Source organism: Drosophila novamexicana, unplaced genomic scaffold (genome assembly GCF_003285875.2).
Source record: "Drosophila novamexicana strain 15010-1031.04,08,12 unplaced genomic scaffold, DnovRS2.1 tig00000796-arrow-arrow-pilon, whole genome shotgun sequence".
Taxonomy (NCBI): Eukaryota; Metazoa; Arthropoda; class Insecta; order Diptera; family Drosophilidae; genus Drosophila; species Drosophila novamexicana.
In genome coordinates this window covers 2,755-112,281 of record NW_020824824.1, presented here as the reverse complement: position 1 = coordinate 112,281, position 109,527 = coordinate 2,755, and the positions used below count along the sequence as shown (strand labels likewise).

Below are 109,527 nucleotides of genomic sequence, written 5' to 3'. Positions count from 1 at the left end.
CCACTATATCATATAGCTGCCATAGGAACGGTCGGTCGAAAATAAATTTGTTGTATTAAAAACATTTGTGTTTATTAAGATATGTTGACCAAACTCGGCATTTATTAGTTTTACTATGCTCCTTTTATATACGCAAAATCATATCATATAGGAACGATCGTACGAAAATTAAGTTGTTGTATGAGAAACACTTTGGATTATCAAGATATCGTGACCAAATTCGGCATTAATTACTTTTACTATGCTCGTCATATATATGCAAAATCCTATTAAGAACGGACCACTATATCATATAACGGCCATAGGAACGATCGATCTACAACTAGCTTCTTGTATGAACAACTTTTTTTGCTTATCAAGATATCTTGACGGCTTTGGTTATATGAATGGAACATAAAAGTCAAATTCTACATCCATTGACATAAGTAATAATATTTCGTTTTTAGCAATAGTAGATTTATTTATTATTACACCAAAAAAGTGAATATTTAGATGCGTACATTTTTATGGTTAGAGAGCTCGAGGTAGAAGAAGGTGTACATTTCTGTGCTGCCAAATCGCCACAGTACCCCCTTCTACACTTCAAGTTGTGAAACGAACGGCGAGCATAATTGTGCGGCGAGGCCTTCTGGATTGTTGAATCAGTATAGGTGTGTTGGGAGTATCCTTGGATGCGTCTTGTTTTTGACCTAATGGCGATGTTGCTTCTGAGTTGGTTGTCGTTGATTGTTGTGTTTCTATGAAAGTATCGTGACCATTGATAAGTATGTTTTGATTTTCTTCAAATGGTCCGTCGTAGGGCGTCTGAAGCGATCCACGTACCGTGTCGTTTCGCAGAAAAACATGAGTTGAATCAGCTAATTGCATAAAGATGAAAGGCTTCGATGAGTCGTGGTTGGATGTTTGAATTGGTCGGATTTCGCGCATCATCTCTGTTAGATTCTTGGCAAAATCAGTTTGTGTTTGAAGTTGACTGGAGTTGCTGAAATATTCTCCAGGAAGTCGAAGAGTTGTGCTGCTGTTGTTTGGATGTCGGGTTTATATGCTGAACAAAGGCCGAGGAGAATCATTGACAATATGGATGGCCAGCCGATCCTGTTGTGACACATAATAGCTGCCTTAATCGTGCGGTGCCAACGTTCGATGATTCCGTTTGCCTGTGGAAGGTAGGCGGTTGTTCGTAAATGGTCAATACCGAGGAGGCGCGATAGCTCGCTAAATAACCTTGATTCAAATTGTCTGCCTTCGTTCGAGGTGATGTGTGCTGGAACTCCAAAGCGATAAATCCATGTGTAGATGAGTGCTGTGGCTACTGTTTCAGCTTGGATATCCTCGATGGCGATTGCATCTGGCCGTACTGTATAATATTTTTTCGATGTGCCTGCGGTATGAATGGTCGCACTGTGGAAGTAGAAAAATTGCAAAAGATTGGAGAACTTGATTGCGGTAAGTTGATAGATTTGATTTGAAGTGGAGTTGTGTTGTCATTAAGTAGCTTTTTTTGCACTGGACAACTTGCTTGTGAAACAGCAATCTTATTGTAGTCGATGATGTGGGCTTCAATAGTTTCGATTCGAGAGGGTGTACAGCACTAATGTTATCGACACCTGCTATGTGCAGAATAGATGTCGTGAATTGTCCGATAAAATCTAGCTGACAAAGCTGCCGTGGAGCAGCTTTTTCAGACGTTTGAGTAAAAGCGTATTCCAATGGTTTATGGTCAGTGTGGACTTCAAACATTTTACCTTCGAAGTAAAAGGTAAATTGCTAGAATCTCTCGTGCATTAGTAAGTTTAACACTAAAAAATCCCATTGGCTGAAGCTCATTGTTGACGATCTGGTGCAGTCCAGCGCCAACGGCTGTATCGAAAGCGTCCGTGCTGACGATAAGTGATCATCTGGAGCAGGACGTACCAAAAGTGTTGCTGCAGCTAAGGAACGCTTGGATTTCTCAAAACGTTTTAGCTTGTCACCTGTCCAGGTTATTGGAGTTGAGTCGTTGTTTTTGTTACCCGGTATTAATTGTACCACTGGTGCTTGATTTTGATTGCTTTTGGCAGGAATCTTCGATAAAAGTTAATCATTGTCAAAAAAGTTTCAGTTCTTTTGCGACTGTGGGCAAGGGAAATTCAACGATGGTTTTGACTTTGTTTGGTAATGGTTTGATGCCACTATCAAATGACCAAGAAACTTGATTGATGTTTGACCGAAATACCTTTGGAAGGTTTGTGTACCGTTGCACAATCCAAATGTCATGTGCGTAAACTCAAATAATCCAAATGGTTATTGGTTATTGCAGTCTTTAGGCCGTCTTCTGGTTCGATAGGGACCTTGTGATATGCACGGTTAAGATTAATTTTTGAGAATATTTTCTTGCCACGCAAAATATGTGTACAGTCTTATATGTGTGGAGTGGATACCGATCCGGAACAGTTTTTGCGTTGGGGGCGCGGTAATCACCACATGGCCGCCATTCACCTGTTTGCTTGCGGAGCATGTGCAACGGCGATGCGTATGCACTTTTTGATAGTCGGCACACACCTATTTTAAACAAGAACTCGAATTCCATTTTGGCAGCCTTGAATTTGTCTGGCGTGAGTCGACGAATGTCGGTAGGTTTTTTGTCTCAATGCACTGAGTTACACTAGATGTTGTGTGCTTCGGTGCTAAGGCATTGAGTTGTGTGATGGCCTTGATATCCTCCAGAAGTCGGGCGAACTCACAGGATACATTAAACGTTTTAAATGTTGATGATCGAAGGCTGCAGACACCTTGACGTGTAATCAAAGTTTGAGCGTCGATTAATTTAGCATCTTTGATATTGACAAGAAGGTTATAGAGCTGTAGAAAATCTGATCCAATGATTGGAAATGTTGTGTGAGCAATCATAAAATTCCCTGTGTATGGATGACGTAACCCAAGATCGAGAGTGAGGCGGTTCAAACCATATGTGTTAACGGTAGTGCCGTTAGCAGCAAAAAGTGGATTTTCGCCGGTGGCTAAGAATCGTCGGTTTATGGCTGCAGAAGGTATGACTGACACATCTGAGCCAGAGTCGATAAGGAACTTTTTACCAGACTGAATCTGGAATAACTAGTCGATTAGAGATTGTTATACTGTGAACGTTTATACTAAGCTTGGAAAAAATTTGTATGGCATGCACAGATTGGCCGTCAAAGTTGCCAATTTGATTTTATTCGACGGTGTTTGCTAGTTTTTTGGGTTGTTGGTTTGAATTAAGGAACATGGAGAAATGCAGTGTTGGGCACTGCAGCCATACTTGTATTGATACTAGCAATTTTGATTTGAATCGACCTGTGCGATCGGTGTATTGCTGCGGTTGCTTTGTGATCGATTGCGACTGCGAGTGCGTCGATTTCCGTTGTTGTTATTGCTGTTGAGCAGCTGACCAAGTTTTGCATTGATTTTTTGAAACTTTATATCCTGGGTATTCTGACGTTTTTCAGTCTCAGTGATGCGGCAGTCAATTAGATGCTCAGTTGAAGTGTTGTTACGTGAAAGCACTGCGACGTTATCACATGAAGTATAACTGAGTGTATCCATTACGGCGTCAGCGGCTGATGCAAGTTGCGATAGTGTTGTATTCGTGGAAGTCCTAAGAATGGTTGGAATAGTAGGCGTTTAGGGCGTTTAATCCAATAACGACGTACCACTGATTCGTCGTTAGTAGCATTGGTTTGCTGTAGTTGGCTGAGGAGATGGCTTTTGCGTCCATCACCGAGTTGAATGCCAGTGGCAAGTTTGTCGAGGCGTGTCATCTCTGACTCAGCGAACTTTGCGAGGATGGCCTGTTTGAGTGTAGTGTAAGGATTTGTTTGAGGCTCATTATGAACAAGATCGTGATCTAAGTATTTGGGAGCCGCATATGTGATGTCGGCGGCGTACTTCTCGTATGCCTTCCGTAAGCCTATGCCTTTGAAAGAAACCAACTTTCTAGCTTCGTGAAAAACATTTCAATGTTTGTAACCGTGTGTAGTTGAGGAAATGGCATCTTGACAAAAATAGAATTTACATTGTCTTGAACCCCTGCATTGCTGTTCTCAATGTGAGCGCTAGCATTATTCTCGTCCTCCATTTCGATTTTAAGCGTCATGTATTTCGTGGAAAAGCAAAATGTCTATGTTTGTGTGAATCTGTCGTTGAAAAGCTATATGAGTGTGTCCATTAGCTTTAAATTGGAGTATGTATATATTAATATGGAGTATGCCTGATGGTGAAGATTGCAATTTGAGTAAATGCTCCGTCTCTCCTGGGTTGCGCGTAAAGTTTGGCTTAGCTTCGAGCCACACTTTGGTTATTGTCGGGGGTTATTAAATTGGTTATATGAATGGAACTAAGAAGTCAAAATCTACATCCATTAACACAAGTAATAATATTTTGATTTTAGCAATAGTAGCTATGTATATTTATTATACACCAAAATAGTGAATATTTAGATGGTTAGAGAGCTAGAAGAAGGTGTACATACTTTTCGTAATATGGTGAAATAACAAAATAGTGTAACCAAACTTCTCAGAGACAAAAAAAAAATTAAAATGTATCAATTTCTGTGCTGCCAGATCGCCCCAACGGCATTTATTAGTTTCATTATGCTCCTCATATATAAGCCAAATCCTATCAATTTCAAAATCCGGCAAATTCGCCGAGTAAGAGGCTATGTATAACTGCATTTTTATAATGTACATTTTTATGATTACATTGGATTAAACATATAATAAGTTACCAATTATAAATGACAGCTCTTTTCTCAAAACTTCCTCAAAAATACAATTCAGAAATAAAAATTTAATTTTTAATTATAATAATTAAATAAAAACACTGAATAAAAATTACATGTAAAAGAAAACTCATCTACAACGTTTCTAGAAATGATAAATTAACCTTTAATAATAATAAACGAAATATTATTCACTTGTAAATGTATGTCGGTCCCATACTTAACTTCGCACTTCACAAGTGACACGAATCTATAAGAAGTTGCCTTGGGCTAGACAGAAAATACGACCATAAAAATTAAAGAAACATCAAATTACACAAATAACAACATACGGGCGCGGTGTTCATAGTCGTAGAATATTGATGCCTATACATTTTTTGGGCTTCAACTTTTTTTGTCAAATTTAATTTTTACGAAATATGTTCATATAAAAAATTTAGGGGAATTTCCTTTCTGTGGTTACCAGCAAATTTACTTGTCAGAGTAATTGCAAATAGCAAATAGCATTTAGGGGAATCCCCTATTTGTGCATACAAGGATGCATACTCTTGTGTCAATATTTTGTAACTATCGCATTGATATTTGCATTTACATAATCAGATGTGTTTATTCAGTGATCAAATTTTTTTTATACGCATATTGTTTTTCGAGTTACATTAAATTTAATTTTAACGCATTAAGATAAAAGGGAAGCCAAAATATATTTTATATTCATTTAGTTATTTTTAATTTTGATAAATATTTTATGTATCCCTAAGAGAAAATGTTGAAATATTCAACTAACAAATTAAAACGTTTGGAAACCAAAATTGAAATTTTAGATCGCCTTCGAAATGGAGAAGGCTCAACATATCTTGGCCAAATGTTTAAAGACAGCCACTGTAATAAAATAAAATAATATAATAATAATAAAAATAAAAATGAAATTTCAATTAGGCGGTCGATAATTTTTGGAACGAAACTATCTGCTAAGTTAATGAAGACGAAACTAGGTTTTTTTCGCCGAGAAGAACATATGTATGTGATAAAATCGCAAGGTAGTGCTGGTAGTTGTAAAGCTGAAAAAGACGATTCTATAAAAAGCAGTGATAGTGTTAAACTTACTACAAATTTAACTCAGGAAGGACTTCAACTTGCAAAAAAATGTGGATACCATTTCGTCAAAAACGATCCCAACGTCGAAAGAGTTTCAGAATTCTAACATGAGCTGAATTCTTGTATGGCCAGTTACAACGAATTATACAAAGAGGTAGCAACAATTGGCGAACAACGGCTCATTACAGAGCTCACTTTTGAAAATGTAGATGCCAACGAGTAATTTTATTTAAATAACTTTTAAGCTTAGAGTTCATATTTTTTTCCTTTTATTTTATTTATTTTACGGACGGACGGACAGACAGACAGACGGACGGACATGGCTAGATCGACTCGGCTATTGATGCTGATCAAGAATATATATACTTTATGGGGTCGAAGATGCTTCCTTCTCCCTTATACCCATTTTTAATGGGTTCAGGGTATAATAAAGGAGATCACAAGCCAAATACAAAAGAACGGATAACGCTTATATGGCGCTGGCATCGTTCGGCACCAAACTCAAACTCGGTTCACTTGATAGTGCAGGAGCCTTGAACAGTCAGGTAGGGCAACGTGACTCTCATGGAGTATGATGTCTCTATAGCACAGCATATGAATGATAAGCACAGATCAGACGTGCTTCCTTACCGATGGTAAGTTCTCAGCTCAGCCCAAATATACAAAAACTTTCTGTTAGTGTTCGCTGGCGTCAAGTGTCGTCAGAAGGGAATCCACCTTATCTTGTTTCTAGGGGCATAGATGTGGATGATTTTGTTTGCCCGCTCAGGCTTATTGGTCCTGAATGTTTGGTACAAGCCCCTGTGATTAGCTTCTTCATAAATTTGAAATATTGCTGGAAATGCAAACTTCTGAGAACAAGAAGGCAGTGGCAGTGCATTTAGTCGCATTAGAGAAGTCTAATGAAATCTATATTTAGGTGCCGAAAATCTCATGTTGTCGAGTTATTTCTGAGACATAATCTGGTCGATTAATGCTCGGGAAGCATGCAATATAATTGTTAAGGGCTGTATGCAGTGCTACCGGTACAAACCAAAACTGCTAGGCCATCTCAAGGGCAATTTACCAGCTGATAGACTAAGTGAAGCTCACCCTTCCCTAGTTTGTGGCGTTGATTTCTGTGGTTCATTTTCTTTGTTTTTCTTCTAAAGTGGTTAACCTAGAACCGATCGCTACAGCAGAGCTCACAATGGTCCAAGGACGTGCCCAACTTGGAAACAGAATGCTCTATTCTGGACAATACACCACCTTAAAAATGGATCACAGACCGCGTGATGGCAATCATCGTCAAGCGCCCAATACATAAGGTCCTACCAACAGTTTAAGCCGTTGGCCCTTCAACCCCAGTCCCAGTCAGAGCATCGCGTCCACTTCGGTAACAATAGTTGCTGCACTTAGAAAGACACTGCCAAAATCGGTCTATAACTGGCATCGCGACATCTACCAGATGAATAGTATGTATTACCATTTGTTGTTCCGCACTCAGCTCGTGGGCTAATATCGGTTCGCCTATGGCTGTGAGCTCAGTCGATATATGTCGATACATACCCTACTCCGTGACTCCTAAAAAGTTTGGTGTCAGACCGAATTTTCTCCAAAAGTCCACTCCAACGTAAAGTGACCGCTTGAGAGATGGGCATAAGTACAGCACTATTGGAGAGTCCGGACGTTGTACGATATTGGGGCATAGAAACGACCCAGAATGTGATGTTGCATGCTACCAGCTGATTGAGCTGTCGATTGTGCTCTGCGTATCTTTAATTCCAATTCTCTTCTCAATTGCTGGTAACCTTCTCCCAGAAAACTGACGGATGGTCTCGTAGCCATATTTCTCTGTCCTGGCTTGACCGTTGCAAATGCTCGAACATCACCTTTGACTGCCGATTGTATCACAGCGCATACCCTACGACGCTCAAGGCGCTCTTGATAAGGAGAGCACGCTCGTTTCACCCTGTGCTTTCTGTTTCCGGTAGCTGTCGAAAATTCGTGCTCGGGCTATTCTGCTTCCCTTTTTTTAAGTGGCTATATGTTGGTTTCACTTCGGTAACCGTCTTCAGGGCACTAACACAAAAACAAATAACAATTAGCAATTAAATAAATTAAATTGAACAATTTAACCAACTAAGAGGTTCGGGATCTCCCGACTAAGGGATACCCTCAAAACCTCTTATTCCAATACCAAATGCAGCTCGCGCTACGCGCTCGTTCTAAAAAAAAAAAAAGTTTCCTCGTTAGGGTTTGAACTTTCAACTGACCGCGTCACTCAACAGATAAAAAACCAATACAGAAAACAATAGAATCTCAATTGCAATGCTGTTGATAGAATTCAAAGAAGACGCGCATGAATGTGTGTGTGTACATGCATACAGAAACTCTTGCATTTTGCGCTTGCTGCCCCAAACTCAACATGTTTTCATTAACAACTTTTGTGTTTTTAACCCGTTTCTTGATAAAAGCTTCTACAGTAGTTCTTATTGTGCTATAGAATATTTGTAGTTTCTCAAAATGTATATTATATTTAAGTATATAATAACCCCATTTATACAAGGTAAAAGGGAAATAATGTGTTTGTGCAAACGTATGTAACAGGTGGATGGGCCATTTAGTTGGCAGTATAGGTTCAGATGTGATATTCCTGTTTAACGTGGATCTGGCTGGAATAACTAGTCGATTAGAGATTGTTATACTGTGAACGTTTATACTAAGCTTGGAAAAAATTTGTATGGCATGCACAGATTGGCCGTCAAAGTTGCCAATTTGATTTTATTCGACGGTGTTTGCTAGTTTTTTGGGTTGTTGGTTTGAATTAAGGAACATGGAGAATGCAGTGTTGGGCACTGCAGCCATACTTGTATTGATACTAGCAATTTTGATTTGAATCGACCTGTGCGATCGGTGTATTGCTGCGGTTGCTTTGTGATCGATTGCGACTGCGAGTGCGTCGATTTCCGTTGTTGTTATTGCTGTTGAGCAGCTGACCAAGTTTTGCATTGATTTTTTGAAACTTTATATCCTGGGTATTCTGACGTTTTTCAGTCTCAGTGATGCGGCAGTCAATTAGATGCTCAGTTGAAGTGTTGTTACGTGAAAGCACTGCGACGTTATCACATGAAGTATAACTGAGTGTATCCATTACGGCGTCAGCGGCTGATGCAAGTTGCGATAGTGTTGTATTCGTGGAAGTCCTAAGAATGGTTGGAATAGTAGGCGTTTAGGGCGTTTAATCCAATAACGACGTACCACTGATTCGTCGTTAGTAGCATTGGTTTGCTGTAGTTGGCTGAGGAGATGGCTTTTGCGTCCATCACCGAGTTGAATGCCAGTGGCAAGTTTGTCGAGGCGTGTCATCTCTGACTCAGCGAACTTTGCGAGGATGGCCTGTTTGAGTGTAGTGTAAGGATTTGTTTGAGGCTCATTATGAACAAGATCGTGATCTAAGTATTTGGGAGCCGCATATGTGATGTCGGCGGCGTACTTCTCGTATGCCTTCCGTAAGCCTATGCCTTTGAAAGAAACCAACTTTCTAGCTTCGTGAAAAACATTTCAATGTTTGTAACCGTGTGTAGTTGAGGAAATGGCATCTTGACAAAAATAGAATTTACATTGTCTTGAACCCCTGCATTGCTGTTCTCAATGTGAGCGCTAGCATTATTCTCGTCCTCCATTTCGATTTTAAGCGTCATGTATTTCGTGGAAAAGCAAAATGTCTATGTTTGTGTGAATCTGTCGTTGAAAAGCTATATGAGTGTGTCCATTAGCTTTAAATTCTAAATTGAATGGGCGTAAACTTCAGTATGATCATGGAGTATGCCTGATGGTGAAGATTGCAATTTGAGTAAATGCTCCGTCTCTCCTGGGTTGCGCGTAAAGTTTGGCTTAGCTTCGAGCCACACTTTGGTTATTGTCGGGGGTTATTAAATTGGTTATATGAATGGAACTAAGAAGTCAAAATCTACATCCATTAACACAAGTAATAATATTTTGATTTTAGCAATAGTAGCTACATATATTTATTATACACCAAAATAGTGAATATTTAGATGGTTAGAGAGCTAGAAGAAGGTGTACATACTTTTCGTAATATGGTGAAATAACAAAATAGTGTAACCAAACTTCTCAGAGACAAAAAAAAAATTAAAATGTATCAATTTCTGTGCTGCCAGATCGCCCCAACGGCATTTATTAGTTTCATTATGCTCCTCATATATAAGCCAAATCCTATCAATTTCAAAATCCGGCAAATTCGCCGAGTAAGAGGCTATGTATAACTGCATTTTTATAATGTACATTTTTATGATTACATTGGATTAAACATATAATAAGTTACCAATTATAAATGACAGCTCTTTTCTCAAAACTTCCTCAAAAATACAATTCAGAAATAAAAATTTAATTTTTAATTATAATAATTAAATAAAAACACTGAATAAAAATTACATGTAAAAGAAAACTCATCTACAACGTTTCTAGAAATGATAAATTAACCTTTAATAATAATAAACGAAATATTATTCACTTGTAAATGTATGTCGGTCCCATACTTAACTTCGCACTTCACAAGTGACACGAATCTATAAGAAGTTGCCTTGGGCTAGACAGAAAATACGACCATAAAAATTAAAGAAACATCAAATTACACAAATAACAACATACGGGCGCGGTGTTCATAGTCGTAGAATATTGATGCCTATACATTTTTTGGGCTTCAACTTTTTTTGTCAAATTTAATTTTTACGAAATATGTTCATATAAAAAATTTAGGGGAATTTCCTTTCTGTGGTTACCAGCAAATTTACTTGTCAGAGTAATTGCAAATAGCAAATAGCATTTAGGGGAATCCCCTATTTGTGCATACAAGGATGCATACTCTTGTGTCAATATTTTGTAACTATCGCATTGATATTTGCATTTACATAATCAGATGTGTTTATTCAGTGATCAAATTTTTTTTATACGCATATTGTTTTTCGAGTTACATTAAATTTAATTTTAACGCATTAAGATAAAAGGGAAGCCAAAATATATTTTATATTCATTTAGTTATTTTTAATTTTGATAAATATTTTATGTATCCCTAAGAGAAAATGTTGAAATATTCAACTAACAAATTAAAACGTTTGGAAACCAAAATTGAAATTTTAGATCGCCTTCGAAATGGAGAAGGCTCAACATATCTTGGCCAAATGTTTAAAGACAGCCACTGTAATAAAATAAAATAATATAATAATAATAAAAATAAAAATGAAATTTCAATTAGGCGGTCGATAATTTTTGGAACGAAACTATCTGCTAAGTTAATGAAGACGAAACTAGGTTTTTTTCGCCGAGAAGAACATATGTATGTGATAAAATCGCAAGGTAGTGCTGGTAGTTGTAAAGCTGAAAAAGACGATTCTATAAAAAGCAGTGATAGTGTTAAACTTACTACAAATTTAATTCAGGAAGGACTTCAACTTGCAAAAAAATGTGGATACCATTTCGTCAAAAACGATCCCAACGTCGAAAGAGTTTCAGAATTCTAACATGAGCTGAATTCTTGTATGGCCAGTTACAACGAATTATACAAAGAGGTAGCAACAATTGGCGAACAACGGCTCATTACAGAGCTCACTTTTGAAAATGTAGATGCCAACGAGTAATTTTATTTAAATAACTTTTAAGCTTAGAGTTCATATTTTTTTCCTTTTATTTTATTTATTTTACGGACGGACGGACAGACAGACAGACGGACGGACATGGCTAGATCGACTCGGCTATTGATGCTGATCAAGAATATATATACTTTATGGGGTCGAAGATGCTTCCTTCTCCCTTATACCCATTTTTAATGGGTTCAGGGTATAATAAAGGAGATCACAAGCCAAATACAAAAGAACGGATAACGCTTATATGGCGCTGGCATCGTTCGGCACCAAACTCAAACTCGGTTCACTTGATAGTGCAGGAGCCTTGAACAGTCAGGTAGGGCAACGTGACTCTCATGGAGTATGATGTCTCTATAGCACAGCATATGAATGATAAGCACAGATCAGACGTGCTTCCTTACCGATGGTAAGTTCTCAGCTCAGCCCAAATATACAAAAACTTTCTGTTAGTGTTCGCTGGCGTCAAGTGTCGTCAGAAGGGAATCCACCTTATCTTGTTTCTAGGGGCATAGATGTGGATGATTTTGTTTGCCCGCTCAGGCTTATTGGTCCTGAATGTTTGGTACAAGCCCCTGTGATTAGCTTCTTCATAAATTTGAAATATTGCTGGAAATGCAAACTTCTGAGAACAAGAAGGCAGTGGCAGTGCATTTAGTCGCATTAGAGAAGTCTAATGAAATCTATATTTAGGTGCCGAAAATCTCATGTTGTCGAGTTATTTCTGAGACATAATCTGGTCGATTAATGCTCGGGAAGCATGCAATATAATTGTTAAGGGCTGTATGCAGTGCTACCGGTACAAACCAAAACTGCTAGGCCATCTCAAGGGCAATTTACCAGCTGATAGACTAAGTGAAGCTCACCCTTCCCTAGTTTGTGGCGTTGATTTCTGTGGTTCATTTTCTTTGTTTTTCTTCTAAAGTGGTTAACCTAGAACCGATCGCTACAGCAGAGCTCACAATGGTCCAAGGACGTGCCCAACTTGGAAACAGAATGCTCTATTCTGGACAATACACCACCTTAAAAATGGATCACAGACCGCGTGATGGCAATCATCGTCAAGCGCCCAATACATAAGGTCCTACCAACAGTTTAAGCCGTTGGCCCTTCAACCCCAGTCCCAGTCAGAGCATCGCGTCCACTTCGGTAACAATAGTTGCTGCACTTAGAAAGACACTGCCAAAATCGGTCTATAACTGGCATCGCGACATCTACCAGATGAATAGTATGTATTACCATTTGTTGTTCCGCACTCAGCTCGTGGGCTAATATCGGTTCGCCTATGGCTGTGAGCTCAGTCGATATATGTCGATACATACCCTACTCCGTGACTCCTAAAAAGTTTGGTGTCAGACCGAATTTTCTCCAAAAGTCCACTCCAACGTAAAGTGACCGCTTGAGAGATGGGCATAAGTACAGCACTATTGGAGAGTCCGGACGTTGTACGATATTGGGGCATAGAAACGACCCAGAATGTGATGTTGCATGCTACCAGCTGATTGAGCTGTCGATTGTGCTCTGCGTATCTTTAATTCCAATTCTCTTCTCAATTGCTGGTAACCTTCTCCCAGAAAACTGACGGATGGTCTCGTAGCCATATTTCTCTGTCCTGGCTTGACCGTTGCAAATGCTCGAACATCACCTTTGACTGCCGATTGTATCACAGCGCATACCCTACGACGCTCAAGGCGCTCTTGATAAGGAGAGCACGCTCGTTTCACCCTGTGCTTTCTGTTTCCGGTAGCTGTCGAAAATTCGTGCTCGGGCTATTCTGCTTCCCTTTTTTTAAGTGGCTATATGTTGGTTTCACTTCGGTAACCGTCTTCAGGGCACTAACACAAAAACAAATAACAATTAGCAATTAAATAAATTAAATTGAACAATTTAACCAACTAAGAGGTTCGGGATCTCCCGACTAAGGGATACCCTCAAAACCTCTTATTCCAATACCAAATGCAGCTCGCGCTACGCGCTCGTTCTAAAAAAAAAAAAGTTTCCTCGTTAGGGTTTGAACTTTCAACTGACCGCGTCACTCAACAGATAAAAAACCAATACAGAAAACAATAGAATCTCAATTGCAATGCTGTTGATAGAATTCAAAGAAGACGCGCATGAATGTGTGTGTGTACATGCATACAGAAACTCTTGCATTTTGCGCTTGCTGCCCCAAACTCAACATGTTTTCATTAACAACTTTTGTGTTTTTAACCCGTTTCTTGATAAAAGCTTCTACAGTAGTTCTTATTGTGCTATAGAATATTTGTAGTTTCTCAAAATGTATATTATATTTAAGTATATATTAACCCCATTTATACAAGGTAAAAGGGAAATAATGTGTTTGTGCAAACGTATGTAACAGGTGGATGGGCTGACGGCCGATAGTATTCTAGCATCTCAGTAAGCGGAGTGATATTTTCTTGAAATGACTGTTAAGCTAATGATGTTACCGCCCCCGTCCCGATAAAACATGGCAAGCCGCCATTTAGTTGGCAGTATAGGTTCAGATGTGATATTCCTGTTTAACGTGGATCTGGCTCTGAACACTCGACCACATGAAGGCGGGTGTCATCCCTCGCATGGCCTCACTGCTTGCAATGACAACCAAGAGATCTAAACACGACCGTACAACGACCAAGGACAACGGCTTAGGAGTTGAGACGCAACAAAATGAGTACAAAAAAAATCCCACAAATGAAGGAGTGCTGTGATGCTTTTGCCAAGAGCAGCAGAATGGCGAGATCACCACTAGGTGTGGCAACAGCCGTCCCTTTAGTGATGAACTCTGAGCGGGACCAAACAACGCCAACTCAGAGCAGTTCAGCAACTCGAGAGCTCGGGCAAGAGATCTCAAAGCTGGTAGACATGCTCGAGGACGGCAAGCGATGCTCCATCCACCAGCCGATGCGAGACTCGATAGAGAGCATCAGAGTGCTCTAAGGCGCTCATCCAGCTGCACGACGAAGGAGCCAAGGAGGTCATTCGGACGCACCAGTCGTCTCAAACCTCGCCTTTGTTTTGGACGACAGTAGACGACACAGATTCGACGGTAAACGTCAAGCGAAAGCAGGCCACAGTACGAACGCTCCAAACAAAGCGAATCCGGAAAGCGGAAAAAGAGCAAGAGATTGCTTAAGAAAAAGACGCGACAAGAAAAGACGAAGCGAGCTACTCAGAGATACTGAGGAAAGTAAAAACCGACCAAAAGCTGGACGAGTTTGGAAAAACGGGGACAAAAAAGAGAAGACAAAAAGGAGAACTGCTAATTCAGCTTAGCATTTCGGAAGAGAATACCACAGCATTTGGGAGCCTGGTAGGCGAAACGCTAGGCAAAAAAGCAGAGATCCCGACGCTGTCCCACCGAGTGTCTATTGAGTGCAAGGACCTAGACTAGATCACGACCAGAGAGGACATCTGCGAGGCGCTGAGGGATCAAATACAAATATTGGACATAGCCCCAGAGAATATAAGCCTCCGAAATACGTATGACCAAACACAGACGGCGACGATAAGACTGCCTGCAGAAAGCGCGCAAAAAGGCCCTTTCAGTAATAAGAGCCACAGTGCATGCTCTGCAAGGACAGGAAGACTGACTTCAAACACATTGCCGGCAGCGGCAGATGCCCCGTACTTAGGAGCGCCCTGGCCAACAGAAAATGAAGTTTACACAGCTGAACCTCAACCATTGGGAGGCTGCTCAGGCCCTGACGCAAACAACACGGGAGAAAAAGACTGTCGTCGGAATAATCTGCGAGTCATATAGCCAATCGCTGGAAATGGCTGGGTGGCAATTAAATGCGGAAAAGCGTACATTTGGTCCCACAAATTACCGCTTCAGGAAGACAGAGCAGTACACGACGCATTCGTGAGAGTGAAAATTAATGGAATCACCGTTTACAGCTGCTACATACCCCTGAGAACTGTGGCGATTTCAGAATATGCTGGAGGAGATATCCGAAGACGCCCACAGCATAGCTCCACTTATCATATCGGGAGATTTAAACGCTTGAGCTGTGGAATGGAGAAGCAAGGAAACCAACGCGAGAGGGACCACTCTGCTGGAAGAGTTTGCAGCGATCGATGTGGACCTTGCATATGACGGGCAGCAGCTGACATATTGCAAGGCCGGCAGAGGTTTTATTATAGACCTTACCCCGCTTAGCATGTCGCTACCTATGGACTATGTGGAAAGTGAGCGATGAACTCATATTCAGCGACCATCAAGCGGTACACTTCGAAATCCACGGAAGAGAAAGAAAACAACAGCGGCCAAAAAAACAAGCCCTAAATGGAAGGACAGCTGCCTAGACGAGGTCACCTTTAAGGACTCCATACGCCATGCTTAGTGGGTATGGACCACAGACTCAGCAGAAGACATGGCTCAGCAGCTCATGGAAATCATCTCGGACGTGTGCGACTTTTCTATGCCTAAGAGAAAACCAAGCAAAAGAGGAGGACCCTGCTACTGGTGGAACGCGGAGATCAGCGAGCTAAGGAAGGCTGGACTATGTGCAAGAAGGCGCTCCCAACGAGCCCGGGGCCGTCCAGACTTTGTCTGTAGCTTGGAAGATCTGCGGGCTGCCAAACAGGCCCTCAAGCGAAGCAGTAAACAGAGCAAATTCGCCTACTCTCTCTAAATATGTGAAGAGGCTGATGCTAACCCATGGGGTACAGCATACAAGGTCGTAACAAAAAAGATCGGGTGCCAAAGAACAGTCCGCGTCACCTGCCCGACTGCACTATAGTCGAGACACTGTTCCCTAGACGCCCACAACCAGAGACGGTGAACTGCCCACGTAGCACAGAGCTAGTGCAGCAGGTGTCGGCAGACGAAGTTGTGGTGGCAAGTAAAAAAATTGGCGACAGAAAGGCCTTAAGGACCAGATGGTGTGCCAAAAAAGGCGATAAATGATGCCTACAGGACGGAGTATTGCCCAAGCGATGGAAGAGACAGGGACTTATCCTTCTACAAGCCAACAGAGGAACCCTCGGGATACAGGCCAATCTTCCTTTTGTACACGGCGGGAAAATTTGTGGAGAGGATCGTCTACAACCGCCTACTGAGTGTTGTTGAAGAAAAAGATGCCCTGTCCAAACACCAGTACGGATTTCAGAATGGAATGTCGACGGTCGACGCAATTCAGACGGTGGTTAATATTGCTACTAAAGCAAAAGAGGGAACCCGATGGAGGTCGGGAGACAAGGAGTATTGCGCGGTGGTAACGTTGAACATCCGTTATATCTTTATATCCGTTATATCTTTTATATTAGCAAGCAGGTCTTACATACTGGAAGCCTTAGACCGAATAGGGATACCGTCCTGCCTTTTCCGTATAATGTCCAACTACCTGTCCGATCGGGTATTGAGTTATGTTACGGATGACGGTGCTAGGAGTTACATGGTCTCAGCAGGAGTCCAGCAGGGGACGTTTGAAGGAAGTATTCGATATTGCCCGCCACCGACGGATTCACGGCAAAGCTAGCACCAAAGTTTTTATACCCTTGCAGAGGGTATTATAATTTTATCGTAAAATGTGTAACGCATAGAAGGAAACATCTCCGATCCCATAAAGTATATATATTCTTGATCAGCATCAACAGCCGAGTCGATAGAGCCATGTCCGTCTGTCCGTCTGTCTGTTTCTATTCGAACTAGTCTCTCAGTTTTAAAGCTATCTTAATTAAATTTTGCAGAAGTCCCTCTTTCTGTTGCACGCAGCACATATGTGAAAACCAGCTGGATCGGACCGCTATATCATATAGCTGCCATAGGAACGATCGGTCGAAAATTAAGTTTTTGTATGAAAAAACATTTTGTTTATCAAGATATCTTGACCAAACTCGGAAATTATAAGTTTTAGTAAGCTCCTCATATATATGCAAAATCCTTTTAAGATCGGACCACTATATCATATTGCTGCCATAGGAACGATCGGTCGAAAATTAAGTTGTTGTATGAAAAAACATTTTGCTTATCAAGATATCTTGACCAAACTCGGCATTAACTATTTTCCCTGTGCTTCTTAGATACGGGCAAAGCACTACAAGCATTATGAAAAGGTTGGGTCTGCAAGGGTATCACATCTTCGGCGTGCCGAAGATAGCCTTTCTTTCTCGTTTATTTCACCATTGCTCTCATATGCTTATGCTAGTGTCAGAGCGAGAGTATGACCATCGAATGTTTCGTTCTCTGAGAATATAGTCGAGCACACCCTAGCAAGTGCATTTAATACCCTGTGTTAGGCGATAAAGTGAACACCCGCAAGATTTAGGCGACGAAACTGTGTGCAAAGTCAGGCACACAAAGCGGAGAGCAGAAAGATAACGATCGGTCGAAAAGTACAGCACGAGCGCCAGACGAGCGACGTCGAAACCACGCTTGCACATGTGCACACAAAGACGCACCGCAGTCGACGTCAGCGTCGAAGCAGCGGCCGTACAATGGGACGAATTCAGGTCACGCGCAGTGAAAAAGTCAATGTATCAGTTGGCGAATTCTATGACATTGAGTGCGTTTAATAATGAATAAACAGAGTGAACAATAAGTGAACAATAAGAACAGAACAAGGGCGAGTTAGATGAAAGACTGCTGAAAAAAATCAAGTGTTTTTTTATATTTTTTTGCTGCCTACATGCCTGCCTACATAGAAGGGTAAGAGCAAGACAGAAAATTAAAAATGGCATCAGGTGAGTGCCAAAATTCGGGGGAAGGCGTGCACTGGATCCTACAGCGGCGCAAGGAGGAGCTGGTGGCGGCGGCTTATGAGTTCGGGCTGGAAAAGGAAGGGCGCGTGGACAAGGTACGAGCGTCCACAGATGACCACACCTAGCTTAGCCGTCACGGGTGTAGGGAAAAGAGATGGAGCACGCCGAGCAGTTATAGACTCAGAGATAGGGCGAGTCCCTACTGAACCAAGTAGTTCTCTATACAATCCTAGGTCATACCCTCAGTTGGAGATAAGACCACTTGAGAACGTTCCAGAACAAGTTCGGAAGTGGGGTATGAGGTTGATGGCTATGATGACTGATCCGACCCCCTAGGGTTCCTAGAGGTATTACCCTCGATCGCATGCCGCCGGTATAATTGAGGTATTTTACGAAAGGGCCGCTCGTTGGTTTTTGAGTAGTGGGCTGAAAGATGTGCCACGGTTAGTGTTTAGGAGGGGTTTTTTGGAGTTCTTCTTACCTCCGCACTCTTTCGAGAGGCTTGAGGACGAAATCAGGTCCCGTCCGCAGCGCGTGGGGCGGAATTCAAGGAATACCTGATACGGCTGAGGGCTATAATGCATCACGCCAGATACGACCCGGCACAGGAATTACACCGGATATACGAGAATTCCGACCCCGTATGCCGCTCCCGAATACGTCTAGATTTTTCAGCTTTGTCCCAGCTTACGCACTATGTGGAGTACGAGACGGTCATGAGGCAGATGGCGGAACACGCGGGAAGCAAATCAGTGAGTCAAGTGGCCATGAGTCCGAGTAGTGCAGAATAGGGGAGGACAGCACAGCCCACGGGGGCACGCCTCAACCTATTCCGGTCTACTCTCAGCGGGCCCGGAGTGATAGAAGGGTCTCCGCCCGCCAGCAGTGGCCCCTGCGGAGGTTGCCCATCAGATGATGAGCCAAAAGGCGGAACCAGGGATAATCCACGGCGAGCATGTCGCAGGTGCGCATAGAAGCACACGTCGTGTTCTTGTCGGTACCGACACATAATCGACCAGGTAACAGGATACCCACTGAAGGTGGACGGTGTCTGGGTACTGGTAGATACCGATGGCAGCTAATAATAGGGAATGCACGGCATTCACAGTCCCAGAAGAGGTCTTTTCCAATGCCATTTGGTTTGCATTCAGTGTGTGCGCCTTTTCAGCAAGCCTTGCACATGGTAATAGGGCCGGAGATGGAGCCTCATGCGTTCGCTTACCTAGACGATATCGTGGTAATAGGGGCAACGAAAGAACACGTAGAGAATTTGAGGCAGGTGTTGCGCCGGCTGAGGGTGGCCAATCTCAGGCTGAATAGGAAGAAATGTAGCTTCTTTAGGGAGAGGTTGGTCTATCTGGGACATGTTATTTGCGGGGAAGGGATACGTGCCGATCCTGAGAAGGTGGAGACGATAGGCAGTCTTAGGGCCCCGACTAATTGTAAGGAGTTACGGCAGTGTCTCGGGATGGCTTCATGGAATAGGCGGAAATGGGCATGGGATGAAGAACAGGAGGAAGCATTGCGTCAATTGAAGGATAGCTTGACGACTGTCCCTGTTTTGGCTTGTCTGGACCTTTCCGCCAAATACGTATTGCGGACTGACGCGAGTGAGTATGGCATCACCGTAATACTGACGCAGACGATAGAGGGACAGGAGCGGGACACCGGACAGATGATGAGGATTACAATCCCTGAAATCTATGTGTGGCTAGTGGTCAGCGACAAGGGGTATTGCAAAAGGTTGGCCCAAGGATACTACTGGTCGGGTATGTTCCGCGATGCCGCCAAGTACGTGAAATGCTGCGAAATCTGCTAGAAGTTCAAGAGCGAGCAACTCAAACCGGCAATACTCTGCACAGATTTTTTAGGGCCCCTTCCAAGGTCGAGACATGGCAACACGATATTTGTGGTGTTCCATGATGCCTTTTTGAAGTGGGTGGAATTGGTCCCACTTAGAAGGGCTACGGCGGCGCACTTGAAGACGGCATTTCGAGAGAGGATTTTGAGTAGGTTCGGGGTGCCTAAGAAGTTTGTGTGCGACAACGGGCAACAGTTTACGAGCCGTAGCTTCAAGTCTTTTCTGGAGACACTGGGTATAGAGGTGCAATATACCGCTCCGTACAGTCCGCAAGTGAATCCCAAAAAAAGCAAGACGACCAACAGAACCGAGAAGACCACGAAAGCGCAATTTCGTGGGACGAGCTCTTGCCCGAGATATCGCTAGCGATCAACACAAGTGTGGCGAACTTAACGGGTTTCATAACCGCCTTCCTGATGCAGGGCTGGGAGCGGCGGTTGGCCGCCGCTCTGTACGATGAGTCGCGGCCTTCGTTGGACTCGATGGTCTTGTTACGGCAGCACCAACTGTCCAACGCCGCTGAGAGCTTCGCTGCAAAATTGGCGGCCTCTATCGAGTCATCGAGCCCCCAACATCGTACGCCCAGGGAAGCCAGGTGAACGCAAGAAAAGGGTGGCCAATATCTTGCATCTTACGCCATTCCACCAAGAGATAACTGATGATAAAGGAGAGAAACTAGGAGCCCTAGACGCCCACGAACAGGCAAAGAGTAAGAGTGACGCCCGTCGCCTAAAGCAACGCCAATACTAAATGTAGATAAGACTAACACGCTCGCGGAAAAGTTTAGCGATCGAGGCTAGCGAACGAGCCGGCACTTTGTGATCGAGTATTAGGGTGACTACACATGTGGCAAGGAAGAGAAACCAAAGGAGAATTAGAGTGAGCAACGGAGCGCTAGGGCTGCGAACAGTGCGACAGGGCCTTAGCTTAGGGAAACCGCGGAGGGTAGCGCCTAATAAGTGAGAAACAAGGAATGTGAATAAAATTAAGTCAGTAAAAAAAGTCGATTAGTTCTTTTTTAATCCTGACCTCAAACACCGGAGCTAGTCGGTATTCAACATAACCTCTTTCCATGACCTAGCATGGCAGCATATGCTGTGAGGCTACGGGCCGGTAGTGTAGGTTGTGCCAGGCTACGGCCCGGTAGTTTAGGTGATGTAGAAGTAATACGAGGTATGATTTGGTTGAAGCACTTCCTCCCCCTCTTAACCCACAATCGCAGCACACTAACAAATATCTGGTAACTTGCTGGTCCTGGTGACTGCGAGTTGTACCCCGGGCAGTAGCTTCCTTACAAGATAAATTCCGACACCAGCATGCTCCTAGTTCCGCTATTAAATATCAGTCCACATCTCCAAATATGTACCACTACCGTCTTCTTCTCATGGGTAGAGGTGCAAATGAGACAATCTTGGCATCCGGTGCCTCTGAACTAGTGAGAAGTACCATCTGTCCAGCTCACCGGATTCGTTTGGCCCCTCTGACCGCATTTCAAGAATCGATGATCGATCGCTCCAGCCGGACGTACAGACGATCGACTCGTTGTTGCTTGTGTCCTTGCTTCAAGGAATGCCTCATTCGTTGAGCTGGCCTTATCTCAGGCTGTCGTGTTCTGTTTTTTTTTTCATCTTTTTTATACATATCTAATCGTAACAACTGCTTTGAATATCTTCATATTTAAAGAGTAGAAACCAAAGAGTCATGCTGAGGCTGACTACTTCGAAACAGCTTCACGTTACTTCTGGTGTACCCAAAGATCTTGGACCATTACTCTTTACTCTTTACATTTAAGATCTCCCTCTGTTATATAACATGCCCATGTTTCTATGTATGCGAACGAAGTGAAACTTATTTTTTCATATACTGATCGCCGACATCACTCACATCAACAGGATGATTTGAACGCTATGCAACTTTGGTGTTCGGCCAATCAATTCCATCTAAATTGCTCAAGGTGTATTTTTATGACCTTTAATCATACTACACTTTATCTTGTTAGTTATACAATCGACAATACTCCATTGCAACGTTTACTAACGGGATCTGCCCTTTTTTTTATTCCAAGCTCTGCTCCATGTCGATCTAGCCATGTCTGTCTGTCAGTCTGTCCATCCGTTCGTCCGTCCGAACCTATAAGAGCTAGATGTAGGTCCTCCTAGTGCCTGCGCAGATCGAGTTTGTTTCCGATAATCGATAACTTTCTCCGTTTCCAAGTAATCGATAAAATTTGATTTTTTCAATTTATGCCATCTACCATAAGAACACTATTTTCACTTATAATACCTTCCTTTTTAGCTGTAGCCTCTATAATGTCACTGAAAAAATTAAAAAGTAAAATTTATTGCATAATTACGATGACACTTGTTTTGTCGACCATTAATAAATAAATAAATAATAAAAAAAAAATGTTGTTTGGGCTACAGATAAGAGTTGAGTGAGTTGAATTTAAAGGCTCTCTCAAGCGCTCTAGCTGTAAGTCCTGTTACCTTGAGTTATATTACTTTCCTTTTATTGTAATTTTATTTAGCTTTCGAACTTGCTAGCCTAGTAACATGTCGAAGTCAGTACGCGTCAGCCCAAGTTACCTGACGTATGGTCTGTATAGTTCAGATTAATAATAATTATATTTAGGTTAGGTTCAATAAAAGTTTATCATTTTTAAAATGAACAACCTCGCTCGTGAACTCATGTGAGCAGCCTTCTTGGCCCATTTTTATCTCAAAATTCCCAACAATCGTGCAACTCCCCCAAAGTCGACTCGGTTGGTAACCACGCCGTAGGCCGCATCATATCTACGGATAGTCAGGCAGTTTGGGGCTAGCACATGGCGCCGCTGATATCGCACAATATTGTCAATCGGCAACTGGATTACTACGCTCACAACAACTTTCTGTAGAAGATTACCGTTTACGACATGCGTTACAACTACAATTTTGTTGCACAGCTCCTTGTGCTACTCGACCCAGCAATCTCGAGCCATTCACTGTCATTGAGCAAAATGTTGCAATCTTTCTAAATTCATAAACTTCCCTTAGCTTGACAGACACACTCATGTACATTTGCACCAAAACATGTGTGTTGAGACATACATAGCAACAACTATTTGGCGGGTCGATGCAATGATGTATTATTTTTTTTAAGGAAAACAATTATTAATAATTGTCCCAATCACAGTTGCGCAGTCAATACGAAGTATAATTTTTCTCTGACATTAAATAAAAATTGTTGTATAAGAAGATAAGTGTTCTTTGCTAAAAAGTACTGATCAATAGCTAAAATACTGCCGGTCCAAAGATTAAAAATTATAAAAATATGCCGGGCTGCTTGTAAGTTGAAAGCGAGTAGAGAAGAAGAAGTAATGCTTATAAGTTAGAAGAGTGGATAATAAAATTGTTTTGTAGTTGTCTTTTTTTTTATTCTGAGTCGCTTGTTTTGATAATTGGTGGATGTTGATAGAAAATATTCTGATATTATCTTTGAATTTTGTGCAACGGCAGAAGTATCTGTAGACAGCCGGGTGTTGTGTTTGCAGCCTCGGTTTCTCGCATCAAGTACAGCGAAAAAGAGCTTTGATCCAGAAGCCCTTTCTATTAATTATTAATGGGAGTTAATGGGAGCTCCCAAATAATGAGAATGTGGCAGCGCCGATCTCATGATCCACTGCGATGAGCGGGGAAATGTGGGAGAGCGGGTGGACAATCCCAATGCTCTGTCACTATCACCCTACTCCAGCTATTTAGGCACTCCTGTTTATTTGCTAATCTACCGATACCGAAAAAATATCGAGGCTGCCGATAATATCAAATTTTACAGCAGTCCGTTCCTGGGCTCGTAGAACATTCTATTCTGGCAGTTTCGACTATCGACTGATAGTATTATAATTTTTATTGTTGACTCCATAAACTGTATTATTCAAGACATAAGAAATTGGATTTTCGCTATCAAAAAAAATGCAACTGTGTATACCATTTTCATAAACATACCAAAAATATATATGTATAATAATTCAGGCAACATTTCGAAACGTGGCTAGTGTCATCTTAAAAAATGTATATATGGGAATATACCGCCCTGTCAATAAAGCCAAAAAGAACTAGTAGTTCGCGAATTAAACATGAGATAAGAACTGAAGAAATGAATTGTTTTAGGTGAACTGAATGTGGATTGTAAAACAATGAAAAAGTGATAAATAGTGTTTACATTTGTTTTCTAATTTGTTTTAAAGTTATAATTTAAAATATAACAAACGAGTAAAAGGTGTTCTTATTCCATCAAAAGTGTAAACAAACAAAATTACTTATAATTATGTATAATGTACCACATAAGTATCGCCAAGTTTGTCGATTGTGCCTCACTTTGGTTAATGAGCAAGATATTGCAGATCTACAAATATATAACAGTGAAAAAAGTCCCAATGAAAAACTTAACCAACATATTCATAACTTTAAAAAGTGCAATATAAATGATAATTTATCAAAATGTGTATCCAATGCCTTCGACTCAAAATCATGTTGCTGTCAATGTGATAACTCGTTATCAGCAGTGGAAAGCAATAATGAAATGGGCTCATTGAATCATCTTCACAAAAGCAATTACACACCAAGTGTGCCTTCTGCCTCTGTCAACCCGCCATGCATTATAGAATCCAAAAAGTTTGATCCAATATTTTCAAATAAAAATAGTCTGCAAACTAATTTATCAACATTACACTTTCAATCACCATCAACGACACAAGATGTTGAACTACAAAAAAGAGTAACATCTAAACCAATTGGTCAGGGCGAGCATCAAATTATACATAGCCTACCCAGCATAGGATATGACACTGCTGCTGAATCTATTCCCACAAAAAATCTATTTTATGAAGTTGACGAAAATTCTTCAACACACGAGGATTACAGCCAAGAGCATAAAGATGATTCATCACCGCATATTTCAATTCAGATATTCAACTGTCTCTCTATTAAGGTAAGGTGAAGTAGTTTTTAATTCAACATACGTATGCGCATACAAATGCTTGGATATATATATATATATATATATATATATATATATGTGTGTGTGTTTGTGTGTGCATGTGTGTGTTCATGTTTTTTTTCCGTCATCCGTACTTGTATATACTGTGCATTATGTGTAATAACAAACTCGCTCTATTACATTTAAAAATAAGGGAAATGTCTCAAATTGTCTTTCGTTTTTGCAAAGTATTAACTCAGATGAGCACATACTATTATATACATATATGTGTATGAATACATAATTACGTACCTATTCATGTATGAATAATACGTATACGAACATGTTAATAAGTAGAAAGGTACAAACAAATATAATACGATATATTATTCTTTGAATTGTTGGAATAAAAGCATTTTAAATACGTTTATGTAATCATAATAAATAAATTTGTAAATATCACCTCTTTATTTAAAAACTATTGTTTATAAATGCAAATTATGCATTGAAATCGCAAAATAATTAAGAATTTCTATCAAATTCATACCCAATTCGAATTCTTAGGTGACACAAATATCTAGTGTACGCTAAATTTTTGTTTGTAATTTATTATTTTAAGAGCATAATTTTACAGATAGTCGATAGATAGCTTGGTATAGATAAACAGAAAAAGGTGAAGGAAAATTGTAAGCCGGTGCTGCATTCAACTATAAAATGTAAATATGTCTTTAAATATAAACCATTGGATTTATCTCCGATCTGTGATGAAGGGATGAGTTTAAATTTAAATAAAAGAAAATATCTTACCAGACCTAACTTTTTTGATTGGATTTGGATGATACTGCTTTATTAAAAGGATTCCTGCTTTCGAAATCGACATTCGTCATTTACTAAATTGAGTCGAGCACAAATGTGCCTGCTCCCCGAAAGGCTCTGAAAGGTGCTAGAGTCGTTTCTGGATGGCAGGAAGTTCGCTGTGCAGAAAGCTTGCTCCTGAATACGCCCAATTCGTGATGGGTCTCTACTGACAAAATACGCAGACTTTTCTGCGTTTCTAGCGCCTAGAAGCAGACCACTGACCGTCACCAGGTGTTAATGAACCAGTTCGAGTGCTAGGCCTCACGATGGAGTATCCTTAATGTCGAGTAGAGCCAGCACGACACTGTTGCGCTGACCACGTTAACAGAGTCTGTGATTCAGCTAGGACAAGGCCAGGTTTCAACTATTTTTACCACCTCCGATCGGTTTGTTCTTACTGAGCTGTGTGTCGCTTGTCGGGGTGCAGCAGAGTTGGTGACGTCAGGCATCCTCTTTACTTTTAGTTGCGGATGGTGCGATTGGCCGGCGTGGGCCTACCATGTTGGGCTTTTCGACGTTGAGGCAATATTCCGTCGCCGTTGACCAACAGCCTTTTTGAGTCTTAAGATAAAAATGGTCGATGGATTCATTTAATTATAAGTACCACATTGACACTCCTCTAAGGATGTGATATGTATCTCTAAGTAAAGCTCTCTTTGAGTAGGCAAGGAGATGTAGGATGCTCTGTCTGAAAGATTGTCGGGATCAACAAAATATCCAGGAATTGACAATCCCGGAAGAGTGTGGGTATAAAAACATAAAGAAAATGTCGCTCCGTGTTGGTTATATGTTGCTGATGATCTCTAATCCACAGCAGGATCTTATATATATCAGCATTTTTCCTACGAAAGTCTTCGAAAAAATCTTGTCTGACGCCTGTTACAGGATAATTTGGAGAATTTCAAAGGTAGGGATTGTTCAGATTAGCTCCTGACCTGTGCAACGTCGAGATCTTTTGCCAAACATTCGCCAGCCAGGGAGTTCCTAACGTCTCTCCCAAAGCTTCCACAAGCGTTCGTGGGAGGTAAATTCATAGTTTGTTTGTTTATTTTAATTCTATTTATTTGTTGTCTGCAAAAAGAGTGCCAATCTAAGTATTAAATGCATAAAAATGACAAAATTAAAGGCTTGAAGTTTAATATAAATATTAGGGGTGAAACAAATTTTTAACATAAAATATATTAAAAAAAGTGAAAAAGGTATGAAAAAAGTATTCAAATTTGAAATACTAAGCGTATTTGATTTGATAGGGTATAAAGATAGTGTTAGGAAATCACCCACCCCATGGGGTCACATCTGAAAATGATCAGTGAATTCTCGAAGATATCCTAAAAGCAACGATTTTATTAGGGGTAGAAAGAGTTTTATCGAGAATACGAATGGGGTCGCAACTTAAACCTCATTAGGCGAAAATAAGATCCACACAAGTTCTCAGTTAAGAGAATTTGATATATTTTTGCGCTTCCTATCTTATCTTGTTTCTAAATTTTACATATTTTGTGCTTTATTTAAAAATAGCTTGTGCAAAATGCAAATTGTTGTGCAGCGTAGGTCTATTAATTACCGCATTTTATTGAAACCGAGTTCAGTTCCGTGCAGTTTTCACTGTTGCCATTCGCTTCAAACAATAATTAGTGTGTGTTCAAATATTTTTTGAGCGTTTCTTTGCTCTAATTTTGTCCGCGGTTTTTTTGCGACTTCGCAACTTCTGCTTAACTTTTAACGCCGGTAGAGAATTTGTCTTGCTGTAAATAACCTTGCTTTTTCAAATGGCTGAAGATTCTGCACAGCCGCAATTTGTTTATTGTTGGCTGTTTGAAATATAATGCATGCTTAATGTGCTGGTCTCACTGGGCGTGATTGCGACAAGATCGCTGCCATTGCCAAGAAGGGCTGCGGAGGTTTGCGTTGGTCGTACCCTGTAAGCATCGATAAGCAAATTAATTTCTTCAGAATGTATAATTCTGTGAGAAATAAATTCTTAAAACTTCAAAATGTGGCTAAGCAGCTGTCGAGTAACTTTGACCTGAGTTTCGAGTTGCTTAGCAAATACAAATTCGAGTCTACACCCAATCGCGAGTCAAATGCAAAAGCATTTATCCTCTCCGTCTAACCAAACACCTACGACTCTTTTGTCCGTGCCAGACATCTTGGATTTATACCCAATGCTGTCATTATCACCTTCTTCAAGCGATTGTCTAAATATTACCCCTGTGATATCTAGCGTAGTCCGGTAGGCCCTTTAGTGGAACCTGCCCAAGTCAATGAAACTGCTTCAGCACCGTCAGCTTCTGGCCGCAACAGTAGACCTGCGCGCAATCTATCCCAGATTGTTAAAAGTGAAGCTTCTCTTTTATCTTCAGCCCTATCAGTTCCCATTTTGACTGTTGTTGCCCCTCGTAGGTATGTTTTTGTGTGTCGACTTTCGTCTGACACCACTTGTGAGTCATTGCCTGCCTATTTTGTTAGCAAATCTTCTGCTAGCCTGTCACTCCTTGCTAAATAGCATCTACAAAATTAATGTTTCATATGACTCGTTCCCAATCATTTGTGATTCCTAATTTTGGCCTCCTTATATTATTTACGAACTTAAGAAAACAAGAGAAACCAGCTTATCATCCTTTTGGTCCCTTCGATACAAGATACCGTTACTGCCGTAAAAAATTAACTTTGTCTTCCGACCTAGTTTCTATTAATTCTAAGAGTGTCAGAGGTCTGATTTATGGGTAGCACTTCCTTCGATTCGGATATAATCACATTTTCAGAAACATGGTTAAATTCAACCATATCTGATTTTGAAGTTTTTCGAACAATTTCATTTTACATAAAAATGATCGGCCGACTCGAGGTGGTGAGGTATAAATTGCCGTTAAAGCCACTATCCAGTCAGAACCATTCGTTTAATACCCCTACTGACGCTGTGATTGTCTCAGTAAAGGTGACTTTTCCATCATGCGATCTTTATATTACATGCACCAATAACCCTCGTTTTTCTGATATTCAAATTTTTATGAATCATATTATTTTTTACAACACCCTGAACTCCATCTTAGATTTTTTGCGTTCCAAATTGGTTCATTCCCAGACTAGTCTGGTTCGAGTATTGACTTGGCTAAATATTTCATAGTCAAGTCGAACTTCCTTTTTCTAAATACTCAGTGCTATGAGAATTATCTTACTCATTTTATTTGGAAATTTCCCCAATTGATGCTAAAATCTTGAAGTTTGCCATCTTCTTTTTCTCTTGGAATGGATAAATCTAACAATGAATCTGATTCTGCTAACCTCTTTGCTAACTTTTTCCAATCTGTCCTAATAAAAATTCTTATCCTTATAATATTACTTCCTCTAGTTCTATACTTGCTCCAATAATTTCCCATCCCTCTTTACTTTCAGCTATAAATTCTTTAAAATGATTTTACTCTCTTTGCCCCTTCTCCCACCATTGCCAAAGCCCTTTAATCCATCCTTTGAATCTTCGATTTTTCCATCTCTTTGGAAAGAATCTTATTTCATTCCTCTCCACAAGAAAGCTGGAGAGTCTGATATAACAAATTACAGGGGCATTGCAAAATATTTGAAAAAATAATCACTTCGAATTTGCAATATTTCTGCAAATCAGTTGTCTCCCCTGTTCAACATGGATTCGTAAAGAATCGTTCAACTACGACCAATCTGCTAGAGTTTACTTCCTTGGTAAATGATGATTTCATTTCTAAAATGCAAACTGATGGTATTTACATTGTCTTTAGGAAGGCGTTTAGCCTTGTGCACCATGATATTTTACTTCTTAAACCTAATTGTCCTAACATACATTTTAATCAATTTTGATACAATTGGTTGGCCGAACACCATGGTTGGAAAAAGATCAGGTTGTAAGTCGATTAAAAAATACTTCAAAGATGTTGGCAGAGTTGAAAATTACGCTTCAAGTTTAAAGTCTCGACCTTAAGCAACTTGCCTTTTAAACGAATTACATAATTTTAAAGGATTGAGAATTCTTAAAATAGTAGTTTGACTTGGATATGGAGTTTTAAGCCAAGTTAATAGTCAGAATTACTAAACTTTTTAAAATATTTAGACTTAATATTTCTTAGGTTTGATGGTATAGAAGTAAACCATGGTTGCTTGGAAGAAGCAAGCGATGGTATTGAACTGGTAGTACATCCATCTAAGGATAATTCAGGGTGTTATAAAAACAATTTAGAGTATTCATATCAACTACGTCAAGGTTTGCTTTGCGATTTAATAAGGATTACAGTTGCGCATTGCTACCTCCAAAGCAGGATGCTATACATCCTCAGGAATAAATAAGGTAATCATTGATAAATACAAGATAAATTATTCTATTCAAATGATTAGAAATTGAATTGATTTGAAATAATGAAGTAGTCATGCTGTGCTAAATTTACAAAGTAGTTGCTGGCGGTGAATAATAACAATGAGATGTTCGGTAAATTAAAATCACTCCACACGATAACTAGGTCATTATCACGTACATTAGTAGAAACTTCTTAAATACAAGTTATATGCTTTATGTAAACTGGAATGATTATATAAAAATAGCGCGTGAAGAGAGTAAATTTAACTGAGACAATCTCAGCATCAGTACTGGAACAAAAAGTTTCAGAATGGCCTAACGGCTGTTAATATACCACCATCTCGAAACGATCAATCATTTCTTTGCACAGTAACGTTTTTCGAAAAAACGTCATCTTCAGATATTCTTATATTGAGATATGTGTATTGGAGTGCGATTATATACTAATCAAAGGAAATACTAGCTATAAAAAGATTTTTAAGTTTAGAAATAAGAAGTCTAGAGAAATTCAGTTGTTTGTGGAAGGACGTTGCATCGAAGGGACCTGAAGGTTAATGCTGATTTCGCTTTTTGTACTTCGTGATGGCAAATAAGCCGTCAAGGAATAAATTCAAAGTCGCTTCATATTGTTTAAAACCCAACGCATATAAATTTGTTGTCTTATAGGTTTTTAAATGAATTCTCTTAACTTAGTATAAATTTATATTTTATTTTAATAATCTTTTTGCATTTGTATTTTTCAGCCATTACCGAATGATGGGTTCCCCTCTGTTATCTGTCATGAGTGCCGAAGTAAACTTGAATCGTTTTGGAAGTTCCGCAACATGGCACATAATTCACATTATGCGCTAAGAGATTTTTTGGCATTATCGGAATCATCCAAGCTTGTAAGTAGTTTACCTAATCTACATACATAAAGAAGTTTGCCCTGATTGACTACTAACTGGTGATTGACTAACCGACCTACAGGGCTATACCTTAACTGGGAACTGGCTGGGAACCTGAAATTTTTACAGCGGCTTTTTGATCGCAACTAATCACTAAAACGGTGTTTTGGATAATTTGAATTGCATATTAGCCAAAACAGCTGGAGCGACCTCGCAACTGATAAGAGCAGCGTCTTAATCTTATCTTAAAACACTTGCTCTGCGAAGCAATTGCCTAAATTTCGCTCTTAAGATTTCATTTATATTAAGCTGGCGCTCTTCGCTGTAATGATCGTTTTATTGTCCAAGCATTACTTATGCGAACGCTTCATGCATTTGGTACACATCGGCCACTTTCATTACTCAAAATTATAACTAATCAATTGTCGCTTCGCTTAAATTGGCAAGAAATAAAATAATGTTAATTATTTCTATTTGTAAAAGCTATTGAAAAAGCTCAATAGCGCAAGAACGGTATTACAAGTTTTCAAACCGACGGAAGGTAGCCTGTTCAAATCTAGTAGTAATTTTTAATTTATATATATGTTTCTTGTCTTATTAACACCGAAAAAATCAATAATATTGCATTGAGAAATATCATCGCTTCTTTTACACACTTATGCTGCAGCTATGAGTGAGTGAGTCACAGACGCGAGCCAAAACAGACTCCAGAAAACTTTTTTTTCACTCTAGTCAAGACATTGAGAAAAACTCTGCATTTTTTCTACGCTTGTGATAAACCGTCGGGCTTTGACTTTAAAACCATAAACTGATTGTATCGCATATTATTAGGCCTATTCTTTCTTAGACTGCTTTATTCTATTGAAAAAATGTTCAACAAGCTATTGCCATCGAAAGATGCAGTCAACTATAGCGACTCAATAAAGGGAGACATGCACACGTATTGAACTTTGGTTATTGAAACAATTATTGGACTGAATCCCCAAATTTATCGTTGTCAACATCTTCAATGGACAATATGTACAGCAACTTTTAAACTTATATTTCATGCCAGGTTTTTTTTCCCAAGCAACCTTCTGGAAACATATGCTTCTACGGGGTTGTAGGAGCGCAAGGGTACAAATTTTGTACATCCTGAAACCATTGAATATTGATAAAATGGGTATAATGACTTTGTGCAATAATAATAAGTACAAAAAAAAAGCAATGACTTTTGCGAATTGCCAACATAAACGGTGACTTCTGTATCATACGGCTTTTTGACAACTACCAAGCCACTGACACTGCAACTAGCAATGGAACCTCGATAACCAAACCAATGACTCTCAAACCCCTGCTGATGTTGTCACCTTTTATTTTCATCCTTCCCGGATGACAAAAGTTCCTCACTTTCGGCGAAAAACCTCCGAAATGTGATGATTTGGTAGAAGTGTTTATGCGTGCATATATCGCGCATTGTACCTGCGGCACAAACCTAAACTATTTCGACTGCTCTTCTGCAGATATGGATAGGATTGAGTATTCCACCTATTCAACCGCAGCATTCCCTCTGGCTACCCCTGTGGTATTCCACATACATTCAACCATATTTGCGGCCAGAATTTCTACAAACGTTGTCTACAAAAGCAACACCTGTGATACGTTTTGGAAATTAAAAGATGACTGCTACTCAGCTTAAAAATAACTTCTTCCGCACCGGTCGACTTGGTTGAAAAGAGCCACACAAATTTGGAGAAGGCATCCACAACGACAAGTATGTACTTATACTAATTTAATGTTGTATCCATCGGCCTCAAATGATTGATATGCAGTGTAATAAATCTTCCGACTTGCCAAGCTTCTAACTGTGGACCGGAACGACAATTAGTAAAGACCCTTGTTATCTTTACTTCAACACCGGGACCACAAAATTTCTGATAAATGTGGTGCATCATGTTTTTTAATAACGAAATGCCCGGTTTCATATTCATATTCACATTCGCGATTTTCTAAATTGTACGGACAATTACTACAGGGCCTTGAAAAACCTCATTTTATAAATACAAATTTTGTCATATTGTATTTTTTAGGGATATCTTCAATCTGATATACAGGCAAACAATTGTGAGGGGCCATGCTGTTAAGCTTTCGATAGTCAACACACTCAAAGATTCTTATATAACTTCTTTCTCCAGCCATTGTTTAACCTGCTTCCTTACAGTTTCAGCCTTTTCAACAGGGAGTCTATAGAATATGTGGTTTCACGGGAATGATCTTTAGGTCGATTAGACTCTCTTTTCTACTGAAGGCTACTTATAGCTGTTTTCAATCGATTTATAATTGGTTTTGTGCTTGCAAAATATACATTGCTCAGAGTTTTTAGCACACTGGTCCACACCGCTCTAGAATTTTTCTCATTCATCTGTCAGTTTCTGCTCTAGCTTAAAACACCTCACACACTCTGATTCTTAAAATAGCCTGGTGTGCTGCCCTTTTTACTCTAGCTTCAACATCAGATAATTTATACCTATCTGCATTCCGCTAAAAAATTTGGAGCCGCGTGTTCAAGTAACGAATTTCTAAGATCGACGCGTACACATAGTAAGACAAAAAAGTGACATATAACTCAATTAAAACAAGCATCTAATTTTTTATATAACAAACCAAATCGTCTGTTTCGTCATCTGTAATGTTGAAACTCTTCAGCGGACGCAGTGTGTTCCCATTAGATGACAATTTTCGTAAAGAGTCGAAATAGATTGGAGTAAACAGTGATTGTATTTTAGTAGTAATTGTATTTTAGTAAAATTACATAAAATTCAAAACCTGGTGGCAGCCAAAACAGAAATCTTAATTATCTCTATATATAAAACTGTTTGTCCTGACTGACTGACCGACTGATGACTGACTGATTGGTGATCAACGCACAGCCCAAACCGTAAGAGCTAGGAAGCTGAAGTTTGCACTGTAGTTTCCTTATGTGATTAATGTGCACGTTTAATCGGGGTTTCGGAAAATATGGAAAAATCGCGTAAAACGTTTGTATAAAACTTTTTTGTTTAACATCCGATCGGCCTCAAACTCAATTTTAAAGTTCTTTATTCAAATTCATTTGAGGGGTGATGCACACTTTTCCAAAAATGTATTTCTCCTTGGTGGAAATGGGGGTCAAAGATTTGGTGGATGACATTTCGCGCACAAATTCATTTTCAAGGATCTATATAAAACATCATTTGAGAAATGTTTTATATTTTTCGCAGAATCAAAGCATCCTCGGTAGAAATGCGGTTCTAAGATTTTTTTGATGCATTTTTAAGTTTTGTCCGATTTACCTCAATCTAATTTTCAGAGCTCTACATAAGAACTTAATGAATACTTCTTTTAGTGATTTGGGAAATGCCCCCCGCAAGTATGGAAAAATCACAAAAACGTTTGTATGAAACTTTTAAGCGTACCATCCGATGGGCCTTAAACTCAATTTTAAAAATCTTTGTTCAAATTCGTTTGAGGGGTGTTTCACACATTTCCCAAAATGTTTTCCTCCTTGGTGGAAATGAGGGTCAAAGATTTGGTGGATGACGTTTGGCGCATTATATATTTATTTTCAAGGATCTATATGAAAAATCTTTTGAGACGTGTCTCACATTTTTCGTAAAATCTAAACTCCTTCGGTAGAAATGCGAGTTAAAGATTTTTTGGTCGAAGTTTTAAAGGGTGTCCGATTTGCTTCAAACTTATTTTCATAGCTCTACATAAGAATTTAATGAATTTGGGAAATTCCACCCACAACAATGGTTAAGTTGCGAAAAACTCATTTTCAAAGATCTTTGCTTAAATTCATTTGAGGAGTGTCTCGTACTTTTTGGAAAATCCATCCCTTCTTGGTGGAAATGGGTTTCAAAGATTTGGTGGTTTCGCGCTTAAATTCATTTCCAATGATCCATAAGAAAAATCATTTGAGACCTGTTTTACATTTTTCGCAGAATCAAAGCATCCTCGGTAAAAAGTGCAATTCAAAGATTTTTTTGGTGATGTTTTAATTTTTTCCTATTTACTTCAAAATTATTTTCAGAGCTATACAAACAAACTTTTTGAATACGTGTTTTAACGATTAGGGAAATTCTACCCGCAATATATATGATATATATATGAAATTTGTTTGTTAAGAATAGTTTGTTATTAAGAACAGATACAAAAAACCCAAAGTACTGGAATGTACCGGAGGTACCTTGACCCAGTTTGCAGTACAGAGCGAGTTGGCAAACGATAAAATTGGGTAATCACCTTGATTAAATTAACCAGTACAAGGTACAAGGTACCAGTACAAGGTAAGCAGGGAAACTCCAACGTAAGGCGTTGTCTATGCAATTCAAATGCATACGATATCTACGTGCTAGCTGCCCAATTACAATAGGTACGCAAATTCACCAAACATAATTTAACAGGTTCATCATTCTAAAATCAGCGAAACCAATAGCACCAATATTGCATTTTATACACTGAACCCATTTAAAATGGGTAAAGTGGGTATTAGGTATTTGTGCAAATGTTTGTTACAGGTAGAATTAAGCATATCAAATTCGTTTGAGGGGTGTTTCACACATTTCCCAAAATGTTTTCCTCCTTGGTGGAAATGAGGGTCAAAGATTTGGTGGATGACGTTTGGCGCATTATATATTTATTTTCAAGGATCTATATGAAAAATCTTTTGAGACGTGTCTCACATTTTTCGTAAAATCTAAACTCCTTCGGTAGAAATGCGAGTTAAAGATTTTTTGGTCGAAGTTTTAAAGGGTGTCCGATTTGCTTCAAACTTATTTTCATAGCTCTACATAAGAATTTAATGAATTTGGGAAATTCCACCCACAACAGTGGTTAAGTTGCGAAAAACTCATTTTCAAAGATCTTTGCTTAAATTCATTTGAGGAGTGTCTCGTACTTTTTGGAAAATCCATCCCTTCTTGGTGGAAATGGGTTTCAAAGATTTGGTGGTTTCGCGCTTAAATTCATTTCCAATGATCCATAAGAAAAATCATTTGAGACCTGTTTTACATTTTTCGCAGAATCAAAGCATCCTCGGTAAAAAGTGCAATTCAAAGATTTTTTTGGTGATGTTTTAATTTTTTCCTATTTACTTCAAAATTATTTTCAGAGCTATACAAACAAACTTTTTGAATACGTGTTTTAACGATTAGGGAAATTCTACCCGCAATATATATAATATATATATGAAATTTGTTTGTTAAGAATAGTTTGTTATTAAGAACAGATACAAAAAACCCAAAGTACTGGAATGTACCGGAGGTACCTTGACCCAGTTTGCAGTACAGAGCGAGTTGGCAAACGATAAAATTGGGTAATCACCTTGATTAAATTAACCAGTACAAGGTACAAGGTACCAGTACAAGGTAAGCAGGGAAACTCCAACGTAAGGCGTTGTCTATGCAATTCAAATGCATACGATATCTACGTGCTAGCTGCCCAATTACCATAGGTACGCAAATTCACCAAACATAATTTAACAGGTTCATCATTCTAAAATCAGCGAAACCAATAGCACCAATATTGCATTTTATACACTGAACCCATTTAAAATGGGTAAAGTGGGTATTAGGTATTTGTGCAAATGTTTGTAACAGGTAGAATTAAGCATATCCGACCCCAAAAAGTATAAATCTTCTTGATAAGCATCAATAGCAGAGTCGATCTAGCCCTGTCTGTCTGTCTATCCGTCCGTCTGTCCGTATGTATGAACGCAAGGATATCAGAACCTATACGAAGAACTAGAGAAATTGAAATATTAACTGATGGTCCTTCTAATGCCTGAGCAGATCGAGTTTGTTTCCGATAATCAATCACTTTCTCCGTTTCCAAACAATCGATATCGACATCCTGTTTTTTGAGCAAATTATGTAAATATCAAGAGCTAGAGTAACCAAACTTGATATGTTGCTTGTAATATTATATGTATATCAAGTATCTTTCATTTTATACCTATCGCCACCTCCTCGCTACCACTGCAGAGCTATAAATTAAGTTATTAACCCAACATATATTGCCCACCAATTTAAGCCACAATTTTAATGCAATTGACTTTTTTAGAATACACAAATATTTTATGGTACAATAAGATATACTGTAGAAAATTTCAATCAGATCGGTTAAGAAACATAAGTTACATATTCAGATTGCGCACGTGCTAGCAGCAGACACCGCAAATTCCAAGAATTTCTGTATACATGTACACACACTCATTCATGCGCGTCTGCTTCGAATTTATGAACGGAATTGCAATTTCGATTGTTTTCTATGCTGCTACTTTAATTCGGTGTGGCTGTTGAGCAGAGGCTGTTGAGTAGAGGCATTGGTGAGTGGTGCGGTCAATTGCGTGTTAGAACCATGCCAAGGGAATTTTTTTTTTTTAATTTATCTGCGAACTGCATTTGGTGTTGGAATAAGAGATTGAGTTCAGGTCGGGAGCTCCCGACTAGAACCACTTACTTGTTACAATTAGAACATTACAAAATCGCGACAACGTGGTGTTTCATTAACTTCTAGATGAAGCCATTTATATGAGTTTAGAACATCCAAGGAATTTATTGATTTCACAAAAGTGATAATTTTGACAAAATAATTGCGTGTCTTTCGTTTGGAATATTACTATTTGTTTTATTAACCTGTTTAGTATCAATTCTAATATTAAGCTAGCCGGCTCGAGAACAGTAATTCCTTTTTTAAAAAGAAATAAAATCTTAAATCTTATGAAGAGAACTAACAGCAGGATTAAGAAGCAAAACTCTGCAAATCAACCAAAGACGATCGCCTCTCAAAAACGTTACATGGTCGACTCCCAAACGTCGCCTAAACCTACCATTAGAGACAGCTTTTTAAATACACATGCCACTGGAGGCTATTAAAGCTAACCCAAGACGCAGCACTATTTGCAGGGTAGGCAACAGGTACAGAAACGACCACAAGCACATGATGCTTATCGACGTCAGCAGCTCAACGATCAGTCTACTCCATTACAGACTATCCCGAAAGAGTTTTATTTATTACTCTATGGAATGTAATGCAAAAACAAATGCTAAGCATGCAAACCCAAATCTGGGACTTACTCAACGCGCGTAATCAACAATAAACTCTCTAAAGATAATGGCTTGGAACGGCAATGGTGTCTACACCAAAATTAGCGAAGTGGAATTTTTAGCGCAAAGGAACGGAATTGACATAATACTTCTCAGCGAAACCCGACTTCATGGAACTCGGCTCTTAAACTTCACGGATATTGCTCCTACCCTGCCAATCATCCAACCGCCACTCATGACAAATGTGGTGCTGACATCCTCATTAAAAACAACACACAGCAGTTTCCTATCCTGTTTACACCAATGAGTTTAAAATGGCCTCAGCTATAGTCATAACGGGCCTCTGCAATATCGAAGCGTGCTCTATTTACTGTCCTCCAACCCAACACTTGGCTGACTGGTGACTTTTCAGACCTGTTAATACATCTATACCGTTTGTTCCTTGTCGGCCAAGATTGGAACGCCAAGAGTAGGCTTTGGTGAGGCCAGCGGTGCGACGTTTGTCCTATCCTCAAATTTGCACGTGCTAGCGACTGGCTGTCAAACAAGACACCCATGCAGGGCTTATAGCAACCCAAGCTATCCGGACTTCGCTGTATACATAAACATCTCTTAATGGAAGCTCATTGGATCATCTCCCATAAATTATTACACTCAACTCCGCTGCAAAATAAATTTCTCCTGAAGAGAGCCTCATTAATAGCAAAACAAATCTAAAAGAGTTTGAGCGATGCTTGAATTACTCGATTTACCCCGGCATGGAGCTGAGTTCTCGTACAGATATAGACGATGCCTTGGAAATATTCACAAGCAAAATTCGCCAAACCGCTCTGTAAGCTCGGCACACCGTGTCCAGGCCTTCCCCTGAACTACGCCGCTTCCTGTCGAAGAAACGCAAGCACCGAAAAGTTTTCATTCGCTCTCAACATGTAGTCGACAAGACCAACAGGCACAAGGTGGACCATTAAGGAGGCGTTACGCTCACACCGTGCTGCCTAATTTGACAATAGGCTCGTCAGCATGGAGTCCAGCAATAATGCCCGTTCCTCGCTGCAGAAAGCAGCCCGAAGTGCTAAACGCCAGCCGATCCGGCAGGCCCTACTGAAAGACGCCAGATGAGAAACATGCTTACACCTTTGCTGTTCACCTCGCCGACTGCTTCAAGCCTCATGAAATGGCCTCACCAAACTATGTTAGAGACATTAGGAATATGCTTTCCACTCCACTTCAGTTGGACCTCCCATCTCACCATTTACCTCGTCGAAAATATCTTGTATATTAAAGAAGGTTAATTCCTAAGAAGCCCTCGGAAACGACTTGGTCCGCAACAGAACATTGAAGGCTCTTGCTGAGAATGCGCTGCTCTTTCTCGTGATGGTCTCAACGCGATTTTAAGAGTGCAATACTTTCCGTCTTTGTGGAAGTTTGCCACCGTGTCGATCATCTCCAAGCCTGGAATGCCCGATAGTGAACCTTCGTCATATCGGCCGACAAATCTCCAGTCTTCGATCTCGAAGGCTTGGGGCGACCGGTCGCACCCAGGATGATGATTGTCGTGGAATCCCATGGACTCATTCCTGCAATAACTTGGATCCCGCACGGACCACAGCTCTACCGAACAACTACACCGGATATAAAACAAATCCTTCAGCCGTTTGATTTAAAAAAGTACTGTAATGAGACCTTTGGCCGGGTATGACAACTGGGGCCTAGCTAAAATCTTGTCTATCCTCATCTTACTTCGAACTCATGAAATCCTTCCTGGAGGGTATTTTATTCAGTTTCAAAGCGAGAACGGGATTAACAACCATCTATCGTGTTATGGCAGGAGTACCCCAAGGTAGCGTTTTCCTATCCTATTCTCACTATTTAAAGCATTCATACCGGTCCGTGACGCGGACGAGTTGGGCACTGATCCAAAACGATGATCAGAGTTAAATATCAATGTTAGGATTGCTCTTCGACCAGTGACTAACTTTTAGACTTCACATCTCGTCAGTGTTTAATAGCTGCCGAACCAAAATTCGCCAGCTTATATTGGCTACTGACCAAAAAGAGCTAGCTTTGATCTGGGGAATTTCTGCCCAGTCTCAACGTAAGAAAGTGAAAGTCATCCAAGGACTAGATCGCCTTCCACTGAAGCCCATACAACGATCGACTGTTGGTTCACAGCAATCGCTTGGCCAGACCCCTGGGTACGGGTACACCTATCCGGTGGCTCAAAAGGCGCACGTTTGGCCTTCCACGAAGAAATTCAGATCGCGGGAGGCGTCCAGTAGATCACCTAAGGCTGTTTATTGAACAACAGGCGACAACTAACTGATGCTAAGCGCATTATAGGACACTGAGTTTTGATTGGCACTTGTTAAATTTTAAACTGGATTAACAAAACTAAATAATTTTTATCGAATAGGGTAAACGTAAAAGTTCCGGAATAATGTTTAATAGTTGGATTTGGACACTCGGATGTAATGAAAACATTAGAGTCGTCAATCCAAAAAGATATAATTATGTATGGAAATAATTCATGATAGAGAAGATTTTTGTATGGCCGCAAAATTTAATTATGATCACGACAACTACATCCTGACTATACCACTCAAAAATTAATATGCTGTCTGGGGCTAGAGTGCTGCTTCGGGTGAGGTCGCTTCTTCGCATAGTAGATATAATCTGGCGAATTGATTATTGGGTTAAATTCCAGGACCGTGTTATACGATGACAATACATAATCAGCCAACTCCTTGGCCCACATTCCTTTTGTATGAATGTATGAATATTTTTAATCAGAAGCGGCTAGGGCCGCTTAAGTACACAATACTTATATGGTGCTTGGGGACCAACTCATAAAATTTTTGCCGAAATTGATCGACCTAAATAAAGTTTCCGATAAGTTAGTCGAACCGAACGGAAAACAAGTTTGGTGAAGAAGCAAACATTGTAAGCTTGGCTTCTGTGAGGTTCCCTCAGCAGTGTTAGCTCTATTGTTCATCACGAACTGCTGTTGAGTTATTTCAATAATGAATTATATTCACTAAACCTACACAAACATGTGCGAGGTATTGTTTATTTAGTTATTGTAACAGGGGCTCTCTTCTGCATTATCACGTCAGCTTGCTTGGGTTGTACTTTCAGAACTTACTTTTATAACGTGTGTGGGATTTTATTGGCAATTAAAGTGTAATCTGACTGTTCAAATTCTGAACTCACATTTTTTGTGAAGGGAACTACAATCACAAGAAAACAGGCAAATCAATTTTTTCTTTATATTAAAACTGCTATTTGGTTTTTGGTAAATTGTGGAGCATGTTTATATTATTTTATTGTATCATATCCGTGATCGACGCGTTATACATACCTGCAGATGGGTAGACATACAAACGGACATGAGTAGACTGAATTGGCAATTAATGCTGAGCGGCGATGTTTCCTCTGCCTGAAATCTGTATTGACACATCATCATACTATTTTAATACCCTGAACCCATTAAAAATGGATATAAGGGTATATTGATTTTGTGCGAAAGACAAATGTATGTAACAGGCAGAAGGAAGCATCTCCGACCCCATAGAGTATATATATTCTTGATCAGCATCAATAGCCGAGTCGATCTAGCCATGCCCGTCAGTCTGTCCGTCCGTCCGTCTGTCCGTATGTATGGACGCAAGGATCTTAGAACCTATAAGACCTAGAGACCCGATGTAGGTGCTCCTAGCTCCCGCGCAGATCGAGTTTGTTTCCGATAATCGATAACTTACTCCGCTTCCAAGCAATCGATAAAAACCGATATCGATATCCTGTTTTTTTGGGCAATTTTGGTAAATAATAAGAGCTAGAGTCACCAAACTTGACATATAGCTTCTAAAATAGACTATATATATGCATTTGATGTTGGAAGAAGAGTGTTCAGGGTATCTCCTAGTCGGGAGCTCCCGACTAGAACCTCTTACTTGTTTCCATTTTCATTGGGCGCAAAGTGTAAAAATATTGCTTAATGTAAATACACATATATATATATATGTACCTACATATAAATATCCTCGCTCTAATAAAAACAACATGACGTTGGTAAAATACTAATTTGATTAGAATTACGGTAAAAAAATTGATTCGATGTACGGTACATGAAAATGTTGCTTCCTTATTTGCATTTAAGTTTTTATCATTGATCATTTAATACTTTATTTTTTCTAGAATCCAAACAATTTGGAAACAAAATTGGATGCAATTTTAAAATCTTCATCTGAAGCAATTGCTGCGAAGGCACTGACTGAGCTGAGCAAATCTTCAAAAAGTAGATACAGCCAACGGCAACTAACATATGATAACAGTCTGAAGTCTTCAAAGGAAAAAGGACGCCAGAACGAAAATAAAATTAATGATATTCAAACGCCTTTAATATATTCAAACTTGTTGGAAAGTCCACAACAGCCAGTAAACACAATTGAACGAGAATCAATTCTAATTCAACACAATGTAGCTGCGGCAGATAAACCCAAAACGGCGGATGTATCTTTCGAATTAGATAATGGTGTGGAACTACATAGTAAAGTTTCAGATGTTGAACAATACAAGAATTTGCAACAGCAATTAGAGACTGCAGCAGTACTTATGGATATAAGTAAAAAAATTGTCATATCGCCTCCATGCTCGAATCCTCAATCTCCTTGCGTTTCTGCATTTGTAGATACAAGTATTAAAAGTTCTGTGATAAAATCAAAACGTCCATCTATTAATAATGATGTGCAAGAGGGCATTGAAATAGACTTATCCGTCAAAAAAGTGAAAAGGGAACACTGCAGTCAAATGAATATAGTTCCAACAACAAGTAACCTTTCCCAATCTCAAATACTTGATGTCGATGCAAGTCATATGAGGAATGATGGAAACTTAAGGAAGTATAGTATTACTCTAAATGAAGTTGGCCCTTCTAGCTACCAACTGAACACCAAAAATCTGCATACCGAAAGTATTGCTTCTGGTTTATCGGTTTCTGAGGACAGCTCTGATTCAAATAAATTAGAAATGGATATCGCATCTGCTATGTATGACAGAAAGACTCCAGAGAGCGTAAGTTCTGACCATGCGACAGATGCTGTTACTACTCAACTGTGGCAAGCATTAGCTCGCTCGGCTGGTAAGTTTCAATAAAAAATAATTAAGACAATTATTAACTAACAAATGAAGGTTGAGATCTAAGAACACGAAAACTTTTATTTATATATTTCTTTCAAGAAATTCTAACTATATTCTGTACAAGACAGAACCCTAACTTCTTGTATCTTGCGGAGGGGCAAGTTTATTTAAGATTGTGGAACACTAATGTCTTTAGGGACCTCACGCGTTCCTCATTATGCACCCGTCACTCATCTTATGGTCTTAGCGTCTTGTCAGCAATTCCGATATCATGGCTTAAGAGACACTTTAGCTTAATTTCAGCCTTTGTTCCAGTCCGAATATGGAAATTTTTAAACCTTTTTGGGTATTCTTTGCATTGGCTCGTTCACATATATTCCTGTTTTCAACAGCCGTGTCGTCTGCAAAAATGAAAGGAGGTACTTGATGGATATGTCAGTATCATGGGCTTGTCATTGGTGTACAGGTCACACAATGTAGAGCCCTGCTCTGAGAAGCTTCGTCAAAGATATGTTTTTTTTTGTGTAACAGGTATATATTGGATGACCTGGAATGTTAGTATAGCTATGTACTCCTTTAAGCTGCTGGTGGATTTAAGTCGGCTATTAAGCGGTCTGATTGAATAAATGCATCACTAAGTACCTGCATAAGTATTTGGATATTCATATTGGGCACTATTTTATTTCATTTTAGTTCATGCTCTACTGTTTACTGTAATATAATCATGCATATGCTCATTTTTATACGCTTAAATATATATTCATATGTCGGATCAGAGAAATCGCTGCTTTTACAATTAGGCGTACTGTCAGCACAGCAAGTCCTGAGTGTCGTTGTAGTAGTCACAAAAAAAAATATTTTGGAGAGCACGACTATTCAATGAGGAGATTTTCACGTTCTCTTGTTATTTTACATTCTTCTCTGACTTTAAGTACTGTTAGTGAGCACTTAAAACCTAATATCAAACTGAACGCTACACAACACAATCGGGCCATGCTCGGAAATTAACTTCTTTGTCTCACACCATGCTTTCAGTAGCAACCCTAATACAAATGGGATAGAAATATTGAATAACAGTACCTTCTGTCAAAGTCTATGTTTATTACTAAGACTTAATCAATAATATTCAAAAATAATAGTCATAATAATTTGTTTTATATACGACACATATATATTGGCGTTTGACATAGAATCGCACACTCCATGGCCGCGCATGCAACTCAGCCACTAGCCACATTTGGCAGTGTGAGTGAGAGCCCCTTTGCATTAATGTTCATAGCAGGCCAGCCTCTTCGCGCATTGACATATGCATAAGTATGCTTCATTACAAAGCCCTAAGTTAGGCTAAGCCAATTAATATTTCTTAAATAAATTGATTCATTTGTCTATACAATTGGCAAGTTTTAAAATTACATGAAGACCATAACAGGAGTAGTACCTGAAATTACTTCAAAATTATTTTGGCAGATATGCATCATAATGCAATTTGCCACGACGCAAAAACAAATTAAATATATATTATGTGCACATGAACCTTTGGTGGACCCAGTCATGCGTGCAAGAAGCGAAAATGTTACGAGCATATGCAACGAAATCAATAAATGCAATGTTTCAGTACAAATACTTTAATACATGTTAAGAATTGATTATATACTTAAACAATTCTATAGAAAATTGTACAAACTTTAAAGATCCAAATAGAAAACAAGCAAGAGGTTCTAGGTTCGACTAGGGAATACCCTAAACCGTCTTCTTCCAACACCAAATGCAGCACGCGCTACGCGCTCGTTTGTAGTAATAAAGATAACTTAAAAAAAGTTCCTTTGGCAGGGTTCGAACTCGCAACTAACCGCACTACCGCCGTCTCTACTCAACAGCCACACCAGCCACAAAAAAATTAAATAAATAGTTTCCCCGGTAGGTCTCGAACTCGCGACAGACAACACCACCAATTGCCACCGCCTCTACTCAACAGCCACACCAATAATTGAGTCTTCGTGAGAAAAAACCAATTAAAATATTAGCACAGAGAACAATACAATCGCAACTATAATGCTGTTGATGAATACGAATCAGACGAGCATGAATGTGTGTGTGTGCATGCAAACAGATATTTTTCGAATTTGCGCTGGTGCCTTAAACACGTGTTTCTTAACCGATTGAAATTTTCTACAGTATATCTTATTGTACCATAGAATATTTGTGTATTCTCAAAAAGTAAATTGTATAAAGTCAATTGCATTGAAATTGTTGCTGAATTTGGTTGGTAATACAAGTTGGGCTATTAACTTAATTTATAGCTCTCTATAAATGAAGGATACTTGATACATATATATAATATTCTAGAAGAAACATATCGTGTTTGGTGTCTCTACCTCTTATTATTTATCCAATTTGATCTAAAAACAGGATGTCGATATCGACTTTTATCGATTGCTTGAAAATGTAATAAGTTATCGATTGTCGGCACTTGGAAGACCTACAGCTAAAATTTCAAGTCTCCAGCTTTTATAGGTTATCCTTGCGTTCATACATACGGACAGACGGACGGACGGACAGGCAGACTGACAGACAGACAGACAGACGGACATGGCTAGATCGACTGGGCTATTGATGCGTTGATGGGGATTCTCGAAATATTACGTATTTTTCATCATGCAATGGATGCAGGGTTTTGCGCGATTACCAACAATTTCATTTTCAGGTTTTGAATAGTCTCAAGCTTTTCCATAAAAGAATGACTTAGGAGTCATTGGTTGTTCCGAAGAACACATAATAAAAATAAAAATAAAATTCAAGCTGAATATTAATGAACAAAATCAATCTACTCTTCGGATTTGTATGCTAGAAAACATATAGTTTGGCCCCTTTTGCTGTGAGTTTAGTCTGCTTTTTTGAGACAGAGTTTTGAGAGGCAGATGCCTTGAATCACGCTTTGGATACTCTAGCTCCAGGCGGTGCCTCTACTATTTGGTCGCTGTTGTCGTTCTCCCGGACCCTTTTTTCCATCCGGGCTGTAGTGTGGGAATGGCGAGTTGGTTATTTATCCAGAGCGATATTCCCTCGCGTTTCGCACAAAGTATCTCCTTCAGCAGCTCACCAAGCATCTGCGGAGCACCTAAACCTTCAATTGTTATAGATGCAGTTTCCATAAACTATGCTAATTTCCGAACTGGAAACGGGGTACACGCCGCGTGTAGCTTGCCATTAAGTGGCCTGTAACCCTTATCAGAAAATCATTATCTTGAAGCATTAATTGAATTTTTTGATTTTAGTTTGAGATTTTTTGCAAAATGCAGGCCTCTTCGATGAAATATGCGGTTCATAGATTAAGTGGAGGAAGCCCAAAGCCCGACCGTCTTTCAAAACCCTTCATAAGAAGTTAATGTGTTTCAGCGATTTTAGAAATTTCATCTTCGTCTTCAAAATCATTTTCAAAGAACTTTGTTAAAATTGATTATAGATTTGTTTCGTTGGTAATTAATGCGCTTAAAAATTTATAAAAACTAAAAAAAAAACTAAATGAAAACGTATTTCAGCGATTTTAGAAAATCTACCGACAACTGTAGAAATTTAGCTGAAAATTATTGCATGCGACTTTTCTGTTTAACATCTAATCGGCTTTGAATTTATTTTCAGAGATTTTGTTAAAATTTTTTAAATAAGCTCTTTGCGATGTCCACTGCTCTTGTAACTTAAGTAAGGGTCATTGGGTCTAATGAACGACAATTCTTTTTTCGGTTTAAGATACACAAGAATAACATCGACGTAATGTGTTTATTTCAACGTTGGGTTCTATATTTGATGAACGTGAAATATATTTTCAAATAAACGTGGAGTTAAGTTATTAGCGGAAAAATTAAATTGTGAATGGACGGAAACTGGCCAAAAATGAATATTTAAAATTTTAAACACAAAACTTTGCAGGGCAAGCCGTGTATATGTTAGCGAAAAATGTTCGAACAGTTAAACAGTAATTATGTGAGATTCACTTTCTGGACACTTTAGAAATATTTCTGTCAGGTCGATTTACAAATCGACCAGTAAGATCTTATTTAAATCAGATCCCACTCAGCTTGGTAAGAAAGGCGTCTATTTCGAGATAAGGCGTATGTACTTGGAATCCATGGATGAATACTTAACGCTAGGTCACATGTCTGAAATAGATAATCAGATTCCAAATAATCCACACTTCTTTATTCCGCATCCGTGTGTCTTAAGACCACAAAGCACATCTACTATGTTTTCGAAGTGTATTTTTGGACTTCGTCTCAAATTGCGTTAAATCACCCAAATGACGTGCAAAATCCAATTGTATGTAACAGGCAGAAGGAAGCATCTCCGACCCCATAGAGTATATATATTCTTAACCAGCACCAATAGCCGAGTAGATCAAGCAATTTCCGTCTGTCTCTCTGCCCGTCTGTCCGTATGTATGAACGCAACGATCTCAGCACCTATAAGAGCTAGAGACTTGAAATTTTAGATGTTGGTGCTCCTAGTGCCTGCGCAGATCGAGTTTGTTTCCGATAAAAATCGATATCGATATCCTGCTTTTTGGGCAATTTTGGTAAATAATAAGAGCTTGAGTCGCCAAACTTTACATATAGCTTCTAAAATAGAATATATATATGCATTTGATGTTGGAAGAAGATGGTTCTTAGTATCCCCTAGTCGGGAGCTCCCGACTAGAACCTCTTACTCGTTTCCATCTGTTGATTATCACTGACGCCTTGCAAGTGGCTCATGTTTTTTTTTACAAATTCGTTAAAGAATTTCTTTCCCCTGCATCTGCATAATATATCTTTGCGATGCCTAACTTTCGGTCGGTTCCCTCTTATTGTGAGTTTCGTTCATTTACTGCATTTAGAAGCACCACTTAATTGGATCTGGAGCCTGCTGTAGAGAGACCTAAAACTGTCATTTATTGATGCGGTCACTGACAGATACTTTATGTTTATATCTCCCATTGCCAGGTTATTTACCATTTCTGAGATAGTAATAACCTTTTTTATGCAATTATCTTTCTTTATTTCACCATTAGGCCTTGAGAACATTCAGTGATGAGTAAATAGCTAAGATTATTAACAGCTGATTAGCAAATGATTCGCCCAATACCAGCCCGTTACAACATATATAAATTCTTAGTTTACGTTTAAATTTAAATAAAACATTGTATATGCTATGTTTAGGAAATTAAATAGTTTTACAGCGAATGACTAGTTTTAAAAATTCCTAGATTTAATATTGAGGGAAGTGGAGGAGGTAACATCCAATAAGTTAAAATATTCGTAATCCGTGCATGCTATACATAAACACACCAATATTTATGTATCGAATCTTTTGAGTTGTGATAAAAAAAACTCTTTCTGCCTATATAATAACTTCGATTCAAATGTATAGCTTTTTTTGGTTTCAAGATCTACGTGATCACATAGACGGACAGACGGAGAGAACGACGGAAAAACATGAATTAACTTTGCTTCCTTTTCAAATAACTGCATAATTCGCGAATATGACGAATATATTATTTCAGATTTGTTAGCTTTTTATACCCACAAATTGTACGCATTTTTGGGTATTTGTGCAAATGTATGTAAGGAAGCATGTCCGACCCCATAAAGTATATATATTCTTGATCGGCATCAATAACAGAGTTGATCTAGCTATGTCCGTCTGCCTGTCCGTCCGTCCATATGTATGTTTCCGACTAGGGGATACCCTGAACCCTCTTCTACTAACAATCAAATGTAGCTCACACTTAGAGCTAATAGTCGGTTACTTATTCGCAACACAAATTGACTTGTAATGTTTGGATAGTAGTAAAAGTGATTAAATTAAGAAATAAATGTGAAAAAGATCCGAAAGATCTTCCATATCTAGCTCATTTTTATACCCTGAACCCATTTAAAATGGGTAAAAAGCGTATATTGTATTTGTGCAAAATGTAAATATATGTAACAGGCAGGATGAAGCATCTCCGACCCCATAAAGTACATATATTCTTGATCAGCATTAATAACTGAGTCGATCTAGCCATGTCTGTCTGTCCGCCCGTCCGTACGTCCGTCTGTCCGTATGTATGAACGCAAGGATCTCAGAGCCTATAAGAGCTAGAGGCCTGGTCTTAGGTGCTCCTAGTGTCTGCGCAATTCGAGTTTGTTTCCGATATTCGATAACTTGCCCCGTTTCCAAGTAATCGGTAAAAATCAATATCTAAATCCTGTTTTTTGGAAAATTTTTGTAAAGAAGAGGGTTCAGGGTATCGCCTAGTCGGGAGCTCCCGACTAAAACCTCTTACTTGTTAACCTATCGACTTGCTGCTCTTACAGCAAACTTAAATATTTAAAATTACAAAAATAAAAAGAAATTTCCTAATATAAATCTAATAATTTATTGTTTTAGCTAAAAATAAAGATGAGAGTCGCGCAACACAGCTTTTACGGAATATGATGAGTCACACTTACGGATTTCCTGTGCCGTCAACCATTGCATTGACAAAAGTACCTGAAGAACCCATACCACTTTTAAAGGTAAAAAAAATCCTGAATAAAAAATTTTGATTTAAGTTACGTTTTATTGGATAGGATATGCCTGAATCGCAACCGAATGTTGTCAAAATATGTAGAAGAAAGCAGAGTTTTCCTACTAAAACTGATTGCAAGGAATCTCCAGATATTACAGACACCGATACTCGTCTTCATCCAGAAAATATGTCCAATCCAATTACAGAAGGAATTAAAGATAAGAAGGTATTTGCATACATCTATTCTAAAGTATATACCAATTTAGGTATAACAAATTTTCCAGAGCATAAAATGTAGCAGCACTGCTGCTCTATCTACTTCTCAAAAGGATATGTCTTGTTCTAATTGTGGCACACTGACAACAACAATTTGGAGACGGAGCGTAAGAGGAGAAATGGTTTGCAACGCTTGTGGGTTATACTTCAAGCTTCATGGCGTTAATAGACCCCATTCTATGAGACGTGATACTATTCATACACGGCGCAGGCGTCCAAAAGAGTGCGAAAAATCTAAAAAAAGTAAGCTTCCTACTTTTCCGCACAGAACCTAAGTTTAATATTTATAAAATCTTAAATTTACAATTAATTTAACACTTACAGAAATATAGCTCAGCAGAATTTATTTTGTTCGTAGTAGGTTTCAACATTATCGTATCAATTTATTTCTTCTCATGTTGCTTGACTGGACAAAGCCATACATATGAAAGCATTTTAATACAATTTTTGTGTGCGGTCGCCCATTAAAGTAAAGCGATAAATGCTTGGTTCGGTTTTCAAGTTCTTGATTTTTTTTTAAATATTAATTTAAAAAAGGCTACACTAACAATTTTTTTCGTTAAAACACAACAAATTTTAATAGTAGCACATCCACAGCACAGAAAACAATACAATCGCCATTACAATGCTGTTTACATGAGGAAATTAATTGGAGTTACTAATTAATTTAAGCAACAATTTGAATGCACTTGCCCTTTTGCGCATGTACGAAAATTTTAAATTTCATTTAGCAACAATTAAGAAACATTAAGAATACAAATAAGTTATTAAAAAAGATGTTTTGGCAAACCACTTGACAGCAAGCGAAAACACACTATGAATAGAATTGCAATTGCGAGTGCATTATTTTCCATAACAACTCAATTTATCATGGCTGCAAGGTATAAGGCTATGACAAGTAGTTTTCTCCTTAGAATTTGGTTGCGAGTTCGAAATCGACAGAGGGAGTAACTTTGTTGTTAGCAGTTTATTAGTAAAAAAAATAACTATGGCACTCGTACTTGTAATATTTGGGTTTTTTCAATATATCATTATGGTGTGTTTAAGAGTTCATATTTCCGCTGAGAAATGCTATCGGCATTCCAGAGGCTTATTCATAGAGCAGCCGTTATTTGTTATTAATGAGTTCTTGACCGAAAAAAATTAAATCCACAGTTGCTCCAGCATTCAGTTTTGCTTCAAGAGAGAGGTCTCACTTTTGATTAGGTGAGATGGGGTTTTACTAAGGGTCAGCCTGATTTATAATGAGCTGGATTAAGTCACGTCAGAAATGGATTGGAGTGAACTTCCTACCTCAAGCCGTAAGATAAACAAGAAAAAGTGCTCTTGTCCGCACACACACCGCTTGAAGAGAAAATTATGCTGCTGCTGAGATTCGTAATTCGTAATTAAGCTCGCAGTTAATCGTCCGATCTTAATGAAATGCAGCAAGGCTTTTACTTTAGTCCTTTTTTTCTATTTCGTGGAAACGAGATTATCTGAGATCACATACAGAATCAATGCTCGATTCTATTTTAATTTTTATTGATTGCTTAATATGGGAACCAGTTAAATGTAAAGACTAAGATAACCTATGTTCAAAATTGCATGTCTTTCATATTTTAACGATTCAGTTATTGATGCTGAGTTATAATTTGTATACTTTATGTTGCTGGTGATTGTTTTTTCTGCTTGTTTTACATATTTACACAAAAAGGTGTACCCTTTTTAAAGTGTGGAGGGTATTAAAATGCACTTGGCGAATTTACGTTTGCGGGACTTTGGTAAACTTGGCCGTGGACGATCCGAGTATATTTTATGCTTCTTCTCTTTGGTTGGCAGTGTGGTTTTGTTGCAATTGCTGGACTTCTTTGTTGTTGATTTTTTTCCTTGGTTCCATAAAGAAGTTTCGTGGAATGCTACACAACCGAACAAAGTGTATCGTTTTCTGGAAGTAGAACCAGCTGTAGTTTATGTATGGGATGTAAATTAGTTCAATTTTTAACAGTAGGTAAGAAATTGCAATCCTAATATCCAATCCTAAAGATTATTTACAATAGTATCATTACAGTTTTGGTTAGCAATTGATCACTAGTAATTCTTTAATGTATTTCTACAAGGTTGAGAATTACTTTAGTACTCTTCATATTTTATGGGCTTCTGATGAGCTCGTTAAAAGTTTAAAAAGGGGGTTTTCTACGCCAACTAAAAATATATAGATAGCCATATATTTCGTGAATAGATAATGCTGAAGCCGTCTTATCGGTTTTATGTGTTTTAAAAAAAAATTGTTCACTGCACTAATTAAATTTGCAAACGTATATTACTTATGTATTATTCATTGAAAATTTTCAAAAAATCTTGTAAGAGAACAAATTTGCACATTGTTTTTGTAGTTGTATTGTAAAATGGATTGCATTGTTTAACTGGTTAATCATTATTGTTCTCTTTAACAAAAATTCTCATTCAGGATAGAATTTAGGTACATTAACATTATTAAATATTGATTTCTTTATTTATTTTTACCGCTTCAAGGGTTACCTTACATTATTGCACGCTAAGATTTTCAATTTTTTTTACCAGCTTTCGATTTCCAGAAAAAACAAAAGAACAATGGGCAGTTAGCTACATCCTGAGGTACATCCTATTGGGTCTTCACTTGGTGAGATTTGAAAGATCAAAAAGAAATAGGTGCCAAGAGAACGAATTCTAGTCTTGTGGTTTATTATTAGGCGATTTTGCAAGCATCAAAGGCTTGCTTCCTGTGAGTAGCCGTAAACGCGAATTGTTTTTCAATGAGGAACTAGCAACTGGCTATTGGTACACCTAGCTTCTCCATTTTGCTGGGAAGGGATCGGTAGATCCCAGCCTTGCAGGTTCGTCCGGTCGGCAAATGCTATCTGTATCCCTCTAACCTTGGACCCGTAAAATGCAACTAGCTTGGCCATTGCCTGAAGAGATTTGTCGCAGATATTGAATAAGACAATGCTTGATAGTTGCTTGGCTGTCAGAGTAAATGCAGATACTTTTTGCGTTTGCTATAAGTTGAGTAATAACGGACAGTGATTCTTGTTTTGCAGTTACCTCCGCTTGAAAAATAGTGGTTAGACATTCCGAAGAAGTTTTATGGTTCTACGTCTCCCACGCGATCGCCTATCTTAGATCTGTCCGTATAGATCCGACTCTGAGCAATCAAGATTTTATTCCTCCCCGTAGAAAATACGAGTTTTCAAAAGGGTGGCAAGATGTTCTAGAGTAGGCTGTAGCCTGGGAAAAGATGGGATTGCCTTAAGTATGCTAGAGTGATCATAGCTGCGAGTATTCAAATGTTTCCCCGTCCCGTCATTAGGTCAATCTTAAGGATATGAAGCATGGTATTCAGGGCATCATAGCGTGTGGTTTGCAGATCCAAAATTAGTAGCTCGGCAGAACGCTGTACTTTTCCCACGATTTTTTGCAGATATCTTTTTCTAGGAGCGTCCACTATTTTGATGTTCGGCCGGAAACCATAAAACAAAAACCAACACAATCTCAAATACATGTAATTATCTGCTTATGATTTATTTATTGTATACCTAACAGAGTTTGTCCAGACCGACGGAACGGTGACCAACGCACAACTAAATCATTAAAAACTCCAAACCTTAAATGTTTAGTGAAGCGTTTTTTTGAATTAAAGAGCAGAACTGGCTATTCCTGTAGTTAGGTTTGGTATAAAATATTTTTTAAGTATGGTTATTAAGTTGTGAGCTATGATTTTGTTTTTGAAAATAAGTAATTGTTGTTTAAATTGGTTCAATGATTTCTTAGTTTCTTCAAGTACGTTTTTATAGCTACTGTAGGCTGAATGAATAGTTTCATTATCGAACAAATTTTCTTTTTTAGAACCGTGATTATCTTCATTAGAATGTGATTAATCAGTACCCTTGATAAGGAGTCGGCGACGACGTTGGTTGATCCTCGTTTGTAATATATTTTAGGGGAAAATTCCTCTATGAAAGCATGCTATCTTTTTATTTTTGAGTTAGGATTTCTTGCGGAAACGCCATATAGGATACTTCTAATGTTTTTTAACACCCAAGATATGGCGTATAGTTCCCTTTAATTTAAGGCGTAATTTCTGTTTTATTTAGGGGTTTTGAAACAAAGCTGATTGGTTTGTTTTCCGGTGAAAGGGCGCCGCCTATGGCGATGACGTGAGCGTCTATAGTGAGAACGAATCTTTTTGTATAATCTGTTCGGGTTAGTTTAATTTTGGCAATTAAATGTGATTTAAGATGTTCAAAAGCAGATATAGCTTTGCTATGAGCGAGTTACCAGTATCGTCAAGGCGATCAGGTGATATATGTATATATATATATGTTGATTTGATGTAAATTAAATAATTCAATAAACACTGCAACGTTTTCTTTGAGTGTTCCAAACTGAACTGAATATCTATTTATTATTCGAGCTTCAGTAAACCTAAATGTATACGATGGGTTTCTTAAAAGCTAGCAACATGTATCTGACAAATTACCGTTGCAGCAGTTCAAGTGTCTTCACGAGAACTGTTGCAACCAACATCCTGTTAAAGTGCTGGATCAGCATTGCAACATAGTGTCACAATGCTGTGCTGCCGCCGCCGTTTCTCGGCGGCTTGGCGTCTGGAACCGAACCATATATACCCTGTATGGTATATTCGGTAACTGCTCCTCCCCTGCAATGAAGGGATGGCCTAATCGATGGAATGGCCGGAACGCACATCGGTGGAGGATCCGCCGGGGTGAAGATGATGTTTCTTCTTTTGAGTGTTAAGATGCATACTGCAGATATTGTAGTAGATTCGGTCGTTTCGGCTAGATGGAGTTTTTGCAAATTTATATCTTCGAACGTGTTGTTTATGTTCATTTGTTTGAACGACTCTATGGTCAGTTCTGTCCTTTGTTTAAACTCCATTACAGTATCATTGTATGATAAGCCGTTGATTATGACCGTACAATTGTCAAATGTTACAATTGCTGGATTGTGTTTACATTAAATTGGATTTCAGTCCAGCGGATACAAGGCTTGCAAGCTCAATTACATTGGTGTGAATGGGGTAATGACGTCAAGGGCGTAACTCTTCCCCTGTTAGAATATGAATTCTTCTGAATTCTTTTAATGTTAATTTTAGTATTTTTTTCTTTAAGTATAAATATATTAAAATGATTACAGCTTCAAAGATTAATAAAAAATATAGTGAATAACCCATATGTTACTCTGTTTTCGTATTTTAGCTCTGTTATTTCTTTTCAATTTTTAAAATTTTTTATCGACAAATAATCAAAATTTATTGTGTTTTTATAAGTTTGATTAAGTAATTTAGTTGGATAGTAAAAACGGTCATAGTATTCAATTTTTTCGTTAGAAAATGTTTCCGCTAATAATTTAATTTCACAGTTTACAGACTGAATCAAGCTATTTCCATTTAGTACAATGTTTCTGTTGTCACAATTTTGATGTAATTTTAAGTTTTTTGCATTTTTTACAATTATTGATTCATCGTCTATTTCTTCCAAACTTACGATATTATTAATTATGAAATTGCAATTGTTATAAATAGTACAGCTTTTACTTGATTTTAATTCTTTAAATATTGAGTTTTGTTTATAGTCGTATGTTATGTTTTCTATTTCTACTACAAATGTATTTTCTTGGTCGATTTGTATAAATTCAGTATTAAGTATGGGTATCAATAACATAATATTAGTTTGTATATATGTTTTTGGTAATTTAATTTAATTCTTATAACTTCATACACCCATTCTTATTAATTTTAACTTGTAAAAATCATTGTTAAATTTATTTATTTTATCTGTTGACAATATTCCTGGCATAAAAATGTTATTTTTAGCTGAAGCTTTATTTTCCTGAATAACATTTATTTTGTATTCAATATTTTTTAATTTCTGTATCTGGTCATTGGATAACAATTTCATTACGATATTTATATTTTCATTTTATTTTCCATAGTGTCATTTATAATGAGTCTGTCGTGCATTATTGTGTCCGCTAAGATATGAATGGTATGGTTAAAGTGTGAATTTATATAAATTTGTTGATTCATATTTTTAATTAAATTGAGATTGTTGGTGTCTATAATACTCAAATGTTCTGAAATATCCGTTCTGTCCTCTTCGTCCATGAGTCCGAAAAGCCATTTATATACTGTTCCTGCTGTGTTTATGAGCCCTCGTTTCATTCTATTGTTGGGACTTTTCGATCTAATTTTTGCTTTTATTGTATCTATTTCATCTAATAGTAATTTTTTATCTGCGATATGTATATGTTTGATATTGTTTTCAACTTTATTAACTATATTAGTGATTTCATCAATGTTTATAATATGTAAAATAATAATTGTTTCAATGTTGAATATATTTGCACTGTTGGATATATATGCACTGAAACAAAACGCAGGATGCGTTTTCCTGAATTGGCATAATATGCAATCTTGCGTCTATCAAAGTCAATGTTGTTATAGTATAGTTATAGTATAATATAGTATATAGTATATATTTTACTGTGCATTGCTATTTGCTTTTGGGTTAGTTTCAAGCTGTAATGGCCTTTTTATATTACATGGGTGAACATTTTGTAATTTGGTAAATCTGAAGTAGGGTTCGTCCTTGTGTCTGACTCGCTTATAATTTGTTGTTGGTCCTTCTTGTTGTTCTTCATAGTTTTCTCTTATAATGATTCGTTCATTAATCTTGAAACGTTGCTGGTGCATTTTTTAATTCAAAAGGCATTCTTACATACTCGTTTAAGCCCATTGGTGTAACGAAAGCTGACTTTTCTATGTCTTGTTCATCCATTAAAATCTGATGATATCTTTTTGCTAAATCTAAAGTGCTGAAATACTGAGATTTCCCCAACTTGTCTAATATTGCGTCCATGATAGGTAATGGATACTTATCAGGAACGGTAAGCTGATTTATATATTCGAAATTTTTGTACTCCTGATTGATCAATTTTTTTAGGATCACACCAATAGGAGAACTGTATCTGCTTTTATCTTTCCTGATTATACCACTTCTTTCCATGTCAATAATTTGTTTCCGAACTTCTTCATATTTGGGAGAATATCTATAAATTTTTGAGTAAATTAATTGATCTGTAGTTGTTCTAATACTGTGAACTACTGTATTTGTATAAGTCAATATATCTTATCTTTAAAGTATAAATTTCTGTATTTATTTGTTAAACGTTTAACGATTTCAGTTTCTTCTTTGTTTAATTCATCTACATTGAGGTCTTCAATTTCACTTATTTTCATAACACAAACATCAATTGGTTGTTTCGATAGGAATGGAATTTCAAACCCATTAAAACGTTTAATTATCTTGTTTTTAAAATCAATACTTTCAATATTTCTTTGGATAAAATCCATACCCAATAGAAAATCATAAGATTTTTCTAGGGGCAATGCTACCCATATTGATCGTGCATTTTCTGCATATTTAAACTCACTTGGTACTTTAGTTTTTACTAAATAATTATTAGTTTTTAGTTCACAGTTTATTGTATGAATAATTTTAGAATATTTTTCAATTATTGTATATTTAGATGTATGCACACTATCTGTGTTAAGAATACTAATAGTTGATCCCGTGTCAATTAGGATTATATATGTTTCCCTCAATAGTCCCTTTAATAAAAATTTTATTTTCATCCGAGGCTAATTGTTAAAAAATGTTGGTTCATCTACAATGCTTGAACTTTCTGGATTTTCCTTATTTAGGTTGTCAACACTCATTGCTTCTATTGGTGCTTGCTGATTATTTTGTTGAAAATTTTGGTTTTGGTTATAATTTTGCTGCTGTCTAGTATTCTGACTTTGTCGATTTTGGCTGTAATTCTGATTTTGATTATAGTTATAGTTTTCATTGTAATTTTGATTATAATTTTAATTATTTCTTACATTTTGGCTTTGATTTCCCTGATTTTGTTCATAATTCTGATTCTTATTGTTCGAGTTATTATTATTGGTTCGTCTGTTATTTTTGTTGTTACGTCCAGAGTTCTGGTTTTGATCATTTTGATTTTGAATATTTTGATTTTGATTCTGTCCTTGGTTAGAATAGTTGTTGTCAGTGTTTCGTTTAAGTAATAGTGTTTGATTTAAACTTCCATAATTTAGTCCGATAAATTTTGCAATTTCTTGTCTTACGTCAGATAATGTTGTTTGATCATTTATGAAATTGCCATAGGGCCGGATGCTAATTCCTTGACTCGTTGTATTAACAAGCCACTTAATATGTCCACCAGTCTATTATTATTTTCAAATACTGAAAAATCTATAATTTCTTAAACAATCTAACGAACCTTATAATCTAAATCTCGAATGGTAATTACCCTTAAATTATTAATTTTTCTGGTGAAGCCCATCTGGTCTGTTCTGGGGCGGTAATGATGTCTTAGTCTGATCTTGCATGTATCCCAATCTTCTGGTGAGTTAATGTTTAAAATTGTTCTTGCCTGATCTTGAATTTTGGTGTTGGATATGACGCTGAATGTCTGGGCACTGTTTCCATACCGATGCAATAAAGCCATGTAGAGTACGCTCTTCTCCAGTGAACACATCTGGTTTCTCGTTCAATGCTGTTTCGTTGTTTCGTTATTGGATTGGTATTGTTCTGCTGCTGTTGCTGATGTTAATGCTTGAATGCATTGCTGCATTGTTGTTATATCCCGTTGATTTTCCATATTGTTTTATTTGTTATAAGTGATGCTAAAATTTTTCTGGTCAAACACTTTATTATTGTTCACACGGCTGCGCCAATTATATAAGTTTGAGATGTATACCAAGAAATAATACAACACTCGAATTTAACTTTTAACTTTGCGTTTATTCGTACTGGTTAGATCTGTGGTTTTCTTATAACTGGATTATAATTCTAAGACAAAAGAGTGCAAAGGCTCAGTTGGCGATTTGGGACTATTGTTTATAGAGAGCGCCAAGCAGAGAAGCTGCAGAGAGCAACTGAGGCTTTGTTTTATGTTTACATTAATGCATCGGAGCGACATAGCCACTTATGGTTATTTGTTTACAATATGAGCTTTTAGCAGAAGTGCTGCGAGGCTGTGGGCTGATCGATTAGGAATTGTTTACATAAAGTGGTCACCATCAGTGAAGCTGGATGATGGAATCTATTTCAAAAGAAGTTGCGTCGTATTTATGTGTCAAAATATTTTATAACACTTCGATCTTTAAGATTTGAATTGTGTTTACATTAAATTGGATTTCACTCCACCGGATACAAGGCTTGCAAGCTCAACTGGTTTGAACTCGACTTTATATTGGTGTGAATGGGGTAATGACGTCAGGGGCGCAACTCGTGCGCTGCCGTCTTGTAAGAACATCCGGCCCAGAACTATGTCAGCATCTGTGGCTGGTGTTATATTGCATTTTGCTGACCCCTGTTAACTCGTAAGAACATCCGGCCTAGTGCTATATCAGCATCGAGCTGGTGTCGTTGGCCTCTGTTAACTGCTCCCCTTTTAAGTAAAGGCCGCCCTCGGCCGCTACCACCTACGCTACGGACACCTTCTTAATCTCCTTGGCCGAAGTCATGTTTTTGGTGAACCGACGGTAGGTGACTCCGATGCAAATTATGATGCAATACACAGCACCCAACAAGAAGGCTATAACCACGCTGTCGACGCTTCCAATTTCGTCCTTGTTTTCCTTGATGATCTCCAGGTAATGTTCATTTAAGCGATGAAGGTAAGGGAGACTCAGCACGTCTTGGTGGCCGGTGACGTTCAGAAGGGGAAATTCCGCGATACCGGGGAACTTACTGTGGACGTTGTTGCGATTCAAGTTCTTCGTTTCGTTGATCAGATCAAGTCTCAGTACCGTTGTCAGTGCAAACTTTAGCAGGCCGGTTATTGATGATCAGAATTCCGTCATCGACCCGTGTGATCGGGTCTAAGTGACTCGGCTGCATTTGGCAGTTTGCCAAGCCACCAGCATGCAGCTCTCTGGTCGGTGAAAGTTGACAAAAATTTCCTCCCGGCGTGGAAGCGCAATTCTTAAGGGCAAGCACTTGATCTCCGCACTCAGTTATAATGTTGTCGTCGATTTGTAGCAGAGCATTCTCATGTGCAACTGGATACAGCATCACCTTTCTGCAAGCCATTTTGATTTTCGGTAACTTAATGATAAAGTGAAGGGCATTAATAGATTGTAATACTTTCACGGACGCAACGGACGTAAGGTCAGCTATTGAAGTACCTGTGTGTTCATTGATCCAAACAGATTTCAAATCTGCGTGATCCAATTTATTTGGGCTTATGATATTAATTTTTGCAAGGGTAACAGCAAGCATCAAATTCTGCATTTCCATCAGCAACATTCTGTTCCGAGCTAAAAGAGTTTCGTATAAGTGCCCGCAATCTATCTGATTCTTTTTTGCAGCTTTTAGTAATGTGTTGACACTAGTAGTGAGTTGATTGATTTGTTCCTGAGTTCACCAACTGTAATTCAGTGAATTTGATCTTCTCGAAGTCACTGGCGTCAGGTGTTCCCGCAACTACTTTAAGGGCTGTGCCCAATAAATCTAAACTTCTTGCCACCCTGTGGTGCGCGCCAAGAGCTTCTAACAGATCTCTGAGGTGGGACGCATCTACGCTTAGAAGCTTTCTCATGTGTGACTGCGGAAACATTTTACATAGCTCAATTGTTTCGAAAATTGAATTCCTCCCAGACCAGAACTTGGCCGTCAACAATGGAAATATACTTGTGAGTAATTAGTCACACGCGCTGCCGCACTTGCCAAAAATAGAAACAGCAGAAACCCGAACCTGCGGAAGACAGGTCTCTTGTTGATGACCGAATGTATTGTCTTCTTATACTCAATCGTGGCTAGCATTATGACTTCGACTGAGTCACTGATGTTTCCCTCCAGCTTGAGGCAACGTGCAAGCTCGGCTAGAGTGCTATGGAAGCGCTCGACTTGGCCATTGGAGGTGCTATGTATCAGCGGCGCATTAACAGTATTGACTCCGTAGTTATTTAACAACAATGTCTTTATAGTTTGAGAATTCATCGAAGGCTTGTTGTCGCAATAAATTGTTCTGGCTCGTGGAAAGAAATTCATGAGCTGCAGTAATGGAGCTTTTCAGCCCCGATAGTGCGCGACTGAATTGGTTGTACGACTGCAAATTTAGAGAATTTATCAACACAGGTCAAAAAAAATTGTTTGTTCCGTGGAAAAAATATCAATGTGTAGAAATTTCCCAGGAGTCTCCGGGATCGGAGTTTCTCCGAGCTCGTGTCTTTTCGAGTGCCTATCATATTTGGCTGCCGAGCAGATTATACAGCATTCCGCACTTTCCTTAGCCAACTTCGCCATTTTAGGGAAATAGTATTCTGATAACACTTGCAGCTCAAGAAAAAGTGAGCTGCTCTGTGCGCTCTATTATGTTCGGCAACGAGAATTTCTCTTCTCTCATCAACGTTGACGACATCTGCAACTCGGTTTTTGTAGTGCTAGGAGTTTGGGCCTGGAAACATGCGAACTAAGCCATCCTGCACCTGTGCCAGTGTGTGCAGGTTGCAATAAAGGGCATTAACTGCATTTGGATTAATCAAGTCAAGGAGTTCATCTAGAAGGGCTGTGCGATCAGTAACTCTTACTTCACTCTTGTCCCCTGACAAGCTCTTGCTAGTCAAGAGCGATGAACTGTTGTCGCAATAGCGCATCTTAAAGTCCGGGTATCTGAGCATGGCGTTTTCTGATGACAAAATGTTACGTAGCTTTTTGAATGCGTGACGCTGAAGCTCAGAGAACTCTACCGAGATGTTTCGCGATCTATGGTTGCTTACTGACCCATTCTCACCCTTAAGAAGATCAGAAATGGGTTTTTTTATTGAGGCAGAATCTTTGATGAAACACCTATTATAACTGGCCAGTCCTAAAAATGATTTCATCTTGAATATATTCTTTGGTTCCGGTACGCTTTTTTCATCCACTCTACATGTTGGACATGAGAATTTTCGTCTTTTGAGAAGACGATGACATCGCCAACATAGACATAGCAAGATTTGCCAATTTGCTCACGCAGTACGTCGTCAACAGTTCTTTGGAAGATGCTGGCCGCATTCTTCAACCCAAAGGGAAGTCGGCAAAATTCGTTAACTGCAAAGGCTGTTTTTTCACGGTCACGCTCTGCTAGCGTGATCTGGTGATGGCCGGATTTTAGGTCCAATGTCGAAAATTATTTAGCTTTGCTAAGATTCCCCAAAATCATTGGACTGTTAGGCATAGGGTATCTGTCTGCGATGGTTTTCTCGTTAAGTTTTCGAAAATCCATTACGAGGCGCATATTCTTGTTACCAAACTCGTCCGTCCCCTTCTTCTACACCACCCAAATGAGGTTGTTGTAGGGGGTAACAGATTTTTTAATGATACCGTTCTTCAGAAGGCTTTAGATCTCGTTATTAACGAATTCCGCTGCTCCCATGGGATAGGGGTACAGTCGGACATAAACTTGTCGTTCATCAGTAGTCCTGATAGTGGCCACCACTGATGTGTTATAGGGAAGTGCTTCTTCCGGATCCGCGAAGGCCTTATGTTTGCTTTGTAGCATTTTTAGGAATGGATCTTTTACAGCAGTCAACATTGGTAAAGTTAACTTCCGCGCACCTGTGGAATTCGATTTGTTCAGTTTCTGCGCCACATTTGAGTTGGCCAAAAGGAAAAGACAAAGCGACACTCCTGCTTGACTGAGCAAGTTGAGCCCCACAATTCCATCAAATGTGGACAGGTCTGGGAGTAAGAAAAATGTGGCAGTTTTGCCGAACAAAGATATAAGTCACTCATGAGTGATCTTCGTGGTGCCGTGTATAGAATGGGTAGAGAAGAAAGAATTTACCGGGCACACACCCTTAGGTTTTTATGTGGCCTGATATAATTCTTGGAAGCGTCCGTGTCGATGACAAATCTCATCTGGATCCCTGCTACTCTCCTACTGATGTAGGGCAGCAGGGAGCTTCCCCTAAAAAATTGAGAGGTCCCGCTACCATTATCGTCAGCAATTTGCTGTTCTGCTGCTGCTGCAGAGCTAGAATACGAACCTGAATCTTCCGCTTAATCCGCTTAATCGCCCAGACGTGGCCGTTCTTTTGTAGGCTTGAGGAGCGCTAAAGTTAACGTAGGCTGGTGTTTGCGATGGTTGTAGAATTTTTGACACAGATGGATCGACGTCCATTTGTTCCCGTGACCCGCCACCTTTGTTCCACCTGCCACTCTGTTGCTCAAATTGACTTTGTTGCTGTTTCTGTTGTTTAGTGAAGTGAGGATTTTTGGAGCCGCTGGGTTGCGGATCCCCCTGCTGTTGACCCCTATCTTGCTGACGGACCTGTGGCCTCGGGGTCACTTTTTGTTCCCTATCTTCTTGCCTCTCATGGTTTGCCTCAACCTCTTGCGCTAGAGCTAGGGCCGTCGGTAAGTCCTTAGACCTTGCCTTGACATCCGTCAGGCTTCGCTTTAGGCCTCAGAGAAAAACACGCAACGCATCATCTCTGAACTTCGTACAGAGCCCTTGTGCCATGCTTGGTTCGTAGGACATGTTGACCTTATTGGTAAGAAGAGTAAGCCTTTTCTCAACCTCGTCATAGTATTGTAAAATTGTTAATGAGCCCTGTCTTAGGGTGCTCATCTCTTGCTCTATTACGTGAATGCCTCTCGTATCCCTCTATGTGAAATTGAGACGGTTTATTATGGCATCAAAATTCATTACTGTGCCAAACTGACCCAAAACGCCGTCAGGTGCCCTTCTAATTTGGTCTTAATAATAATGACCGCCTGGTAGTGGCGTGAGCTGCCGTCGTATGGCTTGTACATTTTATATACCGCTATCGCAGCTTGTCTCCAAGAGGCGTACGTCTCTGGCACCGCCGTAAATTCTGGTTAGCATTTAACGGCGTCCAATGGTTCATTACATTGGACGTCGTTTCTGATTTCCACCGGCTCAAATGCTTGGACCGGCGGTGTTTCTATACTACTGGCAGATATTCTGCCTGCCAATTCTTGTATTTGAGCGTTTAAAGAAGCCCTCAGTTCTGCATCTATTTGCTTCAATACTGCGCTCTGTGCTTCTAAGGCGGAGGCCACTGCGGCCTGCACCAAAGCCCTAAGCTACTCAGGCTCCATTCCTATTTTACACCTGTTGTCAAAGATTTTTTGCGGGACGGCTTCCTTATCTAAGGTGGTGGAGTCGTCTGACTCAGATCCCCTCGCAGAGCGGTCTCTGTACCTGAGAAACGAGCTGTTCATGGACTATACTGTCAATAATAACAACACAATTTCAAGGGCAAACCAACAATAGTAAATTAAATGAATGCTGACAGAGGAGAGTTTAATGAAAATTGCTGATGGACGCAAGTTGTGTTACTCAATGTAAGTTAAGAACACAATTACTGCAATTTTAAATATTTCTCACTTATGTATTTTTTGATTTTATTTTAAATAAATCACACAGATTGAAAAAAGTTTGTGCCAAATGTTGGCAAACTTACATTTTATTTGATCCCAGAATGGTTGTATGCTCTACGTCTACTGCTTCCCGCTGCAGTTGCGAAAGCTTTTTTATGATCCCTCGCCGAAGTCTATGGGTGTTGGTTTACTTCGCTGACAAGTCGCTGCCCAAAGAGCTCCAGCGGCTTCGGTGTATCAAATGACTTTTTATTGGGCTTGTGCCGCTGACGTTAATTGATGTAGGTCAGGCACATCTTTATTGTTTGCAGTGGTAGGTTGGGTATTGCTTTTACACAGCGCGAAATGTCTTGTACTGGTAGACTAATTCTTTACACTGCACAGCACCCAAAATAATTATAGAAGAAAATGGTCCGATAAACGTTGTTCGCCAATTAATATTTAAATAATAAGTTCTCGCGGATTTTCGTTATAGACTTTATTTTTGATTATTTGATTATTTTGGAAACACAAAATTAATTAATTAATTATTGTTTATAAAACACTAGACCGATACGCCGTACTGCCGAAGTGCAGGAACATCCGGCCCAGAGTTATCTCAGCATCTGTGGCTGGTGTTATATTGCATTTGCTGACCCATGTTAACTCGTAAGAACATCCGGCCCAGTGCTATATCAGCATCTGGAGATGGTGTCGTTGGCCTCTGTAAACTTATATACGTTGCTCATGCTACACTTAATTAATCCCTAATGAAACCTCAGTCCAACGATGGAGCGTCGCTGTCGGCGTCGGCGTCCCCAGCTTGGTGTTGTTGCATATGTTGAAATGTCCCCATTCTGCACATCGCAGGGGTTCGCATTTCTTGGGAATCAACGAACTCTATTGGTTCCGCTGATTCCACAATCATTGGCATGTGCGGAAGATATGCCAAATAAGCGAATCCACGGTTGGCTGTCCCATGAACGCGTTGACCTCCTATGCACCTAAAGTTGCATACGCGACACCTGTCTTCAGCTTTGCTCAGCACGTTGAATGGCCACGTGCAAGAACCAAATGTTGGTAAGCTGGTTAGCCAAGTGTTGTTGTTTTGAATGTCTGGTATTAACTCCTCCCGTCTCGAAAACTAATCGTAAATTGTTAAAATATTCTTCTTTTGTTTTTCCGAATATTACGATGTCGTCTATATAAACATAGCATCGTTTACCTATGTGTTCTCTTAATATGTCATTCAAAGTTCTTTGAAAAATAGCTGGTGCGTTGCGTAGCCCGAAGGGGAGTCTAAGAAATTCGAATTTTCCATTATTGACAAGACATTTGCATTAGTACTTTTTAATTATTTGATGGTTATTCTTGATAAAGCATCTGCAAGAATATTATCTTTTCCCTTAAGGTATTCTACAGTGAACTCGTACTCTTCTAAATATAGTGTCATTCTCGTTAATTTTGAACTTGGATTTACCATTGAAAATAGATATATCAATGGCCTATGGTCTGTTTTAATTGTGAAATGCTGACCATATATGTATTGTCGTAAATGCGTTATTGCGCAGTGAATTGCTGCCAACTCTTGTTCGGTTGTACTTTTATTGCTTTCTCCTTTTGTAAATGAACGAGAAGCATATGCTACGAGCAATTGTTTATCTCCATACGTTTGAATCAAAACTGTTCCGCAGGCTAGTTTACTGGCATCTGTTATGATTCAAAATTCTTTTCTAAAATCTGGGTATTTTAGTAAAGTTGGCTTCATAAGAGTATTTTTTAAATATTCGAAAGCTTTTTGGCATTTATCGGACCACTCAAACTTTACAGTCATTTTACATAATCTTGTTATGTGACGTAAATAATCTGCAAAGTTTTTTATAAAACGTCTGTGAATCTTCTAGCGCTATCAGCGTCCGTAGGGACTGGATATTTTTCAATTACATCATATTTTTTGTCATCTGGCAAAATACCTTGATCAGTAACCTTATGACCTAGAAAAGTCACTTCGTGCATGAAAAATGAACATTTTTCTGGAAGTAATTTAAGGTTGTGTTGCCTACACAAGTAAAACGTTTGCTAAGTTTCATGTGGTTTTCGGAACAACCGATGACGATTAAGTCGTCCATGTACAAGAAAGCTTGTGAAGGTTCTGATCCGGAAAAAGCGGTGGTCATCATTCTTTGAAAAGAATTAGGCGCTATTTTTAGACCATATAGTAATAGTTTAAAACGATAGGAGCCATTGGTCGTTGAAAAATACGTTATATATCTAGAATTTTCTTCTAATTCTATTTGGTGAAAACCGAACATTAAATCTAAGCATGAGAAATATTTTGTTGTTAAAAAACGATTTAATGACAGTTTTTTACCGTCAAATTCAGGGACTGTAGATGAAATTTGTCTTACATATTCCCTATCTAAGGCTACCTGGTCTGACATGTTGGATTCTGTATCGTCCAGTGTGTCAATGTCGATATCGATATTTATATCGGTAATTGGCTTCGACTCATTCAGATCTTGCAGCTGGTTTGGTTCAAACTTTGCTGGTAAAAATAAATCTTCTGCAACATTTAGTATGATATTCTGTCTAATGCCAATGTTTTTCAATCTTGTATTTAGAGATTGTATGACTTTAAGGAATTGTTGGGCATGTTCTTGTGTTAGTTTATCTTTAATGGAATTTACTGCATGTACTATATTGTTTTATCAATATTTGTACATGGTATATTAGTGTTTCTACCTTTATAGGCATGCCTTTATTGATGCACTTATATGACTTGTCAAATTGGTCTTTGAAGTCATTGATATTTTTCACTAATATACTCCATTCCATATTTTTTTTTTAGATTTAGACCTTATCTAGTCCGTCTGCTTTTTCATTGTATGCATTGCATACACCTTCAATGCTAGTGATACAAGAGATACTGTAGTAATTATAATTAGCAAAATAGTAATATTTCCTAAATTTTCTTTATGGTCAATTACTTTTACATTATTTATAACATTTGCGGCTGATTTTTCAACCTTGGAACCGTTCGAACCCATTTTAATTAAAATTTCTTACATATATTTATATATAATATAATATAATGTTTTGCCACATAATGTTTTTCATATATTCATATAATGTTTTTAAATTCATTAAATGTTTTTAGTTTCAAATGCCAATGTTTTTAGTTTCAAAGTTTTAATATTGTTAATAATACAAAATACTACCTGGCGTTTCGCATAGCTATATGGGCTATGCTGCTAATCGAGCGGAGGTGTTGCCGCTCAATTTTACAAAAATTTTTATTTTATAATTAAAAGTAATTAAGGATATAACTGCATCTGTTGTTCATCCGTTGCACGCTGATGCTCCCTCGTAGGCGCAAGTGGCGGTGTGCCTCTCGCACTTATCCCGATGGCACAGCTAGTTGCGCTGGCGGTTCTGGTGCTGGCCTTTGCACAGGTATATTCGCAGAAGGGGCTTTCGAGCGGGCCTTCGCAATCCTGTGGGCACATTCGTTTTACTTTTGGCAGGCTGGTTGCGGCAATGGGTGTAACTTTATTAGTTGTTTGGTTTATTATAGCTTTTATATTTGAGTGGGTAGTGTTGTTTGGTTTTCTCTGCTTAATTTCATTTTGCAGATAGTCGAGCTCAGTTTGTAACTTCCGAGCTGTCGACCATGCAGGTGTTGACGTTTTTGTGTATAGCAGCCACCTTAGATGCGCTATTCTTTTATTTATTTTATTTTTTAAGCCACCGCGTTTATGAACCATAACACTCACTCTCTACTCACTCAAAATACTAGATGCTTAAAATTCGGACAAATGCTTATTGATTTTTGGAAATAGTATTTTCAATTAATATTCCTTAATCAATTTCTTGATTTGGAATGAAAATATTGTTTTCTGGCGAAACAATATTGATTTGACGGACTATTTCAGAACGAGCTGGAAGTATTGTGGCATATTATCACAAGTGTGAGTTATTGGTTGTTTTATTGTATAATTTAAATTATTTGGCCGAAGTATAAGAGAATCACATGTTTGTGTGAAATCTAATTGGCAATTATACTTTTTAAAGAAGTCTTTTTAAAGAAGTCGTGTGGAATGAAATATTTTTCGGTAGATAATTCTACTATTGCTAAATCTTTAGAAATAACTGAACCTTCACCGATTCCAGATATTTGAGTTGATATGTTTGAATTAATGTTTTTAAATGTATCAACATGTTCTTTTAATAGTGATATGTAAATTAAGTCTTCCGTCGTAACTTCGTTGCCTGGCGACGATGTGTGGTTGGTCGGACGGTGGTGACTTCTTTTCTTTGTGAGGTGGTGATGAAATCAACAGGTGATTCTTCTCCTTGTGAGGTGATGATGAAATCAACAGGTGATTCTTCTCCTTGTGAGGTGGTGATGAATCCAACAGGTGACTATTGGAACGATGTGATTAGGTTGTGGGAACTTTCCCAGTTGCCCGTCTTGGACGTGGTCAACTATGATTGATAACTCAAATAATGTTTATTGACGGCAATGCCGGAGTTTAATCATTCACTCGTCTTATAATGTTGCGATCTAGATTGAGACTGAAGGCTACCGAAATGTTCAAGCCTAAGTTTGCCCTGTGAAGCCAATGCATCACGCCATACGCTAGAGTCGGCATGCCGACTCAGCATTCTTGCGCAAGCAGCACGGGTGTCCGTTTTCAGTTGCTGTGCGCAGAACTCTTGGCAGCGGGTCAGCATTGTTTACAAGAGTACTACTTTGTTGCTGAGGGCAAAAAAAATGTTGTTGTATTTGTTGCTGAGGGCAACCAAATACTTATGATTGTGTGTTGCGTACTTAGAAATAACAATGTATGACTGTGAGAATGTATCTTATATGTTTAGTTGTTAACTTGTATGCACCAGTATCTAGCAATAGGGTTAATGCTTTGCCTATTTTTTCGTTATTTATATTAATGAAGATACTGAGGTTTAGATTGACTGTGTGTACTTTGGTGTTTCTTGGTGAACATCTTAAGAGTTTTGTTGGTTTTCCGAGTTAGTCTGAGTAAGTCGAACATAATTATTGCTATTATAGTTGACATTGTTATTGTTTTGGTTGTTACCTCGGTTGAAATTATTTCTTCCTCGGGTATTACCACGGGCATTATTGTTAGTATAGTTTGCGTTATGATTACCGCGGCCATTGCCTATACCTCTTTGGTAATTGCGATAGTCATTGCCTCTATTATGTCTGCCTCGCTGATATAATACTGTGCTGGCATAGTGCTGCAATGAATGTATTAAATCATTACATCATTAAATGTGTTGAAGTTTCCAGCTTCTATTATTATGCGAAATTTTTCATATTCACAATTTTTGTTCATTGCAGATATTGCATTATTCGGGTCGTCAATATTAGCTGCCACGAGTTGCTTACGCAAGTCATCGATTTCAGCTGTATATTGAGCTTCTGTTTTGCCTATTTGTTGGGCGTTTAACAGCTTTGCCTTAATCACGTCAATGGATTCACATTTGACGCTACTTTTTAATTTATTAATAATGCCATAGATCGTAGTCTCGTCTTGGCATTTGTATAGTATTGTGCCAATTAGTTTTGATTTTATGACTTCTACAGCCAAATCCTCTTGGTTGCCCTTTGTTCGTTCAACAAGCCTTATGCTGTTAAAAAACGATTTAATGACCAGTTTTTTACCATCAAATTCAGGGACTGGAGACGAAATTTGTCTTACATATTCCCTATCTAAAAATCAATCTTCTGCAACATTTTTTATGATATCTGTCTAATGTTATTGTTATTTTAGCTTTAATGGAATCTACTGCATGTACTATATTCTTACATTGTTTTATCAATATTTGTACATGGTATATTAGTGTTTCTACCTTTATAGGCATGCCTTTATTGATGCACTTATATGACTTTTCAAATTGGTCTTTGAAGTCATTGATATTTTTCACTAATATACTCCATTCCATATTTTTTTATATTTAGACCTTATCTAGTCCGTCTGCTCTACTGCTATAGCGTTTCTTAATTTTCTTTGTATGCATTGCATGCACCTTCTATGCTAGTGATACAAGAGATACTGTAGTAATTATAATTAGAAAAATAGTAATATTTTCCAAATTTTCTTTATGGTCAATTACTTTTACATTATTTATAACATTTGCGGCTGATTTTTCAACCTTGGAACCGTTCGAACCCATTTTAATTAAAATTTCTTACATATATTTATATATAATATAATATAATGTTTTGCCACATAATGTTTTTCATATATTCATATAATGTTTTTAAATTCATTAAATGTTTTTAGTTTCAAATGCCAATGTTTTTAGTTTCAAAGTTTTAATATTGCTAATAATACAAAATACTACCTGGCGTTTCGCATAGCTATATGGGCTATGCTGCTAATCGAGCGGAGGTGTTGCCGCTCAATTTTACAAAAATTTTTATTTTATAATTAAAAGTAATTAAGGATATAACTGCATCTGTTGTTCATACGTTGCATCAGCTGGGCGTCGCCGGATGTGGCACGCTGATGCTCCCTCGTAGGCGCAAGTGGCGGTGTGCCTCTCGCACTTATCCCGATGGCACAGCTAGTTGCGCTGGCGGTTCTGGTGCTGGCCTTTGCACAGGTATATTCGCAGAAGGGGCTTTCGAGCGGGCCTTCGCAATCCTGTGGGCACATTCGTTTTACTTTTGGCAGGCTGGTTGCGGCAATGGGTGTAACTTTATTAGTTGTTTGGTTTATTATAGCTTTTATTTGAGTGAGTAGTGGTGTTTGGTTTTCTCTGCTTAATTTCATTTTGCAGATAGTCGAGCTCAGTTTGTAACTTCTGAGCTGATGGCGAACACAAATAGATCGTCATCAGATGGGTGTGGAACGGGATATTCAAGTTTTGACTCGTCCGCTGGCAATTTGATTTTTCAATTGTTTTGCATTGTTAATGTAAGAATAACAACGGTAGTGGTTTTGTAGTTTGTCAGATTCAGAATGATATCGTCTCTCTTTATTTAAGATGGACTTAGCCTAAAGTACATAATATAGTTTGGAGTTCTGTCACTGAAAGCAGCGGCAGAACGGGAGTACATAGCACGCCATATGTATTTGTATATATATTGTTATATGTACATGCAGAAGGCATATACGTTGGAATGCGCTTGGGACCGAACGGTCAAAACTTCATAGTGCTTACGCTGCAGATCTCACGCTGCAGGCCAGTCCACATATAAGAGGCTGATCATATTACGGCACTTGGCGGTAGTTGTATTATGTAAACAATGCGCTTGATACTCTAACTTTAAGATGACCTCTCACATATTGTATACACTGCAATATGGTGGGAATATGCTTATTTGCATGTAACATGCTACAGTGTACTCATTTATTCGTACGGTTTTGTTATACCATGAAGCCATTAAAATGGGTATAAGGGTATATTGTATTTGTGCAAAATCCAAATGTATGTAACAGGCAGAAGGAAGCATCTCCGACCCCATAAAGTATATAAATTATAATAACGAAGATTATTTCTTTATCATTTATTATTCGAGGGTCAGCTTGACCGTTCGAGGGTTCTTTTAAAACTAATTTTTGCATACAATTATAAACAGGCTACGGACTCCCGGCAGCGATGTCGGCAGAATGCTGACCATGCGCCTCGTGACACATTTCAGTGGCCACTTGGCGTACAGATCATATTGCATTGCTGCATTGCAACTTCGTTGCGCATGTTTAAATTGTAGACTGCTGAGCGGGCGACTTTGTCGCACACGCATCCGGTCAGCCTATTTTGTTTAGCTGGCGTTAACTCCTCCCTCGGCCAAGTGAAGGACGTCCTCGGTCTTCCTAGTGCCCGCTTGTAGTTTCTTGATAATGGCGTTTCGTTGTTGTAGCTTGCCGCGCTGGCGAATCCTTTGCACTAGTACCAAGAAACAGAAGACAACCGTTAGTGTGACTCCTCCACTCCATATGGGTCCGTAAGTCTACGCAGATTTTAGTTGGCGGATGCGTTGCAGGTTTATCGTACTCATCTCATGTAGAAGAGGTAAGCTCAAGTGTTCCCGATGTTTAGTCACGTTGATTTGAGTGACCGCTGAAACCACAGGCTTCCTTCTGAAGACACCATAGTTGTTGACATATCGTGTGTTGTTAATTACAATTTCGTCATCGAAGTTGACCAGGTAAGTTCCAGAGATGAATGACGATGAGCCTGAGTATCCTGAGATGTTTACGGATGCTTCGTTAATTACGATAGCTCCATCGTCTATCACCATTAACTCGTCTAGGTGGCCGGGGCGAGTACTACATTGTGCGAGTGTGCCAGCTATCAATTGCTGGGCACAGCTGGGTGCTTTTAAGTTTTTGCAGAATGTGGTGCCGATTGCCGCATTGCACTCGCCTACAGCGAAGATGTCTGTACCGCAATCCGCTACGATGCTACTCTCCTCGAAGTCCAGAATTTTACCAGATCGTTGAACGGGAAGAAGATTTATTTTTTTACATACTAACTTAGGTATAGGATATTTAATAAGAAAATACAAAATGTCGTTATTTTGGAAAACCTTAATGGTAGCAACCTCTAATACATCGCTTATACTAATGTTAGTGAAATGTTTAAATGTCATCTCCTTAACATCGACGTTATCAAGCATTACCGGACTGATCAGGTTTATTTTGGAAAGCGTTACTGCGAGAATTCAATTTTGCAAGTCTGATATAATCATTCTATTTTTTGCCAAAATTGTTTCGTATAAATGATCTAAGTCTATATCTTCTGTCTTGCTAATTGAGTTAACTATTTCCGTTAATTGATTGAGTCTTGTTTGAAATTTATTATTTAATTCGATCTGTAAGTTTTGCGAATCCGTTATTTGCGTCTGTCTAAACTTGACCTGTTCCCAGTCGTCGAAGTCTGGGGTTCCTGCTATAACTTTAAGTGCTGTCCCTAAGTCTGTGATTTACCTTGAGTGTCATAATTAGTGTGTCGATGTGTCCGAGGTCAGTGAGTAGTACGTTTCGAATGTGGTCCTGCTTGAATAAGTCTATCGTCTGTCTGGTTTCGTCTGCGTATGTCTCGTACGAAGTCACGTTCGTTGTGTGTCCTAGGTAGCCGTACTCGTCCCAAATAGTTACGTCCCCGTCAGTTACTGGTATGTAGTCCGAAAGTGTGTAGTTTGTCAGTTTAACTGTCGCGGTCGTAAGGGTCATCATTAGAAGTACTACCAGTGTTGATGTTAGACTAAATTGAAAGAATGAATAAAAAGAATTTATTTTTATTTTCTAAGATTGTCCTTGTGGACCACCCTCCCTTTTATTAAAACCGTTGATCCTAGGTCCGCTTCTACTATGCCTTCTACACATAGTGGGGTTAATTTATTACCTAAGCGTCTATTTGATTTTACCCAAACCTTATCTCCTACTAGATATTCTTTGTTTTCCCTGTTTTTATTTTCCTGTGACATTTTCTTAGATTGTGCTTTTATAAGTCTGTCCCTTATCTGTATTCCTGTTTCTGTGCTGCTTGAGCAGATAACATCGACTGGTTTCATTGCCGTCACTGAATGAATAGTTTTATTGTATTCAATCGTTAAAAGCAGGATCAGGTCAACGGTGTCGCTTATGTGCTTGTCAAGTTTCATACACCGTGCAATTTCTGCTAAAGTGCTATAAAACCGTTCGACTTGGCCGTTTGAGACGCTGTGTAAGGGAGGCGTATTTACGATTTGGATATCGAATTTACACAAGATGGATTTCACTGTCTCAGAGTTTAGGGATCTTTCATTGTCGCAATATATGGTATTAATGTTGGGAAAAAAATTTATGAGTTGTAAGATTGGGTTTTTGATGTCTATGATTGCTCTTGACCCAATTGGCTGTGTCACAGCAAATTTAGAAAATTTATCAACGCATGTTAGAAAAAATTTCTGGTCTGTCGAAAATACATCAATGTGCAGACGTGTTTCACCTAACATTTGTTTTTTGGGTGTCGATCGTTCTTAGCCATTGAACAAATTCTACAATTTGCACTAATTTCTGTTGCCAGTTTAGACATGTTTGGGAAAAAATAGTCGCGCATTATTTGCTTGACATTCTCCTGCGCTGCTCGGTGAGCTCTGTTATGTTCTGTTGTTACTATTTCTCTTTGTTCTGTCTTGTCTGGGATATCTGTCACTACATACTTACAGTATCGGAATGTCGTTGATGGAAATAGCTCAATCAAATTGTGTTGTATAAAAGCAAGGATTGGCAGTTCGCAATGGATTCCGTTGACGACACCTGCATTTACTACATCCTGTAGTGTTTGTAAAAGACTGCTCCTATCTGAGACCCCTACAATATGCCGTGTTTTGTTTTGAAAAAGTATGATAGTTCTGACAAAAGGGGAATGAGATTCTTCAATAATAATCTGATTCCTGAAACAGATTACTGGTTTATCGGTGGCCTCAATTGTGTAGGTCAGGGATTCTTCGCTATGAATTTTTGCGATATCTGAGCATTGCGAGTCAGAGTCGAGGGCATTCACGTTTTGACGTGACAATGCGTCGGCTACATTGTTTTCTTTGCCAGATTTGTAAATAATATTTGCATTGTGCTCATCGATAAAAGCTTTCCAGCGTTTTATCTTAGCATTAGGGTTTTTATCTGACACAGCATATGTTAGAGGCTGATGGTCTGTAAAGATATTAAGGTTCCTCACGCCATATAGATAATTCCTAAGATTTTTCAGAGCCCATACAATGGCCAGGAGTTCTCGCTCATTTGTCGCACGATTTTGCTCATTGTCCCGTAATGCTCGTGAAATGAGGGTTATGGGACGACCTTCTTGGGATAGCACTGCTCCAATGCCGTACCCTGAGGCATCTGTTGTCAAGTCAAATGGCTTTTTAAAGTCTGGATATCTCAAAACGACATCTTCAGAGGCCAGTATATCCCTCAATTTACAGAACGCTTCAATTTGTTTCTGTGTGAGTTCGATAACTACTTTCCTCGACTGGTTAGCACTTATTTTGCCATTCTCGCCCTTTAAGACGTCCGTTAGGGGCCTGGCGATATCGGCGAATCCCTTGATAAAACACCTATAATAATTGGCTAATCCTAAGAATGATCTAAGGCCAAATAGTGTTTTCGGGATTTGGAAGCTTTTTATAGCTTGCACTTTTTCAGGTGAAGTTTGAATTCCACCTCTGGACACGGTGAATCCCAGATATTCCACGCTCTTTTTGAACTTGGACTTTTCCTGAGACACCCTCATGTTTGCATCTTCAAGGCTTTTTAAAACCCAATTGATGTGTTTAACATGGTCCTCTTTGTTTGTAGAAAAAATTATCACATCATCAACGTAGACATGACAAGTTTTCACAATTTCGTCTCGGAGAACGTCATCAATAGCCCTCTGAAATATGCTCGGTGCATTTTTCAGACCGAAAGGGAGCCTACAAAACTCGTACTTTCCATTGTTTACGGAAAATGCGGTTTTTTCCCTATCTCTTTCTGCCAGTTCTATCTGGTGAAAGCCTGACTTGAGGTCCAGTGTTGTGAAGTACTGGGCCTCACCCATGTTTGCTAATATTGCTGAAATATTAGGTATAGGGTATTTATCGCTCACCGTTTTTTCATTCAGTTTCCTGAAGTCGATGACCATTTTTTTTTTCTGTGACCGAGCTCATCAACACCCTTTTTGTCGACAACCCAGATGGGGTTGTTGTAAGGCGATCTTGATGGCCGGATGATGCCATTGTCGAGAAGTTGTTTAACTTCTGAATTGACAAAATCAGCCACACCCATAGGGTATGGGTATAATTTTGAGTACACCGGCTCATCGTTTGTTCGGATGGTAGCCACAGTGTTTATATTATAAGGTAGGGACTCATTTGGGTCAGCAAACTCATTTGATCTGCGTTTTATCATAATGTCAAAAGATTCTTTCATAGATGAAGGTACATCTGAATCATTGACTTGAGTAAAATTTACTTGGGGGCAAGTTTTAAAATTGAGCGGCTGCGTGCCGCCTTTAAACCTAATGATACCGTTGTTAAAATCAAGTTTTGCATCGACTTGCATAAGTAAGTCAAGTCCCACTATACCGTCGAAATCTTTTAAAGATGGTAAAATGAAGAAAAAGGATGTTTCATTGAACAATTTAATCGGACATTTTTGTAAAATTTTTGTGCCCCCATGGATAGAATTAACCTGAAAAGGCTTTTCAACTGGTGTGACGTTTTGTAAAGCGGACAAGGGTTTGATATAATTCTTAGATGCCCCGGTATCAATTAGTAGCTTAAGAACCAATCCTCCTCCTACATCTTGTTCGACGTACGGGAGAAAGGACTTATTCCTAAAAAATTACACGAATCATGAGATACGTTGTCTTCGAATGCTTCAACGTTTTCCTCACCGTGAGACTGGTAATCGCTATCACCAGTGCACTGTTCTTGAGCTGAAAAATTTACATTTTGTCGGCTCTGGGTTGAGTCTGTTTCTCTGTTGAAATTAGTTTGTTGCCAAAAACGTGATGTAGACAGGTCAATTTCCATGGGTTCAGGGGCTCGTGACTGCTGGTCTTTACCCTGGAACCGTTGTTTTGCAGAATTGGACTGTGAATTTCCCTGTTGATTTGACTGGGGATTCGTTTGCCCATGGGCCTTGTTATTACCTTGGGTCTTATTTTGGAAATTTTTTCCTTGACCATTATTGTTATCGTTGTTTTGATAACGCGGGTGCTGGCGTTGGCCTGTTGGTTTTTGGTTTCTTTCCTCACTGGTTTTGGCAAAGCTTGCAGCGAATTGTGAATATTCGTTGGAAACTTCAGCTTCTTGTGCCAGAGACAAGGCTGACGGTAAGTCTTCTGGTTGGGCAGAAAATACTACTGTTTTAAGAGACTTCTTAAGGCCAGCTACAAAGGAATGTAGCGCGTCTTTCCTAAATTGCTCATTCAAGACCGTTGCTGCTGCAGGGTCATGTGTCATTAAGGTTTTGTTAGTGAGGAGAGTCAAAGTTTTTTCAACCTCATCGTAATACTCTAACAATTCTCGTTCACCCTGTCTAAGGGTACCAAGTTTTTGTAAGATAACGCGTGTTGGCGTCTTATCTGCGTAGGTAAAGTCGAGTCTGGCTATAATAGCCTTGAAATTCAAAACCGTATTAAATGATGATAAGGTTGCGCTTGCTGGGCCTTTGATCTTATTTCTTATAGTACCAACTGCATAGAAGTGTCTTGAACTCCCATCAAAAGGTTCAAATACTTCGTAGGCTAATGTTGCTGCTTCTCGCCAGGCAACATATTCGTCTATTTTGCCAGAAAATTCAGGCAAGGTTTTAACCAGATCAAGGGACTGATCGCACTCTATTCCTGGAACGATTTTGACCCTCTGATATTCAACAATTTCTTTCTTTTTATTAAACTCTGTTTTTAAAGAATTTAATTCACTACGGAAACTACTAATCATATTTTCCATTTTTTCATCAAACACCCTTGGTAAATTCTTAGCCTGTTCCTGCAATGCTAATTGAATTTCTGCCTCCATGGCCTTGATTACGTCTTGTTGCGAAGTCATGTTGTTAGAACTTTTATTTTCCCTGCAAGAGCTAATAATCTCGTCTTCGCTATCTGAATGTTTTATAGAACTATTGTTTCTCCACATGAATTGCTACGTTAAATTGTATGGGTTACTATTCGATTATCAAGACAAAAATGGCAAAAAAATTTTTTTTAAAAATTTTACCTTGATCAATTCAGTAAGTTTATTTATTATGCTTTGTTTTTTTTCACGGAGTGATAGGCATTTGAACAGTTCACTTACATGAATTTCATTTTCTCTAAAGTAGCCTTGGTGCGGAGTCGATGGCGGTGGAGTAGCGGCGGGGTCGTGCGGAGTGGTGTACAAACGCTGCGGCGATGATGTGTTGTTGTTGTGTTGAATTTTTTGTGTTTATTTTTTCGCAATTTCTTGCAATGTCTTTTTGTTGAACAAAGTTTTTTTTTCACTGTTGTCTATTTTCAAATAAGTTTCAATACTCGCGGCGTTGGCTGGAGCGGGTTTCATAAAAACATAATCACTGAGTTCGAAATAGTTTTCACGAGATTTGATGAATAATTTTTGTCTTATTATTCAATTTTAACGAAACTACTTTTACCATTACTCGGCGTTAGCTAGAGCGGGATTTTAGTTACGGAGTTTTATAAAGCTTGGTTGGGCGCCAATTATAATAACGAAGATTATTTCTTTATCATTTATTATTCGAGGGTCAGCTTGACCGTTCGAGGGTTCTTTTAAAACTAATTTTTGCATACAATTATAAACATTACTTAGGCTACGGACTCCCGGCAGCGATGTCGGCAGAATGCTGACCATGCGCCTCGTGACACATTCCAGTGGCCACTTGGCGTACAGATCATATTGCATTGCTGCATTGCAACTTCGTTGCGCATGTTTAAATTGTAGACTGCTGAGCGGGCGACTTTGTCGCACACGCATCCGGTCAGCCTATTTTGTTTAGCTGGCGTTAACTTATATATTCTTGATCAGCCATGTGCTTCTGTCTGTCCGTCCGTCCGTCCGTTTGTATGAACGCAAGGATCTCAGAACCTATAAGAGCTAGAGACTTGGAATTTTAGATGTAGATGCTCATAGTTCCCGCGCAGATCGAGTTTGTTTCTAAGCAATCGATAAAAATTTATATCGATATCCTGTTTCTTGGGCAATTTTGGTAAATAATAAGAGCTAGAGTCACCAAACTTGGCATATAGCTTCTAAAATAGAACATATATATATATATATATATATATATATATATATATATATATATATATATATATATATATATATGTGGAGCATCGATAATAAGGACATTTTTTGTATGCTGCGTTGGTTATGGGGACAATTCGCTCTTTTGGGGACTGACCTTAAAATTTTTAGGACTGGAATGTCTCTTTTGGGGACTTTTCATAATTCTTCATAATTCTTAGTTCTTAGAAGAAACCTAAGGGTTAATAAAAATAACAATACCTTTTCTTAACATTATCCAACCAGCACTTTGCCTGTACCTCAAATACTATAATTTTTATATTATCTTAAAGTTGGTCCACTTTATGGCGAGAAGATTTTTCGGGAACACAGATTTTAAATGCGTTTGCTGACATCTGCATAACTATGATGTAATCTGATTAGGTTTATTTTGCATGCATTTGATCATTAAAAAAGAACAAAACACAATTCGTACGCTAGTTCTCCCATAATATATGTTTTTTACTAATATGTATATATCCTCATTTGGTCGATGTGGCAACTCTACGAAATGAAAATGAAATGAAACAAACTCCATTTAGGGTAACGTGTTTTATGGGGACTCAGTTCCCGAAATACTCTCAGTATATAACACAAAAATTGTTCGTTATAATGTACTTTATATATAAGGTAAGTTTTAGGGACAAAAACGCAACGTGTATTATAAGGACACAGGAACGATGAGATTTGGTCCAGTTCACACTTCAATTTAGTAAATAACAGTCAAATAGCTGTCCCCAAAAACATACTGATTTTATATAAATATAGAGACTCATATATAGAGGTTATGAGGACTAGGGAACAGTGAATTTCGATAAAACTCACTAAACTAAATAAATATAACGCGAAACCACATAAGACTCAGCAATATTTTATTAAATTTATACATTTTAAATTTAGTGGCAGACTGGCTTAATTGAAATTAAGAGTCAAATTTATTTTGAATGTAGTTTTGGATCACTTTAGGTTAAAGTAAAATTAATAATGTGAATTAACATAAATGACGTTATTAAATACATGCATTTAAAATGAATTTTTTTTTAATTCCAAAATTTTTTAACATAAATTAATATTAATATACGAAAAAGTATAATCCACTTATTTTAAATATGGTCAACATATTTATTATTTAATCTATTTGCGGAGTTCCTTGATTTAGCCTTGCGCTGATTATCTATCCATGTTTTTACTTGCGCCGGTGTCCTACATTTTAGATATGTAGAATTATTTATAACTGTGTTGCATTGATTAAGTGACGGCAATCCTTTAAGCGACAACAGGTCGCCAAAAGCCTGGTATATTTCTTCACGCTCTTCATTCGACCACCGGTTTCTTATCGTTTTTCCAAATGATGATCCTGTTAAATAATAGAGTTTAATACAATTTAGTGTGAAAAAGAATAACGTTTTAGTAATATAGAAAAATATTAAAAACTTTGCAGTCGGTTGCAACCGTCGCAATACTCAATCATAGACCAATAACAGATTAATACAGCCTACCAGAACAATTTATTAGGTGATATCAATTTTAAACATTCGCCACGCACCCAGTCAATCGTAGGCAAACTAATTTTTATCGATCTTCAGAGTAGTCCATCAATAGTATTCATGAAAAAGTTAGTCAAGCTCTAAGATTCTGTAAGATTTGCGATTGTGCAATTTAAAACGATTTTTAGGATTTACAACGCCCCCAGTGGTCGTCATTATATAATTGTAGCACTTTACCTATCGTGGATATATACGTGTATATATTTCAAGCCCAAAGTTTCTAACTTCAATGGGCCCGCAAAATAAGCACGATATATTTTTTCACTTTGCGAATGAGGATAAATAGGACAGACTAATCGCAATGCATGTAAGCACGTGACAAAAATATGTAGGTTGCAATTCAATACTCACTACTTGGACGCTTTCCTTTTGCATTGGATTTTTCTACAATTTCATCATCGGAAATATTAAATTCGCTTTCTGATCGCTGTTCAGAATAATCTGATTCCGAATCCTCTAAAGGATCATCTGCAAAATACATTTTAAGTATAATGTAAAAACATTGACAATAGGGCTTATTGGATAAGTAATTATTAGATAAGTTAAAATATTATATTCTACACAATAACTACACTTAGTATCACTCACAACCTTGATGAATATATTTACTCACTTTCTTTTAACTGATCAAGGGCTACTGTGTTTTCATCCTCAACATTATTTCCAAGAGCTGCCATAAGCATCTGGGATACTTCGGCAATCTCCGCTACTGTTACAGGGATTCTGTAGATTTCTTTGTGTATATCTTTATGATGACCCATAAAATTGGCAAGCCTATCAATTTGGACATCTTCGACGTTAAGCATCGATGTATAGGTAGCTAAATGCTTTCGAAGCATCGTTCCCCTTAAGGCCCCTGGGCAGCGAGCCCCACACTCCAGGGCAAATCTTTTTAGAATGGGGCAAGCCCGTACATACTGCTTTGCTAAAGGCTTGGCGTTAGGCACGCTAAATATGTAATCATTATTTTTCTTAACACCAGCTCTTTTACGATATTTAAGAATAGTTTCAATACAATACTTGTCAAACGGTGTGAGCAGCACTGGCACAGTTCGATTTAGTTTTCCACGGATAGTCAACCTTGTGTATTTTTGAGCAATTTCTCTAGTTTCTTTCGTGAGACGGTCGAAGTTTTCTTTATCCACATTTTCATCGATGGCGTGGCCTGTTAGATAGTTCTCAATTGTTAGTCTTTCAATTTCACCAGCTCTACGGCGGTTAAAAATTTGAAGGCCAATTAGTGTGCTTTGTATTAACGATGTCCATGACAAAAAATCAAACTTAATTTTCAGCACACTAAGAGAATTTTCAGACTTTTTTATCACATAATCAAAAAGTTTTTTGATGTCTTCTTTACATGGTAAGATAGTTGGTAGAGCTCTCTTTTTCTTTGACTGATCTTCTATAGCTTTTTTGTTTATAAAAAGAGGGATTTCGGTTTCCCATAGAACAAGAAAATCTTTAATTATTTTTTTTTTTCATGATTTTGTGTTTTTATGCAATGAGTCCATAATATTTTTGCGCACTTTTTAATTAAAGTTGTAAGGTTCGTTGCGACTGAAGGTGTTTTAAAAAACAACAAAGAAGAGTCCCACTGAGCCACTTTTCTGATACAAGATATCATTAAATCCAAATGTTTGGGATTAATGGCGTCTTTAAGTTCCTGTATCTCATTGGGTTCAGATTTTTTTATTTCACATAATAGTCTGCTTAGCAATCTCATGTTTGCTCTGATCATATCGTACTGAAGTTCGCCGTGCTTCATAGATTCTGCGTTTGCGAATAAAACAATCAATTCATCATATATCAGATTCCGAGAAATTGGATCATCATTTAAAACAGGCATTATTTTTGTGCGCACAACGTCGTTTGCACTTTTATGCATAAAGCCGGTTTTGGAGCGACCTTGTTTAAGCAAGTCACGAGTTCCTTTCTTATGATCGCTGCCTTTGCAATTATTAATATGACTTCGTATTGTGCTTTTGGGAAAAAATCCAGAACATCCCTTGCAACATATGAAATCAACAACTTCATTTTTAGAATTAACTCGCTTTTGACGGGGCACGATTAGAGTTCCATTATTTAACGATGCATCGATATTATGGATATAATCACCATTTTTTCTAATTTCATCAATAAGTAATCTCCGAGTTTTGTCATTTTTCGGCAGGCATATGAATTTTTGTACTTGCGGCTCATTTTTATGAACAAGCTGCAAGTGACGAGCGAATTTTGTTTGCAACTTATTGCAAAATAAGCAAAAATGTTTCTTACAATTTTTTTGGGTTTTCGCAGTTTGAATAATCAAATCCCTGACATCACTTAGTGGAGTTTCAGTTGTGTAAGTAAAAACTTGTTTATTGGTTGAATTATTTAAAATGCTGGACTGGTTAGTTATATCCGGAGTATAACTGGAATCGAATCCATGAGTGGAATCTGGACAGTTAGTATTAAGCGATTGAAATGTATCATTTATCGTTGAATGATTTTGATTTTTTGCCGATGAATCTAGCCTATCATAGCCAAATTCGTTAAGTAGTTCCAAAGATCTTCTATTAGTCGATGAATTTTTAGTTGTATTGATAAATTCTTCGGATGCATCTATTTGAATATATTTAATAATAAATATATAACGAGGAATCCATATTAATTATTACTGGACATAATTCAATATTTTAAGTAAATATTTCGTATCTAATATAGTAGCACCAGGAGCTGTGCCTATATACATATTTAAGAACATTTATTTTACTTAACTTTCAGACCTGTAAGGATGTGATAGTATGACATAGTGTATACCTCCACTTCACTTGCAGTTAATTAATCATTCGGATGTGTCTCTATTACATCTTATATTTTAATGTATACAATTATTTTTATATTACGTTAAGCAGAATGAACGTTATTAAAAAATGTATATCTGTACTGATCATGATAAGCATTTTATTTATATATAGATAAATATTTATATTTTTCATTACCTTTACTAGAAACATATTAATATGAGACGAGAACAAGACAGCTGATAGGAACACAAACTAGCTGGAACGAACACGAATCAGTTAACAAACTATAAATTGGGTGATGTCAAGTATATAAAGTTAGCATTAGTAAATAAATATTAAAATTAGCAAAAAACGGTTTAGATATGTCGGGAGGCATATAGCTTAAAAGAGAATATACTAATCCAAGTAACGCAATGACGGATTGTTTCTTTGATATAGTAATTTTATGATAAGTTAATCAGATCTTACCAATATGAAAAATTTTTAATTCATAACATATAAGGTATTGAATCTTTTAATGTATATCTTCAGATTCTGGCTTTGAAACTGTGCTAATCAAAATTATACACATTTAACGCTTAAAATTGTGAAGGATTGCATTTATTTGCTGTGTCACTATTTGACTTATCTTTAAAAGTCAAATTTAACATTAGAATTTTAAACGGACATTAATATTGCAAGTACTGGATTTATCTTCATTCGTTGCTGATTCACTTTCATTTAATTTAGTGCCTGCTTCTAGTGTCTATAAATATTTTAGGTATAAGGGAAAGTTTCCTTTCATTTTTGTTTCATAATTTTGTGTTTAATTGCAATGAGTCCATAATATTTTTGCTTACTCTTTTATTAAAGTTGTAAGGTTCGTTGCGACTGAAGGTGTTTTTAAAAAAAACTTCGAAGAACTGAGCAACTTTTCTGATACAAGATATTAAATCCAAATGTTTGGGATAAATGGCGTCTTTAAGTTCCTATATCTCATTGGAATCCGATTTTTTATTTCATGTAATAGTCTGCTTATCAATTTCATTTTTGCTCTGATCATATCGTACTGAAGGTCGCCGTGCTTCATAGAGTCTACGTTTGCAAATAAAATAACGTCACTTGCACTTTTATGCATTGGGCAGGTTTTAGATCGACCTTGTTTAAGCAAGTCACGAGTTCGTTTTTTATGTTCGCTGCCGTTGCAATTATTTATGACTCCGCATTGTGGTTTTGGGGAAAAATCCAGAACATCCCTTGCAACATTTGACAAAATATTAGTCTTTAGAGTTAACTGGCTTTTGACAGGGCATGATTAGAGTTTCGTTATTTAATTATGCATCGATATTATCGATTTTATCGCTATTTTTCCAAATCTCAATAATAAGTTATCTGCTAATTATATCATTTTTCAAGGGTCATAAAAATGTTTTTACTTGCAGCTAATTATTATGTACGAACTGCAAGTGACGAGCTAATTTTGTTTGTAATTTATTACAGAAAAAGCAAAAATAAAAGTTACAATTTTTTGGGTTTTCGCAGTTGGAATAATCAAATCCCTTACATCACTTAGTGGAGTTACAGTTGTGTACGTTGAACCTTTTTTTTTGTTGGAACACTTTATATAGTGCTGGACTTACTTAACTACTTGGGTGGAACGTAGATAATTAGTACCAAGCGATTGATATGTATAGAATGCTTTTGCTTTTTTGATGGTGAGACTGGCCAACAAGAGGCCAGGCAAGGGATAAGTATTTTATTTATACATTTATTTCTTTTACATATTAATATAAGACGGACACAAGACAGCTGAATCAAACACATAATAGCTGGAGCAAACACAAAACAGGTAAGAATCCATAAGGTGAGTATTCTCAAGTATATAAAGTTAGCTTTAGTTAAAATATACAAATATATATAAATAATATAAATAATATATAATAAGGATGTACGTCAGAAGGCATATGGCGTACAAGAGAATATTCTAATTTAAGAAATGTAATGACAAATTGTGTATATTATATAGTATTTTTATGATAATTTCCTCAGATGTTGCCAATATGATTAACTCATAATACAATTTAAGACTGAACACTCAATAATAAATATATCACAATATATAACTCTGCCAGAAATTTTATGCAAATGATTTTTTATTTAGTCCTATTGGGCTTAATTTACTTATTTGCATACATACCGAAAGCTTCAAATTGGCCCGGGTTGCACTTATTTGTTGTGTCACTTTCTAAATTAAAGTCTGCTACTGGCGCGCCTTTAAAAGACAATGTTAATTAATTAATTTTAATATGACGTTAGTGTTTTACTTACTGGATTTATCTTCGTTAGTTGTTGATTCACTTTCACTGAACTTAGTGGCTGCTTCTAGTAATTCTATAAATATTTTATGTATTATTAATTTAAAAGTAACAAAATTGTTATATATGTACACACCATTATTAAGTTTCTGACATTGCTTCTCCAATATTTCTCGATCTTCTAAAGAAATATAAGAACATATACATACAAATACATATAATTATTGAAGGGAGAAATGTCAAGCCCAACTTACCATTCGAATCAATAATTTCCGCTTCAAAACTGCCTTTGCTGAATTTTGCAATGCAAATTTTACACCCTTCGTCTATTTTAATTTTTTTTTTTGGCAATACATAATATTGCTCGCACTTAATTAAGAAATACATCCTCTCGCACGCTTTCCAGAAATTTAATGGCGCCAAGTTTTCGAGCTACGCGACGAGTCAACACACGACAAGTCAAGTCATTTCTGTAAATATACTTTTAAGGCAGCTCTGCACTATCAAATTGAATACTCGAAACGCGTTCATTTTGCTCGTTTGATGGTAATCGATATTTATGCAATTAAAATAAGAGTAAAATAAGATGTGAGAAATATATTTGATTGATGATGGATGGTGATCACGAAAGCGGTCATAAAGAATAACTGCTAGCGGAAATAACTGTTTTAATTGGGAAAAAAATTAAGCCCTTTTTTTGTTAATAGATTCTTATTTTCATGCTACTATCGATATCTTACTTACATGTGAAGCAAGGTTTGTATTACGTCATAATACAAATAGAAAATACATTTTACTCTTCATGCATTATTATTAAACATTTCATGTTGCTTAATTAAACTAAGTTAATAATAAAAATTACCTATAGATGCCCGATTAATTGTAAGCATTTTTAACTAAAGACTCTAACTTAAAAATACGTTTTACATATATGGGCCTTGTACGTGATTTGAGTTAATAAAAAAACCAAGCTTATAAATAAAAAATTTGTTTTATTTTTTTATACTAAAATCACGTACAAATATATTTATAACAAAATTTTATTAGGTAAGAGTCGATAGTTAAATTTTCTTACGATAACTTGACTTTGGTCAAGATATCTTGAAAAAAAAAATTATTTTTTCTTACAACTTAATTATCGACCAATCGTTCCTCTAGCAATTATATGTTATAATGTTGCTTAATTAAACAAAGTTAATAATAATGCTTATATTTATAAAATACATGTTTGTCTAAATTACCGATATATGCTCGATTAATTGTAAGAAAATTTACCTAAAGACTCAATAAAATATATTTTAAATATATTTGGGCATTTTATGTATTCTGAGTTTATTGAAAAATAAAACAAATATTTTATGTGTAGGCCTTGTTATACCCTTGAAGAGGGTATTATAATTTTGTCGTGAAATATGTAACGCATAGAAGAAGACATCTCCGACCCCATAAAGTATATATATTCTTGATCAGTATCAACAGCCCAGTCGATATTGCCATGTCCGCCTGTTCGTCTGTCTGTTTCTATGAGAACTAGTCTTTCCGTTTTGAAACTATTTTTATGAAACTTTGCAAAAGTTCCTCTTTCTTATGCACGCAGAACATATGTTAAAACAAGTAAGAGGCTCTAGTCGGAAGCTCCCGACTAGGGAATACCCTAAACCATCTTCTTTCGACACAGTAAAGGGGAGGGGGTGATATATATAAAACGAAAAGATACTTGATATATACATTCTATTCTGCAAGCTACGAGTCAATTTGGGGACTATAGCTCTTATTATTTGCCCAATTTTCTCAAAAAATCAGACTTCGATATCGATTTTTATCGATTACATGGAAACGCGGCATGTTATTGAATATCGGAAACAAACTCGATCTGCGCGGGACCTAGGAGGTCCAACAGCAAAAAATTTCAAATCTCTAGCTCTTACAGGTTCTGAGATCCTTGCGTTCATACATACGGACGGACGAACAGACAGACGGGCATGGCTAGATCGACTCGGCTATTGATGCTGATCAAGAATATATATACTTTATAGGCTCGGAGATGCTTCCTTCTGCCTGTTACACACCATAGGAAATATCGGTCGAAAATTACGTTGTTGTATGGAAAACATTTTTGTTGTTCAAGATATCTTGACAAAACTCGGCACCTATTAGTTTGACTAACTCCTCCTCAAAATCATGTTAACATAGGAACATTTTAACATATAGCAGCCATGGGGACGATCGGTCGAAAACTAAGTTGTTGTATGACAAATTTTTTCGTATTTTAAAATATCTTGACCAAACTCGGCACTTATTAGTTATACTATACTCCTCATATATACGCAAAATCATGTCAACATCGGACCATTTTAACGTATAATTGCTAGAGGAACGATTGGTCGATAATTAAGTTGTAAGAAAAAATAATTTTTTTTTTTCAAGATATCTTGACCAAAGTCAAGTTATCGTAAGAAAATTTAACTATCGACTCTTACCTAATAAAATTTTGTTATAAATATATTTGTACGTGATTTTAGTATAAAAAAATAAAACAAATTTTTTATTTATAAGCTTGGTTTTTTTATTAACTCAAATCACGTACAAGGCCCATATATGTAAAACGTATTTTTAAGTTAGAGTCTTTAGTTAAAAATGCTTACAATTAATCGGGCATCTATAGGTAATTTAGTGAAATAATTATTTAATATTTATAAGCATTATTATTAACTTAGTTTAATTAAGCAACATGAAATGTTTAATAATAATGCATGAAGAGTAAAATGTATTTTCTATTTGTATTATGACGTAATACAAACCTTGCTTCACATGTAAGTAAGATATCGATAGTAGCATGAAAATAAGAATCTATTAACAAAAAATGGGCTTAATTTTTTTCCCAATTAAAACAGTTATTTCCGCTAGCAGTTATTCTTTATGACCGCTTTCGTGATCACCATCCATCATCAATCAAATATATTTCTCACATCTTATTTTACTCTTATTTTAATTGCATAAATATCGATTACCATTAAACGAGCAAAATGAACGCGTTTCGAGTATTCAATTTGATAGTGCAGAGCTGCCTTAAAAGTATATTTACAGAAATGACTTGACTTGTCGTGTGTTGACTCGTCGCGTAGCTCGAAAACTTGGCGCCATTAAATTTCTGGAAAGCGTGCGAGAGGATGTATTTCTTAATTAAGTGCGAGCAATATTATGTATTGCCAAAAAAAAAAATTAAAATAGACGAAGGGTGTAAAATTTGCATTGCAAAATTCAGCAAAGGCAGTTTTGAAGCGGAAATTATTGATTCGAATGGTAAGTTGGGCTTGACATTTCTCCCTTCAATAATTATATGTATTTGTATGTATATGTTCTTATATTTCTTTAGAAGATCGAGAAATATTGGAGAAGCAATGTCAGAAACTTAATAATGGTGTGTACATATATAACAATTTTGTTACTTTTAAATTAATAATACATAAAATATTTATAGAATTACTAGAAGCAGCCACTAAGTTCAGTGAAAGTGAATCAACAACTAACGAAGATAAATCCAGTAAGTAAAACACTAACGTCATATTAAAATTAATTAATTAACATTGTCTTTTAAAGGCGCGCCAGTAGCAGACTTTAATTTAGAAAGTGACACAACAAATAAGTGCAACCCGGGCCAATTTGAAGCTTTCGGTATGTATGCAAATAAGTAAATTAAGCCCAATAGGACTAAATAAAAAATCATTTGCATAAAATTTCTGGCAGAGTTATATATTGTGATATATTTATTATTGAGTGTTCAGTCTTAAATTGTATTATGAGTTAATCATATTGGCAACATCTGAGGAAATTATCATAAAAATACTATATAATATACACAATTTGTCATTACATTTCTTAAATTAGAATATTCTCTTGTACGCCATATGCCTTCTGACGTACATCCTTATTATATATTATTTATATTATTTATATATATTTGTATATTTTAACTAAAGCTAACTTTATATACTTGAGAATACTCACCTTATGGATTCTTACCTGTTTTGTGTTTGCTCCAGCTATTATGTGTTTGATTCAGCTGTCTTGTGTCCGTCTTATATTAATATGTAAAAGAAATAAATGTATAAATAAAATACTTATCCCTTGCCTGGCCTCTTGTTGGCCAGTCTCACCATCAAAAAAGCAAAAGCATTCTATACATATCAATCGCTTGGTACTAATTATCTACGTTCCACCCAAGTAGTTGATTCCAACTATACTGCGGATATAAGTAAGTCCAGCACTATATAAAGTGTTCCAACACAAAAAAGGTTCAACGTACACAACTGTAACTCCACTAAGTGATGTAAGGGATTTGATTATTCCAACTGCGAAAACCCAAAAAATTGTAACTTTTATTTTTGCTTTTTCTGTAATAAATTACAAACAAAATTAGCTCGTCACTTGCAGTTCGTACATAATAATTAGCTGCAAGTAAAAACATTTTTATGACCCTTGAAAAATGATATAATTAGCAGATAACTTATTATTGAGATTTGGAAAAATAGCGATAAAATCGATAATATCGATGCATAATTAAATAACGAAACTCTAATCATGCCCTGTCAAAAGCCAGTTAACTCTAAAGACTAATATTTTGTCAAATGTTGCAAGGGATGTTCTGGATTTTTCCCCAAAACCACAATGCGGAGTCATAAATAATTGCAACGGCAGCGAACATAAAAAACGAACTCGTGACTTGCTTAAACAAGGTCGATCTAAAACCTGCCCAATGCATAAAAGTGCAAGTGACGTTATTTTATTTGCAAACGTAGACTCTATGAAGCACGGCGACCTTCAGTACGATATGATCAGAGCAAAAATGAAATTGATAAGCAGACTATTACATGAAATAAAAAATCGGATTCCAATGAGATATAGGAACTTAAAGACGCCATTTATCCCAAACATTTGGATTTAATATCTTGTATCAGAAAAGTTGCTCAGTTCTTCGAAGTTTTTTTTAAAAACACCTTCAGTCGCAACGAACCTTACAACTTTAATAAAAGAGTAAGCAAAAATATTATGGACTCATTGCAATTAAACACAAAATTATGAAACAAAAATGAAAGGAAACTTTCCCTTATACCTAAAATATTTATAGACACTAGAAGCAGGCACTAAATTAAATGAAAGTGAATCAGCAACGAATGAAGATAAATCCAGTACTTGCAATATTAACGTCCGTTTAAAATTCTAATGTTAAATTTGACTTTTAAAGATAAGTCAAATAGTGACACAGCAAATAAATGCAATCCTTCACAATTTTAAGCGTTAAATGTGTATAATTTTGATTAGCACAGTTTCAAAGCCAGAATCTGAAGATATACATTAAAAGATTCAATACCTTATATGTTATGAATTAAAAATTTTTCATATTGGTAAGATCTGATTAACTTATCATAAAATTACTATATCAAAGAAACAATCCGTCATTGCGTTACTTGGATTAGTATATTCTCTTTTAAGCTATATGCCTCCCGACATATCTAAACCGTTTTTTGCTAATTTTAATATTTATTTACTAATGCTAACTTTATATACTTGACATCACCCAATTTATAGTTTGTTAACTGATTCGTGTTCGTTCCAGCTAGTTTGTGTTCCTATCAGCTGTCTTGTTCTCGTCTCATATTAATATGTTTCTAGTAAAGGTAATGAAAAATATAAATATTTATCTATATATAAATAAAATGCTTATCATGATCAGTACAGATATACATTTTTTAATAACGTTCATTCTGCTTAACGTAATATAAAAATAATTGTATACATTAAAATATAAGATGTAATAGAGACACATCCGAATGATTAATTAACTGCAAGTGAAGTGGAGGTATACACTATGTCATACTATCACATCCTTACAGGTCTGAAAGTTAAGTAAAATAAATGTTCTTAAATATGTATATAGGCACAGCTCCTGGTGCTACTATATTAGATACGAAATATTTACTTAAAATATTGAATTATGTCCAGTAATAATTAATATGGATTCCTCGTTATATATTTATTATTAAATATATTCAAATAGATGCATCCGAAGAATTTATCAATACAACTAAAAATTCATCGACTAATAGAAGATCTTTGGAACTACTTAACGAATTTGGCTATGATAGGCTAGATTCATCGGCAAAAAATCAAAATCATTCAACGATAAATGATACATTTCAATCGCTTAATACTAACTGTCCAGATTCCACTCATGGATTCGATTCCAGTTATACTCCGGATATAACTAACCAGTCCAGCATTTTAAATAATTCAACCAATAAACAAGTTTTTACTTACACAACTGAAACTCCACTAAGTGATGTCAGGGATTTGATTATTCAAACTGCGAAAACCCAAAAAAATTGTAAGAAACATTTTTGCTTATTTTGCAATAAGTTGCAAACAAAATTCGCTCGTCACTTGCAGCTTGTTCATAAAAATGAGCCGCAAGTACAAAAATTCATATGCCTGCCGAAAAATGACAAAACTCGGAGATTACTTATTGATGAAATTAGAAAAAATGGTGATTATATCCATAATATCGATGCATCGTTAAATAATGGAACTCTAATCGTGCCCCGTCAAAAGCGAGTTAATTCTAAAATGAAGTTGTTGATTTCATATGTTGCAAGGGATGTTCTGGATTTTTTCCCAAAAGCACAATACGAAGTCATATTAATAATTGCAAAGGCAGCGATCATAAGAAAGGAACTCGTGACTTGCTTAAACAAGGTCGCTCCAAAACCGGCTTTATGCATAAAAGTGCAAACGACGTTGTGCGCACAAAAATAATGCCTGTTTTAAATGATGATCCAATTTCTCGGAATCTGATATATGATGAATTGATTGTTTTATTCGCAAACGCAGAATCTATGAAGCACGGCGAACTTCAGTACGATATGATCAGAGCAAACATGAGATTGCTAAGCAGACTATTATGTGAAATAAAAAAATCTGAACCCAATGAGATACAGGAACTTAAAGACGCCATTAATCCCAAACATTTGGATTTAATGATATCTTGTATCAGAAAAGTGGCTCAGTGGGACTCTTCTTTGTTGTTTTTTAAAACACCTTCAGTCGCAACGAACCTTACAACTTTAATTAAAAAGTGCGCAAAAATATTATGGACTCATTGCATAAAAACACAAAATCATGAAAAAAAAAAAATAATTAAAGATTTTCTTGTTCTATGGGAAACCGAAATCCCTCTTTTTATAAACAAAAAAGCTATAGAAGATCAGTCAAAGAAAAAGAGAGCTCTACCAACTATCTTACCATGTAAAGAAGACATCAAAAAACTTTTTGATTATGTGATAAAAAAGTCTGAAAATTCTCTTAGTGTGCTGAAAATTAAGTTTGATTTTTTGTCATGGACATCGTTAATACAAAGCACACTAATTGGCCTTCAAATTTTTAACCGCCGTAGAGCTGGTGAAATTGAAAGACTAACAATTGAGAACTATCTAACAGGCCACGCCATCGATGAAAATGTGGATAAAGAAAACTTCGACCGTCTCACGAAAGAAACTAGAGAAATTGCTCAAAAATACACAAGGTTGACTATCCGTGGAAAACTAAATCGAACTGTGCCAGTGCTGCTCACACCGTTTGACAAGTATTGTATTGAAACTATTCTTAAATATCGTAAAAGAGCTGGTGTTAAGAAAAATAATGATTACATATTTAGCGTGCCTAACGCCAAGCCTTTAGCAAAGCAGTATGTACGGGCTTGCCCCATTCTAAAAAGATTTGCCCTGGAGTGTGGGGCTCGCTGCCCAGGGGCCTTAAGGGGAACGATGCTTCGAAAGCATTTAGCTACCTATACATCGATGCTTAACGTCGAAGATGTCCAAATTGATAGGCTTGCCAATTTTATGGGTCATCATAAAGATATACACAAAGAAATCTACAGAATCCCTGTAACAGTAGCGGAGATTGCCGAAGTATCCCAGATGCTTATGGCAGCTCTTGGAAATAATGTTGAGGATGAAAACACAGTAGCCCTTGATCAGTTAAAAGAAAGTGAGTAAATATATTCATCAAGGTTGTGAGTGATACTAAGTGTAGTTATTGTGTAGAATATAATATTTTAACTTATCTAATAATTACTTATCCAATAAGCCCTATTGTCAATGTTTTTACATTATACTTAAAATGTATTTTGCAGATGATCCTTTAGAGGATTCGGAATCAGATTATTCTGAACAGCGATCAGAAAGCGAATTTAATATTTCCGATGATGAAATTGTAGAAAAATCCAATGCAAAAGGAAAGCGTCCAAGTAGTGAGTATTGAATTGCAACCTACATATTTTTGTCACGTGCTTACATGCATTGCGATTAGTCTGTCCTATTTATCCTCATTCGCAAAGTGAAAAAATATATCGTGCTTATTTTGCGGGCCCATTGAAGTTAGAAACTTTGGGCTTGAAATATATACACGTATATATCCACGATAGGTAAAGTGCTACAATTATATAATGACGACCACTGGGGGCGTTGTAAATCCTAAAAATCGTTTTAAATTGCACAATCGCAAATCTTACAGAATCTTAGAGCTTGACTAACTTTTTCATGAATACTATTGATGGACTACTCTGAAGATCGATAAAAATTAGTTTGCCTACGATTGACTGGGTGCGTGGCGAATGTTTAAAATTGATATCACCTAATAAATTGTTCTGGTAGGCTGTATTAATCTGTTATTGGTCTATGATTGAGTATTGCGACGGTTGCAACCGACTGCAAAGTTTTTAATATTTTTCTATATTACTAAAACGTTATTCTTTTTCACACTAAATTGTATTAAACTCTATTATTTAACAGGATCATCATTTGGAAAAACGATAAGAAACCGGTGGTCGAATGAAGAGCGTGAAGAAATATACCAGGCTTTTGGCGACCTGTTGTCGCTTAAAGGATTGCCGTCACTTAATCAATGCAACACAGTTATAAATAATTCTACATATCTAAAATGTAGGACACCGGCGCAAGTAAAAACATGGATAGATAATCAGCGCAAGGCTAAATCAAGGAACTCCGCAAATAGATTAAATAATAAATATGTTGACCATATTTAAAATAAGTGGATTATACTTTTTCGTATATTAATATTAATTTATGTTAAAAAATTTTGGAATTAAAAAAAAATTCATTTTAAATGCATGTATTTAATAACGTCATTTATGTTAATTCACATTATTAATTTTACTTTAACCTAAAGTGATCCAAAACTACATTCAAAATAAATTTGACTCTTAATTTCAATTAAGCCAGTCTGCCACTAAATTTAAAATGTATAAATTTAATAAAATATTGCTGAGTCTTACGTGGTTTAGCGTTATATTTATTTAGTTTAGTGAGTTTTATCGAAATTCACTGTTCCCTAGTCCTCATAACCTCTATATATGAGTCTCTATATTTATATAAAATCAGTATGTTTTTGGGGACAGCTATTTGACTGTTATTTACTAAATTGAAGTGTGAACTGGACCAAATCTCATCGTTCCTGTGTCCTTATAATACACGTTGCTTATGCAAAAAGGTCTGCATATGGCAACCCTGCGTTTTTGTTCCTAAAACTGACCTTATATATAAAGTTCATTATACGGAAAATTTTTATGTTATATACTGAGAGTATTTCGGGAACTGAGTCCTCGTAAAACACGTTACATGGTGTGTACCCAAAATAATGGTTGTATATAAAATTTCTCATAAGTCACGAGGCTATGCTTCTAAGACCGTTAAAATTTCCCAGAGGTTAATTTAGAAGTTCCATCATGATTCCCCAAAGAGAAAACCCCCACTTTTTGGGGTCCCTGAAATCGATGCTCCACATATATATATATATATATATATATATATATATGCATTTGATGTTGGGAGAAGAGGGTTCAGGGTATCCCCTAGTCGGGAGCTCCCGACTAGAACCTCTTACTTGTTTTTGTAATTTATTAGGGCTTGAGAACTCCCTAGGAAGTCTCGACCTAATAGCAAGTCATAATAATCAGACAAATTATGTAAACAAAATTTTTGATGAATAGAACCGAGTTTGCTGGGTTTCAGCGAAATACTTTGATTTAGTATTATTGTACTGTAATTAAGACTAAACTCTTGATTTGTCTCTCTTGATTTGTCTGTCAACCTGGGATTTTGCTTTCTGTGTGGTATTATTATAGTTCTGTTGTTTTGATGTCTGACTATAATTTTGAGTTTTTCCATACTCACGATGGTCATTGTTAACCCGATTTTTATTAGAAGTAGCCGGATTGTTTTGATAACTCGGATATCGTACAATATTAAATCGTATACATCTTCTCTTTGTGCTACTTGTAAATAATTAAATATACACACTTACGAAAACTTCCAGTGAATGGTATTTGCGTTTTAAACTCCGAGATGAGCGCTGCCCTCAATTCAGTCGAGGTGTTGGTAGCGGATAGCAGCGTGACCCTCAGTGCGTTTCCTCCTATTTGTATCTCTATGGATATAATTGTATGATGAAATCGATGCGCCTTTTGAATGCGCTTACAACTTTTGTGGCTCCATTGAATGTTAGCACTTGCCTTATCTGGCCCAGTGCTTATGACAGATGTTGCTCGCTTGATTGGAGTATTGGCTCTGTTGGTTGGGCCATTTTTTCCCTTCACTTTTGTTGTTATTGTTTTCTTGGTGATTTGTTATGGCGTTATTTCGCGCACGTTACGAGTTAGTGCGACTTTCAGAGATCAAAGGATTCGCAAGTCTAAGGGCACACACACTGTTGTGTAGTGAACAAGATTCACTACCTAGTAGCTCTGATTGTCCAAAGGATCAATACTTACTTGAGCACTAGATAATTGCAATGTCGGGTTTTTGATTGACTTAGTTTAATCTGTGAATGTCCTTTTGCGGATACGAATTCAAAAGATTTTGCTTTTCGCGCTCGACCGTTTTCGTTGGCTACGATTTGCGTTTAAGGCCTGTCCTTTAATGGTCTTAAAAATATAACTTTATTTAAAAATGCGGTGGTTGGTCTCACACCACTATTGTTATCGTCACCAATAATTGAATTTTTAGGCTACTTAGGTTTCTTGTTTTCGGTTGGTGAATATCATGTTATAACTTGCAGGTGGTGCGCTTTGTTGCCAAGGCTTATGTATAAGGCGTTGAATATGAGCCGTAGACATATCAATACGCTATATGTTAATATATAAGTGTATGTCCAAGTATAGTGTATGTTGTGAGTGTGGTGCATTTGTCACTAAGTGTATATGCGCACTTGAAATAGGATCGGCCTAAGCTCTAAGTGGCGACCGTGAGAATGTCGCACGCAAATATGCAGCGTTTGCAATTCGGCTGCCGCCCAGCTTTGGGTTTCAATGGACCGGTGTAGGGGGTAAGCATAACATGCATAATTTGTAAGTGATTAGTCAAGTCGACCCGAAGGCAGTATGCGCCCCAATGTTGTAAGTGGCCGCCAGCTTATTCGAGTGACGAAAGTTACCAAATTTGAGTAAGTTTCTAAATTTTCTGTATCCATAAATTTTGTCATAAATGAAACTAAAATACTATTGGTTATTAATATTTTTGAACGAATTATGTAAATCTTATAGATATAATAAATTGTAATTTACAGAGAATGTCATCATTGTAATAACTATGATATGCTTTTGTATTCGAAAATATGTATGTTGTCATGTATAAAAAAAAAAATTGTTGAATAAAAAAATTCTTTTGAACGAATTAAATATATTTATATAGATATAGATTTATATAGATATAATATATTGTTAATTGTATGACATCATTATGATATCTATACTATATTCTTTATTCAAAATAAAAATTTGTCATAAGTGAATAAGACCACCCATTCTTTGCTAGCGTCGAACAGAAATAGAAGTAGATTTCTACGAAAAGTCGACCAAAACTGTATAGAAATTTGAATCCACGGACAGTAACTTAAAGGCTGTGTTTTGTGTATCAACCAAATAGTACTAAAGGGACACTGCAGGGTTTCCGATGGGTGCTAGCCGACGGTTTGAGTACCCCCAATGGGTAACCGCCACATACATTAATTCGATTTTGTATACCACCACAGTTATTAAATCTTAATCGGTTACGTCCTACCGGGCACACCTACGTCCTCGTTACATGTTACGGTATTTATTCTTCAACTTATTGATATAAATATGCTGATATTAGTTTAAACTTCGGCATTTATTGTTTAGTTTTCCAGTGCCTTAAATCAGTCATATCTTATGGCCGTTACGCAATGCCGGCTTCATTTATTCTTAAGATAGCAGTGGCAAATACCGATGGCGATCGATATTATGGAATGTATCGCTTTAACTTGCCTTGCACCGTCATTGCATTAGTTGAAAGACCGCCCCAATCCTATCTTTTCCCGAATTTTTGGTCAAGTTCGCCTGGCAGACCTATGCGAATGAGTATGGTCTTAGTGCGGTGGTGACACAGATGACAGAATGGCTGGAGCAAGCCGTTTGATTCTGTAGTTTGAGATAAACTTTCCCCACCACGGGGATGAAGCGCCTGGCAAAAATGTGGTCGATTAGAAAATTTAGAGTCATTAGAGTCCTTGGGGCTTAAGGTCCAGAATACTGCCCCTTATTGGCCTCAAGAGAATCCAAAAGATTCTATCAAACGGTAAAAGCCATGATAGCGCAATTCAGAGATGGGACCAGCTTTTGCCCGAAATATCGCTGGCAGACTCGACTGATTTCAGCCAAGCGTTTCTTATGCGATTACAGTGTCCTTCCACTCTTTTATTCGAAAAGGTCTCCCCGGAGTCTGCAACTTGTTGTCTCAACCCCAGGGGAAAGGCGAGTTGTCCACAGCAATCTTCAAGTGTCCAAGGCCCATGCCGGAATGAATATTTGTCCAATAACTATTGAGAAGTTGGACAATAAGCGCTGGAATGATAGCCAATAATGCGCCAATAAAAAACGAAGAGTTTATCAAAAAATTTCGGGGAATTTTCTACCCGGCGTAGATAATATTAAAATGGTATTAAAATACTAGAAAAGCTGGTAATTGAATATAATTTTTCAATGCTACTAAACGAACTGTACAGTTTTGAAGAAAATCTATTCAATAAAATACAATGTAAATAAAGGAAGATAAAAAATATTTGTGTATAAAAATAACAGTATATTTGAAAAAATTCCATGTTAAGAAAATCTTATAATTTTATTACATATTTAGGACAAGGGTCCTATTTTTCGAGTCAAACACGGTGCGCAAATAAACATATTATGTCGCATAAAGATTAATTACCAGTACGTCTTTAAAAAGATTTAGATCCCTTTAGATTGATTTAATGAAGTGCAAGCTTGTACTGTTTTGTTAAAATAGATAAATATCGGTTTTCTGCCTAGGTTTTATTAATGTACCACAAATTAAACAATGGTTAATAGTTTTTTATAAAAAACACAACTGATTATTTTGAGTGGTGCTTACGAACTAATTTGACAATTGTTTCATTTAATATTAATTAGCCTCGTATTGCTACTAGCGTCATCTTGCGGTAGGTTTGTCGCCGCTGCCGCTGTTATGGCCTTTGCCGCTGACTTGGCGTGCGTGTCGATAATTGGTTATGTATGCTGGGTGCTTTACTTTCTATTCATATTCGCTGTTCTTAACTCATATAACAGCTGTTTTAAACAAAATATATAATAAAATTAAAATGTCATTGTTTCAACTTTCACAATCAGCTGGAACACTTTTTCCTTAGAACAATAGCTATTTTAATTTTAGTTCCATTTAAATAAATTTTGTACTAAACACGTATTTTTTATTTTTATAATGATAAACAGGAAACAGGCAAATACCCGGCACTACTGTAGTAGAATATGAAAGGGATAATAGCCCCATAGAATGCAAGAAATCGGATATGTCCTTGGCAGAGGAGACACCCACATTTTCAAATTTAGTATTTAAGGTAAGTAATGGTGTTTAAATTAATATCCATTTAACAGACTTATGGAGGCATTTAAATTATTTATGGCATCCGATAGCGTAAGTTTCGATGTAGCCATATATAATGATAATCATATATAATGAATATATACATATACATATATAAATTAACACAATTGACGATTTTTTTATTAAATAACACAAATGTTTATTTGTAGTGCTGCTTAAGAAATAACTAGACAAATTTGGCTTAAAATTTAATTAGCTCGAACTGCCGCTGCTGTTAGCGTTTTGTCGCCGTCGGTTTGTCGCCGCTGCTACTGCTGTCGCCGTTGCCGCTTTATTGGTTGGTGTCGGGTGTCCAGGTTGAATCCCATGGTGGAGCTGTCCCACGGTGGCTCTCAGTCGCGATCGTTGGGCTGGGTGCATGAGTAGTTCCTCTTAGTATTTGTAATAACTGTTCTTAACTCCTCCCCTTTAATACGCGAACGTCCTCGGACGCGATGTAATAGCGTGTTTGGGTAGTGTTGGAGTAGCATCCCCCGTTGATTTGTTGCGAGATGCTTCTTTGCCTAATCAGGCGAACGACTACTGCCTCTATTAAGATGAGCAGTGTGCCTGAAAGCGTACCGTTGGTGTTGCTGCTCCTAAGGGTTTCCAGCTCTTTTGCGTTGTTAATTTTGATCTCGTTCAACATTTGTAACGACAGAACTTCGTTTTGTTTTTTGTTTGTCGTTGTTTTTTTGTTTTTTTTTTTTTCGCCATTAAGTTGCTTCTGCGAACATCATTGTTTGCGTCACGTACTAGTCTTCTCCAATTCTTACTGTAGGGTTTTCGAATTGGATGAGGAATGTTCCCTTTAAGTCCATTGTCTCCTTATCGAGACAGAATCGTACCGGTTAAAAGTCCTTCGTGGTCGGGCACATGTTGGCTAATAGCTATTGTACAATCTGCCACCTGGCTTCTCAGCAGAAGTGTAATGCATATGTCGTTGCTTAATTTTACCAAGTTGTTTTTACTCCAAATAACCTTATCGTTATGGGCTTCACAATTTTTTCTAATTCCGAAAATATGTTTGCATTTAATAATTTTATCAAATTATAATTTATTTATTCTGTTTTCTTTTTAACTGGCTATAATAATATGGCCGTTCAAATTTCTTTAGTTAACAATGGGGTGCTTATAATATAGAGTATGCTTTAACTATTTTGATATTGGAAAATTCTAATAATTCTTCTGCGTTAATGAATAGTATATTTTCGTTTTCTAGGAGGCTTGTTAATTTTTCGATTTCTATTTCAGACTAAATTACAGAATTTATTGTGTTTGTTTTAGCCCAATCGATAGCGTAAATTAAATTATTTAATTCTTCTTTGAAAATATGAAGCTTATATTTTAGAATAGTAGCCTTCTTCTTTAAACTTTTTGTTTTCTGTTTCGGATTATATTATATACTTTATATTATTTGCTACTTCGCTTAATTCATTAATTATTTTGCTTAAGACTCTATTTATAACTAATTGATTATTATTTTTTTCCAATTTTTCGTTCATTTTAGTGATAGGAATTTCATGGTCATTGTGGTCCGGTGTACCGGCTAGCCATTTCCATGCTGTGCCCAGAGCCTCTATTGCTCTAACTTTTCGTTGGGTTGGTTTTGAGCCGTCGTAGGTCAGTTTCGGTACGGGAAAAATGGCTGTCTTCTTTCTATTTCGTTTAATCTGTTCGGAAGGTTACCAAACGCCATTTCGTATTCCTCTACGTCAAATACGTGGATAATTCTCTGTCATTTTGTAAGGCTGCAGCGCCTGTTTTTATCGTAATAAGCTGCGAGCTGTGTGAGTAGTCTATGATTGTTGCCAAACCGAAACAGGTCGGCAAGAATAGCCTGTGAAATATTATCTTTTGATATTATTTTTGTGGGTATTTCTACCATTTTGTGTTTTGATTGTAGTTTTTTCTATTTTCTGATACTTTTTCTTTTCTGTACTTTGGTGTGAATTTTGAGCTTAATCTTTTGTCTATCTTGACATATACTATGTCTCCTGTCTCATACTGTTTTGTATGTTTCCAAAAAATATCTATTGGTTTTACGTTTGCTGTTTTTGTATCTTCTAATTCTTGAGGTTCGCTAGTATGCTGAGTTCCGAAAAAATTTACACATCCGTCATCCTTCTTTACACATCTCATTATTTCGGTCAGAGTTAATGGAATCTTTCAACTTGCCCATTGCTTACTGAGGTGTATGGCGGTGTCGTGTAGACGGTTTCTTTCAATTGGTTCTCCAAAAGGAATTTGATAAATGCGGAATTTAATGACTTCTCGTTGTCCATAACAACTATTTTCGTCATACCAAAGGCGATCATGACCTCACGAAGTGGGTGCTTGGTGTCTTTAGCTGCTTTTGATTTCATAATTTTTATTTGAGCGTATTTAGAAAATTTGTCTATGGCGGTAAAGACAATGTTTCTTTCGGTAGTGTACAAATCTATATGAATAATTTGAACGGGATTAGAGGAATGGGTGGTCGGTTGCAGCTCGCCTCTAGGCGGGTGCCTATCCTACTTGTTTTCCTTACAAGTTTTGAAGCTTTTTGCCATCGTTTCTACCTTACGTTTCATGCTGGGAAAAAATAATTTACTCAAGATTTATTTTATTTTCTATTGCATTCCCGGAGCCCTGGTGTGCTCTTTTATTATTATTTCTGTTTGTTCGTCCTCAAAGGTGACGTTTATTGGAACTTCCATAATGGGTATAAGGTTATGTGACGAGCTATTGTCGCTATGTACCGTTGCATTTGCGCTATTTACTTGGGGTCTTGGGGGATTACTGGACAAAGCGTCCGAAATTACGTTTGAAGTTCCTGGTTTGTTTCGTAGTTCATGATTGTACTCCTCAAGGTAGCTTTTCCACCTTTTGAGTTTCCCATTGTGGTTCTTGTTGCTAAGAGCGAAAGTTAAAGGTTGATGGTCGGGGAATATTATTACTTTTGAAGTTCCGTACAAATACGGATTTCCTTCTCATTCGTGGCGTAATTTTCTTCCGCTTGGAAAGTGTACGCGATATGTAGGTGATAGGCTTACCGTCTTGTTCTAAGACTGCTCCGATAGCGTAGTTTGATGCATCGGTTGTTAAATGAATACCGATCCGAAATTGTTACCGCGTTAAATTTCCTATAGTCGATGAATATACGATGCTTCTTTTCTCCTGACGCATCGCTTGTTTTTAGGGACCACCCATACGGTGACCGTGAAGGTCTTATAATATAACAACTGATGTCATTTTTTTTCTACTTCTCCTCTTAGAGAAGCAGGGTAGGCGTAATGCTTGCTATACACCGGAGAGTCCGATGTCGTTCTTATCTCGCCTAACACTTTCGTGGTGTAGGTCAGTTTTTCGTCTGGGTCTGCGAACAAGACTGAGTGTGTGGTTGACATGTTTTCAGTTCTTACTTTAATATTATTGACCGCTTGAGTTGCTAGTTGTTTTTTTTTTTTTTAATTTTATAGTTACCATTTATTATTAATATGTCGTTTTTAACGTTAATAATATCCCATGGAAGGTTTTAAGTGTGGGTAACATACTATTGATTGGCTATCTTTTTGAGAGAACAAACTTATGTAGCTATTCTGTGTTATTTTTGTTTGTTCGTTTAGGATTCTGAATTAAGTAGGGTTGGATATAATTTTGGTTTGAACCGGTATCGATGAGGAAATTAAGGGTCGTTCCGTTGCGTTTAGTCTAAAAAATGGAGATCTGAGGCCTCAACCATGGTCGGGTTATATTCGATTGTGCCTTCGCATGCGGTCTGATCAGATAAAACGGTAGCTCCTTCTTACTCTGCGCTTTCGAAATAGGCTTGTTCATCAACGTCTGTGGAATATAAAGCACACGGTTCGGTCTTTTCTTCCGCTGGCTCCAAAGCTTCAGTAGCTATATGGAACTGTCGTGAGAATTTCGGAGGAGGTCCGATGGTTGCGGTAGGGGGCGTTTACGCACGAAATCGTTTGCCGGGGGCCTGTTCATATAATTAATATTTCCGGTCCGCATGGAACCATCTCCGGCTTGGGAGCCATTGGGCGCGAAGGCGCTGGGAAGGGTTGTCTAGACAAAGAACCTAGGCCCAAAGAACTGTTGAGGTGTAGCGTATTGCATATGTCGGCTGAGGGAATTGTTTGGCTGTATGATTTATTGTTGGTTGTGTAGTCTGGTAGTTCGCGACTGGTCTTGGGATGTATGTAATACAGTGTCGGATCAAATCTTCTCCACTGTCCGGAGCTATTATTTTGTATAATTTTGGTGGTTGGTATTTGGGATTAGGGTGAGCTGAAAAATGTCTAGGTGGTAGAGGTGGCGGTTATTGTCTAATTTTGGGTATAAAAGAATTTCTCTGTTCTTAGTTCTCTACTAAGCTGCACAAATGCAGGGCGTGGCTCAAATCTCTTGGCTCCTTGATAGCCAGGAGTCGAGGTAAATCCCCATTTAGACCTCGCAGGAACGTGGCTTTGCCTCGGTAACTATTCGTCAAAGCCCTTAATATTTCTGGTTTGTCTTCTTGAACACTTATCCGATTAAGAATCAAAGACAACTGGTGGTATACCGTTTGGTAAAATTCGGTAACGGAGAGGACGACCCTGTATCAGTGAGAAAATCTGATACTCGACAGTTTTTAAATCTCGCCTATCGGTGTAATGTTTTGTAAGACACTTGGAAATGGCTTGCCAATTCATTGCGGTATTGTACGACAGCACAGTATCCGCTTCTCCTATTACTTTATAGCGTATGGCTAGAGTAATTAAATAATATTTATAGATATGCTCTTGGCCCTTATAAATGGCTATTATTCTTTCGACGTTTTTCTTCCATGACCCGGATGCGGATTTATCTCCTGAGAATTCCTTTTTTAAACGCGTTATATCGGGAAGCTTTTCTGAATCTTCACCCTGAGTCCGACTCGTGAGCGGGATATCGGCCTTAATTTAAGACAAATCATCAGCTTTAGCCCTGGACTGGCGTACGGGTTACTATATGAACCGAGTTTCATATTAGCTACCACGTCGGAAAGATCCTCTTCCTGCATTTTTTATGAATCCGACAACTTGAGACTCTTGCTTTTTATTATTTTTGATTTTTTTTTTTTTTTTTTTCGTTTTTTGTTTTTGTTTTTTAAGAACCAGTGGCTGGTTCTCTCCTTCTATTATGGAGGGTCCCTTGAGAGTCGCAGAATTGGCGTATTTTATACTGCAAGTGCAGTGTTTAGTTTATTTATCGTTTTACGTTTTGTCATTGGGCACTTGATTCTTGAGCATGCTAAAATATAAACATTATAAAAGGGTTTTGTAAATAGCTTTTCAGATTACTTAATCTAAATGTAATAATAGGGTGTATCGATTTTGAAATATTCCAAAATATGAATTTTTCTTTTAAGTTTGTTTTTAATCTTATAAAAATATTTTTGTTTGTTTTCTTGATTTAATTTTTTTTGGCACTTAAACGCTAATCTTACACGTTAATTAACATTCGGCGAATCTCCACCGCTGGTTTTGGATTATTTCCTTTTAATCCCGCAGGGTAACGGCAAAGCGGTGTAGCAACGGCGGGCGACAGGGGATCCTGCGAGACACTAGTACGTGTACCCTACGAACTGGTACTACAGGGGGTTTGGCGATTACGACCGGAAAATGTTAGAGGATAACGCAGTAAGGATTGTCTCTATGGCTTGCACTCGCGCTGTGGCTCCCTTTTGAGGCACTTTTCGGAGTACTTGAACTTTCGCGCTTTGAGGCACTTTTATTTCGCGACGCGTTAGCCTTTATTGGTGGTCCCAGCTCGGCGCCAATTAAAACAATTGATGATTGTTTTTATAAAAAAAAAAACACAACTGTTTATTTGTAGTGCTGCTTAAGAACTAATTAGACAAAATTTGGCTTATATTTATTAGGCTCGAACTGCCGCTGCTGTTGGCATTTATCGCTACTGCTGTCGCCGTTGCTGCTGTTGGGTGTCGTGTACAGGGCCCTTCCACCATAAAATACAATTCCCTGCATACAATATCTGCCTACATACATCGATCGACAATATCGATAGTTATTAAATCCAATTAGTATTTCAAGGAATGTAAGCAAAATACTAAATAGCGCTGAAATCGTTACTAAATACTACATATTAACTTGTGGCGCGAACAACTTACAAAATTCGTTTGTTGATTGCAATAGTCTGTGCAGTTTTTATGCTTTTAGGTTTAAACTCACAAACAAACAGAAATGTTAAAAGCTTTTGCAGGGCCGTAGCTGAGAGCTATTTTAAGCATTTTAAGGTGTGAGTGAAAGGGTACCGATTTCGGTTTCAATTTTATGAGCATAGTACCATTTTGTTCTGTGTTCCTCATATTTATACAGCTTTTATACTATACGTGTCCGTGGCACGTTTAAAATAAATTCTCATATGTAAAAAAACAACTCAACTGTTTTCCGCCAATTCGGTGAAATCGCTGAAACAGATATTCATTAAGTTCTTATGTAGAGCTTTGAAAAGATTGTTTGATGCAAATCGGACAAAACTTTAAACTAAGCCCAAAAAATCAATGCATCGATGAAGGTTTCTGGTAATTTCACCCGCAAGGTGGAACATTTTTTTTATAAAAATTTGTTTCTTCTTCATCTGATCGGAACTTATTTTCACACTTTTTTTAAATTCGTTTCCAAGGATCTTTATAAAAATCATTTGAGACGTGTTTCAGGCTTTTCGCAGAATCCGAGCTTCCTCGGTGCAAAATACGATTTAAAGATTTTTTTAAAACTTATTTTCAAAGCTCTACATAAGAATTTTATGAAGACGTATTTCAGCGATTTATAAAATTCCACCTGCAACAGTGGTAAATTGATGCAAAACGATTGTAGACCTCGTTAATGGTGTATATCGTCCGCAACTTTGTTGCCTTCAATGTCCGAAAACGCTACTTATGCGTGATTGGTTAGTGACACTCTGTGTTTTGGATAATCGTCGGCCGACTTGAAATCTTCAAAAAGATTGAGATTATTTCCTTGACCTCGAGTCCCCTGACGCTTTTTCTAGAATTTAAAAAAGGCATTTTAGTAAACCAATAAGATAGTTACTGTCAATCCAAATATTAAGGGCCGTTTTACTTCGCAAACCGCACGTTTTATATACTCAGTCTTTATAAGTAGGGTAAACTTAATATTTCTTAGTGGTCTGTTATTTGAAGGGTGTTGCATAACTCATTAGTCAGAATTCTTAATTAAAAAATGTAAATGGTTTTTAATAAAATCTTGATTTGGGTTACATTCATTAAGTTATTGGAGTCTAATATTGCTGGGTTATTATTTATTTTTAATCTTTGTGATTGTAACAGATAATATTACAGTTTCGTGTTCCTAAATCAATATCCTATTTAATTTAAGCAATGTTTGGTGTTTGTTTGTATTTACTTGGCTAATTCTATTAGAATATTTAGTTTATATAACTGTTCTTGTATTTTTGTGTTAATGTTTACTTATTTATTTTCAAATTCAATGAACTTCTGTTGTCATTTTTGTTCTTTCATAGTCATCAAAGTCCGAAGATTCTTTAAAACGCTGCCTAATAGATTGATGCTTCTGGCGTGCAATGGTGATATTTTATTTTGCTAAAAGTCTGTCTAATTTACGAATGAGGAAAATTATTTTTTAAATTTTGCTGTTTCGAGTCGAGTGCTCTTAGCATTGAAAATCTTTCCAAATTGTCGTGTCTCTATCTATAACCAGGATGTCAACGTTCGAGTAGTCAGTCAGTTAAGCCAATGTCATTGTGACAAGAAGTAGCATAGTTCAGATCTTGAGGCGTCACTGTGTTCGTCAGAGTGGTAGCAAGGAGTTGTGTAAAAAAATTAAACTGATCATATTCTGCGAAGTCATCGTCATTGTACTGGCCATTTCCATCTTTTAACTTTTGTCTCTATTTCCTTAAACCTTTCGCACTCTCAGCATAATAATAGTTTATGATTTGGTTCGTAGGTAACGTATGCATTTTGTCTACCTCGTATGGCAAAAGTGTCCGATTTCCTTGATGGAGCTTCGACATCTCTTGTTCCGTTAAAAATGTATAATAGGTTTGAAATTTAAAGCTTGTCGAATGACGCTAGTAACATGTCATCTGGACCCTTAATTTGTTTCTCATGATACGCAAATGTTTGTATATGCATACATACCCATTATATAATGTTTCAAACTACCATCGTATTTTCATACTTTTTTAAGTGGTGTATACCACTTTTTTTCATGTCCCATATTTTCCCTCAAAGTCGGGAAAAGATTTTAAAATCTCTAAGATTTCACTGCACGGAATCGTGTTTCGAATTTCCGTCCTTGTATTTTCCTTCTTCTTGGGATTCGAATTTTGTATTTCTGCCTCAAGACTGGTTTTCTAAGCGGCAAGCGTATTCTTTAATGCGATTTATCTATTGTGTGCAATTGGTCTTGAGACTATGTCATACTTAATTCTTTTTGTCCAATTTCTATTAATTCGCAGTGATCCTATTGGTCTACTTTAATGCTCTTTTTTAATTCCTATAAGCTAAATATATTGTTGCGGTTTTTGTTCTTATGCTGGCTTCGGAAGAGACTATTATTGCAGATTAGTTGTTTGTTGTTGTAAACATTTTTTAGTTACCGCCGTCGGTGGTGACGTTATGTTGTTGCCGTGAGGCGCCAATTAAGAAGTTAAGGAGCTTGTAGGTTCCCAATGGGTTATTTTCGAAAATGTAACTAACTTTAAAGAACATAATTTCTTATAATGTAAGGTAGCACTTCTCTCTAAAAGCCCTGACATTTTGCGTCGTGCATGGTGTCGTATATCGGAAAAAAATAAACAGATCATGCAACTTATGCGTGGTTGCTGAGTGACCTGCTCTGTTGATGGGTAATCCTTTTAACTTACCTATACATATAAAAAAAAAATAACAAATTATGCCACAAAAGTATTTTTCCTTTTATTTAATTTCGTCTAATTTTAATTTTATTTACTTTCAGAAATACAAAACGGAAATATCTGAGACAGTAGTAGGAACGGCAGAAACACTCAAAAATGTTATATTAAAACGAACAAAATCACAATCTTTGCTTGAGTTTAATGAAACCCACGCAGGCGAAGAATATCTGTACCTCTTAACCTTGTTTCCAGTGAAAATAATTCAAAGTTAACATACAACGCCAAATAAAATTCAAGTAATCAAGCCATCAAGCGCACACAATTTATAAATGAGCTCATGAAATCATTAAAAACTATTATCGTTATATATGCTCACACTAATTTGTATTCTTAGAAACTAATACCAAATTGCAAAAAAAAGGGGTTCAAAGTTGTAATATTATGGTGTGAAAAGTTTTATTTTAAGCACGGACAGAATTACTTAATTCTTTTTATACATATAGTAAAAATGTAAGCAATTAAAGAGATATTTATACTTATACATGATTCAGTATTTTTAACATTTAATGACTTTTCTAAGTGCTTGACATTATAAAACAACATTTATATCAGTAACCCAATGATCTTTTTTTAGATTGAGTATGGGATACCCTAAATAGGCTTTCGAATACTAAATCTTTTCACATTTTTTAAAATTCATTATTCACAGAATTTTTCATTGTAGCCTATAAGTCGTCAATAAAAATTTACAAAAAG

At 37.4% G+C, this 109,527-nt stretch overlaps 1 protein-coding gene across 1 annotated transcript; it reads left to right on the top strand.

The window, feature by feature from the left end:
• Positions 1 to 24,201: 24,201 nt before the first annotated feature.
• On the top strand, positions 24,202 to 108,899 carry LOC115763962 (the record flags this gene model as incomplete). Its single annotated transcript, XM_030706760.1, has 9 exons — positions 24,202 to 25,009; positions 30,920 to 31,063; positions 42,325 to 42,751; positions 42,818 to 43,267; positions 49,672 to 49,799; positions 49,854 to 50,018; positions 50,077 to 50,311; positions 99,744 to 99,868; positions 108,873 to 108,899. Coding segments are annotated over exons 1-9 (2,364 nt in total), but the record flags the coding sequence as incomplete, so codon positions are not given.
• Between the last annotated feature and the right edge of the window lie 628 nt (positions 108,900 to 109,527).